We start from the raw sequence: 126,748 nt of genomic DNA on the forward strand, positions 1-126,748 counted from the left end.
ATTTTACTTTCCCGGGGTTACCAATTTTCTGTACTTGTAACAAGTGTTTGGACAAATAATTGCGTGTGATTTTACTGGCTGTAATTATTCAATAGTTCCATTTGAACTGCGTCGGGCTTCGATCAGTTCCACATTCTAAAAGAGAGGTAGACCACGTAAGGTGTTTCCAAAAGTGGACTCCTTAGAGAATACTCTGGATTGAGATGTTTCTCACGCAATCCCAAGCACTCAATTAAGAAATCTGAAATTTTCGATTGCTATTCGAAGGAAATATGTTCTGGTTCTCTAGTGCCAACTCCCGCAGAATTTGGCAAACAATTGAAAGTCGTTTTGATTACAAGAGGCTTTGGTTCTCGTTCTGAAGATACACAATTCCACTTCGTGGGAATTCAACGGTTCAACGGTCCGTAAGAATAAAGCACAAAATTGATGCCTTCAAACCCAAAAAATAATAGGACTTTATTGGACATAAAATATCAATATAATAGGAAGCAAAAAAAGGAATAACATGATAGTGTCCAAACGGCGAAGTTCAGGTGTCGAAAAATCCTTACCTGCTCTTCCACTTAACCCTTTAATGGTATTACACAATATTATTTATAAGGCAAGCTTGAAATTACGGGTCCGTTAACTTAGCACCACCATTTCAAATTTCTGACTAAAGATAGATTGCGCTAGAATCTCTATGGCTAGCGCCAGCTAGCGCCACTTTGAGTTCAGCTAGCGCCATTATAGATTTTGCAGAAAAGCCCTTGACTTTCGGGGGGTGCTATGTTAACGCTAGCACCACCATTGCGTCCGATCATTTCCAAAAGCAAGCGCTGTGTTCATCAGACCTAGCGCCAGTGCTAGCACCACCATTTTGTTTTTTCCACCTAGCGCTAGCTAGCGCCACAAATTTTAGAGCTGCCATCACCCTCCAATAGTGTGGGGGGAGGGGGCACCACCATTTTGTCTTTTCGGGTAAAAATTTGATGTTTTCTGTTCTGTAGACCTAGCGCTCAAGTTAACCTAGCGCAATTATAGATTTTACAAAAAGCCTTTAACTTTTGGGGGTGGTATATTAACGCTAACACCACCATTGTGTTCAATGAATACTAAAAGCAAGCGCTGCGCTGTGTTCTTTAAACGTAGCGCCACAAATTGCAGAGCTGGCGCCCAATCCCCAACATTGTGGGGGGTCCTATTTTTTATATTACCACCGGTTTGTTTTTTTCGTGTACACTTTTATTATTTTGTGTTTTGCTGACATATCTCCCAGAGTCAAAATCTTAAGAGTTGGCGGCACACCCAAGTAGTCTGGGACAGTTTTTCCTAGCTTTAAGACTGAAATATTTTGGATTCATTTTCGAGTAAAACGATTGGTGCAGTAGCTGAATCTGCGGCAAGTATAAAAATAAGGAAATACAGTTCAATTATAGAACAGAACCACATTTTTATACCTTTCGCAGTAGAGACATTGGAACCTGAGAAAACGCATTACCAATATTACAGGGGAAAATGTCAACGAACGTACCTACTCATAACCAGAACTGGGCAATATTCGATTTTGTAAATACTTTTTAGTATTCAAATACTTTGTAATTAAATACTTTTATGGAAGCAGTATTTGTATTTGTAACTCAAATAGGTACTTTTGCAAATTTTTAGTATTCGAATGCTTAGCAAAGTATTCGAATACTTCGCATAGCATTTGAATACTTTTAAGTAATTCAAATATTTGACAACTATTTAGAAATTTTTAGAGGAAGTTTCCGTTATCACAAAATCAAATATAAAAATCCGATGCAACATGAATACCGAACGAGCCTGGAGTGAAACTTTTTGACCCGATACACACGGACAGACGGACGGACAAAAAAGGATCTGTTTCAAAATCGCTAGAATTAATTTCAGAGAGGTGTACGTGTCATGTGCACGACGTACGATGGCTTTGAAAACTGGTACACGTATTCTTAAGGATATAACTGATATAAGACAGGTCATGGTACTGGTACGTCCTATATAATAATATAATAACAATAATACGCTTTTACTCCCCTTAAATTTGTATATAACAATAGAAATATAAAAAAAGCTAACCTCAGCTCAGGGAAAGGGACTACATTCTGTGCATAAAACGCTGTTCTTCCATGTTGCCTCTATACAAAGTATAACTTGACATTTTTTAAGTATTATTAAGACTTTTATCTAGTACTATTTTAAATTTTTAATGTATTTGAGTGACAAGTATTCGAATATTTTTTATAGTATTAGAATATTTTTGAAAGTATTCGCATCAATCAGCATATTTATTTGTTAATTCTGCTAAAAAACAAAGAAGTAGATTCTTATATACTTATGTGTAATGTGCAAATAATCATAAGGCATATGCATTTTATGATTAATACACTCCATTAATATACGACCAATCAGCTTGGTGATTGTTTCAAATTCTAACCAATCAGATGATTTTTTATCTGATTAAACGCCACGTAGCTTTTTAACAGCGATAAAAATGCGTGTAGGAATACGTAAAATATGTAGTGGTTGTAAAATTTACTGTCTTTTATTAATCTCCCTAAAATACACTCGACCTTGGTTTTAAGTCAGGATAATTTTATTTTTAATTCACTCAAATTTTGTTGCCTCCTGGAAAAAACTCTCAAAAAGGATAATATTAATAAAATCGCTCCAGCTAAAACTGTCGCGATTTTATCACACTTTTGGTCTCGAGTTTTTTCGGTGGCAACAAAACTTTCGTGTAAGAATAAAATTATCCGATTAAAAATCAAGCTCTTGTATATTTGCTCCCGATAAATTATATACCTATGTACGTCGCGTCGACTACTATCTAAAGGTGTTGTTTTTAACAATACAGATATACCAAACTTTACACAATTGACGCGCCTGTAAACCCTTGATGTGACAAATAATTTACAACTTTTGCGCATTCATAAAGGATTTAAGTAAGTTTGTACCTGCATACCTCACCGTCTGTTTACTTTGAAATGAAGGGATGTTCATATTTACAATCTTGCTACTTTACATACAAATTTTAGTATTTTTATTGGAACTTTTTTACTTTAAACAGAACGATCAATCCAAAAAGTAAAGGATTTCAAATTAAAATAATTTGTTTATTATTTCCGACCCTAAGAGGGACAGATTTGCACATTCGGGTTTAAAAATGGTAAAGAGTTTGACCATCCCAGATGCGGTGTCTGTCCGTGCTGTTGGCAATATAGCGCAAAAAATAAGGAAGGCCCTTTTGACATCTACGTGAGTTTTGAACCGAATTGCATGAAACTCAATATTCGTATAGCTTTAGCTATATAACACGCAATTCCAAAAGTTGAGCCTAATCTATCAACAGTGACAGTGCCCTTTTCGCATCGACGTGTAAATAAATATAGAAAACGAGCTCCTGGATATGGCTACAGCATGTGCAAAACCAAATTTTGAACTTGGTGTTAGTTTTGCTTTTATTTAAATTGTATATGTATGAAATTTCATTTAATTGCTTCCATAAATAAGAAAATTGGCACCGCACATCATGCACAAAACCAAATTTTGAAACTGGCGTTAAATTTGCTTTTATTCCAAGTTGCTATGTATCAAATTTCTTTTAAATGCTTCCATAAATAAGAAAGTTTTCAATCCGGATTGTAAATGGTCGAGATGCGAAAAGGGCACTGTGAATGTTGATCGATTAGGCTCAACTTTTGGAATTGCGTTTGATATGGCTAAAGCTATACGCATATTGAATTTCATGCAATTCGGTTCATAACTCACAGAGACGTCAAAAGGACCTTCCTTATTTTTTGGGCTATATTGCCAATTCACCAACTCCGATCTACAAATTTGATAAAGAATCCATCCATTTCATCGTAATCGGTCAATTCGTTATCGAGATATCGTGCTAACGGACAGACGGACAGACACCGCAAAATTATAAAACTAGCTCTAAAATTAGTGGCGCTAGCCGGCGCTAGGTCAGCAGAGCACCAAACGTAAAAATTTTACCCGAAAAGACAAAATGGTGGTGCTAGGAAAAATTGCCCCCCACCCTATTGGGGGGTGGCGCTAGCTCTAAAATTTGTGGCGCTAGCTGGCGCTAGGTCTGTCGAACACAGCGCTTGCTTTTGGAAATGATCGGACGCAATGGTGGAGCTAGCGTTAATATAGCACCCCCCGAAAGTCAAAGGCTTTTCTGCAAAATCTATAATGGCGCTAGCTGAACTCAAAGTGGCGCAAGCCATAGAGATTCTAGCGCAATCTATCTTTAGTTAGAAATTTGAAATGGTGGTGCTAAGTTAACGGAGCCTTGAATTATGATGAGCATGGAAATAAGGGATGTAGTATAGTACGAAAGATATAAATAAACAATAATTTGATACTAATGAAGTAACGTACATCACAGTTAATTACGGACTTGGTTTTTAAACTTTTTAACATAGTAAAATAGAACGTGGTCACGTACAATGTTATAAGATAGGTAATATTTTGGAGGGGGCTAGAGGAAGGTCGAAATTGATTGATATTTTGATTTCTTTGAAAAAATAAGTCCATTTTACAAGAATCTTAGTAAAGCTGAGCTAGCCGTGGGTACATTTTGTGGCAAACCGTAAACGGTCAAAATTCAATCAGGGATTTCTCCATCCTTGGTACAATTTTTCGGGGGGACATCTTCCGGAGCAAATCTTTATACAATCAACATAAACAAAAAAAAATTATTTATATCGTCCAAAGACGAAGTAATGTATTGACGTTACAACTCGAATCAATAACGCAATAACTATTAATCGTCTTCCTCGGGCGTTATTGGACAAAGTTCGCGACAGTCGAAATCTGAAGACAAAAAAGAAACAGAAACTTAATGGTATGTTCTTACTATGGCGTTCATAATAGAATATAATCATTTGTTTTCTAGAACATTCCATTGAATTCTCCTCAGTGACACATTGTGGGAATTTACAGATGTAAAATTACCAATATACGTAGACAGTGCAAATTGGTATGGGCATTGTAGAAAGTTGTATGCTGCTCGAAATGTAATTAAAGAGGGTTCAAGCTAATGTTTCGCCAAATAGGGTTATTGCCCCATTCTCATTTTCTTAGCGTTCTGTTTTTATTCCACGTAAAACAAACGTCGAGAACCAACCGTACCTAGTTAGTGATGTAGTTCGCTAATTGTTACATTTTTACAGATTAACGCGTAATTAAATCAGTTATAAAGTAAACCGAGCGAAAAAACGCAAGGGATTTATTTGAAAACTTTTAGTCTCCCAAGTGTAATTATAGGGAAGAGGAGAATGGTTATTTCTACCTAATTTAAGGTACGCGGCGCCACAATCAAATGAACTAGAACTGTAGATATTGATTTTATACTTTATATGGCATTATTAACTTAATCAGTAATTGGGGTTTTGATCGCTTTAGTAATTTGCGAAGGTAAACTTTAATTTGTCATCAAATCATTACAACTTTCCACTGTCGTTGCATTGTTTCAAGCGCGAGCGTTAAATAATTAATCAGGTAAGGCGATTAATTATGATATAAAATGGCCATCCATCATTTTAACAACATCCACCTTAAATTTCACACCTCAAGATGGGTAAATGAAATTAATTTCGGCTACGAATTTCGGTGTCAAGTGTAAATTCCCAACTTGTAAACGCCGGATAAAGCAAGATCGTCAAGTTTGCACATATTCACGGCTTCGAGATTAAGAAACTTTGTTTCGCGACTTGAAAATCTCGGGCGAAAGTTTTTTAATTAAGTGACTCAAAATCGTAAAGACAGGAATTTTACGAGTTGGGCTAATAAAAAATGGCAATCCCAAAATTACAGTTCAAAAGTAAGTTTTTCGAGACGGTTCGAGCGCACCAGGTAAAAGTGCGTTTCGTAAATAAGTAATGCGTCTACTTTTTCCCCGGGATTTCTGACAAAATGATGCCATATGCAAGAGACTAGGGGGTAAGTGTGGTGAGCTGTATATTTTTCATTTGAGAAGAGAATACAAGCAGTATTAAATTAAATCCCAAGGCACCTGACAGATTCGATCACGGTCTCGACACTGATAGATGATGACGAATAAATATGAGACTTACGGCAGAATGATTCAATTTCAGAAGTTTTAATTGGGTTTCGCTTTCAAGGTACATCTATTGACGGAAAGACAAAACGACAGGTCCTCCTTCTGGAGAGTCAATTAGACGAGTTAATTTAAGTCGTGTCGTTCACACACGATTCATACTTCAAACAATTAATTAAGCTTTTTGTCTTTGTTTGTTTGACATCTATCGAGCGGATTATTATATTTCCGTGTGTGTTTCTGAGTTTGAGACCGGTGAACTTAATAGATTGAATTGAGAATCGTTCCAAGGGCTCTATATAAGTTTGATTCGAATTAAATGAATGTAAGGGTGGGTGCACCAGAATCTGGACGGACATTGACAATGAAGTGTTAATGTTTGTACATTATCTGACAAGTTAGTATTTCCTGTTTCGGAAAATTACCTTCATCAGCAGGTAATTGAAGGGCACTTTAAAGAAAAATATAAACCAAACGATGGTACCTACAGCTAAACTGTCTGTATCGTCAGCTTTTTATTGAATGGAAAATTTAAATGTCCGTACAAATTGTGAATGCCTCAAATTCTTGGAAGTATCGAGATCTTGTTTAAATAAAAATATAAAAATAATAACTCAAAAATGTCCAAAATACTTATATCAAAAAATAGAATTCCGGACTATTTAAACTTACGATTTAGGAATTTAATTACGCCCCCAAATCACAGAATAGCTTTGTTTGAAAGGTCATTCAGTTACACAGTCCATTATATTTATAAAAATATACCGCTAGCATTAAAAGATCTGCCACTTTCAATATTTCGTATCAAGCTCAGAAAACTTTTATTACAAAATCAATAAGTACCTACCTATGTGTAGCCAAATTAAAATTTCATTATGCATAAATATGTCTCCATAATGCCTTATTTTGTTTTTCACACATTTTAGTTATTAAAATGCATTGCTCATTATCACGAATTATGGTTTGTTTTGCATTTCACGGGTTAGGTGGAAGAGCAGTTTATACTGAACCTCCCCTTGTGGTTTGGTTTCTGAAAGTAGTAGTTATTTCCCGTTTTTTTTCTTTTCCTTTTTTTTTAAAATTTTTAAACCTTTTTTTTTTTGGAATTATTAATCCTCCACTATATTGAATATTCATTTAGCCCTTGCTGCATGTCGCCGAATGGTTTACTAAACTTTTTAGCCATTTTACCCGGAGATTCGAAAGAAGTTTGTTATTGACATGGATATTGATAACGATAAGTTTAAATATGAATTGATTTAATATTTCCCAGACATGGATTAGTTTATTCGCGTAGTTTTTATAAACATGCATAACAAATTGTCTTCTATGGTCCGCTCGCCTACATTTTATACACCAACGCAAACCAACCTGCTATATGTAAGGTTTCTAGCAAATTTTATTCTATTTGCCTAGGTATTTTGTTACAGCACTCGAAATTATATGCTTATTCCCTTCCCAGAATTAGTCACCACAAGAGATAGCACTTTAACACCCAGTATATATAGGGCTATAGGTATTTCGTAAGTAAGACTAAGAGAGATTTAATCCCTGATTTTGGAAGATGATGGCTAACAACATAAGAATATGAATTCAATTAGTGACGGCGAGATTCACGTCTTAGAATCATATTAGTACGTCGAGTACATGGCTAGAATGGGGAAAATACTGCACTTTTTGATTGGAATATGCCACTTTCTGTGGTAATAGTTAATACCAAAAGGCAACTTTTGAGATAGGGAGCCACTCGAAAATCCGTGCAGGAAACCAAAATGGTGGCCGTCAAAATGGCGTCATTAGCCGCAATACATTATTTTGTATCTCTGCTCCTAATAGTCCGATTTTAATTTTCTTTTTTTTGGTTTGAAAGCTCTTTTGACGAGGAAACGTTTTTGCTATATAACATTTATCTCTAAAACTTAAATATTTAGCACAATTTAAAAAAAGTGTTTCTTTAACGAATTTGAATCACAAGTAAGCTCTTAATTGTGCAATATCCCGGTCTTTTCGACAAAAAAGGTCATCGTTTAGAAATTCAATCGATACAACTCCAAAACTCCTTGCATCTACCCTGCAAGTTCGGAAAATTTCAATCCGCCATGTTTTTTTTTTTTTAAAAATGCGCAATATTTGTTTCATCAGGCACGAGATCAAGCATTATGAAAATTGAAAGGAAAAGCCTCGTCAATTTTTTTCTCTGAAAAACAGAGAATACCCTCTGCTTTTAAAGTAATTAAAGAAACACTCAGTATATCAACTTTAACTCTTACTCTCGCTCTTACTTATCCTGTTTTATTTAACTAGTTGGTTTAAGCTACGACGAATGTGAAATTTGGAGTGCTTATTTATCAGATCATGGGTTTTTTCGAGGGTTTTCTCTCGGGTCTTCTTTAAGAATATTAACGGAATATTATGATTTCCAAGTTTTAGATACCTATTCATATAAGTTGAATCATTTTTATTATACAGGGAATCCACCTTCTGTAAGCGGACGATAGAGCCTCAATGGTTGAGATTAATGGTAACGGTTTGTTGGTACGAGAAGCCTGAGGGGAAACCTAAAACGTATTTTTAGGTATATAGGGTGTTCTCGAGGGCAGCCTATACATTTTGATATTTTTTATAGGTATCCCCGGGTATTCCTTAACAAAAGAATTATTTTTGGAGGTCTTATTTGTTTTTTTTCGTAATGCTAACCGCGAGGCTAACCGTTTTCCGGATATGCTTTTTATACAGGGTGAAAATTTTATCTTCAAAACATTTTTTAAAGAAGCTTTTTATGAGATCCATAATTATAAAAAGTTTGCTACCAATCCACGTACATTCAATTTGGGGTCAGTAGCATACTTCTGCACGGTCAAAGGGGGCATACTGTTTTTAAATAGCAACCACTATTTTCTTGACGTAGTGAATTATTTGTCTATACAAATTGATACAATAAAACTCGTTTTTCAAATAATTGAATTTTAATATTTCTTTAGCTAATCGACTTCGAATTGTATAAACCGATTCATCATCAGACCTTAAGAGTCAGAATATTGTGCTGAATAATACAAATCCTTACATATTAACATTTGACGTAGACAAGTTACACATAAAAATCGGGTTGAGCTTACTTGTGATTCAAATTCGTAAAGAAAACACTTTTTTAAAATTGTGCTAAATTCTTAAGTTTTAGAGATAAATGTTATATAGCAAAAAAGTTTCCTCGTCACAAGAGCTTTCAATAAAAAAAAAAGAAAATTAAAATCGGACTATTAGGAGCAGAGATACAAAAAAATATATTGCGGCTAATGGCGCCATTTTGACGGCCACCATTTTGGTTTCCTGCACGGATTTTCGAGTGGCTTCCTATCTCAAAAGTTGCCTTTTGGTATTAACTATTACCACAGAAAGTGGAATATTCCAATCAAAAAGTGCAGTTTTTTTTTGGCGTACCCAACGTGCTATATCTCAGAAGGCGATTGAGTATTTTCGGCACAATATCAAGATAAGGGTTGTAAGCAATTATTGCATGAAGCACTGTCGCGTACATGGAAATCTCTGATAATGGATAAAATGATGTAGGTACTTTATTGTTTAGGCGTTTGATGTGTTGTCTTCAAAAGGTGTTTAGCGATTTATGAGGAATTCTTCAGGTCACCCTTCAAAATCACACTAGAATTTCCAAACACCGTCTAGATCAATTATAATATATTTTTGAAGAATTTGTGACGAATACCTTAGAAAGTATCTGTTTAAGAATCTCTGACGAATTTCTGAAAAAGCACTGAGACTCTAAACAATTGCGGGTTTTATAACAAAACGCCTTTGCATTTATGGTAAAGCACGTCAGTTTGAAATTACAAGCAAGGGCCGCAAGGCACAATATTCCGCATCCAAGTTTCTACATTTCTTAGATCACCAGCTAGTTATAGGTACTCTCCATATTAGGTACACATTTTAGAAAACCTAAATAGGTACGTATTCCCCGTATTTGCCCTACAGTTTCCATACCGATGCCATTTTGCAATTGTAATGTCAAATGTACCTATAGTTAGAAGTGAAAAATTGCAAGAGGCCTATGCATGTATAACAGTGAACATCACTTTTAACTAAGAGAAAATCTGTGTCCTGCTAATTGAATGTCATTGTTCGCATTCGTAGAGTACTCTATCAATGTAGTATGCAAATAAAATAAATACAGGTCAATTAGGGTGCGATTGTGTTGAATTGCAACGTACACTTATAAAAAGTAATCGCCCCAGTTAATTATGTAACATGTAATTAGCGATATTCTGAATTAAACACATCGTATATTGCTGAAATAGAAATGCAATGCTCGTATATTGGCATCATAAATTTGATGAATACGATTCCGCAAACTCTGTATGCATAGCAATCCCGCATCCAACCTGTTGTAAAAACAATAGAAAAAAGAACTGTTTATTTATTTTCTGATGTAGTTTTAAGTCCATTAATCTAACTGGCGTTTATAATACATCGAGGCAATAGAGGCGTGCGGAATACTGATAAGTCCTGAAAAATCTAGCTACGTAATTTAATTTAAAATCAATTCGTTTGAGTTTAGAGAAGGCGACGGTGAAAATAAATTTGTCGGGTACATAGCGCCGTTCAATGAGTATCAAAATATTCCAGATGGATTGAATTTATATCCTTTTAATCTTGTAACGACTCTTCGAAGGTTGATTATTTTTAATTTTCGCTCGAAAATCCGACAGATCATCCCCTATTCGATCTTCATTACTGTACCTAATCCGAACGATACGATTGTGAATGAAGTACGCAATTTGTAAAATGTGAGTTTTCAGGAAATAAGACGCGGCCACTTGACGAGATGATCGATTATGATATAGTATATCTAGTTATATAAATGCAAATAAAGTTGTTCAATAACGATGTAGATTTGTATTGTGATACAGGAAATTGAATATGCCGATGTATTATTCATACAAATATATTAACGAGTTGCCCTAAAGGGTAAGTAGCAATTTTATTTGCCTTACAGTTCATATTTAACCCCTTTTGGGTAAAAACGGTATGTAGGGATCGGGATAAAGTAAACAGGTAGAAATTCAGACGAAATTGCTTATTACTTCTCAACATGGCTAATTCATTATTATTCCAAACACTCGAGATGACGTGATTGGAATCGGGTAGCATAAATTAGTACCTATTGGAATTAGTTAAACGTCTAAATGTCTCGGCGAATTCGAAAAATCTGTGCCCACCTTTGTTATTCAATTACTCATTCTGTCGTTTTATTCGTTCTTTCCTCAAGGTATATTTAGTTATTTCATTATTTGTGATGGAATATAATTTGATCAATTATTTAGCAAGACATGCAAGGGTTTTTTGAGTACGCCCACTAAAACACTACTTGTTTCGGATTTACCACTCATTTTATGTATTTTGAGTTTAGTACACGTGCATACTGCAAAATTCTAGTCTTATGGTTATAAACTGCGCATACCATGTCATCCTACAATATACTGTCGGAACCTGGACATTCCGTTCTTCACAAACAACCTGGATACCTGTCAGAGAGGGTGATTTTTCTGGATAATAATGCTCGCTCTTATACAAGATCAATCAGTAGTTGCTACGAATATGTCGTTGGTAGAGCTTGAATCATCTATCGTGCAGATCCCATAATGAATTTTGTTTATGTTATTTTAAAACAGCCGTTCAGTTAATTTTATTGACGTATATTGAGTTTTATGCACGGTTAACTCATTGTTTCCAAAGGATTAGATTATGATTATTTTTAATATACCAAAGAATACACCCCGTATCCGCTATACTACTATACAAACAGGAAAAACGAATGCTTACCTACTTTCTAATTTAAATTCTCTAAGGAACAATTTGGGTATTACTTCTTTTTTTAAGTGCCCTATTCCCGAATTAAATGCTCCTTTTTTTTTTTAAACTTATTACATGTTTTGCCAGGTTCATATGAACTCAACAGAACACTACCTCAAAAAACAAAGAAAATGAAAAGTGAACTAACTATAATTAGGTGCTAATTAAGTGCTCTATTCCCGAATTAAATGCTCCTTTTTTTAAAACTTATTACATGTTTTGCTAGGTTCATATGAACTCAGCAGAACACTACCTCAAAAAACAAAGAAAATGAAAAGTGAACTAACTATAATTAGGTGCTAATTAAGTGCCCTATCCCCGAATTAAATGCTCCTTTTTTTTAAAACTTATTACATGTTTTGCCAGGTTCATATGGACTCAGCAGAGCACTACCTCAAAAAACAAAGAAAATGAAAAGTGAACTAACTATAATTAGGTGCTAATTATGTGCCCTATTCCCGAATTAAATGCTCCTCTTTTTTAAAACTTATTACATGTTTTGCTAGGTTCATATGAACTCAGCAGAACACTACCTCAAAAAACAAAGAAAATGAAAAGTGAACTAACTATAATTAGGTGCTAAAGTTGACGTGCTTGAATTGGTATAATAAATTGAAATCTAAATAGTTCTACGTACCCCTAAAATACCAATTTTACTTCCTCCAAATACCAAACAAAATTTATTTACAGTATCTTCTAATTTTTTCAGTCCTGTATTTATCTCCATAGATTTTACCTTGGAACATGCATCGCATTGGTTGTTTATGGGGATTTTCTACGAGATACAGTTGAAATGTTTTACGGTTTCGACTCTGGTGCAACAGGTGTAGAAAGTGGTCTCAGCTGTCCCTCTGTATTTTAGCGAAATTTTAAAGGGGTTGGAGTTTCGTGAATGTAACTATCTATCGGGCAGTTTTTAAAGTTATTGCATAATGAAATAAACAAAATTTAAAAACCATGCCTTGTCTTTCAGACTCGGTGCCTGCCAGAACTTTCTTAATTTTTTTACACTAGTGGAGTCGTAAAACAACCTTTTCTAACAATTGTCCCGATGATTTATGCAAATCAACGAACTGTGGAATTTTCCTAGTTATGTAACAAATAGAATAACTTCCGAAATATAACAAGAAAGGTAACTATATAATAGGCCCTTGGCCCTCTGATTAATAAAAATTGTGCAATTTGGTTAAATAGAACCATAAAAAAGTTAACGCTTTTAAAGAATCGCTCGATGCGTCCCGATTCTCAAAATTATTTTTGATTGTCTGTTCACCGTTGTAAATAATTAATTTAATTACAGTTAATGAATCGATCCAAGCCCGAAGCCCACTACTCACCGCTCAATCCGCTCATCACGTAGCACCAGGAGAATAAAACGCGCGCGACGTTTTCGACAGATGTAACGCCTGTCCGTTCCACCACAACATGCAACACAAGTTGCCTACATTGTAATTTCTTATTTATAATAATTGATTATTTAATTAAACAGTATTAAAACTATTCCGTTTTTTTACCTTTATCAAGCCGGATGGAATTAGCCAAAGGTAAAAACCAGTACATCTCACATATGGCGCCCGAGCAACAATTGAAAACCAAGCCATAAGTTTATTATTCATACATGCTTAGTTCATTTTTTGTTAGCTCCGTTAATTTAATTTTCTCTTCCTATTGGTATTGGTAGTCAACTTACCATGAGTACAACCGACAGAAAATTAGGTTCCAGTGACACCAAAGTAGCAGATGTGGGACTTATTTGCGCAGCGAAGGTCTGAGATTGCGAAAATTCGGTAGTACTCAGGCTTTCCTAGAAAACACGAACTGCGAGAATGTTATGGGTTTATAGGAGCCGACCTACCCCTCGCATTTCCAAAATTGTTAAAGGGAATAGCTTTTCTTTGGTACCGCAACCATAAGCAGACCTGAAGGAATTGGATGAGACGCCATTAAATTTTCAACTCACCAACCGAACTACTAGAACTAGACAATTCGAAAAGCTGCCACCGCTTATTGTTCAAGAACCGAGGCCTACTTCCAGTCAAAGGGTACGTTTTGCCACAAGGCCGTCCAGCCCGGGGAGAACTTTGTATCCCAGTCTGAACAATTCAGGAACAGGATCACCTATGTGATCTGGTATTAAGTGAAGAAAGATGCCATATAAAGCTTAATTACAGGGTGGTCTTTAAGCGATTCTGTTGCAGGTGTGGCCGAACATTATTATGCAGAGATTGCCCATGTTCGGAAAACAAGAATATTATCACAGGGAGTTCGAGGGCAACTTCTAGATGTACATTATACCAGTAGTGCCCGGTGATCATCCAGAACCAGCAAACATCATTGGTACAAGAAACTGTAGTATCGACGCAAGGGTTGTTCCAAATACCTGCCGTGAATGGCAGACCCTTACAAGTGAAATGCCAGTTGGATTTTCCGAAAAGTCACTGTATTACTCTCGATACTTGTGACCGTACGCTATTTATAGATATATTTTTTCCCGACTCGATCAGGATCAGGATCTAGCAGGTCTGCGAGCACTCGAAGAAGTCCAGCTACACAGATTAAACCAATTCCTGGAGGAAGAACTAGGTCAGTTTCGAACCCTTCCTGAGCGTATAAATGCCATCGAACCTGCTAATGTTCTAAAGCCTGGAGTGGAGCCACAAAGCAAGATGTTACAGGATGAAGTGATTGTACCGTAAAATTTCCCCTGGGCTCACTGATAATATTGGCACAAAAATCCTCCGGAAATTATCGACAAGTGAACCATCTGACGGGTATGGACGCATATCCGTTGCCCTATACCCAAGGTCTGGGTGCTGGCAAGTACCGCAAGTAAGTCAGGTAGCACCATCCACATTCCAGAGATTTTTGGATGGATGAAAAGGCGTTTACAATGTTGACGACGTCATTGGTCATCTGTAACACGTTTGAAGACCGTTTAATTCATTTAGAGGGGGTTCTACGACGTCTTCAATTACAAGAAGATAAATGCGTGTTTGCTATTTAGTTCACTGGGACGGTAATTTTGTTCATTGTACGTTTTGTTAATTTACGAAGTATCCCCTGGAAATGCTTTACACCATTTCAAATTCAATTATAAAGTCTCCGGCAGTGCTTCCTAGAATGGCCGATATTCCTGTAAATCTAACCAGTCATAAACACACTAAAATGAGAAACCTAGTTGCAATTCGCACAATATGAAACTTCAGCTGTTAACTACTGGTACATAGAACTGCAATATGCATTTACAACTTACAATAAACTCGGTATATACTTTAAAATTGGTAGATACATATTAAGCGATAGTAATGCTCGTATAATAATCTTGACTGTACGTTAGTTTTTACTAGTTTGAATGTCTAATAAGCATAATTTCCCAAGGGAAATTATGCATTTTAAACATTCATATGTTTGAATAGCAAAACCTACTTATTTTTAAGACTATTCTCAATTCTCGATAGTAATTACATTTGGGTCCATCATCACCACGTTGATGAAATAGTCCGCAGTAATCGTATCAAAAATTTAAATTTATTCGCTGATTTATTCGCATTGCTACGATAGGTGATATTTCGATGTCAAAATGAAGTTTTTAAATTGCTACACGAAGACTGTTTGCCACAATCGAAAGGACGTCGCTGATCGAACATTCACAGCATCGTGCTAGATCATCCTCATCGCGAGAGTCTGTAAGCAGAACCCGTTCAGGGGCATTCAGAAAGACTGAGGTCCACAACGAAAAACTACTTAACTTGAGGAGCACAACACCACAGTCAACACGGGTCGATGAAGCTGGTGGTCGATAGTGAAACCATACCGGAGTAGGTAAAGCACTATAACGGATTTATGTCGATAAACCCGAAATTAGAATTTCTCCGTCCTAGGACAACGGCCGAAGTGATGACATTAATATTGTACTGTACGCTTCCTTTATACATTTTTAGTCATTTCCCAACAGCTTAGAAATAAAATAGTACTCGTATTAAAAACCTATATCACTCCGAAATGTGTTGCACGAAGTTACATTTTAATTGCTTCCAAACTTTTAGATTTGGAGCGCGATTACCGCGAAGCATATTCTAAATTTGAAAATAAGAAGTAAGTAACCACTTTACGATATTTGCATAACAATCTTTCAAACTTGAATATATATTCATGGACACGCCTAAGGGAATTTGAAGTACTCTCCCAACAATTGCAAATTAGATTACGAACTTAAAACAAGACTTTCTAAAGTAACGAAAAAAATAATTATCCCTTTTATACGTTGGGCATATTATCAACACAAACACTCTCACACAACGTCTATTGCATCATATTTTCTAGACGCCAGCTTCTCATAAAACATTTTCCTCCTCGAAAAAATATTAAATTTTCCGCATTCTTTTTCGGGAGTGTTTAACAATGGGATTTTGGGTCAGCCATTGTTAATGAAGAGATTGGAAAAGCGTATTTATGTATAAAATTAAAAAAAAAAACTGGAAACTAATGGCCGAGAATAGGGAAAAAGTTTGAGTTATAATTCATAGATAATACAGTATGCATTCTTCGACTACATAAAAAAATGAAAAACGGCCTTCCAACTCTACGTTTCATATGCTAATGTCGACGCAGAGTTTTACAGAAATTTTATTATGTGTTGAAATTGATTGCCTCGTGACAGAAATATCAACTCGTTATTCGCCTTTATATGGCAGTCGAACTACCCTTCTGTTTTTATCTAATCAATGCCTATTCTTTCGCTGATTTATTGCAAATCTTTTGTTTTAAGTATTAATGAGTTTTTTCCCCAGAAAATACGTTTATTTGTGTTAGCGGAATTACAATTCCTATTTTGTGATATTTACATATCCTTTGAGAGCAGCAAACAACCGGAATGCCAGAAAATATAGAATCCCCTTCCTATTAATATTCATTAGAAGTTATAAAATAAATGCTTTGTATATAACGATAAACTAGAACTTTGTACATTTCCTGCTTAAAGGTAGATAAACATAAAACAGTTAGTTACTTTCTACTTTAATCTTCCTTTTTTCCCTACCTCTATCTACGTCGAGAAATTTTTAGTAAATGCTGGATATATTTCTCTTTCTAGACTTTCCTTTCAGTTCCCGAATGAATACGGTCTCCTTTCAATAGCTAATGTTTCTGACCATCGTGGTTAATTAAGTCTATAGATACGCCTTCAACGCATCAATAAGTTCATAGATGATGCATTGGCACCATATTTTCTCATGAGGTCTATTCGTTTTCGTAAATTACAAATAAGAGAAACAAAACGTTTGATGCCGTTTATATAGAGTGTAAGAGAAATCTACAATAGAAACAAACATCTTTATCTTCTTTATAATTTTGCGTAGAAGAAGGGTGGAAATATAATCACTATGGTACCGTAGTTATTTTCTTAAAACACTGGATTGATTTTGGAGATCGATACTCGGCTTGTATAGCGATTTTTACTCAACCACCGCAATGCTTTTATTAAACCTAATTTTTAACTTGCGAAGTGTCTCGGTCTTCTTCTTCCTCTTCACATTTTATTTTAGTTCGATAAAGGAAGCAAATAGACCGCAAACTGCAGTTACAAAAAGTAAAACAAAAACACAAATAAACCCAGAGCTGGGCAGTATTCGATTTTGATTCAAATCCTTTAAAGTATTCAAATACTTTGTAATTAAATACTTTTATGGAAGCAGTATTTGTTTTTGTAACTCAATTACTTTCACAAATATTTAGTATTCGAATACTTCGCATAGTATTTGAATACTTAACCTTCCTTTTTTTACCAAAAATCGACTACACCAAAATTTCTCGGGAAAACACTTTTTCTTATTAATTTTGGTGCGTAGAATCCAAAACAATTCGTACTTTTTCGATTAGATTTTTCAATCAAAAGTTATAGACTAGAAACCAATTTCGAAAGAAAATTCAAAGGGCTGTAACTTTTGAACTAGTAGCCCAATCTTGGAACTGTTTGAAATTATGGATTCTACAGGCCACATTCTATACGTAAATTTTTTTTCCCGGTCGATCTGAGACAATTTTTTTGCGAGTCTCAAAAAAAGGCAGTGTATAACCTTCCTTTTTTTTACCAAAAATCGACTACACCAAAATTTCTCGGGAAAACACTTTTTCGAATTAATTTTGGTGCGTAGAATCTAAAACAATTCGTACTTTTTCGATTAGATCTCCCAATAAAAAGTTATACAGGGTGTTTTTTTGGGAGCTTTAGTTAAAAGTTTCTGGGAAAGTAAAATAGGTAGGTTTTTGAAAATTTGTACTTAGGAGTTACTCTGAAGGCCGAATCGATGTAAAATATTTTCAAAATGGCCGCATTTCCGGAAACACCGGAAGTAGATAGTAACTTCGTTATTTTAAATGGCAACCCCTATTTTTTATTGCATTTTTGGATTCTATGTGAAATTTCAGTTCTTTTGATACCCATATGTCGATATTTGCCATTTATGGTTTTTAAGTTATTTTGACTTTAAGAAAAAAAATGGCGGATGCAGATGGTACCTTGATAATTGATTACTTGAAAACGGTTGTAGTCATGGCAACCTATTTTTATCAGTGAATAGAGAATGAATAGGGCTTTCTTTTAGTGCACTTAAAACAAAGTTAAGTTGTATACAACCGCCCCTATGGAGATCCAAATTTAAGAAACTTCAAAGTCTATAAACTCCGTTTTTTTAAATGGAATGACCATGTTCTTAATATTGCATGAGATAGAGAATCGAAATTGGCATATTTTGACTATACATGTTCCTATAGCTATCTTTAACAGTTTCTGACTTATTCCCATTTTATTGAATTGACACTATTTTTTTTCGGATTTTCTTTTTAGTAGTCGGCCATGATTCTATAACAATTGAATTTTAAACAAATCTAGTGACACTAATCCATCACCCACTGTTATAGGCTAACATAAGTTTTTCAAAAATCGAAAAATGACTCGCAGTGGTTTCACCTATTTTGGAATTTAATTGTTATTTATGGTGAAATGGGCAGAATCGCGGCGCGTGCTTTCCGTACATTCACTCAAAAACTGGAACGAAATTGTATGAATTTTGGAAATTTTGTACCCCTAATGCACTACAAACCGTTGAAGCACAAGTGATACAAAGCTCACTAGAGAATATTTAAGAAAATGAATTGAATTGCAAATGCAAGATTAACATATTAAATTCAATGCAAAATATAAAAAACTTCGTTGAACATTTTTGGTATGGAAATTGTTGCTAGAACAGATATCNATTGGCAGATATCGACATAGGGTATCAAAAAGACTGAAATTTTTCACATAGAATCCAAAAATGCAATTAAAAATAGGGGTTGCCATTTTAAAATAACGAAAAGGTTACTATCTACATCCGGTGTTTTTCCCGGAAGTGCGGCATTTTGAAATAATTTTTGCTATTCGTTGGATTTCGGCCTTCAGAGTAACCTCCCTAAGTTACACAATTTCAAAAACCTACCTATTTTACTTTTCCTCAGAAACTTTACTCTAAAGCTCCCAAAACACCCTGTAGCTAGAACCAATTTGGAAAGAAAAATTTCAAAGGGCTGTAACTTTTTGATCTCGTATCCCAATCTTGAACTTTTTGAATTTGGATTCTACGGCCACATTCTATAAGAAACAAAAAGGCAGTGTATTCTCCTTTTTTACCAAAAAATCGACTGCACCAAAATTTCTCGGGAAAACACTTTTTCTTATTAATTTTGGTGCGTAGAATCCAAAACAATTCGTACTTTTTCGATCAGACTTCTCAATCAAAAGATAGACTAAAAACTAATTTTAAAGGAAAATTCAAAAGGTTGTAACTTTTGAACTAGTAGCCCAATCTTGGAACTTTTTGAAATTATGGATTCTACAGGCCACATTCTATAAGAAAATGTTTTTTCCCGGTCTATCTGAGTCAATTTTTTTTGCGGGCCTCAAGAAAAGGCCTCCCCTTAAATTTGTATATAACAATAGAAATATAAAAAAAGCTAACCCCATACAAAGTATAAATTGATTTTTTAAGTAGTATTAAGCCTTTTATCTAGTAAACTATTTTAAATTTTTAATGTATTTGTGTGACAAGTATTTGAATACTTTTCCAAGTATTCGAGTACTTTTTATAGTATTCGAATACCTTTGATAGTATTAGAATACTTTTGAAAGTATTCGAATACATTCTAAAGTATTTGAATACTTATTTTTTAAAGAATTTGAATACTTTTCAATGTATCAGTATCTAGTATTCGCTTGTGCTAGACGTAAAAGTATTTAGTATTCAAATACCTTTGATTTGTGTAAAGTATTTACTATTTAGTATTAAAATACTTTTTGAAAGTATTCTGCCCAGCTCTGAATAAACTACAGTAAAATATTAAAAAATTGGACGCATTCCAACAGGAAAATGGTCATAATCAGCAAACGAAACAGGAAATATTACGCCTGATAGTTGTTTGAGGGTCTTTTACACAATTTTTAGTCGGGGCTAAAATCTGTGAAAAGCTTTCCGTTTCCATGCAAAAAGTATTTCATGTAACACTTGAGTTAAAACCGATATCCCCCTATTTCAACCCCGCTGAATCCGAAAATTTCGTTTCTCAACTCAAAATTCCAACCGGAAGTGAGTTATTCGAAATGGCGTCCAAAATAGCTTAAATTAACAGTTTTTTGTATAAAGGGAAGTAAATGGAAAATTTGTACAGCTATTGTAGTATGACAAGACCCGACTATTTACTTCTTCCCCCCTTTCTGTCTATTATTAATCTTCTTATATTGTAATTAAATTGGGGGTGGTTCTAGTTATGACATTAATATGCCTCAGCTGCTCATCGGCTAATAATAATCCTCTTTTGGCCTCTTAAGGAAGGATAAAGGGATAAAAATTAAGTCAATAATCTTTATTAAAATTTGAGAAATATCTCGAGATTGAACTCGGCTCGCTCTTGTGTAATTACAATGACCCGTCTCATTCAAATATTAGCAGAATAAAAAACTAAAATAAAATAAAATAAAATAAAATAAAATAAAATAAAATGAAACAAAATAAAATAAAAACGTGCATTAAACATCTACAAAAACTATAAAAATCATGATTTCATATAAAACAGCTCGGGCTGTATATAGAAAACTTATGCTAGAATGCTGAAGAAAATCTTGGGGGGACATCAACCATAACGTCAGATTCTTCAATAACATTATAACATCTTGAATCAATTAAACAGTTGGGGTATTAGGGGTAATTTAAGTCAGCACCGTGGACTATCTGCACATCTTCCTATATTCCTAGTAAAATGTTGTTGATTATTTTTATCTCAATAGGAATCTTTCATAAATAGCTACCAGGGACATAAATGAATCGTTTTCAATCTTTTCCGATGTGTATTTTCGGTACGAGCGATCGCAAACCGTTCCGATAGATCCCACAAACATTTTTTTAATTAAAATAAATCCCCCTAACAAACATTAGAGCATCGCGTTTCGACAAAATTTCATTTTCATCTGGGTGTTACTAAAGGTATTTAAGATAACGGCAGTGACAAAGCGTAGGGACATATAAAGCAAATCTGTCCCCGCCACCCTAAAGTGTAAGCTTCATACCCGGATAATCTTATTTGCAGTTTCCTTTCTAATTTTTCCACTTATCATATCACGTACCTACGTCTAGTGAGAATGTAATTTAATTTTCCGTAACTGTACGGGACGTGATCGTATAAAAGTCCTTTAAGTTTATAGTTTATTTTAATGAAAACGGCCAATTGTCGAGGATCGAGGTGGGAACCGAATTACATCGAATTTTCAAGTTTGTCAAACTAATTTAGCATCAATTCTCCCTTGTATTACCTTTGTTAAGGATTGTCCCAATTGCCTTCGAGGGGCGGACCATTACAACTTTATCTCGGTGCCCTTTCCCGACGTAATAAAATTTAACCGTGATTAATCGTTTTGCGCGCAGGAAAAAAAAATTGAAACATTTCCCTCTTTGCGTGTTGATTTAAGCGCAAATTTAAATTTTCGATTCGGAAAATGGAAAGCGAAAGAGTCGAGGGCGCGATAGGGCACGCTCGCCTAAATGAAAGGCTTTTGTAGGTTTTTAAAGTTTAATTTAATTTGCGCGTTGTAAGTTTGAGTCGACATACCCGTTGTGTTTTAATAGGAAAAAGGGCCACCAGTACAGGTAATTTGAAGTGATTTTGGTGGTAAGTGGGGGTGGTGTTGCCATTGCGTCTGTCGGGATAACGGCGAACACAGCTTCAAACAGGATTCAGTTTCGCGTCATCTTCTGATAAGAGCGACGCTTTTTGGGGGCGTCCAAAACTTTTCGAACGTAACTGTGAGCTTTTGCGAACTTATCGTTAATGATGCGCGATTTATCTCAAGATTTCAGTATCTCATTTGACGCAGTTAATGTGCTTACAAGTTTAATGCTGATGTAGATATGGAAATTTTTCGTACCCTGGGATTTATTCTGTTGTTGGACATTGTGTTCATTAATGGTTCGTTTTTCACATTTTTAATTTTAAAAACGCGTACACGTTGCGGCAAACCATAACTTTTCTTCTTCTGAAATATTGTTGTTAGTGTTATTGCCTGTGTATATATTTCGAAAGGGGTTGCGTAGTAGATATATAGAATGATTAATATTGTTTTCGGGGCCCAATATATACTCAAATAAATTCCCATTTATCTCACTTAAACAACGGTTTGCACTCGCGTGTGTGCGCTTTTCTGTAGCGTTATAACTTTCTAACAAATATTGATTTCGCCTCATTTATATAAATTTTCCAATTTTCCAAACAGACACCAAAATCCAATTTTAAAACCTTAGTGTAATCTACGAGCTTTTCTCTCTTTAGAAAATTGCAAAGTTGGAGGAAGCATTTTTTTTCGATATATTTGGTGGTTACGTGGTAAACCATAACGGATATTACAAATTTGATGTCAAGCGGATTTTTTAGGGATGAATTCCATTTTTTAAATTATTGTATTTTTATACTGCATCAAGGGTAAAAATACGCCTGAAAAATGTTTGGCTCACTGACGCAAAGCATTGGTCAGCAGTAACGTATACATTACCAGTTGAGGCAATCATTAGAGAGTGAAGTCAGCGAGAGGGTTAATTATCTAATTAACGGACAAGTCGATACTTGTTTGAAATAACAACATTACTGACATCTGCAACTAAGTGGTAATTTATTTATTACTTACATTATGAAATTAGATCGTGAAACGGGCTCCATTTTCTTCCAACATACACTAAAATACTTGTAGTTCAGGCGTCAGAGATATTTTTGTTGAAAAAATTCCTAGGGAAGATTTTTTTTCGTCAATTGCTTCGTTTTATTTTCATGAACAACCCCATAATTTCTTCCAAAAATTAGGCCTGGAAATATATTTTTTTTCAGCTTGACCAAAAAAATGGGTCCATTTCGTGTTTTATTGCAAAATAACTCAATAAATATCGTTTTTACGTAAAAATACTCGCGTATGAAAATAAAGAGAAGAAAATTTTCAACAATTTTTTTTGTAGATCCCATAAATCCGCGACTAGCTGCTAATAACGGTGTCATAACCACCGATGCGCTCTCGCATGCACTCTCCTTACGGATCCTATTTTAATCTCGGGCTCAGGATAAAATGTATGTTGTAAAGGATTGGGTATTTTACTAAATTAGGAATTTTTGGAAATATCCAGCGATGTTTCACGTGCCGGGAAAGGAGGGTAGTTTATCAGAACTTTCGCACCCCGGGCGGTAACTAAGGTACAAACCTCTGGAAGCACAAGATACCAAGAGAATTTATCGTCAGTGTAGCTAATTTAGAACGACAAGGGGAATAAAGAAGGAAGAGGGAAATATGTATTTACACTTAATTTATTACTAAAAAACAGAAAATTTTATTTTCTAAAACCTCGCCCCTCCTTTGTTATTTTTTTTAAGTAGTGGCTCAATTAGCGCCACCGCCACGCGTAATGCCTTCAATTTCGACACCTTATTAAAAATTTATAATCCAGCGATGACAATCAGAGTAATATTTTATAAATAACCTGTTAAGAACCGTAAAAAACCGAAAAGAACCCAAAAAAGTAATATGGGTTCCGGTTCTCAATACGTTTCTATTTCTGAAGGAATAACGGTTTCGGTTCCGTTTTCGGTCCAGAAAAAAATACCGGTTTCGGTCCGGTTTTCGGTCCAGAAAAAAATACCGGTTTCGGTCCGGTTTTCGGTTCTTTTTCGGTCCGGTCCGGGTCCCTGTTAAGAAGTAATCGAGATGGGATTGACGGGAACGTGGTAAAGATTAGAACTTTAGAAAAACTTAAAGAAGCCTTGACAAACTTTTGTCAATAAATTTCAGAAGTTTGAATTATACATTCCGGATCAAGATCGAAACAACATGATTGCCTTATTACGAGATTTCTAAAGACTTCTAACACAAAATTACCCATATTGAATTCATATTGAAATCATTAATAGAATTAGAAATAAACTATAGGTGCGGTCAATTTGACAGGGGTCATTGAAGCTTTGCCAATAGTATTCGCTTTAAAGGAATTATATTACATATTACCTATATGGGTAAAAATTTATTCTGTATTTAGACATTTGTCCTTTGACTCATATTTTCAATGAAAATTCAAAACTTTCAGCTATGACTTCGTCTAAGTTTTTTTGTTCATACAAAACAAGTTGTAAATCAGCATATGCATGATTAAAGCGCATTTTTGGTAATACAGATCAGTATTTTATTAGCAAAGTTTAAAATTATCGATCTCACGAGTAATTTTGGCTGCGTTAAATAATTCATTTTATTTAGTTTCAATTGACGGTACGTCTATATTTTGTCAAACAAATCACAAAGTAAATAATTAAGTTTTTATACTGGTAGCGCTATCTAACGGTAAAATTATAGCACCTTCGAAAACCATATCGAAATTATTTTCTTAAATTATCGATCTCACAAGTAATCTAACTCAAAATAGACTAGAGCCTGCACATCTACACTATAGCAGAAAGCTTTTAGTGGAAATTTGAAGTCTCTAGCTATTGTAGTTGCTGAGATCTCACCCGGACAGCCGGCCAGCCGGCCATAACGAATATAGTAGCGTATCTTTTTTAAAAAATGCGCTAAAAATAACGTATTTCCGGGTCAAAATTTTGGAAGAAATTTTTATGGGGTCGTTTGTAATGTTAAAAAGATGCAATACCGAAATTTGTCGCAATTGTTGCGTTGGGAAGCACCCCTTAAGTAAGGTAGGAATCATAAATTTAATTTAATTTCTTCCGCGTACATCCGACATGTCAAAGGTTTCAAACTAACTTTTAGTACGGACGTACCCGAAGAAGTAATATTAACAAGGGGTTCCACAGGGGGTCAATATCGGACCCGTTATTGTTTTCAATCTACATCAATGACGTGCCTTTCTATCTGCCAAATAATAGATATTAAGTGTGTACTGTATGCTAATGACGCTACTCTAATCTCGACCGACGACCACTACACCGTAGACCGTACCCATAGGGGTATAAACACCACCGCCAATAATTTGTGGGATGTTCACTAGATACATATTTGAACTATATAATGATCATGGCAATACAATTTCAAGAAAAATTAGTACAGTCATTTTTGTTTTACGAAGGTTAACATCGCTGCTTATTACTCAATAATTCACAATATACTAAGTTATGCTATTCTGGTCTGGAGACACAGCCCTTCGGCGAAAAAAATGTTTAAACAATGTAGGGCCATGCGAGTAATAACGGGAATGCACTATCAAGACGATTGCTACCAGTGTTTTGTTGATCTTAGTATTCTGGCACCTTTATTTATCTACATTTTAAAAGCACTCAGCTATGCTAAGAAGAACTTGCACAAATTCTGCATCCAGTCAAACTTCCACACATACGAAACGAAAAAAAATGAAAAACTAGCGCATTTTCCATGATCATTGATTAGTATTTCCCGAAAGGTCATGTAACGGACTATTTATGTGTACCTACCAAGGAAAATAAGTTATGGCGTAAATATTCTAATAAATAAAAACTTATCATAGCGCAATCTGCGTATGCGCACACCTGATGTTTAAAATATGCGATATGTTTCCCTTTACTATATAGAAGCAAGCATCTGTGGTTAAAATAAAAATATCTCAGTAAATAAGAAAGATTATTTTGATTTTTACATTATCATATACCTATGCTTGTCTTTTCTAGAAGTATCTGTCTTATAGAAAATTTAAACAGAGAGAAAATACTTACTGAGGGAAAGCAATGTAGAATTAGAAATTATTGTTCTATTCTTGATAAAGCTAAGAGGGTAAAGAAATTAAATGGGTTGAACATAAGCAAAAAATGTGTTCAAAGAATAGAACTATAACAAAGGGCTTCCAAACGTTACAAATAGAAAATATATGAGTCTTACTCAAAACCAAAACTTAAATTCAAAAGTACTTGACAAAACGGGATCAACTCGTACTTAGAAAATACTTACAGTATTAATTGATTAACACAAATAAAAACCAGTAAACCAATATCTTGACAGAACAGCTTCCTAGCGCAAAGCAAATATTAAAACAATAGTATATTGAAAGACAAGTGTTACAATGCGACCTATTGTAATACGACTATCTTGTGGCACGAGTGGCGACGCGAAGCGTAGCCACGAGTGTCCGCAAGATAGGAGTATTACAATAAAGCATTGTAACACGCGTTTTTCATACTATTTTTTCTATTTCGGTGCTTTAATTTAATTAAAAAAATCATTATCAGAAACTATAGGGAACATTAGAACTAACATGTTTTATGTTGGGAACACTTTTTATGCCGTTAAGTTTTAGGTTGGCAGCGTAGTAAGACTGACATTTTGAAGTTCAAACATGGAAGTACCCAACGAAGTACCTACCTGTACTAACTAGTAACTGCCAACTTAAGATATGAGTTACCAAAAAAACACGACTATAATCACTGTCTACAAAATCATCATTGTGACACCGAAATAGAAAAAAACTGTTTTTGTGTCTTACATCCTTTATGCCTAATATGCCTACACTGCCAAAAGCAATAATAATTTGTTGTATGTGCCGTTTTATTACTAAACAGTAAATTGTTCAAATTCCCATATAATTTTGAACACTTGAATGGCCGACCGCGTGGTTACACCTCTCTTTTTTTTTTAATTTTTACGTATGTTTGTCTATTGGTTTTATTTTTTTTTTTATTTTAATGTCGCAAGCCAACATATAATTAATAATTGTAATTCCTAATTAGAATTAATTTAGTTTTGTTGAAAAAAATATTTTAGTTTTTTTATTATTTATTTTATATTCTCGCACATCGCCCGTGATAGTATTACAAGCATGTTACGCCGCTTGTTATTCAGAAAGTTTAAATTATATTTAATTTGAACTTCCGAAGGAGACTGGACGTTAATTCTTTTTTGATCGCCCGTTATAAAGCCACTGTAACAGAAACTACAGTGACCGTACAAAGACAGTGTGACCATAATGCTCTACGTCGGCCATGTTTTTTGATTAAACTGATTAGTTTAACCGAATTAGTAGATTTTGCTATGGTTACAATAATGCAAGATGCCTTGGTTTCCAGGTTAATTTCTACCTATCCGGTGTATTTGACGAAAACATGGGGGACCTCCCAAACCCAATAGAAAATAACACCACCGTATGACCACACTGCTGTCTCTATTGAATCACTGCAACAGGACCCATATCTGCATGACCTATAGCGGAAAAATAAAGAACTAAGGAATAAAAACTCTAGCCACAAATCTAACTACAATGGGAACTTACAAGAGAAATCCACAGATAGAATAACGGTTCCTAAATTTTAAATATTGATTTGTAAAAAAGTCACAATGTATCTAATGATAAAAAATGTGATAAATTGTTACAATTTGAAAATGGAGAAAAGAAAAAGTTTCAGTATCCAGGAGAACTCTATCGCCATAGATAAAAGTTTAAAAGCTAGAACAAGAAAAATAGAAGAAAAGCTTTTACTACAAAAACAAAGTTATTAGGCTTGAAGGGCTCTATGGAAATGAATGTATTGGTAAACTGACTTTTAGAAATATTTTCAAAGAAGAGAGGAAAATTTTAGGCCCAAACCAATATAGATTTCGACACTGACAAGCACGTTCTAAATTGAAATTAATTATATTCCTACTAAAATAAATGTTAAAGGTAAAAGGTATAAAATATCTTCCGCCGGAAGCTACGTATCAAGAAATTAAATTACAGAATCGGCCGGCATTTGAAAATGAATGCAGGAAATGTTTTAAAACTCAAAGGTTGAATTAAGCATGATCACATGACACACTATTCGCTCTAATTCGTAATTTTGACATATGAAGTATGGTAATTTTTCAGGGGAAAGCGATGAAATGATAAACTGAAGAACTGGTATATTCTAATTCTAAACAGTGTAATGCAACTGGAGATGGGGACATTATAGAAGACCATCAAACACAACTTATCAGGACTTTATTCTTTAATTGTTTCCGAGAACGAGAGAAACGGATCCCAAATGTGGAAACCACAAAATTAATTGTTGTGGTTTTGGCCAATTTACTAACCATTAAAAGGCCAATTTAAGTTTCGTTTGGAAAACGTGAAATATCGGATATTAGTTATACACTTTCGGGTAAAAAGTCTGGGGAAAGGCAGACGGATTAAGCTCTTCACTTTTCCATTTTGATAAAAATAAACAAAATGGACTAGAATGAATAAAGAATTATAAACTTCAACATATCACGTACTTTATATGGTGGAGTTAACATTCTCCTGAAACTATTTGGAATATTAGATGTATTATTTTGGAGATAATGAAAGTGGATGCCTTATTTACAAATACGTGAGGGGCATGCGAGTAGGAGGCCTTAAAATTTCTCTTTCCGAAAAAAACAGTCTGTTATATTATGTAGGTAGGTTATAATGGAAGAATAACATAGTCCCTACGTGAAATTGAATTTTCATAAAAGCGAGAATGTGAGTATGAAAAATACCTACCCTCGCAAATTGTATGTGCATATAAATCATTAAAATCTGATGTATGTAAGAGTAATAATTTCTCTTCATATACGCTTATAGTTACATATTTATTTTCAAAATGCACATCACAGTCCTTATTTTTTCGAACTTTCAATCATAGCTTTCTGACTAGGAGAAGCGTTAGTTTTCCAGATCTTTATTTTTGATTTGTCTATGAGTCTATCCTAATGTATTGTCGGAGATGTTCCCATTAGTTGTCCGTTTCTTGTATTGCTTGCATGCTTGATGATACTGGAACGTTCCGCCCTTTTGTCATTAATTATCCGGTACCTCTTTCTCTAATACTCTAATTGTAAGTGCTAGGTCGTACCTAATTTAGCTAACTAATCCTACGAATAGGCCAGTGGAAAAAGGAAAGGACCTTTACGTAATTTCACTAAGATATGATCCATTTTCCCACGTGCGACACAAATAACTATCCCAAAATTGCCTCTCCGCTAAAAAGCGGTAGTTAATATTTATTAACTTTAAAGTAGCGACCCAGAAGTAGGTAACAGGCGTCGCGGATAATCCTTCGAGGAACTAGTGAATTAAATATTGCATTGGAGATTTCTAAAACGAATTTTACTTTATCCTCCCGCGTTTACAGGATACGGAGAGGTTCTTTTTCGGCGGAAAATGGAACTTTCACTTATAAAAAAAAATATTATCGAAAAAGTAGCTTTTCATGTTTACAGCGAGCTATAAAATTTTAAAGTGTTATTATACTTTCCCAGTAGTGACGGGGAGAAATTCAAGTTTCGTTCTTGAGTTTAATAATGGTAACATTTTAGATTGCGGGGTTGTTATGTGTACCGATAAAGCTCCGTTAAAGGGTACCAATGTGTTGTAACGGTTTGAAGTGCGCGTTTTATTGCGTTTAGTGGTTGAGATGTAATCATTCGAAGCTGAATGTAAGGAGTTGTTCAAAAATAGCCGAAAGCGAGTTTCTTATGAAAGTGTCCCTTTCAGATTTAAATAAATTCCCCTTAAGCTTAAGATTTCATTAATAAGTGAAGCTATGATTGATTGTAGTAAGAACAGAGACACCTCCCCTGTAACGGGCTTCGGTACATTTACAAGGGTCGGAGACCTCCCTTGCATAAAACCCCTACGGCAGTGGCAAAAATTTTAATATGACAATTTTAGCTTTAATCGAGCCAAAGGGAATGGCATCGCTGCAATTTTTCAATTAATAAACCAAAAATCAGCTTTGAAAAATTGCAATTATGCAAAAATAAAATTCTCACACATAAACAATACGTGCTAGCTCTTTGAAAATGCACGCGCTTTTCATTGTTAGAGAATTTAGTGCAAAAGATTAAAAGAAAAAATATACAATGTGTCCCTACTGTTATTTTTGCAACGTGTTTTAATTTTAGTAACTTTCCTTTGTCATATTGTTACTATCCTACCCCACAATATTAATAAATTGTCGTTTGGTATTTAATGTTTATTCTCAAATAGCCTCGAATACATACCACCCTCACCGGTTCAATACCTCATAAACACTAACTCTAATCATTCCATCTCCCAAGGTCCGCGCATTGCTCCATTCTGACTCACACCCCCATCCGCCCGAACTGTGAATCACTATCCTGGGGCACATCCTTTCCTTTTTCCGCTCTCCTTGAAGTACAACTTCGTCTCCCCGTCTCTCTAGTTCTTTAAAGGAACTTTTCCCATAAGTTGCTATTAACTTGTGTGATTTGTTGACATGTTTCGTGAGGTTGAAACAGTCGAAGTTTTGTGTCATTTACGTCTTCTTCTGGATAATTGGCTTCAATTTGGTTTATTGACCGCGTTTCGGTTGTTTTTGTGGCCCGGCATATGACCGCTTGCTTCTAGTGTTAGTATTACATTTAATGGCGAAATGACCAATCCGTCCACAGCGACGACAAGTGACCTTGCGGGCAATACAACCTTCATCATAGCCGTTGTGCCCTTTTCGCTCACATCGAGTACATTCCTGTCCTTGATTTGAAATTCGCTGATGGGTATCTCTATTGACAGGTCTCGGTAACATCCCAGATGGCCGAGGCTGTCCCATAATTTGCGATTAGTTTACTATTTGCTCATAGATTACTAGTTTCCTGACAGAGTACCCGTTCTCCAGAAGTTTCCGCTTTAACTCGACTGGACAATTGATACCGCAGCGAAAGCTATTTTCAGTGCGGTTTTTATGAACGGTGAGTTTTAGTAAAACTGATTTTTATATTGACACGGGTGCAAGCATGAATATGACACAAAATAAGCATTGACTTACACGTAAAACTGAACATGAAATCAAAGAAAAAGTGGTAGCTAACCAGTCTAGGGCTGTTGTGGAGAACAACTACAACAAAATGGCTTTTGTGTATTTTTTGAAAGTTAAAAGTGGAGCTTTTATGGAATTCCAAAGAAATTCAAATAATGGTAGAGAAACAATGTTCAACGATAAAGGTCTTGAGATCAGATGGAGGGGGAGAATTGTTGCAGCAATATACTCGATCACGATAAGAGGTCGAGGAGGAGGGCTATGGAAATTAATTCCGTTCGTTGAGACCTTTCATTAGAGTACCATGAAGGATAAAACTAGTTCCACTCCCCCCCCCCTCCACTCCGTACTTTGATAACAGGACAGAAAGAAGGGCAGTAGTTTTTAGAAAACGGTTCCTTTCGTTGAGACCTTCAATTAGAATACAATGAGATAAAATTAATTTTAACCCTTGCTCCCCTCAGGCCCCGTCGTTCACTGATCTCAAAAAAGAGTCGCACGGGTACCCCCCCCCCCCCCCCCATTTTCTAAAGCTTAACTAGGCACCACTAAAGGCATGAGTATGCAAAATCTGAAACCAATTGATTGTCGTATGTAAAAGTTATGCACGTTTTACTTTCAAAAACAGCATCTCAGGATATAATTCGTGGGGGGGAGGGGCCCTTTTAGACAGCGAAATTTGATGGCCGTTTGGCACACCTTCCAGGTATAGGCAACCTACTGCAAAAAATTCCAGGACTCTAGAACCATTCCCCTAGAAGTAGTTCGGAACGGCAGAAGTGGGTCCGGACGGACGGACGGACAAAACGCAAACAATAGCACATTTTTTTAATTCTTAAAAAATGCGCTAAAAAAACGATAAATACGCGGCAACATTAATGCAGTTTTATTGGACTCGTTTACGCCCTCGTTATAGGATTTCTTCTCGTCAGCTCAGTTGGTTTCCTATAGGCCTTAGAATCCAGTGGTTGGCGGTTCAAATCCGTTCCATTAAAAAGAACATTTCAGGGTACTCAGGTCACGCGACTTTCAAGACATGAGGGTTCAAAGACGTTCACAAGAAGTTTAGGATGCAAAGAATTCAAGGATTCCAAGAAGTCTCCTCATTGAAGATTCCAAGATGGCGGGCCAGAACCCCTATTGTGCACTAACACTATTTGCACCCCTTCTCTGAAGTTTCAGCGTATGGTCGTACCCGATTAGGTCAAATGACGTCACAAGCAGTACACACCATCATTGTGTTCCACACGACCAGATCTGACCTTACTTCTAACACCTTATCTAAATTGAATAATTTAAAAACCGATAAAATTAAAACGAAAAACTACGCATCTAAGAAATTTCTAAGAGGGAAAAACAAACACTGAAATACAAATTCAAATAAAGCAAACCAAGTCTGTCCTTGTTCATAAATAACCCACAGCATTTGCATTTAAAAATTGAAACATTTTTCATATACCGGGTGTGCTGTTATTACTTTGGGGTTAAGACCGAAATAACCCGGCATGCCGTTGTTTACACAACAAAAATTTTATGAGCACCCATGAATTACTAATTTATTCAAATAATTTTCTTAATTTTACAAGTTCTGAGAAAAGGGTACAGGAATCACGATTCTAATTAATTAATAATCTTTCTCTATCAATTATCTTCTTTATCGTTCGTTTATTTATTTTGAGCCTGGCCTGTATAAAACACAAGCAACTAGCTAGTCTATAATGTACATAGGGGTGTATGAAACTTAAAAAAAAATTGCCACCAGTTGGAGACAGAAAGAAAATCACTTTTCGGAATAAACAATTAACAAGCCTACACATTAGGGGTTCATTGAATTACATTAATTAAAAATTGTATTCCCCGCCCCAAAACAAATCAACTACAATCATAGCACCTTATAAGAAGATAACAAAATGTGTTTAGGACGTTTTGGTTCTTGAGTTTGGGGGAACAACAGAGATTCAACACGTCAAGTGTATACTGAGATTTTGAGTATCGAATATGGTCCAGAAAATGTTACACGTAATCGCATTTCGCCATAAATCTGCTCATTCCCTATAAATGATCGCATCCCGTTTTACCCTAGCAGGTATCACAATACAACTCAAAGTTGCGTAACGCTGTACTCTCGAAATAGCTGAATGCATGATGCTGTAATTCGAATTTAGACGATCGACTGGCAATACATTATTATTGAATGGGATCAGTTAATTCCCTTAGAATGTGGATGAGCTTGATTTAAACGGAGGAGTAACAACGTATTTAAGTTTAAAGGGCCGTAATTGTACGGGCGTTTATGCATTTTGCGTTTGCTCTTACAAAAATTGAAAAAAGCTCAATAAATTCCAATCTACTTTTGTGATTACGTAATAAAATTCGATATCGGATCTATTTGCAACAAGAATTGTAGGGCTTTTTTGGATTATATATGCCGACTGCTCAAAGGCAATCAGGATAAATCTTCAATATAGTCAGCGGTTTTCAGGCTTAAGTGCGTCTATTTCTTTATTGGGATATTTTGCCGTCGTGCATAATGGAGTATTACGAATAAACGGATCGCATGTTTATTACAATTTAGTAATTGAATTCGTTTTAATTTATCGACGCCAAAAGTCACACTTTTCCCATTCATTTCCATTTTTCCGCTTCAGGATTATTTGCAAATGTATTTTAGCAGGGGAGCAGTTGGCTTTGCAATATTAAAATTTTAATTTTGGTCGAGGAAACGCTTGGGTTTCCTTTTGTGTTTATTGTCGCTGAAAGGTAGTTATTCAATTATATTAGGTAAGACCATTGAATAAAAATAGTGTTTTTATTCAATGGTAAGACCTCCATCTTTTGGACGATGACTTTAAAATTAAATAAATTTTCCAGACAAATTCACCCACGAAAAATCCTCTTGTGGACATTGACAAATTTGTATTTATTTATTATTGTCCCTCATGTTCTGGGCCCTCAACAGGCTTGCGCCCAATTACAGAGTTAGGAAACTGCAGGAAAACCTAATTCGAAGTAGCCGACAGAATGCCCTAAACCAAATTTTTTATTCAATATCGAAACTGATCTAAGGAAATTCCCATCTCTGCCATAGATGAAAAATATTGAAATTAATGAATATTATTATTATTAATATTGAAAACTGTAGGAATAGTTGCGGCGGAACGGTCTGAGAAAATGGTCATAATAGCGCTTTCCAACATGAGTACATGCGATAAAAAGGGTAAAAAAATTTAACCCCTTATAGAATTAAAAAATAGTCATAGGCAAAATTACTCATGAAAACTTCTTTTTCGTGGAACGCATCGAAATTCTTAAATAAATATTACATTTTTACCTTATTAAGAATTTTTGATTAATGAAATAATCATTTCCGTGATACTCGCTCCTGACAATTTTTCCCTACCAATATTTTCCTCCAGAAAAATTAATCTCTAACCATGTGGATAATATATGTGGCTCATCAGGCAAATTCACATTAGCATTGAGATTTTTATGGAGAACTACTTCATAGGTATTTAAATTATGCAGAATTTAATTTAAAGACTCAATTTTGGAATAATTTGTCCTGAAAATCTCGTCTTAGGAATATTCTTCTCCAGAAAATTACTCCTAACAGATTTCGATATAAATAAAATATCACAGGCAAATTGACTGACAAGAACTCCCTTTTTAAGTAGTTCATAGACATTATTTTTCTAAAATTTGCATTTTTAGCTCATGCGCAATCGTTAGATCAACACCCGAAGTCCTCGCAGAAAATTAAGTTCAATTAACCCCAAATAGAATTTAATATAAAGGAGAAATAGGTTACGCAAATTTACTCAAATGAACTCCTTCTTCGTGTACCGCATGGACATTAAAAAAACTTTGCATTTTTTTGTTATTCAAATTTTAGATCAATCAAAAAATCATCTCCCCTGAAAATTTTTCCTAGGGAATATTCTCCCACTAAAAAAAGCCAATATAAAAAAACTTGCATTTTTACTTTATGGAATTAAATATTCTAACCCATGAAAGCAACTCTCAACGAAATTTAATTAAGGGTAAATAGTCCAGGATCTTCACTCACCAGAACTCATCTTTGATGTAGTATGTGGATATCCCTAAAAAAAATTTGGGAATTTACACCGTATGCAGATGTTTAGTTCCATCCAATAATCACCATTGGAATACTCTCTTCCGAGAGCTTCCCCTCTGCTAGAAAATTAACCACTAACAGAGTTCAGGATCTCACGCAAATTTACTAACGAAAACCCTTTTTTGTACCATGTGTCCTATTTTGGCTGAGACTGTAGTGTACATTTTAAATATCAACAAAGATTATCGTCCTTCTCACGGCGTCCCCCAAGGCTCCGTGCTAGGACCAATATTGTTTGGTGTATATGCGTAGCTGTCTCTTTCACAAAACTGCCTTGTTACACCGACGATACACAATTATATCTGTCTTTTCTCCCGAGTGAAACTGATTATTATTATTATCTCGGCTGTTTTCAAAGATAAAGACTTTCGTGACCCTGTGCCACTTTTTTTGTGAAACGTTTAATACCATACCAGAATCAATAAGTACGTTTGTTTCTGAGCTACAGGGTGAAAAATGAAACCTTTGACTCTTTGTGAACATTTTAGATATTTTTACATAGAATCCAGCGGCGTAGTAAAATAGTTATTTGTACAACTAGAGAAGTTTTACACATAATTTTTTTCTGAAACTAAAATCAAAATTGAACAATTATGACACATGATACATAGCAATCTCGATACGTTTTTTTTGCAATTTTAAATGTTATCATTAAGATTAAGGCAGAAATTGTTTTTTATTTGAACTCACTATAGAGGAAAATCACATTTTCTTCACGCTTTTTAGAGAGGGAGGTAGTTGTTTCTGAAGTAGTTTCAGAAAAAATGTTTTGACCTGCACCGTTTCTGAGATTTGATCTAAAATTGGTATTACTTTTCCGCCCCCATTTATGGGTAGGTAAAGTATTGTTTTCATCACAGGTAAAAGTCCAAAATAGTGAAAGAACTTCTTATAAAATCCAATTGAACATCTATGTCAGTAATGGCTACATTGATTAGGTACTTCGTTCAATAAATGGAAAGTGCTGGGTCTCAACAGATGCTACCGCGCTGGAAAAGTTAAGCTTTATAGAAACTCACTTTTTAATTGCAACGCCCTGTAGATCATAATCATAATCAGTTTTTCGTATTTTTTCCCAAGTCTTTTCCTGATTACATTGATGTACTACAACCTATATTTTTTTATATAATTATATGTGATTATTTTTAGGGTATGTAATCAAAGCAACTGTCATGGTAACCCTGAATGTGGTGGCTTTCGGGAAAAGATTACCGATTCTTCTGGTGCTGGGGGGTATACCCACCGGTGCTACGTTCTCCTGAAATGTTTAAGAGGTTGGGCAACAAATCTATAAAAAATCTAAATGGCCCCCGGAGGTAGTTCTAAAACACAGACACCTTTTACGCTTTGAAGCTTGCTTGCGCGCTAGAAATTTGTCTAAGCTTTTGCCAGTGTTCTCTAAATCCTTTTCAGACCTTTTTCTAAAGCCTTAAGGAATCTTTCCAAATCAGGCGAAGGCTTATAAACATTTCCAAGAGTCTTGTGAATCCTTCCATGAGGATTAAAGGGTTTTACAAAGCAATAGAAATATTCCATGTGCTTCCTTATACGACCTCGACAGTAAGCTTTCCAGAGGCCTCATTTCTAGTTCCCTTTTACAGGTGGCTAGAGCTTTATCGGTTCTTACTAAACCTTTTTTCGTTCAATTATCTCTAGAAATAATTAAGATCTAAGAAGTCATGGAAAGGATCTAGATGACACTCTAAAAAGGACTTAAAGAAATGGAATGCATTTAAAAACTATGGGCATTAAGAAAAGTGTATAATCGAATCTTTAAACGTTACAAGTGCTTTAAAGGCCAATTGTATTATAGACGTGTTCCTTATAGTATTTTCTATTATACCAGCAATAAAATTTAAAAATAATGAAAAAAAGAAAAAGATAATACACCGTCAATTCAGTGGCTTTCTTTTTACCGATTACTTACCGTTATAGTGCTAATTTGCAAATTAGTAATAAACAGAGATTAATTATTCATAATAGCTGAAGGTGCTTGGATAGCTGCTGCGCAGGGACATATAAACCTAACAAATGAGCAACGTAAATGAATTCATGACGGAACTGGGGATGTACAATCTATGCACTTACCACAGCAAGCGTTTCAACTCAGTAACGATTCCATTTATTCGACATTAAATTTTTAATTAGTACCCTTTTTGTACACTCGGCATTTTATTCGTCTATAGAGAATTAGAATATAACAATCAATTTATTCCGTTACTTTACTTCAAGCGTAAACGAAATGCTGACAAGTAATTTACGATAACATAATTTTGGATTTTCTGCACACTTGAGCACAATAGAAGTAAATTACCAAACAATGTTAAATCTCTTTTAAAAACCATTCCTAAATAAAAACGAAATCCATTAAAACGTACACTGAAGAATTTAATTAATTTCGACTTATTGCTTAATGGGTTTAGGAGAGCGAAAATTGCACGTTCACATTTTCTTGGTAAACGAAAAGTAAATGAACATAAACATTTGCGCTACACTTCGACATGAGATTATTTGGTGCTTGTTGGGGTTGATTTCGTAAATGACAACTTGCATTTCTCGAAAATTGCAAAAGAAGGGTGTGGGAAAAGTTAAAAAAAAAGTTGCTCGAGTGCTTAACGCTGCCACCTTAAATTTCAAAGAACTTGTTAATTAGAGAATGCTTAAGCGAAAACTCAACGAAACCTTTAATTAAGACCCTTGCCTTTGCTGCTTTTCTTATAATGAGCTTCTTTCAAAAGTTAAGTATTTGGCGATGAATCCCCAACGAAAATGGAGAATTTGCAAAATAATAATGATGTACGAAAACAAAAGACAAAAACGTACAAATAGCAGTGTTGTAAAATAAAAGCGCCGTTATGAAATTTCACATAATTGTGTTATATATTTCAAATAATTATTTAAATCAATTCATTTAAAACTTACAGTAATATTTTTCTAAATGCTGAGGGTGGATAGTTTTAATAATTGAGTATCTATGATCAATTCTGTCGATCGATTAATGGTACATTGTCTCGAAAAGACTACGTTTAGGATTTGCTCAGTTCAAATTTAGAGAGGTCGAAGTTTGATTTTGCATTCGAGGGCGTTAAAGTTCGGGATAATGAAGGCAGCTTCCAAACCACAGAATATTCAGTTATTTACGGGTTGCGGTATAGTTAATACAGTTTAAAAACCCAAAATGGCAAGTTTTCCGGTCCGAAATATTTAGCATTTTGAAAGATACCAAAAATTGCATCCTTAATAATAATCCCTTTCCTTCCTGTCAACAAAAAAATTCCAAAGTTATTTGTTTGACCAACAGTCTCAAACGAAAAAGCGATGCGATTCCTTCACACTACCATGGTGTACCTACAGGTGAAAAGTAAAATCTCTTACAGGCCAAGCGAAGACGCATGATCAATATTAAAAAAGGCACAAAACTAAAATCTTGGATGCTTTTTTGAGCTCAAGTTTCCTGCACAGAATATGTGCCATTTCGTTGTAGAAGGTTTTTTAGAGATAACTTTCCTGCTCGTCTGACAAAATAAAATTTCCATTAGGAATGGTGAACTATAAATTATCCACAATAATAAAGGTCGGAATGGCCTCCTTACAATGATACGGAAAAAATAAATTCTTAAGCTACAGATTGGAAACTTCCGACGGTAAAAAATTCTCCAGTGAAATCAAAAGTTCTAGGGTGTAGTTAATTGGTGTGATCCAGTCTAACTTAATCGCCACAAGGTTCTCTAAGTATTCGGAAAAGCAAATTGTTCTTTCCACCCTTCGAGGAACCACAAATTTAATCATCACATTTACCTTTGAAAACGTGTGATCGGGATTTAAATGTGCGTAAATTACGGAATTGACTGAAGTCAAATGCGTTGACAATGCCTAACTTCAATACGAACCTTCAGTAGAAGCTATTACTTAATAAAAGTAAAACGGAAACGGACGGACGGACAAAGTCGCCACAATAGCTCATTTTTTTTATATTTGTGGAAATGACATAGACATATGCGCCTCTAAAATAATAAAGCATCATTTGGTATGTGTCTAATGTCACTTTTCTCAATTCTACATTTAAATATTGCTTCCAATTTGTCTGCAATGTGCGTATTTCCCATTTTCTTTTCTCAAATCAACCGGAATATATTATTCTTGACACCACACAACTGTTGCGGGTGATTTTCAACTCGATTATTGCTTTACACACGTCGTGAATAAGAAACATGATGCACCACCGAGAATGGACCAAGAATAACAATCGCAAAGCTCTTCGAAATTGGGGCAGTAAGTAGCGAACCATCCCCGTATCGAACAAGATAACACTATAACATCCGCTTAGGGAATGCTTCCTACACCGGTACACATAAAACCGTAGCCGTAATGGCGGTTCACCGGTATTATTACTTAATTTGTTCTCGGGTTATGTCTAAACGCCATATTTATAGAAGCTTGCGTTACGACCGCTATTAAGATAAAATCGCAACCACTTTAAGCGCCTTATAGTAAACACTTCTAAAGCTCTAATCATGAGTAGTCGTCACAATGAAGTGAAAGCTCGACGGAATAATAGTCGTAAAAAAGTTTGCTTTTTATGAAATATTTATTATTACTTTTTGAAACTTCCAAAAGAATCTCTTTCTTCTTGTGTGTTATAAAAGATGGAAAAAAGGTCATCAACACCCTTTGTTATGTATGGACAAAAGATAATGTAAAGTTTTAACATATCAGTAAAATGCATCTTATAAGTTTATATTTATTCTTGTAATTTGTTAAGGGAGACGTCGCGAGATAACTAAAAAGTTTTGACTAAACGATCTTTTGTTTTAAAGGAAAGTTTTTAAGTGGTCGACAAGTCAAAAAGTTACTCGAAGAATATATGATGTTTTTATCTTTGAACATAATGTAAGCGATTGGAACTTTGTTTTCGGGTAACAATTGTTGATCATTTAGAAATCAAACGACAGAAAACGTCTTTTTTTTTTTAGTAACAATCGTGTGACTTTGTTAATGGATAGATCGTAGTTTGGTTATATGTGGTAGATTTAACACATAAATAATCATATAGGTAGTTTTCGTACGTAAGTATCCCCTGCATGTAAAAGGTGCAGCACACCACAGAGGCTTTTAACTAATTGCTAAACTTGAGCAAGTCCTATAAAGAGACTTTTGAGATGCATGCTTTAGCATTCTTTCAAATCATTATATTTCTACAAGTTAGTGTGCGTTTACAATGAACGTATACGTAAATATTTCATAAACCGTAACTCGTACATATCCGTATCGTTTCCGTAAATTTACTTCGCTGTTTACAATAAACCAAAGATCATACTACAAGTAGTATGATATTTGACCGTACGTAACTTTGAAACATTTTCAACCTCTGCGACTATGCGCAAGACTTACATATCGCTTACATATACCTACGTACGTAAAAATTACGTTCATTGTAAACAACTTCGTATGTTTCTATACAGTTCAATTTTGCGAAATTTTTACGTTTTATGTATTTCTTACGTATAGGTTCATTGTAAACGCACACTAAGCCTTTTTTTTCGGTCGAAAAAAAAATTGTCTCAGATCAGCCGGAAAAAAAAATTTCCTTATAGAATGTGGCCTGTAGAATCCATAATTTCAAACAGTTCCAAGATTGGGCTACTAGATCAAAAGTTACAGCCCTTTGAATTTTCTTACGAAATTGGTTTCTAGTCTATAACTATAATAATAATATAATATATTTGCTTGTTATTAAACATGATGTACTTGCAATTGTCAAAAATATATAAAGTATTAGTATATAGGTACAATAACAGTTGTGTAAAGTAAAAAACATGGACAATATAATATGATATGACAAACTACATAGAATACAGATTTATCACACTTTATCACAGATAGTACTATTTAAGAATTCTTCATAGTGGTAGAAACGATTGTTTAGCAAATAACTTTTAATTTTACTTTTGAGACTGAATTCATTAAGTGTGCGCCAATTATATGGCAATTTATTAATTTATAAGAAATGTAAATAGATTGAGTTTTTGACATTCTCTTAAAATGAATATATAAGTTCTCTCTCGTCCTTGTATTGTGACAATGTATTGTAGAACAAGTGGTGCTGTTTAAAATACCATGTTTGTGGACGTGCTCAACTGAGTGCAAAATTAATTATTATTAATTTTACAAAAGACAGTTTGCAGTCCTCTCTGTAATTTTTATTGTCAAGCACTCTGACAACACGTCGTTGGATAGAAAAGATCCTGTTGGCTGCAGGTGCATGTCCCCATAATAATATTCCATATGAAAATAAGCTTTCAAATTGTCCAAAGTAAGCTAACTTTAGGGTTTGCCCTCGTCTTCAAACTCTTTACCAAAAAAACTGTTTTATTTAATTTGGATGCTAATTTTTCTGTGTGAACATGCCACTGCAATTTTGAGTCAATATACACTCCTAGTAATTTTACATTATCACAACAATCCGTTTCAGGTGAGTTCACAGTTTTCAGAGTATGCCATATCGTTTTGGTTTTATTTTCATTAACTAATAATAAATTTGCTTCAAAGCATTTATGCACTTGAGTGTTTAGATCTTTTATTAAAGCTGCTTCCATCGTGCTGTCTGCACTAAAGGTTGTAGAATCGTCGGCGTATAATATAAGATTTTCAGATGGTACATTTAAAAATATGTCGTTTACAAAGATAATAAAGAGAATCGGACCTAATATTGATCCTTGTGGTAGACCTGATGTTATTGGTAATTTACTAGAAAATGTATTTTGAAGTTTCACAACTTGCTGTCTGTTTGTAAGATATGAACGTATTAGACTTAATGAGATGTAATCAAAATTATATTTTTCGAGCTTTTCGCTATTAAACGAGTTGTATCAACACAATCAAACGCTTTCGTGAGGTCCCATAAACTATAAAGTACTTTTACCATACAATTTATTTTCGAAACACTCCAAAATGGTAGAACGGTTTTTTCGGAAGCCATATAGTTTAGTATTAAAAATTTCATTTCTTTCAAAATAGTTGACAATTTGATTTTTTAATAAAGAGACAAAAATTTTACTAATTACTGATGTGATTGCTATTGGTCTATAATTTGAAGGATCGGTAGCTAATCCACCTTTATATAATGGAATTACTACAGTCGTTTTTAAGCATTCAGGGTATTGTCCTAATCTTATTGCTCGATTTATCAAGCTTGTTAATGGAATTGTCAGTTCATTTATGACAGATTTAATAATTTTTGAGTTTAGTCCATCAAAGTCTAAGGAATGGCTGTTTGATAAGTTGCCTATAGCATCTCTAACATTGTTTATTGATATTTCATTGAAACTGAACTGTACATTATATGGCATTTGAATTTCAGAACGATATTTGTTAAAGGCAGAGTTTCCATTTTTAAAAGAAGTATGTATTTGAGGCGCAATGCTTAGAAAAAAAAAGTATAAAATTGTTCTGCAGTAGGCATTTTTGATATTTGATGGGCAGGTTTGTGGATTTAAGTTTTGTTTTATGATGGTCCAGCGAGCTTTATTTGCATTTGCAGATCTTTGAATAAAGTTATCATTTGCGTGAACTTTGACTTCAATGATTGCATACCGATATTTTGATTTATATGTTTTTATAATATTACCTAAGTTTAGAGTAGGTTGACATTTGTGCAATTCATACAGAAAATGTAGATTATCACGCATTTTGCTTAAAAGATCATTAAACCGGATGATATGCGTAGCAGGAGCATTTCTTGAAATAGGTTTGATTCTCCTTTTTGGAAAGGAAGTGCGGGAAACATCGACAAGTTGTTTTATAAATTGTGTGAATGCAGAGCCCGGGTTCAACTTAATGAATTCCCAATTTATGTTAGAGACTTTCTGATAAAAATTAGAAAGACCATTTTCAGTTATGTTACGTATGTTACTACAGCCTTTACTGGAGACTACACTTAAGTCACATTTAACATCTATAATTTGTGCGTGATGATCTGAAAGCTTTGTATCAACAACATTTACTAATACAGGCCATTTGTGCTAAAACGGGCATTTAGCGGGAAAGTTGTGGGGTAGTTTTGATTTCTTTGATTCCATATGTTTTTTGGGGTGCTGAATCCGAATCTGAGGTTTGCCAACAAAATTTCTTGACGCAACATTGGCAAAAACACATAAGAAGTTTAAAAAGATATTTTTTGGCAGTTTTGTGCTTACAACTTGAAAGCTATCAACTATTCGAAAATAACCTTCCTATTCAAAATGAAAGTACATAAAATTTCCTACAGGCCCCACTATTTAGTTTTTTTCCTCGATGAACCGTTCGGGCTCGAGCGCCAGTTGAAAATTGGGGTATTTCAGCTGTATCCGCAAATACTCATCTTTTATTATTATTTTATTATTATTCTGTGCAAATATAAATCCCTACTTTTCATTGTCTACCGATCTCCTGAAAAGATTTTATAACTGTTCCGTCTGGTATAAAACTCTCCCACTCCTTCACAGATGAGCCAAGGCCCATTACGTCACCGTGTACCTGCGTTTGCAGTCTGGAGACCCTCCTCCCATTCACATACATACACACCCTCACAAAGTTACACAGATGGACGGACGGACAGTCCAAAATCATGAACTCGCTTTTTGTCGCTGGTTAACATGTAAACAGAAAAGAAATAAATCGGGTTCAGTTGTTAGCAGACAAATTTAAGCTGGGGTAATTGCGTTACCCCACTCCGAGGAGTACGTGATTCTTCAGAACACCGGAGCAAGAGGGATAATGCCGTTGAATAGGAAATCAATATACCCCCTTTTGCCATTTGAATTTTTTGAATTAATAATGACCACAGCGCCAATTTCCCAAATTCAACAATAATTATCCTCTAACATGCTAAGGTAGGGTTTTGTGATTTCTTTATCTGCTTCGGAAGAGAGTGGGAATAGTTTTAGATGGCACAGTATAAGTATATTATAAATAATATAATAATATGATATAGTGTTGTTCGTTAGAAATTAACTTTTCATACAATTCTGGACTACAATAAACACCTTGAATGTTATAAAAATGAGAAAAAACCATCCTTACATATGAAATTCAAATAATAGTCGGTAAATGCAAGGAATTCACTTATTGACAACGCTTAATATTAATTTAGGGTTTTAGTGCGAAAAAACTATGTTTTGTGGAGATAGTCGAAATACGCCAATTTTCAACTGGCGCTTGAGCCCGAACGGTTTATCGAGGAAAAAAACTAAATAGTGGGGTCTGTAGGAAATTTTATGTACTTTAATTTTGAATAGGAAGGTTATTTTCGAAAAGTTCATAGTTTTCAAGTTGTAAGCACAACACTGCCAAAAAAATATCTTTTTCAACTTCTGTTGTATTTTTTTCAATGTTGCGTCATGAAATGTTGTTAGCAAACCTCAGATTCGGATTCAGCACCCCAAAAAACATATAGAATCAAAGAAATCAAAACTACCCCACAACTTTCCTGGTAAAAATACAATTTAACTGGATTATACTACATATTTCGTTTCGTGAATGTTTGTTAGTATATTGTCAATACAGTTTTTTCCTCATGTATTTGATTTTATAGTTACCTTTAGGTTAAATGTCGATATGACATCCTCGAGTTGATCGATCGTTGTTCGAGTTGAGTCGAAATTGGTTTCTAGTCTATAACTTTTGATTGAGACGTCTAATCGAAAAAGTACGAATCGTTTTGGATTCTACATACCAAAATTAATACGAAAAAGTGTTTTCCCGAGAAATTTTGGTGTAGTCGATTTTTGTTAAAAAAGGAAGGTTATACTATGTGTGCGTTTACAATGAATACGTAAATATTTCATAAACCGTAACTCGTACATATCCGTATCGTTTCCGTAAATTTACTTCGCTGTTTACAATAAACCAAAGATCATACTATAAGTAGTATGATATTTGACCGTACGTAACTTTGAAACATTTTCAACCTTTGCGACTATGCGTAAGACTTACATATACGTAGGTACGTAAAAATTACGTTCATTGTAAACACCTTCGTATGTTTCTATACAGTTCAATTTTGCGAAATTTACGTTTTATGTATTTCTTACGTATACGTTCATTGTAAACGCACACTTAGTTACTAAAACGTAAAGGACACGTTATGAACTACCTCTACAGTATACCGGGTGGTGCACGGTAAGTAGGAACATAAGGATTTAACATGGGAAATAAAAAATTCATAAAGATTACCCATGTACGTTGTCCATACCGAACCCTAGAAATGTAACGTCTTCCAGTAATCAAGAATAAACAAGTAGAAACAGATTAAATGCGAATGAACACCTGTCAGCAAATCGAATGACGTTAATCTTTATTTAGGTTGTTTGGCTAGCTTTGTTTATAAACCCGTAGTAAATGAACCAACTAGAATTGTAGGTAGCAGTAAATCTTGCATTGAACACTTTTTTATTAGATTCCCAACTGATTTTTTGATTCAGTATACTACAAAGCTGTTGCACTTGGGTATTTCTGATCGTTCTTTGGTCACTATTGCTATAATAGTTAATCATAATTTGTCTACCTGCGTTTGCGAAGTAATATTGTAGTTCCTGTTAATGTCAGGAACGTGGAGTTAAGTTTTCTTTTACCTGAACAGCAAAATTCTATTTTTCTTGTACCAACTGATCGTGCTGAAGTTTTGGGCCTGATTTCAAGTCTTAAAACTGCTGCTGATGCTGATAGTATTACTTCATCGGTGGTTAAAAGATCTCATTTTTTGTTGCCGACATCTTAGTTATTTCAGCTTTCAATGTGGCGTTTTTCCGAATTGTCCCAAATTAGCGGTTGTCATTCCTCTGCACAAGAAAGGGTGTGTCAGTAGTCTATATAATTATCGTCCGATTTCCTTGCTCCATACTTTTTCTTTTGGAGAAACTAAAAAACGATTAATGTGTTTTCTCAATTCAAATTGTTTTTTTTAGTAAACACCAGTTTGGTTTCAGGAGTGGTCCTTCAACTGAGGATGCTTTGATTAATTTTCTTCATGATATTTATAAAAGCTTAAATAACAGTAAAAAAAACTGCTGCCCTATATATTGACATGACTAAGGCTTTTGATACGGTTGACCACCGAATTCTTTTGGAAAAGTTGTGGCGAGCGGGTGTTGTCCCATGAATGTTTTTCTAGTTACCTCTCTCAAAGAAAGCAGTGTGTTAGAATTGGAAACTATTTCAGCAAGTAAAGGTTTATTGGAGCATGGGGTTCCTCAGGGCTCAGTCCTAGGACCGGTCTTATTCTTGATCTATATTAATGACCTTTGTGATGGGAATTTTTAAGCAATATCACTGCGTTCGCTGATGATTTGGCTCTTACATATTCTGAATATTCACACGCATCCCTTCAAGCTAGTATGCAATGTGACTTAGAACTACTGCGCTACTGTTTCGATAAAAATTATATGGTTTTTTCTCTTGAAGAAAACATAATCTTCCAAAGTCCGTGTTACTATCATGATTTAAACTGCACAAACAGATTAAATTGTTCTTGTTTGCAAATTGAAAATACCGAAAAAATTAAATACCTGGGGTTAATCATTAATACTAAATTATCTTGGAAGGAGCATATCAGTAAATTAAAGCTAGAAATGTTTGGTGTTCTCCGTAAGTTTTATTTCCTAAGGAACGTTTGCCCAGTAAATGTTCTAACAAATATGTATCATGCTCTTGTGAGTTCTAAGTTAAGTTACGGGCTGTGCCGCTTTGGCGGTACGTATGCTTCTACTCTTTACCCTATAATGGTTTTGCAGAAAGCCGTAATAAGGGTAATTACTAGGAATAGTAAAATGACTCACTCATGGCTAATTTTTCAAAAGTAAAAAATTCTACCTTTACGACATATGTACGTTTTCAGGGTATTGAGACTTTTTTTATATTAGAAGCAGTAATAACTTTTGCACTTTTGATAAGCAGCGTAATCTAAGACTTTACCAGCTACAGTTCCTCGTTCAAAATTAACTCTGCATCAACAATTTTATTCCTGTAATGCACCGCGACTTTACAACAAAAGTAATCTCAATGTATTTTTATTGCAACTTAAAAAACTATTGTTGGCTACTGAAAACATTAAGGATGATTTTTTTAGTTTTTCGGCTTAGATTTTATGTGGCTTCGTAAATAGTTCTCATGATTTTTTATGTTTTATATATGCTTTCTTTTTGGATTCTTTGAAATTATTTTTAAGTTGTTTTATGATCATAGCTTACAAGTTATTTTATTCTCAGCTCAACTCAAATTTTAAAGACTGCTAGTAAATGTAATCCGTAATCTTTTCAGCTTTATTCATTAGTATCATATTGTTTGTTTTTCTTATTATAAATGACTGGTTCTAATTCTCTTTTCGCGGGTATATAATATGCAATACATGAGGGAGGTCTCACAACGGACGTTGTCTATGGGACCCCTAATATTTCTCAATGTGATTTATTTACCAAGTTTAATTTTCTTTTTTTACTGTAAATCATGTTATTATATTGAGGAATAAACATATATTTTATTATATTATAAATGGTAAGCCCTAAAGCAAAGATATGAAGGAGGGCACTGTTTGGAAATACGATTACTATAATACAATTGGAGACATGGAAAGTTTTCTACGTCAGTGTTAAAGCAAAGATCTGCACAGATGTGGCACTTGTCAAGCACCCTAGGATTATTTTTAGCAAACCAAAGTTCATTTTCATTTATTTCATAAGCTGCACACTTGAATCGAAGTAACTCAAACTGGGTTACTGGGTCAAACTGGGTCACTTGGTCAAATTGGATCACTGGGTCCGAGATTGGGTCGCTGGGTATCCGGGTCCAACTGGGTCACTGGCCCAAATTCAGAAAATGAATAAGTATAAACCCAATGATCCAATTGGCCCAGTGACCCAGTCCAACTCTGGTGACAATGTTACAATAAGAGACGTCCAATGTTTGCCACTAAATGTTAATACATTAAATAATGATTTTAAAAATTTAGAAGTTTCCCTTTCAAGTGGATATTCGATTTACTTACAATAAAATTATCAAACGTTTGAATTGGTATCAAGATCACAAAGATATCAAGGTTGATGGCATTGTTATAATTAATTGATCAGAATGGAACAAGAAATGATTGACGAGATGGTAGAATTCGTATAGTTGACGTCACTATCCAAACTTAATTTGCAGTAGTAATTACTCCAAGACTAATACTATAATATAACCATAGTGATAACATTATTATTGCCAAGTTGTCAATAATATTGGTCCTTCGATCTTGACAATATAGTCAATAACAGTAAAAAAAATACCATAGGTAACGACTTTATTCATTTATTTCACCTGCATGTGATCAGAGAGTTCTGAACCAGCAAAAAATTCATAAAAACCACGCGTGCTCATTACTTTGCCGTCAAGTGAAAACCGGGGTGAGAAAATCGTAATTTTCTTGTTCATGCATCTCAACTGCCTGTGGCTGTGTGTATTATTTGGTATCCTCGTCGTTCTCCGTTAAAAGGAATGTCGTAATGAGACCTCATTTTCGGTAGGTAGCCCGAAGTCCTGGGTAAGCATCAACCGCAAACTAATCCACTGATTATATTAATGCCGGACGCTCTGAATTCTAGCACATTTTTGTCGCTGCACATCGCTCTATATATGTGGGGGCACTTGACGACATTTTAAACGCTTCCTTTACAACTAGTAGCCTCATTTAGGGCTTTATCTTAGAAGACGTTCAGATCCACTCCGTAACAATGCTATTCTCTCTTAAAACGTTTCTGGAGCTTTTTCCCTTTATGGCCGAGATTCATCGAAATTGCACGATTTGACGCATTTTTCTCCCTACATAGAGCCACTGTTCGCTCCAATGCAGCAAGCGAGATTTGTGGAATCACGGTATTCGCGGTCTGAATACCGTATGAAGCATTCTCACGTAAATGGCACTCGAAAGGTGGATTGATAAAATTTAATGACGTTGTAGAATACGTGCCAATTAATTAAGTTAACATGCAAATTTAATGACAGCTCCTAGAGCGTGCAGAAAGTAACGGAAGAGATAAATCTTAGAGCGCTCTCGGCTACATATTTGTAAAGTAAACCACTTGAGTAGGGCAAAAATAGCAAGCTTAACGAAAATGGGACGGGAGATTATCCATCTCCATGTATAACTGTAAAACACGCCAAGTTCACATTTTAGTTCTCTACTTTACGATGTCCATTGTTTGTTCAAGCGGTGTAAAATGGCAGATATATAGCAGCGAATGGAGCAAAGCAACAGCTCGAAGCTGATAAAGGGTTGAAAGGTCCCCAGATACCATACACTCGTTTCTCGCAATTCTCCGCCCTTATCTCAATATCCACTGCAGTTTATTCTGAAAATCATTTTGGCCACGTATTATTGCCTTATGCAACCTGTATTCGGGCCAGTAATCTGCGAGGGAAAACCGTTTTGAATCTGTAACGACATATACCAAAAATGGAAGTGCAATAACAAAATAAAATTGTCTAAACTTTTACTTCGAAAAGAAAAAGAACACAAAGGAACACGGCCTTTAACAGTTAACTATTAAAGTTAAAAATTTTTGGGAAAAGTTTGGAATATACCTAAGAATTTTCTTTTTGATTATGCAGAGTAGGTATGTATAACGTTATGAATGAACAACTTTTTGCTGCTATTAAAAATTGTATTCCTGTACCTTAGTTGTTAATGAACATGTGGCAACCTCCTATTTGTCATTCTTTAATTTTAAATTTACTCTCGATTAATACATATTTATCGTAAATATTTATCTTACGCTTAATGGGCTCATCCCGCCTTCATTTTTTATTTCTGATCCACAAAGTACATTAAAAATAAAAAGACCCGTGTGTCCTCAATTTTTATTTGCGAGTAAAATAAACCCAAAATAAATTATTGAAAAGCTGTGTTTTTAGTCCGAATTTGAAACGCTTCAGACTAAATACGTCACAAACCTACAACCAATCACGTAGAAGTGAGCTGGCAACCTTACGCGAGGGTCTGACGTTTGTCACATTTGACGTTTTGAGAGGGATGTTTAACTGCATCTAGCACGAAAGTGACAAGTGCCTGTGACAGATGACGCAAGTTATAAATGCCATTCTCCTGCAATATTGCCAAGTCGTTATGTCATCTGAATGGTCCTAGGAGCTGATTGGTCGGGCTTATTACGTCACAGAGCCCGCCACAATCATATCGTTTTGAATAAACCTTTAAAACCGCACATGTTCATTATTTTTTTGCTAATCAGCCTCTATTTTTAAATAAACTTTTACTGTCCAAAAAAATGTTTTATGGTTTCAGGTACACGCTTATTAAATTAGAACTGCGGAATTCAACTACACTGTAAACCCCCATTGTAGATATTTTCGATTTGCTCATTTCATTAATGAGCTAGATAGAGCTCTGTACTAAATTTCGATGGCAGTTACGTAGAGAAGAATGTTGATGGATGCTTTGTACTAAGTAGAAAACGTCGTATATTGACTCTTCAACATCATCCCCTCCCCCGATCTCAGAAGAAGTATATCCATCTCCAATTCCTCTTCCACCTTAACCACGGCAGATCCCGGGGGTGATTATTTAGATAATATAAGATTCTACATAAGATACAAATGCAAAAATTTGGAGAATGCCGTGTCTCCTATTTTGATTGAGACTGATGCAGTGTATCTCAGTTGTTTTTAAAGATGCCTTCGCGACCCTGTACTAATTTTTTGAAACTTTTGGTACCACACCACAGGGTAAAAACAAAAAATATGACTTTTTGGGATGTTATTGTAACGAAAATTTAATTACGTCGTTTATTTATTTAAAAATAATTAACAATAAACTTATAACAGTCTTGAAATGAATGGATTTATAACAATAAAATATATTTTTCACTCACGAATACACAATTCATAACTGCGCGAACCGTGTATTACTTTGGCATCGAAATTATATATGAACTGAAACGCAATTTTTTAATGTAACACCCTGTATATCTTGACGTCAGTTTTTTGCATTCCTTTTCCTGATTAGATTGATGTATCACAGCCTATTTTTTTTAATTTTAGCCATGAACCAAAAATAAAAAGCTTATTTTTTCCGGTTTTTAAATAGTAGGCCACGGATTCGTGGAGATTTTGTTTTATTTATTGTATCCATGGTAACTAAGGCAGCCGATGCCGATCAAGAAAAATTGCTAACGATAGAAACATGTAATTCATGAACCAGAATCAGAACCAATTCAAATACTTTGGAAAAACATTCAGAATGCTAATCGGTCTGCAGTTAGAGACGTCAGCTGGATCGCCAGTTTTAAGGACAAATTCCTCAAAAATGCGTAGGACCCTGATGATTATGACCAATAATGTCTGTCAATCTCTCGATGGCATGTATAATAGAAACGAATACCAAAGTTGTAAAAGAATACCAAAGATTACTAAAGTATACCACACATTACCATAGCATAATTATCCCAGAATTTAACTGAATCGTGAAAAAAAAACTACTGCACCGATTTCAACCAGTTATACACATACACCACACTGGAAAGTTTTGATATTCACACATGGCCAATGAATACCACAACATACCAAGGGGAAATACCAAGATGTTACCAGGAATTATCAAAATGATACATAATTATACTACCCTACAATTGCTCGTCTAGTATAAAAACCGTTTAAATTATGCTATTATATTTTCATCTCTATCTAGCGCATGTGCAGAAAAAAACAGTGTAGTGCAGTTTTTTCATTTTTTTTCATTTTTCATTTTTATTTATTTTATGCTTTATCACGGATATTACATTTGTCAACTAGTTTCTTAAAATTAAAATATATAACACACTATATCACACATAATATAGACAAACAACACAACTTCAGTTTATGCCACCACCTGCGTGTAAAATATTGGTAAAGCCTTCGGTTAAACATTCGTGCACTGAAAAATATGCCTTATCAAATAGGTATTTCTTAATTATTGTTTTTAATTGTTTTTTGTTATACATTTGAACATTTTCAGGCAGTAAATTAAATATTTTTTGAGATAGGTAGTCATGGTTATTTTGAGTTTTTGCTAATCTACAGTAATCCACTCTAATGTTGTTCTTATTTCTAGTATTGTAACTATGCAGTTCAGATTGAATTTTGTATTTGGCATAGTTCGTTTTAGCAAATAAAATACATTCCAACACGTACATGGATGGCAGCGTTAATATTTTAAGGGAACGGAATGATTTCCTGCATTCGTCTCTATAGGGTACGGAGTCAATTATCCTTACAGCTCGTCTCTGAAGTGCAAAAACATCTGTTGCTGCAGCACAGTTGCCCCAAATTAGTATACCGTACTGTATTACTGAGTGTACTAGAGCATAATAGGCCGCTACTAAGGTTTATTTTGATAAACTGTTACTAAGACGTCGTAGTACGTAAATATTGCTGCTTATTTTTTTACAAATATACCTTGCGTGCATTGAAAAGTTTAAAGTTCCGTCCACATACACCCCTAGAAATTTTACCGACTGGGGATTTTCAAAAGAATGTGTTTTTAACGTTTGGAGCAGTTTTTCAGTTTTATTTGTGTTTAATATTAATTCGTTGGTTGTGCACCATTCAGAAGCAATCGAAATTAATTTGTCTTTTAAAACTAAAGTTTCTTCTAAACTGCCGCGCTGTACAGTTAAAGTGGAGTCATCTGCATACAGAATGCAATCAGCGTGCGGTTGCATGTACTGCGCAAAATCGTTAAAATATATTAAAAATAATAAGGGACCTAAAATTGATCCCTGTGGTACCCCTCTCTTAATAGGTAATTTGTCAGACACCACTCCATCGTACACCACATGCTGAAATCTGCCAGACAAATACGAATGAATTAACTTTAGGCTATTCGTGTCAAACTTGTACATAATTTCTAATTTACTTAGCAATATTTTATGAGAGACGCTATCGAAGGCTTTCGATAGGTCTAAAAACAGTGCTAGAGAATATTGACCATGTTCGAAGCAGGTTAGAGTACTATTTACAAATTTAGAGAGTGCACTAATCGTGTTTCTTTGACTCCTGAATCCATACTGATTCTGATGTAAGAGATTATTTGATTCAAAATAATCGGCAATTTGATTGTAGATTATTTTTTCGTATATTTTTGAGAACGTAGGGAGTATTGATATTGGTCGATAATTCTTTATATCTTTTGAATCTCCCGATTTAAACAATGGAATGACCTGTGCTACTTTCAGCTCATCAGGAAAATATCCGGAGAGTAGTGTAAGATTGACCAATTTCGTTAAGGGCAGAACTAGTTGATCAATACTATACTTGATAATACAGGATGAGATTCCATAAATATCTTTAGTGTTACTTCTCTTTAACGACTTGATCACGTCTCTTACTTTACATGGAGTTACTTCCTTTATTTGAAAGTGAACGTCACTAAATTTGACACTAGCGATAGCAAGAGAATCAACAGCGGATGCTAGTGGCTGTTTCACTTTGTCCTCCACGACGCTTATAAAATGTTTGTTAATTTGATCAGCTCTCATGTTTAGGGAGTTGGTCGTTTTAACGTTGTTTCTCTGATTATTAATCATAGTCCACATCATTTTGCATGGGTTTGCAGAATTACGAATTACCTTATCACAAGCATTAATTTTCGCATTCTTAATAGCATTTCTATACTGCGCACGACAAGTATTTCGTATGCGTTTCAGTGATTCCGTTTTATACTGGTTGTAAAAGTCAGTAAAAAAGTGAAACCTGTCTCTCAGCAACTTAATTTCTTTAGTGAACCATTTAATTCCCGAGTCACGCTTTCTGGTCGACAGCTTTCGTTTCGGAAATGCAATTGAAAACGCATCAAGAAAGTTGCCGTGAAAAATATTAAATTTAGCTTTTACATCTAAGTTAATATCAGCTAGATAATGCCAACTAAAATTACTCAACATGTTAAACAGGGAATTATTACCCCTTTTAGTAATAGGTCTATAACATTTTGACTCTAGTTGGGTATCACGCACTTTACTGTCTCTACTCACTGTTAACATTTGTCCCTGATGATCAGATAGTCTAGTGTTCATTATAGTTGTGTAGAAGTCATTGGTAGAAAAATTGATAAAAATGTTGTCCAAGCAGTTCAAGAGTCTAGTAGGTTCTTTAACTGTTTGCACAAACCCATAAGTTGCTAGCAAGTTTGTGATGAACAATGCAGTAGGGTCTTGAGTGTTAAAGTTTACATTGAAATCCCCTGCTATTATAATACCCGTAGTGTGATTTAAAGACTGTAGCATCGAAGTAAGGGTGTCAGAAAATATGTCAAAGTCTCCCGACGGTGATCTATACAGTGATATGATCACTACATTATACGTGGCACAGTAGATTGCTGACAATTCACAGTGTAACTCACATGACAATGCACTAATATCGGCAATTGCAGAACAACTTAGATTTAACTTAGAGTTTATCAAGACTGCGACTCCACCGTGCACACTTACCGATCTACAAAAAGCAGACGCAAATCCCCATGGCCCCACTTGGAACCCTCCATTTACCTCTGAATTAGTGAGCCAGTGCTCACTTACACAGATAAAATGAATGGTCGAATTAATGTCACCAAAAAACGCCTCAAGTTCATTCACCTTATACCTTAAACACTGTATGTTAATATTGAACACCGATATGCGGTTACTCGCTGTTGAAATGGTTTGCGTTATCCTTGGTCCTCTGCCTGCGGACGCTTCCAGAAAAAACGGTTAATGAGAACGCCTGAGGGCCATAAGTCTGCTCTTAGTACAGTGTCCTTTAAATTTTCCTCCACAGATATTCTGAACGAGGAATATATGTCAGGAAATTTGGAAGTCAGCTTTACCACTTCTGCATCTAAAATTGCATTTTTTCGTAGGTACTCAATGAGAGTTTGCTCATTCGTGTTGGGGTGCAACCGACATACGTGGAAATGCATCCTCTTTTGGACTCCCAGTAGCGTTCCATTTGTCGCGCTTCCTGATAAGAGAGTGCGAGGTTTGAGGGACCGTTTGTGCCTCGTTACTGTAGTGAAATGGTTGTTTTTTGCGGTTTCGTCCGTAGAATCGCCAGGACCAGAAGCAAATCCACTGATAGCTTGCGGCGTTATTTTGTCTTTAGGTTTGTCCTTTTGTGTGGAAACGTGTGGCGTATCTTTCTGATTAGGTGCAGAACTGAGTTGAAAGTTCATGGAACTGTTACCGTCGAGGTTACCGTCCTTGTTACTTTGATTAGACTCGTTTTGGGCATGTTGCGCCACATTGGCATATGATTTTTTCTTGTCTTTACCTGTTGTTGAGCTATTAGATTTAGCCTCTGTCTTAAGATTTTTGGGATGACTTTTTTCGCCATTTGAATTTGTAGTCAAGGTAGAATTTTGAAAAAAGTTTATCAGTTTAAGTTGTTCCCTTAGGGCATTAACCGTGTCATTTAAACATTTAATTGAGAAGTCTTTTTGCTTAATTATTTCCTTTAAATAATGTACTTCAGTGGAATTACTTACATTAAGTTTATTATCCATTGCGTCGATGTCCTTGTCATTATTTTGCACGATTTCAATATTCGCATTATTTACACAGCAATTTACCGTAGTATCAGTTAACATAACAACGTTTTTTAAGTATTTAATGCATCCCGGGTGTATTAGTGATGCACATGTAACACACTTAAGACCATTTACGGGTACGTTATTACATTTTTTACACGGTTTACTAGGAGCATTAGAAACCCCGACCGTATCGGCCGCCATAACTGTTAACAACCTTTTTAGGTGTAGAATACCCCCCCCCCCTCTCCACCGCACAGGAAGGATTGATAACTTTTTCTCGAAAGCTGCCATGGCAGCTGCTTTCTGGAAAGGGTCACCAAATCTTCTGATTTTTTCGGAGTGAGGGGGGGGGTATTCCATATGGATCATGTTCAATTCTAATTTTAGGCACTAACAAGTAAAAAGGTTTTGGCCCTACGGCGAGTAACTTTAATGCATTTTTCATGCGTTTATCAGTACTTCTAAAAAGGCCACGGTTATGTTTTTTTTTACTAAAAGCGTGCACGGTTAAAATATCTTTCAAAGAAATATCTCAATAAATAAGAAAGTTGGCATTGCACAATCTACTTCGCGTATCTTATTTTTGCAATATGCGATATATCTGCCTTTATAGAAGCATCTGTGGTTAAAATTTCAAAAAAATATCTTCATAAAAAATGAAGTTGGCACTGCACAGAATGCGCATAAACGCATGCGCACATTTAATGTTTACAATATAAGATATGTTTGCCTTTAACAAAAGCGTTTGTGTTTAAAATTTCAAAAAAGATATCTCGATAAATAAGACAGGTGATACTACGTACAATATGCGATACGTCTGATTTTACTAGAAGTATCTGAGGTTAAAATTTCAACAAAATATATTAATAAATAAAGTTGATATCGTGCAGCCTGTGCATGGGCGCACTCATTGTGAAGGTTCTTCTCGGCTCAGGTGTCAGACCTATAAGCTACTGAATTCAAAAGGAAGAACTAAATATATTGAAAACTGTAGTAGTTAAGGCCTCCCTCGGACGGATGGACAGGCGGACGGTGGTACGGACGAACAGACAGAGAAAGTAGCTGCGATAGCGCACCCAACTTCGTTGGTAAATGCGCTAAAAAATAATCATGAGCATGCGGGAAGAATTGATCACCTTTTCTCAAAAGCTACGGTGAGATTTTTCTGGAAAGGGTCTTCCTGGGAGGTTTCCATAACCCCCAGTTGTTGCGCGTTCCCCCAACATGTTCAGAGTCCACAGGATTCTAATGATGGTTTCAAAAAATCGTATGGAAAGTGGTACTTTTTTGCACGATTTTTACTTTGCGTTAGTCCTGTCTATGAACAATTTTTGAGTGACAGTAAATCGCGAATGTCATTCAATTATGCGTTATTAAGGTACTATGCAAAAAATTTCTTGTACAACACGTGTTGAAAGTGTCTTTTTTTCATGAATTTGCAAGATTGATGCCCTCAAACTGCAAGTTCATGAAAAAAATATCACTTTCAAAACTAGTTTTACAAATAACTATTGTTGCTTGGATATTTTTTGTATATGGACTGTATGAATGTAATTATTGCTGGATATGCTTGTATAAGATGGACGTTGAAAGAATATCGTCACTAATGATTAACGTGATTATTGATTAAAAATACAAATAAAGTAAATTGATTCTAAATCTTGATTTGGTGATCGATACGGCGTTTACGTCTAGATATAAGGGTAGCTATATGCCAGGCACCACTCGTAACTAAATATAAAATTGGAACGACACCAAAGTCCAGCAAAGAAACAATTAGCAATTTCGCACTTAACAATAAAAAAGAAAAGAATCTGTTTGTTCCTAAGAGGTGGAACAAACCTTAAGTTCAGATTCATCATACACCAAATGGACACCCTCATTTTTGGTACTTTATGCCACAAAATTACCGGAACTAGAAAGTTGAGTAAAATTGCATCATTATTTAATCGCAACTCGATAAAGGGTGTAAAATTGACAAGAACATATTTGGCCCAAATATTATGTTAAACAAATAACAAATCTATCTCGGCTTACGTTTCTAAAAAAATTCAACGGAAATTCAGAGATCCGGAGGGAGTTCTTTTTTTAGAAAGCCGAGTTTTTCCCGAAGGGTTTCTAAAACGATGCATGTTGTTGATAAATCAAGGTCCTTGAGGAACCATACCGAGAAAGATAAGAGAGATATGTCAGAGCATATTTTTAGCATTGATCCTGAGTGACAAGTGTAATATGTATTGACGTTTAGTAAAAAACAGTTCTTTTTCACCCTGATGTATTCAGACTTAAATACTATTTGCTCGAAGTAGCTAATCTGTATGAACCCCGTCTCGCGTAAATTTCTCAGATTGGCATAAAAAGCATAAACAAGAAATGGTGTAAGAAAGAGGGTAGCACTTACTGTTGGTATAGTTGCTCGTAATTCTATTTTAATGCAAGTGTACAATTGCGAACACCACCATCGCGTCGCAATAATATAATGAATAAGGGCAGCACCGACATTTGCTTAATGTTTGGAAAGTGCTCCGGGATAACGAGATAAAATTGATATTTATACGCAATTTTGTTTCAGATTCAAAAGCGTTAAAAGATGTTTCGGTGATAGTACCTCAGGCTGTGGTAGTTGGGGATTCGGTGTCTCTACACTGCCGTTTTAATCTGGAAGGTGAGCCTTTATATACGGTTAAATGGTATAAGGGGCAAAGCGAATTTTATCGTTATCTCCCAAAGGAGCTACCGAATACCCAAGTCTTTCCACTTTCCGGCATTGCCGTTGATGTAAGTATATACGCGCGTAAAGAGAGGAAGGCGATTGAAAGAGAATAATGCGGCCTATGCACTAAGTGAAAATTACGTTTTCAGTTAAGCAATTCGAGTCCAAATCAGGTGGTCCTTCGGGACGTGCAGACGATCTCGACGGGAAGGTACAGATGCGAGGTTTCCACGGACGCGCCGAATTTCTTCACGAATATCGAAACTGGGTACATGTACGTAATCAGTGAGTATTTACTAATTTATTTAACTTGAATTAGTTGTAGTAATGAATCATAAACTTCACGTATTAATATTACGCACATCTTTAATTGCGTTATTGATTTTATGTGAGCCCCCCTAAATTAATATTCCGGATGTGTTAGCTTTAAAACAACCACTGCTCGGGGGCAAGATCAGTGATATTTTTTATGCATTCTGCTATAGATTTTATATATTTTGAAAAGAACGATACTTGACACAGACAGACGAAAAATAACAGCTATAATTAATTCGCGGGCGTTTAATGAAAGATGTGTTCCTTAAACTTTAGGTGCTTGTTCCAAAAATTTAGGAAGAAATCTGCCCGTATTAACCCATCTACGGTCCAGTGTACGAATAAGAACACTTGTGGACGTCATTAGAACGATCTATGAACATTTTTCGAAAAACATCTGTTACTCAAAGTTTAGATGCGTTTCTTAAACTCTAAAAAGGAAATTGAGAACGATTTGAAAGGTAGAAGCGGTTAAATAAAACCCAAGGAAATCGTCAAATAGGTACCCTCCGTTGTTTAGTCGCCTTTTACGACACGCAGTGTCCCTGCGGTAGGGTTATTCTCCCCCGCCCCTACCTACACGGGTACAATTTAACAATACTAAATGGACAACGACAAGAAACAAACGAAATGGAATGGGCATAGAAAAGTTAACACACCAAATCCTTGGCTCTACAGCGGATTCCCGTTACACATTCCACTCCTTCAGAATACAGATTTGAATTTTCTAACTTTCACCGTTTTCCTGCTCTTTGGACTTTTTCGTTTCATCTAGATCCGTTTGATTCTTCTTGGCAAATCTTTTTCTTAGTTAATTTTTTTTGTGGATTTTCCATTTTTTTTAAACATAATAAATTATAATTAATGTCGCAGTTCTGACAATTCATATTGTAGTTACATGCCATTATTAAAGATGGAGTTCTACGAAGAAGATCGGATTTTGGAGTGGGATAAGTGAAGGTGTCTAAATGCCTGGTATAATACATTGGAATTGAATATATAGAAACGAAACCCATACCAACCGTTATCTTAATGCAAATTCTCATCATTATCCTACACAATTAAATGGAATTATTAAATCTTTAACAATTCGGTTAATCAGATTAAGTGATCAATATTCAAGAACAGAGGAACTAAATCATTTAAGAGAAAGATTACGTCGAAATGATTATCCTTTAAACCAAATTAGGATATATCCTCAAATTCATTGGCAAAGCATTATGCGGAAACAGGACATAACAACATTACACTTCTAGTTCCAATTTACAACTTAAATGAAAGGATAATAGAGAATCCATTGAAATTCAACGTCGACCCATTGCTATAAATAAATGAGACGATGGGTCAAGATTATCACCAATTTGGAAACCAGTTATAAACAAAATTAGAATAACGAAGAAACTAACTCTGGATCAACCATCACGACCAGTGGATCGTTTACCATAAAAAACAAATTTGCGAATGCGCTCTAACATAGCAGCCGTTTTCCAACAGCTAAACTAACATTCATCTTAGATCCCTCCCTTAGGACCAATATAAAGCTATTCGAAAGGAGCAACATAAAATAATAAAAATTTACCGCCACCTTTTGTGAAAGAATGTCACATCTTAACATTCACAACGTCATTTGAATTTATATTATTTTTTATATTAATTAATATTATTAACGAGCTCCTAGCGAGTTCATGATTTTGGACTTTCTGTCCGTCCCTCCGCCCGTTTATGGACAAGATAACTCCCGAACGGTTTCAAATTTTCCCATTCTGTTTTTAGTATTATGTTTATCATCACCCAAAGAAGAACGTATTAAATGTTTGACCCAAGAGCTCGTTTGCTATATTGTTACAAGTTTTTATCTTTAAGTAGGTACATTTAGTTTTATTTTAGGGGATTAGAGTTAAAAATACATTGCCTATGCAGGGTGTTTTTTTGGGAGTTTTAGTTAAACGTTTCTGGGAAAGTGAAATAGGTAGGTTTTCGTAAATTTGTACTTAGGAGTTACTCTGAAGGCCGAATCGTTGTAAAATATTTTCAAAATGGTCGCACTTCCGGAAAAACCGAAAGTAGCTATTAACTTCGTTATTTTAAATGGCAACCCTTATATATTTTTGGATTCTACGTGAAATTACAGTTCTTTTGATACCCACATGTCGATATCTACCATTTATGGTTTTTAAGTTATTTTGACTTTAAGAAAAAAAATGGCGGATGCAGCCTTGATAATTGATTACTTGAAAATGCTTGTAGTTCTGGTTTTGGATTTGTTTAAGTGTTTAAGAAAGCCCTATTCTTTCTCTATGCACCTAACCTGAATATAAATATTTTTGGTATTTGGAGTGATTATAAGTCCCACACTTCAAAATAAGGCAAGTTAGATGAATTAAATTTTAAAAAATAGTTATATTAATGATACAAGTTCGATATGAGCATCATAATAAAACGCGTGTAATGTGAAAACCACCACCGTATATAATTTCAATGTAATTTTGTCTATCTTTCATCACGTTTTGAACGTAAAGATATGTACAATATACAGTATGTCAATTTGAAAACGTACGACCCTGTATAGATGTGCTACAACAAAAAAATATGGAACCTTACCAATAGCACGGCTATTGTATTATTTTATGTACGACTGCTTGATAATGGGGTGATTACAGTCGCAATTAGTGGCCATAATTTGCAATATTATGGCCTAGTCCATAATGATAAAGTAAAACGGCCGCCTGTCAATGTGACAGTCGTACTTAAGTGTCAATCCAAGGTAAATTCAAGTACTTTAGACAAATGCTTGACATCTGTTGTCAATGATATATAGATTTTATCGTTTATTGAATTCCATGAAATTTTCATTTTTAAGGGATGTTGCAGTCGTGCATTGTATATATCGCGTCCATAAATAGGTTTTATGGGGACTCGACTTGTTTATTTGTGCCTCGCTCGCAAGCTCGCTCGGCTAAATAAACGGCTCATCCATAAAGACCCAGTTTATTGATATATAAATAGCCATTGTCCACAACTGTATTTAATCAACTCTTAACGCGAGCTGTCAAACTAATTAATCGGTGATATTAGACGTGACATAACATTTCCACGGCTTTCTTTCAATCAAAATTTTGTTGCTTCTACTTTATTTTAATAAATACAATTTTTATAGCCAAAAGGGCATTCCCTGTTTTCCAATCGTTTCCAAAATTCTCAGCTTTTAGGACCATTAGAGAACATTAGTACAAAATTTATGCCAAATTGGTCTGTTAAATTTCTTACAAAGTTATACGTAATTCAATAAATATCGATTTTATTGCCAAAAAGGCATTTACCTCGGCATTTACCGTTTTCAAAATCTCTTCAACAGTATTTAGGGGAACATTTGTTTCAAATTTCCACCAAATCGGTCGGGTAGTTTCGGCTGAACCTTGTTTACAAGAATCATGTCCTACGTGAAATTTAGAATGATTTCAATGACCTCCCAATTTCTTATTGGAGAGGTTAAAAAGAAGAAACACTTGTCCAAGTTTATATTCCAGGGGGGATATTTTATCGGCTGGTTACGGATTAAATTAGGTTAACCCTTTGACGGGAGCAGAAGCGGCTCCTATAAAATGTAAATAGGGAAAAGGGGTTGAAAGTTGCTCATTTTAAAGATCATTCAAATCCATTTTTTAAAAGTATTATACTTTCTGTTTATATCCAGTACTTTTGAAAAAAAAATACAATAAAAAATATCCGCCATGTTCTACATGCTGATATCCCAACCCCCACGACGAGGGATTCGGAGATATAATACAACTACATACCTAAGAAAAATTGAAAAGAGGGGCAAAATAACGTACGTACATAATTTCATGATAACGATACAAATTGGTGCATAATCATGGCACAAATATTGGGTTGTTACCCCTAGTGGTTGGAACACAGTGGTACAAATTTGATGCTTACGATACAAACTAGTAGAAAATAAGTACAAAATCATGGCTCAAGCATTTTATGGATGTACATATATGCACGAGGTAGTAACGTTAAGTTGCAATCCCAAAATAGATTTGATCCTAGCGGTCAAAAAGTGCTGGTACAAAATTAATTACTTACAGCACAAATTAGTACAAAATTATGGGCCATGCATTTATAGAAATCTGTATACTTGGGGTTGTGGCATTAAGTTGCAACCCCAATGTAGATTTGGTCCTAGTGGTTAAAAGGTAGTGGTACAAAACTTATTATTTACGGTACAAATTAGTATAAAATGAGTACAAAATTATGGCACAAACATTTTTAAGAATCTGAATATTTGGGGTTGTGGCGTTAAGTTGCAACCCCAATGTAGATTCAGTTCTAACGATTAAAACTTAGTGGTACAAAATTTGGTATCCGCGGTACAAATAAGTACAAAATAACGGTATTAATAGATTTGCTAATCTTTTTAGTGGGGGTTGAAACTTAATGCACCCCTAGAACAGGCTGTCAAACACGCCGTCCACCCCGCTGTTGTACTATCTACGGCCCGTCACGATTTTTGTAAATTATAAGATTTAATTGTTTCGTGTGTCCTATTTTGGTTGAGACTGTAGTGCACCTCACCTGTTTTTAAAAATCATGAAAATTAATAAAACCTTTTTTACTGTTTTTAAATAGTAGGTCATGAATTCATGCAGATTTTGTTTTGATTGTTGTATCCATGCTAACCAAGGAAGATATCTATCAATAAAAATTACGCTGGGGAGGGGGGTTGAAAGACGACCCGCGTTAAGCTGTCCCACTAGCAGAATGGGCTGTGTATTGACTTTGAGGGCATTTTTATTAAAAATTAATGTTAGAAGGTTTAACGGTATCCGAAGATGTTTCAATAAACACCCAGTTCCCTTATTATCTAAAAAAGTTGGACATTTTGGAATGACTCGTCACAGAATGTTAAATTTCCAAGAGGCCAATTACAATTTCCTTATCTGTATTGCCTTAAAGTCCTCTGATTTAAATACAGTTAGCAACAAACCAGTTCCTGGTTTACTCCCAAAAAATGTCAAACTGGAAGTTTCCCAGCTTGAATATTCACCTCCAAGGATTTGACATTAAATAAATTCAAAATGACGTTTCGCAGTCCCTTACTAAAAGTTTAGTCTTTGCAATTTTTGATTTTTAATCAACATTACAAATTACAACAGTTCTGTATTGGCAATTTAAAAGAGTATTTTCCAATGACTCATTCTTATCTGACCAGTTCCAATCGGATGTTGCTACGTCATTTTGGACCAGCTGTTCTTATATTCGAAATGCAAATTATTACGCAAAATCGTATGAGGACAAGTATACTCAAAAATGGTATTAAAAAATCAATTAGCACAATTAAATGCAATCCATTTATAGTTAAAAAAAATGTACCTTTAGTTCCGTTGTGCTGCATGGGTTGCAAAAACGATCTTCCGCTCCAATTTTGATGGTGACACAAAAAACGACGCGATTTTTATTCACTACATGCCAAAATTTTACGAAAAAGTCAGCGAGAACGACACTATTCGCGACCGACGACATTAAGAGACTGATTAATTTACTGCATTTTGGAAAACACGCCCGCCTTATCTTCTTGAAAGGTTCGCAGGTGCCGAATATCGACGCGCTAATTAAACACATGTGCGAATTTGAACAAAATAATTGCCTTTCGACGTTACGGAAAAACACGTGCGAATTTAAATTTGAAAACGGTTTTTGACTCATCTTTATCCTTGGTTTTGATTTTCTCCACTACCCTACGTAATAAAAAAAGGTTTCCTTTGACTTTGAAAAAAAGTCGCCGATGGACTTGAAAAAGATAAAAATCAGACGGAGCAACATCTGGAATATTCCAAGGAAGCTGGGTTCCTTTACCCATTTCATGCAGCAGAAAATATTTCTCGAATGACAAAATCCAGTCATGGAAGGTAAAATACGGCCCAATTTTGCCAAACGGCACCGATTTCTACGAAATTTTCGACTTAGGTTTTATTTAATGTTGATCCTATGCCAAGGTTTTTGTTGGACGAAAACTACTCCACTAGTCCACGCGTTTTGCGCAACAAAATTTTGCGTGGAAAAAAGTCGATCTTTTTTCAAGCAAGATTTTGTTACGCAACCAGAATCAAATGCAGTGTGTCTTTGAGAAAAGCGGGCGTGCTTAATTGTATTAACATTGGAAATGTTTATGTTTTCGTGTATGGGTACAAAGTTACGGGTTTCGTTCAAGACCAAAAAACAACGGTGAAGGAACCGTGAAAACGTCGAGCCCCGAAAGGCAGCATTGAATTTTACGAAGAAGGAACTGCACAAGGAAGCCAAGAACAGACTGAAGAAAGATGCTTACACGATCTGGAAGATATCTCAGGCCTCACAACTTATTCCGTCACCATTCTTTCATTTCCATTGTCCAGACGATTAAGCCCCCGAATCCTTGAACCCGCCTTCGAAAAACCTCATCCAGGACCGTCTAAACGACATCGGCTCACAATCTTAGATAGTGTATTTAAAGGATCTAAGCATTGACATAATATTTCGTGACGCCTCGACGTCTATTGGGATTTCTGGAATATTCGCTACAGTATGCTTAAAACCGGAAAGTGTCACTCTGTATATTATCCTTCTATTCCAAACCGATGCCTTTTTGTATACAAAAATATACAGTGGGGTGTATTACATCAAATAAAAGTTTGTGTAGGAAAAATAGCGACCTATATACCTAATCATTCTTTTGGGCGCACCGAAGGCTGAACTTATGAGATTCCTCTAGCTACGTGTAAAGATTAAGCTTAACAATAATCGTAGAATATCTCCCGCAATTTGCTCATTAGGAACGCTGGATGTTGGTGGACATTTCGGAGTGGTATGGATACAATACATAATTTTTCATACAGCATACTCAATGTCGCTGAATGAGGTACATGAGGTACGAAGTCCAAATACAAAATTGGTCGAAAGTTTTCCAACAAATTTCGTTCCTTTTGACACGTGAACATTGAACTGATCTCAAAACGTTTTTATACTTAAAAAAAAAGCACCGATCCCATCCCTCCGTTATAGTCGAGGAAAAACGGAATAATTACCGAAGATAAAACAAGTATATTTAAACCACGCCCGAGAAATGAAGTTTGAAACATTGGTCTCAAATTTGCATTACTCCGCATAAATTTTGCGGATTAAAATTTCCCCCCAAATATAATTAATTACGTAAAAATGATTAACATGGAACAACGTAACAAATGTGTTTTCCTCCAACTTTTTGAGAATTAATGACTATTTACAACTGAATCCATAAATCATCTGATTCTACAATGACCGCGAAATATTTTCCGTCTAAGCTTGAAAGTTTTAATTTAAGGGAACTACTTCGATTTTAACAAACGTCCCCTTTTTTTAGAGGCGAGCATGATAATGTTTCTTCAAGTTAAAGATTTAGTATAGCGAATAATCTACGCTGGTAAGTAGGTCGAAGTTGCTTTTATCCAAAAGAATTACGCCCATTCTTCTCTGTTAAAAAATAATAGTGGAACGAACTAAAAGTAAAGGGGTGAATTTACGAGTTGAGTTTTAGGGGAGTGCGATAAAATGTAATATTGGTGATATATGTTCGCGTTTTATTTAATCTAATTTCCCTTCGGGAGGTATTTTTGTGGGGGCACATATGGTCCAATTAGACCTTAACTTCCACCTCGTTGACCACAACGATAAATCTGGAGGAATTGATTTCTCATTTCTAATACACCCGCCCGAGTCGAGCCTAGATATTTCGGTTAAAGAATTATTATTTATAATTGCTTTTAGTACAGCGTTCCCGTTTAAAAAATGTTGCTTCATAAATTGTATTAAATGGCTTATGTGGTATACGAGAAACATTTTAAATGGCCTTTTTAATACCGAGCTTATTATTTATGAATGCATGTTAAACAAAACGTACAAATACTACATTTTCTCTTTTCGATGGAGCGCCTTTTGATGTACAAGATTTTACGTGATTCAAATTAAGTTTAAAATTTAAATTTAATAAGACCACCAAATATAAAGGTTCAATTTTCTTGTCGTAAGAGAATTTCATTTTTCAGGTTTTTATAGATATATTCAATGCATACGAAATGGGTTGTCATTTTTAAACATTTCCAACGGCTGTTGCCGATACTTTTACGCTAATTTACATAGCGCGACCACTTTTTTTGTTTATTACAAAATTTGCCGTACATATAACGCTGTAAAAAATTAATTAAATGCTTCTGCGGGATTTTATCAATTTCTATCCTTGCAACCCACTACCCCAAGTATGCGAGTTCGCCAGAAAATATACCTACCACATAGGCAGACAGTAGGTTTTTATTTTATTTATATTTCTAATTTCTTTTTTTTTTGTTAATAAATAGCATTTCCATTCTTTCTCAGATTTCAGAATGAGCACACAATACTCAATACCAAGAATTTGTGTCTTAAATTATAAATACATTCAGCTCCCCGTACACCCCTGCCCAAAACCCAAGAAAGTACAAACTAATGCAGGTGCATACACGAACTGAAGATATTTCTGACTCTGAGAACTCGCAGACTGGGAGTACTTTGAAATCTTAAGCTTAGATCGGTGCCGCTGTGAAGTAAAAATTATAGGCGAACAGAAATCCAGGAAGTTCCATCTGTTACGGCGTAGTTACTTTTACAAGGGGTTGAAAATCCCACTTGCACTAAATAAAATTGAGCTTCCACGTTTTTATAGACCTAAATGAATTATTAAAAAAATGAATTAATAAATATGATTTTAGCTTTGAACGACGCGGATAAACCTTGGATCTAGAAAAAAAACACCCTGTAAGCTATTTTTTTAATGTTTATCCTTTTTTTGCATGGCTACCTCACTATTATGTAAATTACATATAACTTATTTAAGATTAGAATATAATACCCAGGAAAACCAAGATGTTTCGAAAACTATCAGAGATAGGTATAGGATATTATTATCAAAAGTTGAAGGTTTTTGGAGGAGCTAAAAGATGACAGAAAAATATACAGGGTGTTCCATTTAAAAAAAAGTGAGATTTTTTAATATGAAGTTTTGTAACCTTGGATCTAGAAAAAAAACACCCTGTAAGCTATTTTTTTAATGTTTTATAGTAGATGTATTTATTTGACTTTTACTTAACCCAGGATAAAAGATAAAACCTGGAATCAAAATTTAAATTGACAATTTTGCCAATATACTGATGCTTGCAAATGCCCAATTTTTCTTAAAAATATAATTATTTTTAAAACTACTAGCTTTTCGGATATTAACCATATAATACAAAAGACGTACAATTACACGTAGAATTCAAAAATGCATTAAAATACAGGCGGTTCTATTTAAAAAAATGTACCATTTGGGCGCCCTACTTTGTGGGCGCACCCTGTATAATTCCAAAATCTTTAAAATGTGGAGAATATTCAACCATATCATAATACAAAAGCACTCTATCGGAAAATCTTATCTTCAAGGCATTAAGTTACTCCGCGCAATCGTTGACTCACCCTGTACAACATATTTAATTAACTACGGTTAATTATACTCACTTAATTGGCCCAGTTAAAATTTCTAAATTCCATAACCTATGGTTAGATTGAATTTCGGGTCAATCGCAAAAGGTTTGCGATATTAAAATAAAAACAGCACTGCCTTGCAGTTTTAATGCTCGTATTCGTTTAACAGTGGGAATTTAAAATCGGTTAATAAATATTAACATACAATATTAACTTTCCCTCCTCTTCCAATCGAAGGGAGATTTCGGATGCTGCAAAGATAATTTAAATATCTCCAGTTACAGCATCTGGATTACCTTATCGGCGCTAGAAATCAAAGCAATTGCTAAATCTAACATATATTGTTTTAGGTTGGTATGAGCAAAATTTCATATGTAAGTGCAGAAGTAAAGCACATCTGTCACTTCAAAAATTTCCGGAAAGTTATTTCACTTTCGACTTTCATGGAATAACTTTCATCATGTAAAACGCGCTTAAGCAGACAACTACTTTGTTTACTCACACCCGAACTAACTTTTTCCCAATATGGTCAAACAGACGGACGAACGGCGCCTTCAACAAACTACTAGTCCGAGATCTAGCGTAAACAAATTTACACGTTCTTTACCCGTCGCAAGAATTAACAGCTCGGAGCAGCCTCGTTTTTTACGTTGATTCCAGTATTTAAGGGAAAACCAACTGCCAATCACAATTAAAGCTGATAACGCCAGCTTCGAAGAAACGCCTCCCCACTTACGCCGAAAATAACCCCCAAATCTACGGAACGCCTCTTATCAGCAATAAAACACGTGTGTTAATTAAATTTCGTCCAATAAAGCTCTTTATCGCAAACGACCAGGTGTTCACACATCTTAACACGCCAATACAAACAAAAATAGACACTGAGATAACAAATTCAAGTACAATAAACCAACTTTGTTCTTATTCGTAAATAATACACCAGCTTTACACCTAATAAATTCAAATATGATCATATACAGGGTGCCTCGTAATTATTTTTGGTGTTTATAGCGAAATAACGACTACTTGACGTTGTTTACATAGTAGTATTTAGGGCGCACCAGGAAAAGCTGTAAATACCCTCCTTAGTGTTTTCCATCTTTGGCTTGTGCAAGAAAAAACCGTTTCCTGTTATTCTATTGGTCGACAGACATGTCACATTTTAATATGGAACTATATATATATACACGGTGTCCATTTTTCGAGTGCCACTATGGGGATCTCGCTTATCTTAAGAGATAGAAACTTGGTTAAATTAGGGCAAAGTTGCGAATTTTCGTGCTGAATAATAATCTAAAAATAAATTTATAATATCTTCAATAGTTTTGAAAATATGGCAAAAAATCGAAAATTTCTGATTTTCATTTTTAACTTTTTCATGGTAAACTAATTATACTAGACATTTCTAATTAACACATTATTCAGACACTTTTTAATGGAGATTTCGAATATGGCATCCCGTTTTTAATAATAATAATAGTAATAATATTTTTTTTAAATATTTTTTTCATTTTCTGCGAAGAGTGCTATGCAAAAACAAAACAACGTTTTGTTGTGAACAAAATGTTGACCTATTTCAAGCAGTGTCATTTACGTTTGTGCTAGTTTTATTGCTAAAATATTATTTATTCTTATGTATTTTGTTCTAATTTGAATTATAATTTTCTTTTAAAACGAAGGTTCAATTCTGTTCATATGAAAATCGAATTTTCTCAACACATCTAGTTCCCTGATGCCAATGCTGCAACCGGACATATGCATCAAACTGTCAAACTTTTGTTCACAATAAATGAACGTTTTGTTTTTCCAAAGCACTCTTCTCAAAAAATTAAAAATTGTATTTTAGGAAAAATGTGATACTGAACTGTGATAATATCGTCGTAAAGAGAAAAAAAGACGTAATCTTAAAATCTCAAAATTAAAAATGGCGCCCATAAGAAAAACTAAAATTGCCACGTGTTTCTCTAAAAGTTATTTAAAACGAGATGTCACATTCGAAAAGTGTTCGAATAATGTGTTAATTAGAAATGTCTAGTACGACTAGTTTATCATGAAAAAATTACAAACGAAAATCAGAAAGTTTCGTTTTTTTGCAATATTTTCAGAACTATTGATGGATGATATTTTAAATTTCTTTTCAGATGATTATTCAGCAGGGAAATTCGCAAATTTCTATCTCTTAAGGTAAGCGAGATCCCCATAGTGGCACTCGAAAAATGGACACCGTGTGTATATATTTTACATTATTTCTTCATTCATTGATCAGTCTACCCCTCGGCCTACCCTAAATGATTAAGACTACACATTTTCTAGAGAGTATGTGCAATGCAATTTTAGGCACTGTTACTCAATCACATTGTTAATTTTCAGTGCAACATGTGTATTAGGCTTTAACACCCTTCACATACAACTTTCCAAACTGTAGCATATTATCAACAGTTTTTACAAAGCTCTCTGATATCCACTTCATTTTGTTTCAGAGATGCCGAGTGGGACACCTCAGATCAAAATCGAAAAAGATTCGTATGAAGTTGGATACACTTTAAGTGGAAACTGCTCCTCGCCACCTGCATACCCACACTTTAATTTAACTTGGTTTATAAACGACAAAATGGTAAGTGAAATTGAGTTTTCCAAACATTTTACGAGTAAAGTAGTAAATTTTAAAGCAATTTACCAACCACCGGTTTCTCCCTAGATCCGATGTGATTTGTAGATTCCATCAACAGCTTTATTATTTTGTTCTACTATTCAGATCAACCAACTTCCGATTGGTGTTTTTCTATTACATTTGATTAAGCTACAAGTTATTTACAGTGAAAATTCAAAGCTCGCCGCTGAAGTGTTTGATAATTAGTACTTTGCTTATTAAAAGGAAATTGAAGCTTTGACGGCATAGGAAAAATAAGGCCAAGTTTTTTGTTAATTACGAAAGGAGGCCGTAACGAACTCTCGATCGATTAAGTTAATTTCAACAAGCTTCATCAACGGTCCGAACAAAAATCGGCCCGCTTTCTTATTTTATTGTGATAATTGTAGTATACAACCCCCGCTTTGATTTATGCACGTTTACAAATGAAAATTTAAGTTTCATGTATTCAACAGGCGCTTTATTATAAGACGGCGGAGCGCGAAATGAGAGTAAACCTGCAAATGGAGATTTCGTATATATAGTGTAAAATATCTCCATAAATAAGGATCGCGTGCACTGAATAAAAGACCGATGTAATTCCTTACATTCGGTTTCCTATAATGGACTACAAAGTATCGGATTTTATGGGGAATTTAAATTAAAGATCCCGATCCCCAATACAATTTTATATTAATGCAAAAAGTACAGACGTGCCGAATCAGCACGTTTTTTCTTTTTTTTAAAAATAAATCGGTTGTTTTTCATCTTGTGAATAATACCTGAATGTACCACAACACTATGATACTATAATAATCTTAATATCATGCTATTATGTTTTTAACTCTTCAGTACACGCGCTTTTTTTTTTCGGTAATTAATTTCATTTTACCACATAAAAGCTGAACATCAAAAAAACTACATGAAACAACTCCCCAAAGAACTATTGGTGTCGCAAGAATTGGTACACCATTTTTTCATATTTCACTCCTAACTCCCGATATACAAAAACATTTTTGGTTGTCTCGAAGGCAAAAGCTGATTCATCGGATTTGGACTTATTTCCGAGAGCTTTCCATTCGCCTGTTATGGAGTTACATTTCTTGTTATATTTCGGGAATTATTCAATTTGTTAATTAAGAAAATTCTTCAAATTTTGAAAAAAAATTCCACACTTCGTCGATTTGCAAGAATTATCGGCAGAATTGTTGAAAAAGGTTGTTTTAGGGTTCACTAATTGTAAACAATTGACAACAACAAAACAAAACCTTTTCGTCGTGACCGTTTTTCAGCAATTATAGATACATAGTAACTCAAATCTTTCTAATGTGCAGAAATTTCAATATTTAAAATCAACATTATCAGATAAAGCCTTAAGAATCATTCAGAGTATCACGCTTTCCGATGATAACTATACTGTGGCATGGGAACTTCTCCCAAAACGATTTAATAAAGAAGAAGTAATTATAGATAATCACATAAAATCATTATTGAAGTTACCATACTGCAAAACAGAATCATCTGAAGCGATCAGAAAATTAGTACATTCTGTAAATAAAAACGTTCGTTATTTGCAACTTTAAGTGTGCGTTTACAATGAACGTATACGTAAGAAATACATAAAACGCAAAGTTGAACTGTATAGAAACATACGAAGGTGTTTACAATGAACGTAATTTTTACGTACGTATATGTAAGTCTTGCGCATAGTCGCAAAGGTTGAAAATGTTTCAAAGTTATGTACGGTCAAATATCATACTACTTGTAATATGATCTTTGGTTTATTGTAAACAGCGAAGTAAATTTACGGAAACGATACGGATATGTACGAGTTAATGAAATATTTACGTATATCATTGTAAACGCAAAGCAGTATGAAAATGTTTCAAAGTTATGTACGGTCAAATATCATATCTACTTGTAATATGTTATCTAAGTTGCGTACAATTATTGTAAACAGCGAAGTACGTAATTTACGGAAACGATACGAAAATGTTTCAAAGTTATGTACGACTTGTAATATACGGTTTATGATAATATTTACGTATACGATCATTGTAAACGCACACATAGTCCAGTCAACCTGTGTCGTAAAACACCCGTTGAAGGAAAAAAATAGTATAAAGCTAATTTTTTCCCCATCGACTACTACCATTTAGACAAGTGTTTAGCCAAAAGTCCCCACCCCTACCCCCCTTGCTTCCCTCCCTGTGCCCCCCTAAACATGAAAAGTGTAAGGGTTTCTTAAATCGCGTCTCTCTCGATTACTAAACGACATATCGGATTGCAATTTGTTTTATTCTCTTTGCTATAACATTGTCTACAAATAAGTTTCAATTGACTTTCGTCGTAACTTTTACCGTTTGTTGGTAATGACTATGAAAAGGTAAAAAGTGGTATATTTTTCGGCACGTAATTTTACTTTTTGTCGCAGAAATTTTCACGCCGACATTTTATCAAAAAATGTTGCCTACAAAAGTTGTAGCTCCCATTATTACCTTTAAAATGATATGACATAGTACGTACTTTGTTGAAGAGCCTGCGAGATTCAGCCGGTGTAATGCAGAATGCGTACCCAGTCGTGGCGGGCTTCGTCGAGGTGGGCCCGGCGGCGCGGCGTTACAATGCTAATATTGTTGTATAGTGAGTGTTTTTTTTAACTTTAAGGTACACTATTGCATTTTCTCTAAACAAAACCTAAATTCCACCCTTTTTCAATTTGTGTCAAATATTAATAAGTCCTTGTATACAGCTAAAAATCGTATTTTAAATAGTTTTCTATTACCCAAAATCGTCCTGAAACCTTCATTTTCATGCTTACTTTCTGTCAGGAAATTTTAGTTTCCATGACAGAGGCAGAGCAGACTACGTTTCCTGCCGTTTGTCACTTTACTGGCCGCACCTGTCACTTTACCGGCCGCACCGTCACTTTACCAATTACCGGCCGCATTTGTGACATTTCCAAATGTCTATAAAGACTCCTGTCATCACTGAGACTGACATTAATCAAAAGTTCTATATAAAAATTGAAATTTGATATTAAAATACGATTTCGGGTAAAATTTCATACAAACCTCGTCAGTAAAATGACATTACCTGACTCGGAAATTAAAGTACTCGACAGTAATGTATCATTTACCTGACTTTTATGTAAATAACTATTGTTTAAAAATGCATGTAATATTTTTTTTATGTTATTTTAGAACAAACTAATTGCGGTATCTTAATTTGAAGTAAAAAATATTTTCAGATTATTCACATTAAAAAATAAATTGATGTTGACCATTTCCGATTTCCTAAACTTCCAGGACAAGTTCTTCATTTTCCTTGACTTCAACCAAAGTTACATTACTGCATGATCCGCCACAGCTCCCACACATTTCTGTGCAACAAGTGATGCTTTAAAGCAGCTGCCATTACTTTTGCAAGCCTTTTTGCAGTTGCAGGATCCAGTTTTGAATCTGATAGTATGCTCGATAGACGATAAGCGTGTTGTTCAGCAGCACCAGATGTTGGAGGGAGGGATGCGATGTTAAATTTGGATTTTAATGACATTTTTGCAACAGCTTTAAGTTACATTGAATATCAGACATGCAGACCTTGTGCATCCATATTTTTTTCAAGAAAAAAACCTCTCCTACCTCTTTGAGAATATTTTTGTCTGCCTGTTTTTCATAAAACTGTCATTTGATGAACTTAGCAACTTGTATGCGTTGATTTTGGAAGAGCAATAGTGTCTCCCGACTCCCAGATTCAAAGTGTGAGGCCTACAGTTGTTGTCGGACAGGATTCCGATCTTTTCGTTCTATTCTTAGGGCTACCACAGTGCCAAAATGTACAACTCTTCTTCCACAAACCCTCTGGCATACCATCAACCTATGACATCGGCAAGACCCGTGAAGAGATTGGTGATATGAAGGATGTGATATTATTTTTTTTATGCTATCACAGAATGTGATACCACGTCTTCTTTATTCGGCAAAGGCAAAATCAACGAGAACAAATCGGAAATGGTCAACATCAATTTATTTTTTAATAAAAAAAATTAAGATACCGCAATTATTTTCTTCAACATAAACGAAATATTACATGCATTTTCAAACAAAAAACTATTTAAAATACGTTTTTTAGCTGTACTTATACAAGGACTTATTAATATTTGACACAAATTTAAAAAGGGTGGAATTTAGGTTTTGTTTAGAGAAAATGCAATAGTGTACCTTAAAGTTAAAAAAAAACACTCACTATACAACAATATTAGCATTGCAATGCCGCGCCGCCGGGCCCACCTCGACGAAGCCCGCCACGACTGGGTACGCATTCTGCATTACACCGGCTGAATCTCGCAGGCTCTTCAACAAAGTACGTACTATGTCATATAATTTTAAAGGTAATAATGGGAGCTACAACTTTTGTAGGCATTTTTTGATAAAATGTCGGCGTGAAAAGTGCGACAAAAAGTAAAATTACGTGCCGAAAAATATACTTTTTACCTTTTCATAGTCATTACCAACAAACGGTAAAAGTTACGACGAAAGTCAACCTTATTTGTAGACAATGTTATAGCAAAGAGAATAAAACAAATTGCAATCCGATATGTTGTTTAGTAATCGAGAGAGACGCGATTTAAGAAACCCTTACACTTTTCATGTTTAGGGGGGCACAGGGAGGGAAGCAAGGGGGGTAGGGGTGGGGACTTTTTTAAACACTTGTCTAAATGGTAGTAGTCGATGGTGAAAACATTAGCTTTATACTATTTTTTTCCCACTAAAAACACAGGTTGACTGGACTAACATAGTATAACCTTTAACCGGGAAAACATTTTTTGCCCTCCCGAGATTAAACTTGCTACTTTAGTCTCTGGGAATAGGGACTAAAGTTGATCTTTTAATCCCAAGGGATAAAAAGTGTTCCCATAACAACCAAAAAATGAAGCGAATTTGACAAGTCTTGTCAATATTTATTTAGTTATATTAACGTTTATAACATAATTTTCACAATTATGTAGATTAATAATTGGAGCAACATGTTCACCATTTCCTCTTCTTTAATGGCAACTTTTGTGCTGGTGCTACTATTTGCATTAAACGTACTCGTATTTTTTCCAATCGGTTGGACAGTGCACTCATTATCTTTATAATAAACAAAGAATCGGTCATGATTCGTGTTCGGCTTCCTAAGTGACATATATTTTCTGCACAATTCCACAATGTTAAGATTACTTCTGTCTGAAAAGATTACAAAATTACTCAACGTTGTTAGTAGAATATTAACAATTTACCTTGGACAATAGATATTTATCATTTGGAGCCTCTTTTAAAAACCTGTCCATTTCTTCTCTCGTAAGCAATTTGGATTTCTTCGGTTTATATCCGTCATTTTGACGTTTGATAAACGCAATTAGTTTTGGAAACCTACTAATGTCGATGTTTTTCTTGATCAATATTGTGGCCTTGAGCATTGAGTACAAGGACCACAGCGAAGAAGGTGAGAAAACCCTTGCTGTTTCTCTTCAAAATTAGCGAGTACGTTTAATTTTCAGTGTATTCTTGTACAGTTTTACTTGCACACCATTTTTTAAATTCTTCGTACCGCTTGTTATATAAATTTTTCGACTTTCGTGGGTAAAAGGCTCTCGACCGCTCGTGCAGCTGCCATCTTTATGCCAAGAGGTTCCTTACATTCATTCTCAGTCATGTTTCTTGCTTCCTTAAATCACGAAATGCAAAATGGTGCGTTTTATTTACACCTATTACCTTGGTTACCTAACCAAGCTTACTAATGCTTTTTTTAAAAGGTCAATTCCTTTAGGTTCCGTTGAATTGAATTGTTGGAATCTACCTAAGTTTTTAGTTACATTATCCGGGAGGGCAAAAAATTGCGTATATACCACAGGACTAAAGTGCGATCTAATCCCTCAAGTGGTTATTGCCCTCGCTAACGCTCGGGCAATAATCTCCACTCTCGGGATTAAATCGTGCACTTTAGTCCCTTGCTATATAATATACTTTTTCTTATTAATTTTGGTGCGTAGAATCCAAAACAATTCGTACTTTTTCGATCAGACTTCTCAATCAAAAGTTATAGACTAGAATCCAATTTCGAAAGAAAATTCAAAGGGCTGTAACTTTTGATCTAGTAGCCCAATCTTGGAACTGTTTGAAATTATAGATTCTACAGGCCACATTCTATAAGGAAATTTTTTTTCCGGCCGATCTGAGACAATTTTTTCTTCCGGCCAAAAAAAAAGGCAGTGTAACAACCTTCTTTTTTTATCAAAAATCGACTACACCAAAATTTCTCGGGAAAACACTTTTTCGTATTAATTTTGGTGCGTAGAATCCAAAACAATTCGTACTTTTTCGATTAGACGTCTCAATCAAAAGTTATAGACTAGAAACCAATTTCGTAAGAAAATTCAAAGGGCTGTAACTTTTGAACTAGTAGCCCAATCTTGGAACTGTTTGAAATTATGGATTCTACAGACCACATTCTATAAGAAATTTTTTTTTTCGGCCGATTTGAGTCAATTTTTTTTTTCGGCTGAAAAAAAAAGGCTTACGGAAATATTTACTTCATCCGGTAAGTCACTAAATGATTTACAAATGGTTGGACCAACTATTCAATCAGATCTATTTTCAATTTTGATTCAATTTCGCCAGAATTTATTCGTTGTAAGTGCAGACATAGAAAAAATGTACAGGCAGATAATTGTTGATGATAAAGATAGGCAATTTCAATTAGTTTTCTGGAGAGAAGATCCAAAAGATAATATTAAAACTTATAAACTAAATACAATTACTTATGGAACAGCAAGTGCACCTTTTTTAGCAACTTCGATTAGAGTCACAAGCAATTTTTCCGAAAGCTTCCATAGCTAATACTTCAAGATTTCTACGTAGATGATTTATTAACCAGATGTGATTCTGCTTAAGAATTAATTCAAACATCAAAGGACATTTATAACATATTACAATCTGCAAAAATGCCGTTACGTAAGTGGGCATCTAATAGCTCCGAAATAATTCAAAGTATTAATAATTCGTTATTTAAAAATATTGAGCATCTAACAGTTTCAGATAGTTTCTTCTAACTTATTAAAAACTCTTGAATTACCTTGGTTACATTAAGATCAACTATGATTTAAAATTGATACAGCCCTAATTCCAAATACACTGACTAAAAGAAATGTATTATCATACATCGCCCAACTCTTTGAGCCATTAGGACTAATTGCACCCGTAATAGGTAGGTATAAAACAAAAATTTTTATGCGAAATTTGTGGCAATTTAAATTATCTTGGGATGAACCCTTACCATACCACATGAATTATAGATTCAATGGAAAGAATTCAACGAGATTTTACAAATATTAAATAATCTGAAAGTACCACGCTGTACACGGTTACCGAATTCAATTATAAATGAGATGCATGGTTTTGGCGATGCTAGTCGTTTAGCATACGGCGGTTGTTGTTATATAAGATCAGCAGACAAATTTGGAAATGTGCAATTTCATTTACTTGCAGCAAAGTCCAGAGTTGCCCCAGTTAAAGAATTAACAATACCCAAACTTGAGCTTTGTGGTGCAGTATTACTTTCGGAGTTAGTAAATAAAGTACTCAAATCGTCTCGAATTCAATTTGATAATTGCATTTTATGGACCGATTCTACTGTTGTTCTAAGATGGATAAGTACTCCACTTAACGTATTAAAAACATTTGTTGCGAATCGTATTTACCAAATATTGGAGTTAACTAATTTATATTCGTGGAAGTATGTATCAACAAACCATAATCCTGCGGATTTAATATCTCGTGGTTTATATCCACAGGAAATAATATCTAATAGTTTATGGTGGTTTGCCCCAGAAAGGTTATGTAGTACCACGGAGTATTTTTCAGAATGCAATGATAATAATATTGACCTACCTGAGTTAAAAACTCCAAAACCTATAATATTAACATTAGTGCAATTTCAAAACCAAATAAGTAATTTAATTTCAAAATTTTCGAATTTTAATAAACTAGTATCAGTAATGTGTTGGGTTTTAAGATTTATCAATAACAGTGGGAATTCTTCTAAAATTAATACTGGACATATTTCATTAATTGAACGCAATAATGCACTTAATAAAATCGTAAAGGTAATTTAACAAGGGTTTCCTAATCAGTACCAAGCCCTTTTGTCGGGAATGTCCTAAGCGTAGTAAATTAAATTCATTAATGCCTTTTCTCGATAATGATGGCTTGATGATAAAACTTACAGGTCGATTCAGTAAAGCTTTACTTGCATATGAGAAAAACCATCCAATTAATCCCCCCCGATCACATTACTTTACTAAACTTTTGTTTAAATATGAACACATAAAGAATTTACATTGCGGCCCTAATTCTCTCATTGCTATTATAAGAGAAAGATTTCGGCCATTGTCTGCGCGTATAACTGCAAAAACAGTAATAAAAAATTGCGTGATTTGTCGTAGACACGCAGCAAATTCTTTTGCTCCTATAATGGCACAGTTGCCAAAGTTTAGAGTCACTCCGTCACCACCATTTACCTATTGTGCGGTTGATTATTGCGGTCCAATTAAATTAAAAGATAGACAAGGACGAGGATGCAAAATAACGAAAGCATATATTTGTATATTGTTTTTCTACTAAGGTCTGTCATCTCGAATTATTGTCGTCTGATCTCTCTACTAACGCATTTTTAGCTGCGTTTAGAGGATTTGCATCTAGAAGAGGAAAACCACATAACATATTCAGTGACAATGGTAGTAATTTTATAGGAGCAAATAATGACTTAAAAACTATGTTTGAATTTCTTAACAAAAATGCCGATCAAGTTAAAAAGTCTTTAATTTATGAAGGGATTAAATGGCATTTTTCCCCAGCTTCATCACCACATTTCAACGGCCTAGCAGAAGCAGGCGTAAAATCAACTAAATTTCATCTAAAACGTATTTTAGGCGATGCATTACCTACTTACATATGAAGAGTATTTAACAGTAATTGTTGAAATAGAATGTTTACTTACAAGTACTAACTCCTTCTCATTTCCTTATTGGTCGCCGACTTACGGCCGTACCGAATACTGACTTTATGTATTATATTCTGGACAAATTTAATTTTGCGTATTGGTTGACACAATCTAATATGGAAATGATAATAAATACGTTGTCAATTACTTATTACTCGTAGATATAAGCAGTGTGTTCATATTATGGTTCATCCATTAAAAGGAAATATCATTTTAAATGCCGAGGGAGTATAAATTACCTCTTCATCAGTTACTTGTTATGAAAAGGATTCATTAACAATAATTACAATTTCTTCACTTTCGGTTTGGCTGGAAACAACCTAATTTTCTTTTCAAATAAAACATACGCTTTTTTATTATACCTGAATCACAATCTCCGTTTTAAACATTCAAATGCGTGCGAAAATAGTACATTATATATCAAGGTAGAGAAGTCCACTATTATTGCCTGAGCACCAAGATTACATCTCGAGGCGCTTGCGCCGAGGGGTGTAAGGTGCGAAGGCAATAATAGACTTCTCTACCGTGGTATATATACTATTTTTTTTCACTACTAGCACTTGAAATCCTCTAAATTAACATATTATATTGATAAGAGAGTTAACGGTTGGACAGAATTGTTTGTTTCTTAATTTAACATGTCAATCAAGTAGGTGGAAGTACAAGTCAAACAGGCCGTATTTTGTTCTGTCATTGAGATTTTTCAAAGAGTAATTTCGTTCGAATTTTTTCAAAATGTGATAATTTTAGGTATGTAATTTCTCTGGAAATTGCGAATGGTGGCAATTATTCGTTTTAGAGAACTTGTCTAAACGTTCATTGAGCGAAATTTCGGGTTGTGTTTTCTAAAAGTGACAGCATGACAGTTCTCATTATTGACTACTAGTTAATAATAAAAAATTATTAACCACTTTGAACAAATGCCGAGAAAGCCTACTTTACAAGTGGAAAAAAGGTTAATAATCATGTCATCAGACGCTAGTAGTGAAAAAAAGGCCTTTAAAACACACGTGCTTTAAAGTTGCTAAGTAACGATACTTCAAGTATGACTTTTGAAACTGTCATCTGGGCGAAATAAAAAATCTTCCTAAGTCGCTTTCTGTAAATGCAGAACATTTCTTTGGCTTGTACCTATCCTTTGGTTGAAGCTTTTACAAACGCGCGTAATTTAGGGTATGCTTCCAAATCTGTTCCACTTTTTAATCGCAACATTCCTTGGAAGTTTTGAATGAATGCACCAAAATATAGAAGATTTAAATACCTTTGACATTTCCTTCATATATGCCAGCATTATCGATGCATTTAAGACTTTATTCGTAAGTAACTTCCTATTCCATCCATGGAAACAACTTTTCATATTCTTTATAATAGGCTTTACTGGAGTTGGATTTTACACCTACCAACGTTTGTTTAGATTTTACAACAATCGATTTAATGGACGGTATTATCTTTTTCAACGGAAATAGTTTAATTCACAAAGACGATGATTTTTATAAGCAAACGTCAAGTGACATTTCCATGGCAATCGTGAAATTACGAACACCCAGCCCACTTAATTCGACATGTATTCGAGTATAACGTCAATATGATTTCATTGTATGTCCTATTTTTAAATTATACTGCAGGTATAATAAAAAATACTATAAGATACACGTGTATAATTGGTCTTTAAAGCACTTGCAACGTTAAAGGCCCTCCGCTTTGCGTCGTGCCCTTAAACTCGTTGCGCGTGCTTTAAAGACTTGATTATACACTTGTATCTTAATATACTATTTTATGATTGAATAGCCATTAAAACAACACAGGTAGTATTTAAAACTTTAAGTTTTATTTTTTTACTCCTTTTTTGTCAATGTGTAACAAAACTGGATCACCAAAACTTAGAGTATTTGTTCAAAAAAAGATATTGGAAAATAACCTTAAAACAAGTTTTTATTTTAATGGAGAGAAAAACGAGATTGAAGACTTACATTTCAACGTTGCCATTTATATAGTCTATGGTTGGTTGCCTAAGTGGCAGTAAGCTTCCGATTATCATTATTTTAGTCGGTGGTCGTACATAATACACGAGATAACAAAGGTGATTAAGAAAATAAAGGCCACTTTTGTACTAATAAATCCAAATTTTTATCCTCCAAAGTGCGAGATTTTTTTTGCGTACCATAAGAGCGCCATCATGGAAAATACAACCGAAAACGCAACTTTTTCTGGAAAATTGTCTGTATTTTGGATCAGTTATTAATCCGGTCTCGATTGCTTTACTGTCGATATCAGCGAAACGAATTGCTTTTGGGGTTAGTACGTGAACTATATCGGTTACATTTGGCGTTTAAGTTTAAATAAAATAAATTCCGATACGTTTATAATTACTGGTCCATGCATCTTTGATAAATATGATTTCTATAGAAAACACAGCTTTCTTTCGTAAGGGTTGCTTGATATCCCCGAGCGGATTACGTTAGAATTACATTGATCTCATTGTTAATAACGACGGCCTATATCCTATGATCTGGAAGATATACAGTGAATTATTCAAGCGGAAATCGATTATCATACTTATAAAGTAATCTCTTAATGCTACACTGGTTAAGGGTTGACTGCAATTACGATTACTTTGGGTTCTTTCTAAAAAAATCATTAAATTGCCCAATTCAATTTACGCAACACGTGTAAAGTCATCGAATTGTGTAAACTTCAAAAACAGCGGTTAAAAGTAAAAGTACCACTTATTGAATTGTAAGAGGGTGTTCGAAATCCCTCACAAATCCGGCGCAAAAACGATTGAGATATATGCGGAAAATTTACACTTCAAGAGCGAAATAAAAATCTGTAAAACAATTAGTGGAAGCGTGACAGATTTTGTATGATTAATTTGAAGTAGGTAGTTCCATCAATTAAACGCGTATATTAGGTGAGCAATTAGTCTGTCAGGATCACGTGATTTAATAAATTATGTGGGCCCTTCCAGCTACGCGTGGCGTACGTATATTTCTTATTTAATGAGCGAAAGGTAGGTAATGAAATGATATTGTAGCTCCATGTGTAATACGAATTTCGAATTTGAATTGTAATTACATTAGTCCTTCTCTTACTAGAATTAATTTGTACATTTCGAAAATTCAGAATGCGTACTTTTGATTGAAATCGTGAACCTAATTTCTATCATCAGATCTTTGAACTGCCATACTCAGAATGTCAGAGGCAGGACACGTAGCTTACGTGACTTCATTATTGTCACCACCATAGTAACATTTCATGTTGTTATTCAACCCGTGTGGTTGGTAGTTTGTGTAATAGCAAATTGAAAACATTCATCTTCTTTTCTTTCCTTTTTTTCGGTTTTCTTTTATTTATAGGTGAATGCAACCTCGGTGATGTATCTCCCCGATCCGAACGCTAGCGAAAGTCAACGTATGCCTAAAATCACCGTCGCGAGGTTCGAACTGGAAATCGACGCCAACACCTTCTACGAAGGGAAGGTGCGTTTGCAATGTCTGGCGTCGCTATTTAACATATATCAATCGCAAACGGAGGTTATTTTAGAAGAGGAACGGCCGAAACCGAGACCTTCTTCGGTGCTGGGAACGCGCAGTAATGTCGCAGGTAAGTTTTCAGTTGTATAATATTTAATGTAATTAAAAAATTAATTATAAGTTTGAATTAAATATTTTGGCATTTCTTTGAGCAATAACGAGTTAACAGGTAACAGGCTGTCTATGTCGCGATCTTTTACTAACAAAGTGGACATTATTATTTGGACGTAAAGCACATTTAATAAACCATATTAATTGTTTTTTCGCAATAACAATGCCCGTAGTACTTGGCAGTAGAAGTCGAGAAGCAACTGCAATCTTGACTTACCCCATGCTCACGAGCAGAGTAAAAACGAGTAAAGACTCATAATTTTGTACGCTAGAAAAGAACATATAAAATATATATTACGCACACAACCAGGCAATGTCACGGAAACCTTCTTCGGGACAAAAACCCTGAGATAGCTCACATGAACTAAATTAACAAAAACAACGAACGCAAAAGAAAATTCAAAAAACGTTTTAATTTGTGTAACAATAAAAGTCACGAACCCCAAGATTCTAGGAACGTCATATTTTTCCAAAACATCAACTCGCATCATTCCAACTGGTTGTTGAACGTTGCAATGGCGATAAACTTTCGCCTAACCCTTTTTCCTTTCGGATCTTCCCATGAATTTTAAAACACCGCAGGCGCCTTTGACCAGCCATTTTGTTGACTTCAAATCTTAATGTTGTTTGCAAATTCCGTAGTACGGCATGTCCATTTTCTAACGCCATCTCATCAGTACTATACCGTTTTGAAGGTTTGTTTCTGAAATAACACATTTTTAGTCTCGAAACTATTACTACTAATAAACCATGCTGCATGGAATAGGAAACAAACCTTGTAACAACTCCACCAATCCATTTGGAGACTCAACATTTTTGTGCTGTAGCCATGCCTGTAGTTGTGCTATAGTCCAGGAAGGAAGTTTTCTAGTAAGTTACTGTAGTGATAACTAACATTGTCCATAATCTAGTTAGCGATGGTTTTTCTAAATTTGGTAGGAAATTGTCCCCAAACCACTTCAGAAAACTGCCCTTGTTTATTTCCCTATGGTAATCTGGAACATTTGTTTTTGAAGCAAAAATTAAAGATCTTTATTTGTTTATTTATTGCTCCATACACACAAAGCTATAACAATAATAATAACAGTATCGTATAGTAAACAAAAAAGACGAAAAGAAAAAAGGTACTTTATTGAGGCTTTCGGCACGTAAAACCACATAAAATTAGATAGTAAGATGATATTCTTCTCATCAATACCAGTATGTTAGCTGTGACCCTCGGGTTTAATTCTTCTTGCGATTTTTGCACTCTCGTTTTACCATGATGTACATATTTTAATCGCATATAAAAAATTGACTCTTGTCAGTGCTAAATTGGGTAACTCTATTGAACCTTTTCTTGGATTACCTTTTTGATAGCGGAGACCAATATTTGCAACAACTTTTCTTAAGGAACTTTTGGACCTATTAATACGTCTTCTTCTTCTTTTAAAACTTGCAAAAGGGATTGAAACGTAAGATGTGCTAAAATACAAACGTAATTTCACCTCTCTTACTGCAGCGACTGTTATAAGTGGACCCCCATTATTTCTTTCTCGTTCAAAATAAAGAATAAGATTATAAACAAGTTGCTTACTTTTTCTTGGTAAACCCGATGGCATTTTTGGGGTATACAGCTTTTGGTGCGCAGAATATCGCAGTGAGATTTACGGAAGTTATGCTTCTATAATTGTTCGTTATGAAACAAACGGATTTTTTATCGGCTAATGTAGCAAATCGAGCTAAAATAATTAAAACGGACGCAAACAGTTGTCAAATTTGTCGTGCCGCAATATAATATAATATAAAAGTAACCTGAAAACAAAAAAAACGCTTTTCACGTACTCGAACGCCACTAAAGGATGCGGCCTTGCCCCTGGTCAAGGTAGGCGGTAGTAGCGGTTTGCGAAACGGTCTCGGAATCCTCGGGTGATCACCTGGAGAAGACGGCCAACTCCACGGATCTCACAGGTATATGGCAGCGGTCACTGGTAAAAAATCTAAAAGCAGAATTACGGCAAACAGCAAAACCGTGAATTCTCTTCCGAAACAGCAAAGCATGAATTAATGAGAGGCAGCTCCGGGAAATCAAAAGCAAAACATGCAAAGTAAATACCCCCCTTATATAATTAACGGAATAAATGCTTGCATTTAACGTTAACGAAGCGGTGATAAAATCTAAAAAAAAATTGCGCGAGTGCAGTGAAAAATTTCCAAAAGCTTTCTACGCTTCGGTTACAACACCAAAGCGAAAAAGATCCCCCAAACCACGGTTTTACCTCTTATACAATTCGGTCATTTTATGGAGGGATCGACGGTGTTTGCAGCGGACACGGCGTATTCGATTGTTCACATCCACAAATCGAAACCTTTTTTTAGTAATTGTGCGGCCTGCAACAAACCAAAAAATCTGCAATTGATCTTAAAATTAATTAAGAGCGCTTCTTTTGAAATCACCCATGACCCAATCGGATGCTGTTTGCTGTAACTCATTTCATCAGGCTACTACAATTTTTGGAGAGTTGAGCCGGCGATAATGTGGACATGCTGCTTACCCTGTGCCATAAATTCGGCTCCCTAAAACTTGCCCCCGCCCCGCCTCTAGAATATCCTTCGCCAGGAACATTAGCCCCCGAAAAATACACGCCCTGAATATTCACCCCTAAAACGTCTATCCACGGAAAGTTTGCGCTCACTATCTCTATCAAATATACCTGGAGTAGTCATATAGGGCTCGTTCTCGATCAAATCGAGGTCGCTCGCCACTCGGCCGCCTAGCCACTTTATGAAATTTAAAGGTCATGACCTTGGAGGTGAAGTTCAAAGGTTTTTCTGTATCTCAAGGTGGCCTTGGACGGTAGGTCAACGCGAAACTTAAAAGGTCCGTTCCGGTCCATCTCGAGTGCTCCGTGGTGACATCGGAAAATGAATTGAAGCTCTGTTCGATCAGTCGTTGACCACCAAACTTCTCTCTCTGTCATTTTCAACAATTTTTTGGTCTCAAATTCGATTTTCAAAGTAAACAAAGGTGTATGACTTCGTAAAATTTTTTAAGGTGGGTATCATATTTAATTTTCAAGGAATTTCAGCAATTTTTCGAGGATCAAGTTACTAATTTTGGCAATTTTGGCACCCTGGTGGTGACCTTGAAAATGAATTCAAGTTCAGATGGTGGGCGCACCTCTTCTCTTGAGAAGTCTTGAAAAGTAGGTCAAGATATCGATCAAAGGTTGCTCACTCCCGGTCTGCTCCTCAAGGTCAAGGTGCAGTTTAATAATCGGACACTTCCTCTTGAGGACAGTTGTATAAAAGACGTGGCCGAATCGCCATCGGACCTAATGCTGATAAAGTACATCCTATGGGACCATACACGATAAACCTTACACAAAAGGATGATTGATTAAGTCCACCTTTAGCAGACACAGACGGTTCAAAACAAAAAGACGTCAAAACGGGGTATTTTGCTTGAGGGGTACTCCAACCGTAAAGCGAGACGATCAGAAAATCCCAGTAAACTGGAAAATTTCGAAACGTATTTCAAATATCTTCCTAAACTAAAAACCTCAAAACAAAATTAATGTTTTTGTCGATCTATAAAATTAAACTCGAAAATTTTTACAAGTTCTGAAACATATTCTCCCAAAATGAAAACCTCGAGTGCATTAAGGGTTTTCCGTGACGAATATTCCGAGGGCGAATTTTCCGGGACGAGTTTTCCAGAGGGGTCTAGGAGTGCGGGGGTAAATGCTAGGACTAAAGTAGAAGGATGTGATGTGATTTTTTAAAATTACACTTTTCCCTTACACTTTACTTTCTGGTGATCCCGAATCAGCAGTTGAGTAGTCACAGATACTTGTAAAATGCTGCCATATTAAATAAAACGCAGTTAAGATTCAATTTAACTAATTGCGCACCATTTTAACGTAATTTTCACCTGAAAGCTTTTCATCTTAATTTGCGTTTTGTTTAAAAATAACCCAAAGTGATTAATTAGCAGACCGCAAATTCTCCTCTTACATTTTCTCGACGACCGCTCACGCTTAGGTACACAAAATCCCCAACTCGCCTTGTATTCCCCAATCCGAAAAAAGCCGCGATATTAGTTATTCAAACTTTAAGGGGATCACCGACAATCCTTATTAATTAAGGGCATATTTTATTTAGAGGAAGAATGCCGCCGTAGGTCGACGGGGCAGGTTTACGAATTCGCGACGGTTGAAGTATGCAAAAAAGTTTATTTATCGTTTTCCATTTTGTGAAGAAAAACGCATCCAGAATTTTAGTTAGGATTCTAAGAGGGCAATTTAGAATCAGTCGGAGAGGTTGAAGCTTTTAATACGTTCGTCTCGGAAAGGGCAAGGGATGGCCTTTGCTGGCAGTTACCATTATTTTAACAAATGCGTACTGTCCGGCATTAACGGTCGAACGAGAAGATTTAAAAATGGCCCTTTTAATGTTGTTCATTTGTTCCAGGTTTGGTGACAAATTCGCGTCGCGCTTGTTTAATGAGTATCGTTTTGCTGGGACTCATTTTGCGGTAACGTTAAAGGTAAGGTGCTTAAATATATATGCAGTGCTCTAATTAGAGATACTTTGGTGTGTACATATAGGTACATAAATAAACGTGGGTGCGTTAAAGACAAACTGTGCTGCAATTACCTATGTAAATATTGTTATGGTTGAGTGTCAGTTATTATTATGTGCTTACAAAAGGAGAATTTGCTGTCGTCCACATTCTCTATAAAAATAATTAAAGTTGGAGCTCGGGATTTAATTAAAGCTAAATCTACCCAGAACCGTAATTGAGTCGGCTACAATAGGTACTGAATTAATGTCAAATAGAACAGAATTGCAAGAAATATACCCCCTCGGTCGGTTTTTCAATTTAGATAAACCATTGATTTTAATAACATCGGTACGTATATGCGAGCTTTACGGATAAAGTTATTGTATGGATGGCTTCATTAGCCGACATACAGAAAAATAAATAATTTTCTTGCATCAGGGTAAATTTACATAAAAGTTTGTCGGTTAGGGCATCATCGCAATTATGCAAGGATTAAAGATGCCCCTATTCAGCTGCAACATAATAGCTGACACATCAACGTTTCTATGCGGAAGAAAAGTAGTTATATTGTAAATAATGGAAATATACTTTCTTCCCCTAGCCATAATCATTATTAAGTATGTATATTTGAATTTGCTACCATACGTAGTTAGTAATATTTGTTATTCAGTGTTAAATTTAAATTGTAAATAAAAGTAGGTTACGCAGTTTAGTTTACGAATGGCTTTCATTAATACGCTCGCTTTCAAGATGCATAAATTTCCTCAAGAAAGTTAATATTCATTATCGCCCATCGATCTGTTTACGGGTAGGATACAAGAAATTTATTGGACCAATTAAGAAGCCGGAATAAGAACGTTTATTGCAGTTGACAACAACAGCGATTTTCAGGGGCTTATTATAACCAAAGATTTGTATATAATATTCCTCTTCAGGGCGAACTTTTCCGATCGATGCCTTATAGAAACTAACATAAACTGAGTTCATATACTGATCTAACCAATGGAGTAGAAATAATGGGGATTACTTGTTTACACTTTCAGCGAAGAACCACGCATGGGGTAGTTCATGACTGCAAAGTTGTTAGTAAGTAATGAAGGCCTGAAGCACCAGGTACTGTAAAATATTATACAAGATGCCTTAAGTATAAATTATGACTCAGTAATTTATGCCATAGGAAGAAACAGGTCTAAAGGCAACACCAAGCCTTCCTATCAAACTGAAATATTACAAACTACGAGGGGACAATTTTAGATAGATATATAAATACTGAGTTTATTTTTTCCACATATGCTTCTTCAACCTCTACACATTTATTCCAACGTTTCTACAATCAATAAATATTTTTGGTACCTAGCTCATTAACAACAATTTTCAGGTCATCATCACAAGGAAATCGTTGGCCTCGTAAGTGTTTACTAACTTGGGGAAAACGTAGTAATCGCAGGATGTTAAATTACCCTGTGTATAGGAGGGGGGATAATCTTAATTCTTGGAAGTCACATTGATCGCGAACTTTTTGAGCTTTGTTGTAAGGGACACATTAGGTTCGATTCGATATTCTCGATTTTTAGGGCTGTAAAACATGTCAGGGTTCTGAAGTTGCTTCTCAAACAAAGTTTGGTCGTGATAATGTAAAGAATTTATCTGGATTATTGGAGTCAACGGAATATGTGTCATGAGCTTTTGTTCCCTAATTGGTTTTGGCGTCTAGATAGCAGGTGGATCGGACTGCAGCCTTTTTTTTTTATTAAGGATAGGGAACGATAGGAAAAAGACACCGACCAATTAAAAATGCAGACATCGCCATTTTAAAGTTAATTGGCCATTGTGGGCTTAGAAAATGTACTCATTATTTGAAGAGGGGATCATTCAAATTAATAGATGAACCCTCTTAGTCATAGGAGGAGGGGGTCGCAAGATTGTAATAAAATAATAAAAAGGGAATTTAAATTTTTTTCGGTGTGAAAAATTGGAAAACGTGAAATTTGCAGGGGATATACCATTGAGCAAAAATGTGTACACCAGAATCCCAAAAATGTAAAAAAATCTAAAATTTACAAAAAAATTTCATTGAATTCCAAAAAATTCCAATGATTCCAAACAATTCCATTGAATTCCAGTAACTCCCTAAATAGAATTCTAATGGATTCCAGTGAGTTGATACTAAATTAGTCGATATAAAGCTTTAAAAAATGATATTTATTTATGTGCCCACATATTTTGATGACATTTTTTATAACGTTTAAGGAAAAGACGAGGGATTTATGATCGTGAAAGTCAATGACGCAATAATTTAGTTAATTTTCAGTCAAGCTCCTAGAAGGTGTGGTTTCACCATGTGAATGCTGTGATCGTGGCATCCTCTATCATAACTGTGAGCAAATCAGCAGCACTTGACGTCCTTTGTGAAAGAAATTTTTAACTAAGAAAAAATAAAAAATAAAGGCAAAAAAAATAACCAATTCAAACAGACAGTTATATGAGGACGGTGACGGTGTATATTCAAACAAATTTAAAGTCAATCTAGAGGTCCCCCAAGGGTCGCTACTGAGCCCTCTAATATATTTACAATATGTGGCAGACGCAGAGTTAATAACTCATGTGAAGATTTAAAAAAAAATTACATTCGTACTAAATGAAACTGGCCCTCTACGGTACTAATAAAACACAGATCCGTTCCTTTAGGGATATCATGATTACGTTAAGTAAACATCCCCTGCAAGTGCTTAAAGATATCTTTATAAAATGCAAAAAAATTAAAGTAACTTACAGAAATCGGTGTTTTTCTTTAAGTTACAAATAGCACGGCCCTCCCTTGAAACAGCTCCCTCGCTAGAAAAATTAAAACTGGATCGCTTTTGGGGTGATACAGTTGAATCTTTGAACTCCTGTACAAAATTGCCTCGAGTACTAAGGAAATTTTCAGGATAATGAAACTTGTATTTACCTGGATCCCGTGAAATTCTCGAAGAAAACACTAGAGTTATATAAAAATAGTCTACAATTCAGATAAGGAATTCCAATGATTTTGCAATTTAAAATCTTAGTCGAACCAACTAGTGCTAAATACTAACAAAACGGTGTGTATGTATTTTGGTAAATCCAAGCTGGAAATTATGTCTTCCACCCTTAACTTTAGCCAGTATACTAAGTACCCTTATTGACGATGATTTACCATGGACTCATGCTCATCATGTATGCAAAAAACTGAGTCAAGCATAATTACATATTAGGTACTAGTGTTGCTAAAGATGCTTGACGGACCCCGTATGTTTTACGCGGGCCAGTCGATTAAGTGCGTTTCGAGGAGGGAAAGGAGGACAATTCCGCCCTCTTTCCACCCTCGTTTAAAAACTACCTAATAGACCAATGTTTTTACAAAGCAACTGACATGTATAAATGCAAATACCCTGGGATATACTTAATATTTATATTTTTAGCGCATTTTTTAAGAATTAACAAAAAAATGTGCTATTGTTTGCGTTTTGTCCGTCCGTCCGTCCGGACCCACTTCTATCGTTTTGAACTACTTCTAGGGGAATGGTCCTAGTCATGGATTTTTTTGCAATAGGTAGCCTGTACCTTGAAGGTGTGCCAGACGGCCATCAAATTTCGCTGTCTAAAAGGGCCCCCCCCTCCCCCAACGAATTATTTCCTGTGATGCTGTTTTTGAAAGTAAAACGTGCATAGCTTTTACATACGACAACCAATTGGTCTCAGATTTTCCATACCCATGCCTTTAGTGGTGCTAAGTTAAACTTTCTTTAACTTTCCCGTGCAACTCTTTTTCGAGATCAGGGAACGACAGGGCCTGATGGTGGGGGGTTAAAAATTAATTTTATCTCATTGTATTCTAATTAAAGGTCTCAACAAAAGGAACCGTTTTCTACCAACTAACGCCTTTCTTTCTGTCCTCTTATCCAAGTAACGAGTGTAGGGGGAGAGGGGGAGGGGAGTGGGGGAGGGGAGTGGAACTAGTTTTATCCTTCATGGTACTCTAATGAAAGGTCTTAACGAAAGGAATTAATTTCTACCAACCATAGCCCTCCTCCTCGACCTCTTATTGTGATCGTGTATATCCCCTTATACCTCAAGAACGGATTGTCGGAAGAGGGCACTTACAAAGGGCGATTGAGACGTCTGCAAGTAATATATCCATTGGTGGTGTCAAAACAAAAGCTATTTCGGTTTAAAAAAATGCGCTATATCTGCACAAGAGTTGTGCACAACTTATACTTCTTTCTTTTGTAGTTTGTATGTATATGTCTCGGTATATGTGTGTTTCATACCAAATTATCTATGTCAATCACGTTGATAACGGACAATAAATTATTATTATTATTAAGACATCGGAGTGAAAGTATTAGTCTGTTGTTTTAATCCCAGAGGACCCCCACAACTGTTTCGTAAGACGGTGGATGGTTTTTTTTTTCAAGAATGAAAGATGCACAAGGGGGTCGTCGTGAAAATACCGCCATCAAGTTCAGGACTGCCTAGGACTGTGTCTCCGCTACAACAAGTTTTAAGAGGGGGACAGTGTAGCGAACATTCCAGGAATCTCGATAGACATCGAGGCACCATGAAGAATGAGCCATTGGCGATAAGGAACGAAGGCGGATGTGACGTAAGAGACGTTACATGTAATATTCTGAAGCGTTCTTGAGAACTCGAAAACATCAAAGAACTTTCCGAATCGTTCGAGAACAATTGTCGTTTACTATATAAGCAAATTGTAACGTATTTCAGTCAGTACTTATTTCGATGCCCTTGTGTTATATTGTTATAAATAATTGTAAATTATAAATAATATTTACTGTCATAATACTCTTTACTAACAAAAGGTATGAAATTCTGAGGTACTTACACCAAATGATGAAAGTTACGGAATTCCTCTGAGCATAGTGGAGTATCAATTTCTGAATTTCTCAATTTCGGAATTAACTAAACTACCCTATTATTTATTTACCTGAGCTAGCTAGAAGTAACAAAGTATAATTAAGGTAAGTTTCGAAATACTTAACCAACGATGCTTAGAAAAGAAAAGAATATACACAGTGAACCATCGGTATGTTGTAACCATCAGTTACAAAATGGCGCCCCGACGTGGTGCTGTAACGTGAGGCCTGTTACACAGGGCAGTAAAATGAACCTCGAAAGAGGACGAAAAGACCACTTAAAATTAATACAAAGAAATGAACACTTTCCTTTACAGCTTAAGAGCATCTGCAACGTTACCGTTTAAGTCGGCTGGCAGACAAAAATTATAACGAAATAGTTTTTTGTACAACTAGTTTTAAAAGTGATACTTTTTTCCATGAATTTGCAGCACGAAATTTTTTTGCGTAGTGATCCATAATTTATGACCCACAATTGAATAATTTTATTGACATTCGCGATTTACTGTCTCTCAAAAATGGATGCTATTGTTCATAGACAGGACTAAACTCCATGTAAAAATCGTGAAAAAAGTACCACTTTTCATACGATTTTTCGTTAAAAAAATTCTGTAATTTCATCACTATGTAAAAAAATATACTTTTTACCCGAGCCCAGAACTGTATTTGATTATCAACTGTAAAGACTCGCAATTTTTTTATAAAGGTAAATAGCAGATTAAACTTCATTATGGAAGAATTGTTTTTCCACTTTTATTATTTTAACCCCCTAATGAATATGTCAAACATTGGCTGTATTTCGCATTAACGTCATACTTCAAGGGTAGTTTTAGCAAAAACACTCGCGATATTTAATATTATAATTCAGACATATTGCACCTTAACATTAGAAGGTACTCCATTCCAAATTTGAACATTAAAATGTTTCCGCGACGTAACACATGCTCTTAATTTTATACAAAAACTCGTCACGGCAATTGCAACCTTTGAATATAAATTCTGGAATTGACTTCAAAAATTAGATCAGAGCAATTTTTTAATACGCGCGATCTAATTCAAAATTCTTAGCAAATACGCCAATCAAAAATTCGTTCGTAATTTCTATGAAAAAGACAGATTACATACGTGTCTTTAAATGGAATCTTGAAACGCCTTGATGTGATTAGAAAATTTCCCAAACTCTTATCTTCAAACAACTATTGTGAGCGGCCGTGTGTTACATGTAGATAAGCGGACTGCATTTCGGCCAAACAGATGTACGTAATTAATTGATCGCAACGATTTTTGCCCTGTTTGTTAATTATTGATTATGGACGAAATTAAATGGCCCAAAGACCATCCAACGAAAATAAGTTTCATTGCAATTTATCTACAAAAAACCCTACAAAATTAAACTGAGAATTTGAAAATTTATTGAAAAAACACATACCTTTGATTCAATGTCCGTGGTTCTTTACTGACTTGCAAAGATCCCAAAAATGTGGATATACAAACGGTAATTATATAAAATAATTAATCCAGATCCTTCAGTTAATTACAACTTCGAAGAGACATCAACAGCAATTATGCATCTATTTAAATGATTCATTATTCTTGAGAAGAAAATTTAAACGGCCATCTTTTACGATTATTTTCGTAGAAATAATGTACGTTCCGAAGTCATCAGAGCGGACATAATCGTTAATGATCGTTCAAAACCGTAACGTTTGAAATAAATATTTAACAAGGGGCTTGGAATTACAACCTATTTACTTTATTAATAATAATAATCCCACTTTTATGAGGATCTGTGATGTTATACGGGGGTAAGTGAAGAAATTGGAGTCCGTAAATCTTACTAAGGATGTAGGTAGGATTTCTAAAAATGACCCGAAAACCAGGATTTTGACGGATGCAGTACCTACATTCGGTGGTGGTGTGATCATCTAGATGGGGTAGTTGAGAAACATTCGACTGGAGGGGTAAATACAAAAATATTAATCAAAATTGGATTTTTGTAAACAATTATGGACAGAAAGACACTACAAATTAGGATATTTTCGTATATGCAAAATGGACGTGAGATAAGAATGAACCTAACATTAGTAAGCTAAGCTTTTGGGGCATTTTCATTGCCTGTGGTGATGGCATTGAAGTGATTTTCTGGGAGGGAAGTTTTCTTAGGTTATTTACCTCATTTTTTACGGTTTTGTTTTTTACCAAAAAGGTCATATTTTTCCAGTAAAAGTAACGATATGACTTAAATTTACTTCTTTCTAAATTTGCCGAATTATAATTATAAAAAGTATCAAAGATTTTTATCTTGATGGTAATTTGGTAAAAGTTGTCACGATAAGGAAATAGGAAGGTACTATAAATTAAATAAGTTCTTTATTACCTCTTAAGAGGAGAGTTATCGACTTGTGTACGTAACATTCTGAACGTTAGCAATTGGCTGGTTAAAAAAGTATGTAGAGCAGAAATTTCAGAATTATCCTGCGACTTCGCTTGTGTAGGAGGAATAAATTACCTCAAACTGCATCTCGATCCCCAATGCTACCGAAAATAGTAGTATTAGTCCAACTTCTGTCATAAATAAACAGCCTTTAATAATATTCATCAGAAACGTAGTCGGTACGTTTACTTTGGCGTTAGATAATACTAAATAGGTTTATCTTTCCATATTCTATTATTACAGAGCGGCAATTGTTACATTTTACTTATTACTTGTCTTAATTAATCAAAATTGCATTTAAACCGATGATATAGTAAGAACGTCCATCCTTGGTGGGTAAGCAGTCGCTTTTCACGCTAATTAATGTCTCCGGCTTAATTTATTACCAGACCTTTCCTCAATTAATCATAAAATCTAATACCCTTGCGTAGTACGCCGCCCGTTTTTTACATATACGTGCGTCAACCCCCGGCGGCGGAGGACATCCTGCGAAAGGGTGTACCAATAGATTATTGGCGTCGACGTTTGTTTTTTCCATTTTTCGTATACAATATTGCCAGTTATTTAATTAAATTTTGGCATAAGTATTTAAATCGTTGGGCTTCCACGTCGTTAACTTTATAATACAGCATCAGCATGGCAGAAAATTGTAGAGCAAGGCGGTGGAGTAAAGAGTATATTCGTGGGTTTTATATGGAGATTTTAGTGTCAGACAATAACAAGGGAAGTTGGAATTCTGAGATTCCAACGTTACATTTTCAGGACGCGTTGCAGGAACTATAAAAGTCGTTATGCAGAGTAATAAATACCTTCAAGCCATCTTTAGAATCTGTGTTTTGCACACCCCCAAAATCTGATATAAGTTAGTTTATTGGTTGCTCAAGAATTGTGTTAGTTTTTAGTTTCTGGTTTCGAATGATTAAATTTTGTAAGTCAAGATGGGCGATAACTGTCGCTTTTATTTAGTTATTAAGAGGAAAAAAAGATCACACACGAACGAGAGGGTATAATAAATGTGAAATATATGAGAAGAACGAGCATTAAAGTATATTCTAAAATTTGATGTTGCTTCGCATAAAAAGAAAAGAAACATATATCTTAGTTGTGGATTACTTCAAGTGAAAAGATGTTGCTTTTAAACACTACAACGGATTTAAGCTCACTCCGCCAAAGCTCGGTTAAAGTATATTCTAAAATTTGATGTTGCTTCGCATAAAAAGAAAAGAAACATATATCTTAGTTGTGGATTACTTCAAGTGAAAAGATGTTGCTTTTAAACACTACAACGGATTTAAGCTCACTCCGCCAAAGCTCGGTTATAAGTAAGTGCATTACCACTTTTTATGTACCTACACATTAAAATTCTAAAATGTGTAGTTGGATAGACTTTTTGATCAAACACATTTACACATATGAAGGAAGACATTTAAGAGATGCAATAAAGACTCTATTAACTGTAATAGTAATTTTTTAGATGTGTTCTGCATGGGATGATTAAAATATAATTGCGAAACAAATGAATAATGAGTGTTTTAGGTGTTAACTTATATAACGTAATTTTTCCTGATTGAATATTTTTCTTAATTTATTTAATTTTTTGACTCGAGACAATTATTTAGTATTCTTAGGCTAATGAACTGAACGCCGGTAACGTAGTTGTAGGATTGTTTTTTGATCTACAGAGAGCGTTTGATACTGTCAGTCCCAGATTTCTAAAAGACAAATTATCAGCTTTGGGCATTCGCGGAGCTACCTTAAATGTAATCTGCAACTACTTGGAACACAGGAGGTTAGTTGTTAGGGTTAGAGATCAGTTATCTGAAGAGTACCCTGTTCAGCTGGGTGTTCCTCAGGGATCTGTGATGGGGCCCTTATTATTCATTATTTTTATGAATGATATGCCAAACTTTATAAAAACGAATAATATTACAATCTTTGCTGATGACACTTCAATGGTTGTGGCGGCACCTTCTACTGGGGAACTCTTAGCTCGTGTGGAGTATGTAACGTGTGCTTTTAAGTCTTGGTGTACAGACAATGGTATGGTTCTTAACATTGCTAAGACAAAATGTTTGTATTTTAGTAAAAAGAAACTGCCGGATTCAATATTGAGTTCAGGGCTGGCTAAATCCAAATTATATTTGGAAACTAATGTAAAGTTCCTAGGAGTTAGTGTCGCTGGCTTTTTTTCGTGGCAACAGCATATTGACCATGTTACTTCGAAACTTATCAGTTGCTACTTTGCAATTTATAAAATAAAAAATATGGTTGATATTGCGTGCCTAGTAAATGTCTATTATGCTCTAGCGTACTCGAACTTAACATATAATATCATGATATGGGGACAAGCTGCCTCCATTACTAGGGTCTTTATTGCTCAGAAGAGAATCTTGCGATTGATATTCAACCTAAATAAAAGGGAATCTTGTAGAACGATTTTTAAAAAGCATAAAATTATGACGATATACTCAATTTATATCTACAACTGTCTAAAGTATGCAAAGCGTAATATAACAAAATTTAGCGACAACTCACATCGTAATTACAATTCAAGATTTAATGACTTGCTACGGACAGATTTGCACAAATCAACTTTTTATGAGAAGTCACCGATTTATGCTTGCAAAAAGTTGTACAATGCATTTCCTTCTAAAATTAAAAGTATCAATAATTTCAACTCGTTCAAAAATATAGTTAAGAAATATTTACATAGGCAAGCCCTCTATTCTATAAATGAATTCTATGAATTGCAAACGATGTAGGTAAAATTCTGTGAAGGAAACTGAGCCGTGTGTACTATGTTCTTTTGTGTATTCTTGTACTTGACTTGCATTATCATATACCATATATCTCAAGATGCTAGTAAATAAATATATTCATGATCTTTACGTCATCTAGGTATTTACTTTATAATCCACTAGTTTAAGGTAGTTATTCTTGTAGTATAGCTCTTTTACCTAGTTATTTGCTTCGCCGACGGAGGTCGTTGCTATCTCTTCTTCTTTGAGTTTATCTTGACCGCGTAGTTGTATTTCTTTTCCCCTTAGTGTTGGTTCTGCCGTTGTCTTTGTTAGATGCAATTGTTCTTTCGATAACCATTACTTTTCCGAGTACGTGTCATACCTGTGAAAAGGGATTGTTGTTTTGGCTTTACCATATTAATCTTAGGTGGTTTCCCTTTCTGTTTGATGTCTTGGTGACTCCTTCGCAACGTTTTTACGGATTAGTACTTGCATTTAATCGATACGAAGTATGTTAAATTATTACGCAGCGTTCTTTTCTCCTTACGTGTTACTTTTAGGGCTCAAGTATTACCTTTAACTTCTTTATACTTTATAGTTTCCTTATTGATTCTCATCCATCGTTATTTCTTTTGGATTACCTTTTACGTTGATTTACCTGGATTTCACTGGTGACCACGCAGTACGTGAACGATTTAGCATTTTTATTTGGACCCGCCATTTTAGTAAGAGTGGTGAACGATGCATGGATGTTTCTACATTACCGACTTGAAATTCTAATCAGATAACCATATGAATCTACTTCATTCTACCAACATTGTCTTGTTCTCAACCTTAACACAGCCAATGCTAATGAGGTACCTATCTGTATTCAGTAAAATTAGTGTTTATTGACTGTAACTTTTGTCACGTTTGTGCCTTCATTCATTATATTGTACGAGAAACCACTGGTCTTTAAAAATTATATTTTGCTACTGTAAAGTCATTCGAATTATATATTCTTTTTGAGTGTTAATTACAGTTTTAGTATATGATTAGCTTTCGTGTATTTTGCAATTCTTTATGTGCAGCGCGATTCACTAACCCTTTTATTTCTGTTCATTAAACCGAAAATGATGTCGACCTGCGCGGCCAGCGGGAGTTCGTAAGGCTGTATGGGAAGAGTAAGTCTCCCAGTGAAACCATCCAGAGGGAATGCGAATGTAATACGTAATTTTTGTGTTTCTAGAAACTGCACAACTTATTAATAGATGCTTTGTTCGTCGTAATACAACACCTAGAAACCAACAAAACCGTCAACCCAACGCGGACTTAGAGAGTAAGTGCACCACGATGAAGGGCTTCGATATTAATTAGTATTTCGACTATGAATTTCGAAGGGGGATTTGGGTCATTATTGTTTTGTTTTGTTAAGTGCACTCGTTTATTTTGGATTAATTTGCATTACTAAGGTGAGTGGCTCTGCTTGCATAATTATTGTATGAATGTACCACGTGACTAGGCTGTCTGAACTCACAGCGTTAGAAGACTCCTGTTTCCTCGTTCATTGTGAGGGTGGATTTTTGCACCTAGATAACATACAGTATGTCTGTATGGCGGAAAGCCACGCCACTTTATTGGGAATGAGGGTTATGTATAGGAGTTAAGTTTTCAGCGTGAGAGCTTCCGGGACAAAGATGGCCGGAATTACCTAGCTGACGAAATAAGACCATGCAATTTCTAGGTGGGAAAAAGCACAGACGGGTGTTACGTTTGGCATCTTGTCTTGAATGGCGGTCGTGAACGCGTCGCTACATAAATGTTTGTTGTTATTTTGTGTTATTTAATGCAAGTAGTAATTTTTGCATTTCTTTATATCGTATTTGTGTTTTATATGCCGCATTTTATACTTTTTGTGTGTTTGAATCTTTGTTTTTGAAATTTATTTGGTTTAACCGCAATGCAGAATGAAATGTTTAATACCGTTATCCTTTTGTTTATAATTGTTTACGTTTTTGGTGTAATGCTTGCTTAATTTATGTTTATTGATGTTGATTACTTGATCTTGTCCCTGAAGTAATATTCGTATAAGTTTTGATCATTTTATTTTAATATGTGGAAATTACCGATTCGTTTGATGTATGTACTGATTTGTTGTTTGTAACTAACAATTTTCTCCGTGAATGAAGCAGTCACGGGAGTGGTAACAACTGTAGTCAAAGTTGAGCTACGACACCTAATTCCGTGATTGTCTTCGACTTTCAACTGTAGGCTCGAAACCCCGAAACCAGGAGCGGGTTACCTATATTGCAGGAGCGGGATTACGCTAATCAAAGCTCTTCAGTTTAGAATCTATTGCGATAAATGAGTGGCGATTTAATAATTTCCACATATCTTGTTTTTAGTTAAATTTGCCTACAAGGCCATGTAATTTTCCATCTTGTAAACCCTTCAGCAAATAAATCAAGGAAGGCACTGTTTAGAAATAAGGTTATTATACTTATGGTGACCATATGTACTTTTTTTAGTAGGACAGTACTTTCTTTTGAAACGCTGTCCTATTGTCCTTTACGATTTATTAAGTACACCTAAATGTACTCTTTTTCTTAATTACACAAAATTAAGTCATAGTTTTTGTCCAAACGAAATATAATTATGACTTCTTGCATGTCTTTGATCATAAATGCTTTGGCGTATTGCTTAGTTGGATTTTGATCCATTGTGCAGAAACCTATCGATGAAATGTTTCAGTTCTTAAAGAGTAAACCGCAACTTCTGAAGTAAATTCATGGTTCCAAAAAGTACGACTGGTACCAAAATGATGATCAAAATGTTCAGGCAGGAACGTCGGAGGAAAATTAACTTTTAAAATTTATATATACATATAAAGACACATAATTTATGTACTTATGTTTGATAAAAAAAACTTTGTTTTCTTACTGTTTGATTAGATTTGTAAAATTGTGACCAGAAAAATTTCCTAGAGTATTAGCTTTAGCAGTGCATTCCCTTATAAATTATAAATGTACTTTTTTCTTGTTGAAAAATTATGGTCACCCTAATTATAATACAATTCGAGACATGGAAAGTTTTTGACGTCAATGTTAAAGCAAAGATCATAGATGTGGCGTTTGTCAAGCAACCGAGTATTATTTTCAGCAAACCAACCTTCATTTTCATTTATTTCATAATCTGTACACTTCAACCCAGGTCACTGATTCAAACTGTGTTATTGGATCAGACTAGGTTAGTGGGTTAAATTGGGTCACTAGGTTAAATTAATCGCTGGGTCAGACTGGGTTACTGGGTCAAACTAAGAAAATGAATGAGTATGAACTGACCCAATGACCCAGTTGAAGCAGGAGCAGGTGCAGGTGCATACTGATCAGTCGCTTCGTCGCCCGAAGATGGTATGATTACTGAACTTGCACGGGAAGGGTAGCAGAAAAAGAATTGCTTACCCGCAACAGATTCCTAGTCGATTCGAGTAAGCACAATGCATTTTCCGGGAAATGGAATGAAAATGAAGTCGTAATCGGTATAGAACTGCTATCAACTCACGCGTCCGTCTTAGCCACCCCAAATCACCCTGCTAACTACACTTCCTCCGTTGATCAGTCGCCTCTTACGACATGCAGTAGGGTTTATTCTTTTCCACGCCTACACGGGTAGCATACTAAAAAAAAGAGAAAAATGTACAAATAGATGAAACCAAAAATGTAATTTATTCTTCCCATAAGAGCCAAATCGGGTGGCGTCGCTTTGACTGTTAAGGTCACAAAAGGTTCACAAGAATTCCAGCCTATACTTTACGTAGACGGCTCAGTCTAAAATGATGAAGGTTGTTGCTTTCTGCTTTAGAGAAAACTTGGCACAAAAAGTCGTTTGATTATCATGGAACGCTTTGTACGCTCTCTAATTGCCAGTTGCTCTTCCATAGGGTTTGGTGGTTAAATGTTTAGCTTTTATTATAAGCGAAACGTATATAAGTTGTTTTCCACCAAAGCTCATTAATGAATAAATTTAATTAGTGTCAACGTGATATTTCATTTATCCTGTCTCTGTAGTAGGTACATACAATTTGATTAATGAACTCTTGTAGTCGATTTTTTGTAAATCCAACGACGAATTTATATACAATTCGAAATAATTGATGAAAAACGTTTACTAGACATATGGTAGCAACTCTTGTCAATGAAAATAATAATTCCCGTAGAATTATTACGGGAAAATTGTATGTCACAGTCGGGTAAGGTTTATAGAAGGCAATGACGTCAAAATGGTAATTGAAATGATCGATTTGTTTGCATTACGGTTCCGAGCACGTATCTGTAGGCCATGTTTTGAGTCGTGTATACATTGTAATTGTTTGTAATTTTTGAATTTCGTTTCGGTTTGACAGAGTATTACAAAATATTTTATTAAAGCAATCGTTCTTTACTGTTGATGCCGTAATAAATCTCACGATTGACTACGCGTTAACAGCAAATAGCCCAGAAGGGGACAATAATTTGTTCGCGTTGAAACTCGGTGATATAGTGCTAGATTTTCACGTTATTTCCTGATTTGTGGACCGGGCCCCGATGAAAAATTCAGTCCTTTATTAAAAGTAGCCGAAAGTTACGACGCAGACAAATTCTAATTGAACACACATGGCGAGTGGTCTACAATATTTGCGGGGGCATAGAAAAATAGAGCTGACGTTATATTGAGTTCCATACGACTATAAATCTATTGAGCACGAATCTCGGTGAGCTTAGAGGTTGGATGGAGGCGTCGATTGTTTGTTCTGGCGCAACCGTCACCCCGAAGCTTATTGAGCTTCCGGATATTGGCTTATATGAATTTATTCGGTTTGAAAAAAACTTATAAAATAAAACTGCCGCGAAAGGGGAAAACGTGCTTAAGTGAAAATGGGATTTCACCTTTACAAAATGATTTATTTACCTGCATCACGGCATATACAATTTAACCGTTTGCATATAGAAAAACCCTCGATGGCTTTTATATTAATGAATGAGTCTTCTACTACCACCGACGTGCGATATTTCTTCACTTGTTTGTACGATAAATTTGACTTCCTCACAAAAACAGCCTATCACAGATCTCTCACGTAGCTTTGCTTATAAATTACTAGTGGCAGGAAGCTTTACATCAAAATGATAAAGAATACGAGACAAGCATCTGTCTTCAATACTAAAATTTTACTTCTGACCCACTGTCAGAATGTAGAATATCATTCTATTTGTTTAGTTTTGGAGCTCGGATAATGTGGACACGGGGCTGATTTTATGTAATAGATTTAGTAGACGTCCAAGATGTATTGTGGGATGGTTTCCCTCCCACCGATTTGAGTTACTGCTTTCAAATAAAATTTGCTCCATGAATTATGGCATAAAAAGGTAAAGTCGCCTAAGTCTGTTTGGACGTAGTCCTCTTTTGGTTACTTTCATTCATTTCGTGTTGTGAATTAGTGCAAACTAGGACCATTTATCTGCAATTATACTAATATTTAATTCCAGATGTGAATTTTAAAGGTTACGTCGGATCGCTTGAACTTAGGAGAAGCTAAAAATTATAATTACTTAAAATAAATAAAATTTAATGGGAAATGGTACCCAGAGATGGAGTTAGAGAAGAGCACCACTGCGCAACAGCAGTTTAGAATGCCAAAAGTCTGAGAGGGTGATCCAAAATGACTGCGGACAGTTTGAATTTCCCGCAAAACTAAACATTTGTAAGTTGGTAACACCAAATCATTTATTTAAAAGCAGTGGTGGATCAATTTAACGGATCACTAAACAATAATTAATTAATTAAAAGAGACAAAAAATTCGTCTAACCCTTTCTATATAAAGATTTGCTGCCGTATGGTGGAACATTGGCGACGAGCGAGAAACATTAAAACACAATGTTGAAAGTAATTATTTTCAAGATTTCTGTTTCATCAATTGTGGTAACCGGCGTACGTATACGACTTCTTTAGTTCCAAATTTTCGGCCTGGCGACGACTTTTTAATTTTCAAAGAAAGATTAAACGATTTAAGAGAATAAAAAAGTGGCAATTTTATTTACGGGGTAAGTACAATTGCGGAATTTGTGTAACTCTGTCCTGCCCATTAAAAAACGGTATGCGGATATCTGTAGGGAGGTTTCACGACGTGTGTCAACATTCAATGAGCGCGTTTCATCAAGCGAGGCAGAAACCGAACGAAAGGGTTAGGGGGTGGGACGCGAGGACTAAGAAATTGGCTATAAATTGTAATTTTTTATGGTAGTTTGAAAGCTGTTTTGAAAGATAAGTTTCTAACAAGGTTAGTAAAGGGAAAAATGTTGAAAGAATTTTTACAGTTTGTGCAAGAAGAGGTGTCCGTGTCAGTCAAGCACACAATGAAGGCTAGGAAAACAGAAAAGGATTAAAAGAAAACGAGAGTATGATGAAGGACAAGGTAGCGAAATGTTAAAGGTAACCATAAGGTTTCCAATTGTATTTACAAGTTGAATAAAATAAATCTTGTCATAAAATAGGTCACTTAGCGGCAGTTTGTAAAAGTAAAATTTGATCGAAAAAAGAATTACTTACTTCATTTGTAAAAACAACGTTACTAAAAAATTTAAGGTGAAAGTTATGATTGAGGATGTTGAGTTCACGATCGACATTGATACGGGTTCAGCCTTATCAGCGAGGTCTTATGTTACGTACAAAGACTATTCTTTAAAATTTAAGATACAATCTTACAATTCAAATACAATAGATATTAAGCCACTTGTGTTCATTTTTGTTAAAAGCCATTACTAAAATAGAGAAAGAAGGATAGTTGTTTATAATTGAAGGTGGTGGTCCTCCGTTGTGAGAGGGAGAGATTTAATTACTGCTTTTTTATTTGGAATTACTAGGTTAATTTGTATTCCCTAATCTACAACAAATGTTAATGAATTCCTGAGGGTTTTTTTCGGAGTTTTTAGTGCACGTTTCCGCTCCTTATATGTCAGTCTGTCTGTCTGAGTCACAAAGGCTTCGGAACTACACCACTTACCGACTTGGTATTGGTGTCATTCGATCAGAAATTAAAAATTATTTATGTTTGTATTCTCGTTAAGGCATGAAATGTCCATAAGGGATCTTTAAATCGAAAAAACAAATTTGAAAGTGCACTCTTCGCCTCTTGCTCACAAGCCGCTTAATGAATTTTTTAAAGATAAATTAGGTTTATATAAATATAGTAAAATTAACCTAAATGTAAGGCCTGAGAGAGTACCAAAATTTGTTAATAATCGTGTGTTCCCTAAGGAACTAGTAGAATTAGAATCAGAACGATTAGAGAAAGATAAAGTAATAAGTTTGATTCAAAATTAAGAATGGGACAAACCTTCAGTTCGTGTGGTTCTTTACGCATATGAGTACAATCAGTTGGGCTTGGGTGAAACCACTTCCAATGCTGTTGGCCTGGCGTACTCATAGAGTAATTTTTAAATTAAATCGTTTACCCTTGGAATAAAACCAGCCTGAGCTACTTTTCAATAATTAATAGAAAAGACTTTATAAGATTGCAAGGGCTGTGTGGTGTTTCTAGATGACAAACACGTAGAAAATTCAAGAAAAGATGAGCTCTTGGAATTCCAACAACAATTTTTGAGAGAGATTCATAGAATATTGAATGAGATTCTGTTTGTCTTTCTCAAATTTAATTTAATTTCTGTTTCTGGCTTACATGTATATAGGGTGTTTTTTTAAAGGTGGGCCATAGAAATTACACACATAGCATACATCATAAGGTGTGTGACAACAGACAATGTAAAGACGTTGATTTAAAATGGGCCAAAGGGAAATTTACATTGCTCCAAGTGTTCTCAAATCTTGGCCTTGCGCTTATTTATTTCACTGACAGTTCTCGAACTCAATCCTTTAAACTGCATCAACGAAGCAGCAACATGTATTCCTCCGTTCGAAAAGGTGTTCATGTAGTACAGTTTGTACAAGAGTGAGCACAGTAGCGATTTAAATAAATTTGTTGATTTAGAAACAATTTCTCTAGTACTGTGGCAGATGATTCGCGAGGAAGCTAAAACTGAAACAATTGATGCAATGTAAATTTCCCTATGGCCCGTTTTAAATAACTCAACCCCTTTACATTGTCGTATCTTAAAAAAACACCCTGTATGTTTCGGCCATTAGCAAAACACTAACTAGATTATTGAGATATGACAAAATGTGGTACTAAAGTTACAATTTTAACATTTTTGTTAAAATATATGGGCATTCTTTTATTATTTCATTTAAAATTTTTTGATTGTTAATATTTTTGTGAATTTCTATCTAAAAGTTCATAATTTATTAAATTGTAATAATTATTATTTTTGTGTAATAACTCTAAATTTTGAGTTAAGTAATTTAAATTCATGACCAGTATTTAATATGTGTGAGGCAAAATTGGATTTAGTATTATAAGTTTGATAGTTTTTAATAATCTCTTTAAAGGGTTCGTTAGCTCTAATATTTACACTTCTGTTAGTCATTCCTATATACAAACCCTTACAAGTATTGCATGATAATTTGTATACACACGAATTATCGAAAAGGGGAATTTTGTCTTTATGGTTGCCAAAACACATTTAAATTTTGGTGGGGTTTTACAAGCCAAACTGAAATTAGATTTTTGAAAGTAATAATAATTGGATCTGAAATGTTATTATATAAGGAATTATACCGATATATTTATAATTATTTTGTGTAATAGTAGTTGAAGTGGTTAAATTCATCCATTGCATTTTATTTTTATTTTTGTTGATAATTTTTTGTAAAGTAATCAAAGAGAAACTATTTTCAATTATAATTTGTTTAGTTCCTTAATATAATTGTAGCTTTTCTATAAATTTCAAATTCAAATTTGTTTGATGGCGTGAATTTGGAGGTCTAAAAAAGGTACAGAATTGTTTGTGGATCTTCCCATGGTGAATTTAATATCTATTAGGATACCAAGCGTTTATAAAAGAAAATATGAAGTTCAGCGTCTGAACCTTTAGAAAGGCAAAGAACATGATCTACATATCTATACGAACTCATGTTAAGATCAGATGTTTGTTTATAAAATATATTATTAAATATAAAGAAGTATTGACTTAAACAAATATCAAACAGTTTGTAAAAGTTATCAGTATTTGAATTACTGGGTTCAGTTTTAAAAAGTATTTCTTTAATTAATCTTTGCGTTTCATCGACTGGTATACTTGGAAAAAGATCAGTAATGTCAAAACTAACTAGAAAACTTTTATCTGGTAAGTGTAGTTGTTACACAAAAATAATCATTATTACAATTTAATAAATTATGAACTTTTGGAAATCCACAAAAACAATCAAAAAATGTTTAATGAAATGATAAGTGAATGCCCATATCTTCTAAACCTAAATGTTAAAATTGTAACGTTAGTACCACATTTTTTCATGTATCTCTGAAACAGCAAATAAGTATTGCTATTCAGCGTCGGAACGCCGCCTCCATTATGGGCACTTTCCTTCGGTGCCCATGGAGGAAATGTTGTACCTTTTATAAATTTATTATTGTTTGATTTAAGTTTTATTGGTTAGCTAAAAAAGTATAATCTAATAATTTAAAACTCTAATATCTAGTTAGTTTAATTCACTAATCTAATTTAAACGTCTTTCATATAATTTCATATGGTAAGTTCATACCTTGTAATAGGTATAGTTTATACAATTTTAGTTTTAGTGCTTTGATAATGGTCAATTAAATTAAATTTGGGAAAGACAAACAGAATCTCATTTACTGTATCCCAAATACGAGAATATGGATCAACAACTACATCATGGAATATTTCTTTCCTGGAATCTTTGTGTGGCTGCACCACTCTTGTGCTTATTTTCAAAGAGAGCTATCGACCTTTCTTTGCCTGAAAGGTATCCCATATCTCCTTAATTTCCTGTTGCTATTTTCCTCCAAAACTGTTCCTCCTTGAAAAATGATTGAAAGAGTATTAAAGGTATAACAGTTTCGAGTGGGAGTCTAATATCAGGTGGTCTGGGGGGTATGGAATAACCCCGAGTCACATATAAACTCAAGGAATGAAGATCTCTCGGAATTACAATAATATTTCGTGAGGTATTAGATTCAGGGAATATTTCTTTCCTGGAATGCATATTGATTTGTGAATGGGGGGGGGGGGGGGTTATTCCAATCCCCTCCAGACCAACCGGTATTAGACTCTAGAAATTGTTAAACTTTCACCACTCTTGTGCTCATTTTGAGGGAGGACTATCAAACTTTGTTTGCCTGAAAGATATCCCATATCTCTTAAATTTCCTGTTCCTCCAAAATGCGCCCTCCTGGAAAAATGATCGAGCGAGTATTAACGTTTTAACAGTTTGAGGAGGAGTCTAATGCCAGGAGATCGGGGGGGGGGGGGTATGAAATTCCCCCTCATTCACACACAGGTATACATTCCAGGAGTGATGAGCTTTCGAAATTCCAATAACAACTCGCGGAATATTTATTTCCTGAAATGTATACCTTTGTGTAGATGGGGGATATCCCCAGACCCCCCGGTCTTGAACTCTCGTCTGGTAATGTTGAGTAGGTTTCAGAGCATTTTAGCATCGTGGTTTGTACCATAAATCCCTCACTTATCTGTAGATTGAGACAGTTTATATTTCTAAGCTGCTATACTTTGTGTAATATTGGAAAAATTACACAGTTCGAGGAAGGGAAGACGTTCACGCAAATATTCACATCCCTTAAAACGTGTTTGTCAGCTTAAATGATTCAGGACGGTAACGATATGCAGATGTTCAACCCTTAGTGCTTTTAAAAAATTTAAATAGTTCACAGTTCACGGAACCGGAGACACAGACTTCCGGTGCTCACGAAACAAAGGATGCAGAGTTTAAACTGTGAATTCCTTCCTCGTTTACGCTTCCTTTCATAGTCGATCTTCTTTCAATTTCTTCCATTACCATCCTCGCACCTTTACGCTTTACTCTTCTCATCTTCGCCCTTTTTTTAATAATTCACGAGCTGTACGCGTTTTCTTTACACCTTCTTCGTGCCCCTTACCTTAAAGAATTCTTTGTTCATGTGACTTTCTCAATTTCTTACCTATTCCTCTTTACCTTCACGACTCTATTATGATTTTTTACCTTCCCAAGTTTTCATAGTTTCTATATCAGTAGCAACTCCAGAGTGCTCATCCATCACCCCAACTTTTTTAACTTTTTAGGGATACATGGCGGAGTGGAGTGGTCGAGTCAATCAGGTAAGGTACTTATAGGTTCACATGATTGTAGGAAGAGAACATTCGCTCACGGAATATTTGCCCCCGGAAGCTTCAACCTGGGAATATTAGCTCGGGAAAATTTTCCACCGGAAACTTCGCCCCGCCGGAATGCTTCCTCCCCAGAAACTCGCTCCAAGAAAACTTTACGTTAAGGAAAGTTCGGTACTAACGAATTTATCTAGCAACTTTTCAGGTCGTCTATTATCTAATGAAAATTGAGCGTTCTCCTATTTTTGACCAGGTTGATTTATGTCGCAGTACGTAAGCTGACGCAGAATTCCCGGTGGAGAGGACACTGCTCGTTTTCCGAGGGCAAATGTTCTGGAAGCAAATATCTCGGGAGCGAGTCTTCTGAAGGACACAAATTCCGGAGATAAGTTTCCTTGGATCGAAATATCTCCAACGCGAATTTTCCGAAGGCGAATATTCCAGGGACTACTCTTTATTTTTTTAAGTGGACGAGGTTTCACAGATGGCAAGTTCCGATACATTTACAAATATTCATACGCGATCCAGGGACCGTCAGTACCGCAATCGAGCTTCCACTATACTGCGCCACACAGATCACAAGGGGTGAATTTTTCCAGGGCGAATGTTGCGGGGAAATTTACCGATGGGAGTTTTCCGCGGCACATATGCAAAGAAGTTATGAAATAATACTTTGCGTAAGGCGGAAAGTGAACGTTTTTATAGGCGAAAGAAGATATGAGCAGGCGAGCCGTTAGGAATTTGCTATCCATGGATGGTTTATACAACCACTATTCGGGAAAATTTGATTGAAAACTCCACAAAGAAAGTAGGCCACCTTAGTAGGTACATTCGAAATTAATATCAAACACTCCTAGCTTAAGCAGAAATACTGCGAACTATTTACGATGCCTACAATTTTAGGACGTCACATTGTACTTATGTTTGTATTTTTCCGTTAGAAATAAATAAGTAAGTGCTACAAGGAACTAATTAAACGATCCATCTACATTGTACAGGTGAGCGTCTCGGTAAATCGATATAATAAATTGTTTTGCTCGCATTATTTAATGACGGCCTTTATTTCACACACCGTCATTTCCATCGATCACACAAACAAGATAATCCCCAGATTGTTCCGTTTATTTTTTCCCATTCGAGTTTCGCGCCGTCCTAGACTCCTAAAGAGGAAGAGGGACGAATAAAGTGCGGCGTACATTGCGAAATTTCTAATAAAGGATGGAAAGTGTGAGATGATTTATGTATCGTACTTAAAACAAAAGTGGTATTCGAGCACATATACTATAACGTGTACTTGTTATCTTTTTTGATGATATCATAACACTATAACAAGTTTACAGCACGCATAAATTTAAAACGGAGGCATAGACGCGGCGGATACATTTTCGTTCGGGCTTTTATAAAGAAAAAGGAGCAACAAAATTAATCAAATCGTCCTTAAACAATCTCTCATTTCGGATTCGGTACGTTAATTATCTGCAAAAGTGCTTAATTACTGTCTCTTTGATCTTATTAGAACGTTCCTGAAAAGAAGATTAAGTGCTTAAACGCAGGTTTCTGGAAAGACGACTTGCATATAATTTTATCTTTATTATTCCGTTGGTTTAAATGAGTAACAATTCCATTTAATCTTTTTATCCGTTTCGAGCGCGTTCTGATCTTGTACGCCATAAATCTATAGACACTTCTTTTTTTATGAGATCATTTTTGTAGATGTGGGCAATCTTCTAATAAGCACTCCAATTATACGTCATGCTGTGACTAACGACAATTTTGACCACCTTCCGCTCACGCTACTTCGATGGTAATAATTATTACGGCACGGCTATGCGATACTTAAGCTTAACTAAGAGCAGGTTATGTCGGCTCTCCGTGCACAATGCATATCACTAATTTAGTGGTAATCTATCGTTATAACAGAATTTGCTTTTAAGATAATTAGCGTACAATATCGGGTTTAGTTGAGTTAATACTAACTGTATTATCAGCTCGCATTAGTTACTTATGTCACCGTATGCGGTAGGTACTTCGATATTTAGATTTTACTATTTTATTCCGTAGTTCCTGTCAAATTATTGTTTTGTATCTCCTGCGGTATTAAACAAATTGTTTCTATCGAGAGATTTTCCGAAACACTTCGCAGTAGAGAATGAAAATAAACAATTTCAAGGTTATACAAAACTAGCTCTTGGGCTATACGTCTACAACTTCGTAAGTCGGTTACGTAATGGAGTGTAAGACTATTACACGGATGAAAGGAAGGAAGTTCATCATTCTTCATGTGTCTTTCCTTTGTGTTTAAATGTACGTCATAAAAGCGTCGTGGCCGTTAAATCCCAGACAGGAATGTTCAAAGTTTCAATTGTTACTTAAAGTTCCCCTCGCGCTTTAGCTGAACTGGAGAATTGTTTATAAATGGTAATTTCTGTAATACAACGAGGCAAGCATTAAAACACGTGTTTAATTTACCACAAAAATTGTGGACGTCATTTTAACCTGGCCTGAAGCGTCAGCTGTTCGTTATAAAAACTGTAAAGTCACGGGCGTTCAGTTTGCTTTATAATGAAAACGTGTTTTTTCTCCACAAGGAAATTAGCTTTCAAAACCGCTATATTTACCTATGCGGAATTTATTCATAAAAAAAGAGTAATGCACAATCGCATATAGAACACGTCGCTACAGGGCGTATAAAGAAAATCTTACGAGGCGTGAAATTACACATGACCCATTTAACAGTTCCTTTCAGCATAGGCACAGGCAAAGGTAACGCTTTTAGCTTATACCACACCAGCTCCCATCGGACATCGACATCGTTTTTATTCCATTTCGAATGCAATTAAGTCTATATTACTCTCTCGAGATAAACTTGGCTATCCGACCATGTGGATATGGGAGCCGAGAGAAAGACTGGAATGAATTTGAATGTGATTTCGATTCTTCCCCTTTTTTTTATAGCACTTCGAAAGTTTCCTAAACAACATTTGCATGTTGAATTAGCTGCCTATAATAAATGAATATACACTCCTTTACACTGACATTTGGCACGCATCCAAACTTAAGCAAATAAACTGGCTGATACTTTCTTGCACATTAAGCAATTATTTTACACATTGCTCGAACGCTGAAACTTGTATTCAACTTACTCGTACAAAGTTTAATTCAATGATTGATTTCTAAGTACTAAAGTACCTACTCGGAGCGTATTCCTGCATTATGCGATTATCCATCATTTACGTATACCATAATTAATTTTGTTGTAACATTTCAACAGATTAATTTAGCTGCCATGTTGGTCGAGCTTTAGTAACACTCTTAATGTATGTAAGATTGTGACCATTTTGTTTTTAGATATGGATGCTTCTCTCAATTTGATTTTTATGAGGAACTTTATTATACTTCAAAATAATGAGCTTAGATAACATTTCTGTAGTTAAGCACGTAAATAGTGACAGTAAACCCCCACTTTCCATTGTAATTAGTATAAGTTGATGATCATTTGCCTCCAAAACTCATTTTCTATTAGGTAAGTTCTTTTTTTGTGATTTTTGTAAGGAAAGGTAAGCCTCCTAGGGTAAATAAATGCAATATCTGTTTAGCTGCAGTTTAGGTGTATTTGGTAAGGGTGACTATTTGATCAAAACGAATTTACAATTACAAATTGTTAATAAATTGTATGTTTTGAAAAAATAAAAAATAAACCTTGTTTAATTTTCAATTAGAATTTCGCAAAATAGGTCCAATCAGATGGACGGAACAAACACAAGTTATACCAGACCAGAAGCTCTTCGGTTTGTAATCCGTCAACAATTAACAAACCCGTTCGCCTTTAAAGGAAAGAAACAGAAAGGTAGGTAATTCCACTCTTAGGGTTATGTTTTTGAAGAAATGTTTTTTAGATAGGACAGGTTGTGCCACAAGAAATGACTTCTGAGATCGAATCTGCGTCAATGATATGAAATTTGAAGTCTTCCTGGTATTTTCTCGACAACGAAAAGACGACTAGCTAGATTTTTTGCTATGTCCTATCCAAATTTTAATTTTAAGACCGATGTTTTGCATTAAACTTTATGGCACGTTAATTCACAAAAGCAGAATAGAACCAAATTAGCACATTTTCTCATATAAACGAGGTAAGGGCACTTTTTTTTAACACGTTTACGTTGTTTATTGTTTCTAAACTAGTAGGTAAAGTTTAAATCTAAGACCAGTGCAATCCAGATGGCTTTTAGCACAAAAATTGTGGAGATTTGGAGACCGTAACTTTGGAAACCGGAGTTTTATTTAAAAGATACCAGAATGATTCTTCATTCTTTAGATTACAACCAATTTACGAGGCTCTTGGGCCGCTCAAAGCTGAAGCACTTCATGCCCTTTCAGGATCAGATGTAACAGGGGGTTTTAAGGGCTAAGCTAAAATTAATTTTTGGAAAGAGTTCTTAGAAAGAACTCCATCTACACTTCAGGCATTAGCTTCTTGGGGTAATAAACATAAGTGACTCTGATTTTGAGCAGATCGAGGCTTTTGTCTGTTCTTTATATTCAGCATCAAAAAAATGTGTTAAAAGTCTAGCAGAACTAAGATGGTAGTTGTTTGCACAGAGGGAAGTTTCCACTGATAACATGCCTCCAACTCATGCAGCGTTAAAACCGGTAAAACAAAGATGTCACTACCAATGTATTGAATGGAATCGGAATACACAGACTCAACCGAATTTAGTGCCACCAACGGAATACGGTTGGAAATTGGACAACGAAAAATTTGAACCCATATGTGTACTCTTCCTAGCGCATCCGAAGAAATACTAAATGATTTAAAATGTTCTTGTAAAAAAAAGTAATTGCACTCAATGTACAAATGTTTAATCAAAAAAATGCGTCGTACGGAAATGTGCGAATGTGAGGCTGATCGCGAATTTTGTTCAAACATTGAAATAGATGAAAAAACTACTGATTCCGATAGCGATTCCGACACCGAGTAATCCATTTTCAGAATAAAAACGAAGCTGTAAATAGCAACTTTGCTTCGTTAAAACTATGCGAATATAATGTAAAGCATCTTTTGTCCATTCCTTTCTTCTTTCTCTGTTCAGCCACCCCGTATTGGTACCCCTTATAGACAATCTAGCAGACAAATATATTTTACTATTATAATATTATAGTAATATATATTACTATTATTATTACTATTTTTTGTCATTTTTTTAATATAGGAGCTTTTAAAGTTGTTTAAGTGTAGTTTCCTCCACTAATTCTTAGAGTTACGCCCCAAAGAAATTCAAGCGAATAAATACATTTTGAAAAATATTTTTAGCTATTTTTGATCGTTATATGTGGGTTTTTGTATAGGAGTTGTTTTCTCCTTTCGGCCAGCCCTGAGAAATACGTCCCATCGATATTCGTAATCTACACATTTTTCTTTAGTAACAAACAAAATGAATATTAGCATTTTATGTAATGAAAAATGCATCGGGTCCTCCACTTTTAGGAAGAGATTTTTATACATATTCAATTAAATATTGATTTTCTAGATTTTATGGGCTTGCCCAATGATATTGATGTTAGAAAAAAAATATAATCATGTGTTTTCGCCTGGTTTAGATGCGTTTACTAAGGGATGTATTTCGATAAAATTGCGATCAAACAATGTCTCTCCCAAGTTTTTTCGAGAACGTCCTTTACCTTTTGCAATAAAAAAACAAGTAGAAATAGAGTTAGAGCGTTTGGAAGGTTTGGGTGTAATTATGTGCATTACATAAAGAGTCACCCAATAAAGCAGTTAAACCCATGGGTTTTTCCCGAGCAAGCGTGGGACAGGCTCCATTTTGATTTCATGGGTGCATTTTTAAATAAATATTTTTTAGTTATAGTTGATGCTCATTCGAAATGGGTTGAGGCATTTCCACTCACTTCAATCACTTCTAAGGCAGCCATTGATTGTTTACAAAGCTCATTTGCAAGATTTGGGCTACCTAGGCAGGTTGTTTCTGATAATGCTGCCGCTTATGTATCTCGCGAATTTGAAGAGTTTAAATAATAAACATTTTACGTCACCACCTTATGAGCCTTCATCCAATGGAGAAGCTGAAAATGCGATTAAAAGTATAAAAAATGCGCTCAAAAACGCCTTGGGAAATATACAGCAATTAAATGATTTAAACAAAGTTCTATGTAACTTTTTATTTGATTATCGAAATACACCCCATAGCACTACAGGTGTCGCACCCTCACAATAACTGTTTAATAGAAAAGTGCGCACCAGATTCGATAACCTGTTACCACCAAAAATAATTGAAAATTCAACTGCTGTACAAAAATCCCCAGAAACTTTCATGGGTAAAAGGTATTGTTAAAAAAAGAATCGGAAAACTTTTTTTCCACTATATGTTATCTAGATAGTTACAAAGTATAAGTATCTGTATCTGTATCTAGATACACTGAAACAAATTTTTTAAATGTATATCTGTATCTGTATCTAGATACTCAAATAAAAGTATCTGTCACAACACTGGTTCTATAATAGAGCTCTCTTATACGAGTTTAGAGAGCTTATAACTGCCAAATATGTTCCAAACAGGATCTTCAAAGCTCTGGAAAAGAATTACAGGGCGATGAAACTCTGTAAACTACATTGAGATGCTTTATAGACTATTTCAAGGTTTTTGTAGACACTTGAAACATTTCTATGGTCACCTAGCTTGAAAAAGAACTTTAAAGGCTATCAGAGGCACTATACAATTGTGTTGTAGGTTCCTTGTGTACTACACCCCCTTGAAAGTTCCCCAGAGCATTTTACAGCCTTTCAACAGGTAGACACATAGTGCCTCTTCAGAGAATAATAATATCATCCTACAACTATTCAAGTCTAGATAGATAGGATAGGACCCACAGCGCCTTGGAATGAGAAATTTTGGGAATAGTGCTCTATAAAGTATCTGACATTGAGCTACAAAGCTCTGGATGGAAAACCGCTAGAATGTTCTGGAAGATTGTGAAGTACTTATGAGACTACAATATGTACTTAAACCTATCAGAATTAGATTAGATTTTTAGTTTTTTTTCCTGTGCCTTTATTTAGGAGTTTTCCATATTACTAACCTTTTTGACCGTTCTTAGTATGGTTACGCACCGTTCGGCAGAGAGTACGAGATAAGGGAACAACATATACAGAGAGGAATCGGAATTGTACCCTCCCTTCATGGAAGAAACGATTAGTCGAATCGTACAGGCAATACCACACCTTTTATATACTTTTTTTCTTTAATTTTTAATAATGGAATAATGGTTTTTCATTTTACAAAACACTCATCATGAACATTTACGTTTCTATGAAGAAGTCAAAATAAATATATGGTTGTATATAACGCATAAAAAGAAACAGGCAGAGAAGTAAGCCCTTCAACAAAAATTAAATTAAATTTGGGAAAGACAAATCAGAATTTCATTTAACCCGACGTATGTTTAATGTCATTAAAATTTATTGCATTTTAAGATTACCCCATTTGTGAGTAACGAGCTTTTTCATCAAAATGTGTTAGTATACGTTACCCTAACGTTTACTAAACCTTTTATTTCGTTTTAAGGTAGAGCCCCATTCCTATCTCGTGCATGGGAGCCCAACTAGCTGTCAATCCGGCCCTGGTAACGAGTCTTTTTATCCGGCGCATACTATCCATGAAGTCGTAGAAATCGATTGGCGAAAGTTTGACGTTGCTGCTTCTTTTCATTTTCGAGTTAGACGAGGAACAGACGGACACAACATAGGGGGAATTTTCTTTCTTTCGAAAAATCCTCTAAAAGCAATATTTTCTAAAATATTAAACTAGATGTTTGGTTTTCACATTGCACTATGCCTTGTTACTTAATTAATTTTTAAGGTTTTTTTTTAGATTTTTCGCATCTTTACTTTCTTTCAATTATTCGGACTCTTAAAATTCTTCCGATTTTTCAATTTGTCTCAGTTTTTCATGCTTAAAATTCTTCCCTTCCTTTGACATTTTCCGATTTTTCAGATTTTTCGAATTCTATAGGCCCTTGAACAGTCTTTGGATTTTTCAATTGCCTCGCTTTTTTGTTACAATTCAAATTCCCAGTTTGATTAACCCGCAATCAAGGAAATTATTACTGAATTTTTACACAGAAGTTTCCACAAATAACTTCATGTTCCGAACACAAATGCGAACATATAGGGCCAAATACCAGTAAAACATAAGAAAGTCAACGCTTTAAAAGGAGATGTCATCCAGAGAAGTGAGCTCAGTTCCCGGAATGCAAAGAAATGAATGCCTGAGTTCGCCTTTACTCGTTTAGATTGGCGCATTTTCATTGTTGCATCTTTAAAGCGAGTTGGAATGCGCATGTTAAATTATCTTTCCTTTATCATTGAGAGCACGTTCAAGTGAACTGGTGTTCATCGCTATGAAATTCAATGTCCAAGTATTATTACATTATGGCGATTAACCAGATGTTGTGAACTCTCGAAGTTATTTGGATCACTCATTTCTTATTGCGGAGGATTTAATTGAATTAGACGAACAGGTGAGTAAGCGACAATTTTCATAACCGCTTTTCATATGGAGTTTGGATCAATTTAATTCTAAACCGTTGCCGTATTATTTTTGCCAAATACAATTACTTTTGGTGTATTTGAAGGAATTTGACATTTAAATTACTTTATAAGGTTTTGGCTTCCAGTTCAAGTTTTAGTTTCAAATTGCACATTCACGTTTAATTATTACAAGTTTCTGGAAATCGAACCTCACCTTGTAGTAGACCACTCCGTCCACAATTTTAAATATTAAAAGCTTTTTCGCTACACTAGGAAACTAAAAGAATTTTTCATGCTACCCCCATTCGAAAATAATTTTAGGTTTGTAGCTTCGAGGGAGAAGTTTTGATTGAAATCATCTTTAAATAAACTTAATGCACGTCATAACGGATGATGTATGCTTATTTACCGATTTTGCCATAAAAACTACCCCCTTAAAAAGTAATAATTAAAAAATATCTTTAAAATGTTTTTTAATAACTTGGAATGATTAAAAGAACTAGGTTCAACCAATTTCCAGGAACTATTTAAGAAATAAATGGGTGGAATCAAACGACCTTCTGGAGCTGGGAAAAGAGATATTTATCAATGTCATAATTGACCATAAGCTTCTCTGGAAATCACGCACCGTAATTAGGTAATTTTTTGGGCAGCCCGAGTTTTAATTGTCGTAAATGTAGTTTATAATGAAAACATGCGGCGAGGCACAGTCTCATTGAAAAAGGTTTTGGTAAACTTTTAAAATAAACTCTTAAATTTCGTCTTAAAGTATTTGCAAAAGACAGGATAATACTTCTTACAAAGTAAACTTTTATATAAGAGAATAAGTCCATTATGCTATTACAAATTTACGAAACCGCGTGGAAAAGACATCTCGTTTTTTAACGTTTTTCATTATTTAACAAAAAAAAGTGTGGGTACCTACGATTATACGGTTATACACTGTAACTTAAACGAGCCTTGAAGTGTTAAGGAGTAAAATCCCTAAAAAGCACGATATATTAACAAAACAAACTTACGTAGTAGTTGTAAATTAAACTTGCGTTTCGCAATCCATTACCGCCTGTACAAACTTTTTCCTTAAATCTCCATTAAAAAGGCTTAGAATGTGCTATTCGAACAAAATGAAGAAACAGGATTAAATCCAGTTAATTTATATCTCGGACTCTGAATTGCTGAACATAAAGTTTACCCTTAAGTATAACTTGCTTTAGTTGCAAGTCCAAACGAGCTAAAGCGTCGCCGATATTTACTGCTATGGATTTTCTAACTTCGGGCCACCCCCATTCGGCCATTCATTCTACCACGTTTACAACATATCTTAGTATCGAAAGACTAAAAAGTTTTTACTTTATTTCCCACATTAGCGCTGGTCATTTTTTCATCTCTCTCTTTTTACAGTTCAAGTTTTCCACTGAAAGTTCTTCAGATTGAATTTTCTTTGTCCGTACCCGCGGAAGTTTAACTAATTCAGCAAGTAAAACGGGCGGTACTTAACCGATCACTTTATTTCAATTAGCCGTTGAATCTGATTTCATACGCTTGTTATTCAAATTTAAATGCGCCTTTTCAACCACTTAAACATGAACCGGGAATGCATTTCCATTTCGTTATCTATATACCAATGTGCTTTAGAGGGAAATCCGGAAATACAATTGCGCGCATTCTGTAATTTGCTTTTTTTATCAGTAAATTATTGACGCCATTTTCAACGTTAATGGCGGCAGCCTGTTTTTTACATTGCCAAAAGAGGGATTTCGCAAATTAAATCTCTAAAATTTCGTAACGATTTAGTTTACCCTTATTACTTACTTGCTGTACTTAAGAAATATTATTCGGGGGTTATTCTCAGGCAGATATAGACAAAACCTACACACTTCCGGCTATGCCGGAAAATCACTTACAACAGAAGATTTTAAATGAGATATTCATTTAAGCCCACAAAAAATTGAATAGCCGACAAATACGTTTACGTTTAAAAAGACTGAAGGGGCATGAAGAGATGATACAGGAAATGAGGCATGTATTTTCGCCACAGATCGTCGCAAGGAGAAGCTGAGGACACTACTAACCAAGATATGGAAAGGAGAACTACCGGAAAACTGGAAGGAAGGGGATTTACAAAAGAGGAGACAAAAACTGTAATGGAAAATTGTAGGGGAAAATAAAGGACTTCGAAAAACCTTTCGAACAAGCTATTATTCCATGACACTTGTCATTTAAAATTTTTAAGGGAATGACCTCGGTAGGCAGAGGGTGAAATGAGGTGAAGTAGTTTTTAGTTAAAAGTTGTCCCCCTTGACAAATCTTTTACCTAGTCTCGGCGTTTTTTCCTTTACTCAGCGGTTTTCGTTAAATCGATGGTGGGAAGTTTTCAAATGAATACCCTGTATAGGGCTTTCAATAGGGAAGCTCGAACTTTGACAGCGCATAGCGGCCATCTTGCTAAAGCGATAGCTGTCAAATTTGGCATGAGTACATATTTAGTCCTGTCATTTCACCAAGGAACGCTACACTCTTCAACAATACGTAGAATTGGTTAAAAGTAACCCAATCTTGGAACTGTTTGAAATTATGGATTCTACAGGCCACATTCTATAAGAAAATGTTTTTCCCGGGTCGATCTGAGACCATTTTTTTTTCGGGGCAAAAAAAAGGCAGTGTATAACCTTCCTTTTTTACCAAAAATCGACTGCACCCAAATTTCTCGGGAAAACACTTTTTCTTAATAGTTTTGGTGCGCAGAATCCAAAACAATTCGTACTTTTTCGATCGGACTTCTCAATCAAAAGTTATGTACTAGAAACCAATTTCGAATGAAAATTCAAAGGGCTGTAACTTTTGAACTAGTAGCCCAATCTTGGAACTGTTTGAAATTATGGATTCTACAGGCCACATTCTATAAGAAAATTTTTTTCCGGGTCGATCTGAGACAATTTTTTTTCGAGGGCTCAAAAAAAGGCAGTGTATAACCTTCCTTTTTTACCAAAAATCGACTGCACCAAAATTTCTCGGGAAACACTTTTTCTTATTAATTTTGGTGCGTAGAATCCAAAACAATTCGTACTTTTTCGATCAGACTTCTCAATCAAAAGTTATAGACTAGAAACCAATTTCGAAAGAAAATTCAAAGGGCTGTAACTTTTGAACTAGTAGCCCAATCTTGGAACTGTTTGAAATTATGGATTCTACAGGCCACATTCTATAAGAAAATTTTTTTCTTGGTCGATCTGAGACGATCTTTTTTTCAGGGCTCAAAAAAAGGCAGTGTATAACCTTCCTTTACCAAAAATCGACTGCACCAAAATTTCTCGGGAAAACACTTTTTCTTATTAATTTTGCGTAGAATCCAAAACAATTCGTATCTTTTCGATCGGACTTCTCAATCAAAGGTTATGGACTAGAAATTTCGAAAGAAAATTCAAAGGGCTGTAACTTTTGAACTATTAGCCCAATCTTGGAACTGTTTGAAATTAAGGATTCTACAGGCCACATTCTATAAGAAAATTTTTTTCCGGGTCATCTGAGACAATTTTTTTTTCGGGGCTCAAAAAAAGGCAGTGTATAACCTTCCTTTTTTACCAAAAATCGACTGCACCAAAATTTCTCGGGAAACACTTTTTCTTATTAATTTTGGTGCGTAGAATCCAAAATTCGTATTCGTACTTTTCGATCAAAAGTTATGTACTAGAAACCAATTTCGAATGAAAATTCAAAGGGCTGTAACTTTTGAACTAGTAGCCCAATCTTGGAACTGTTTGAAATTATGGATTCTACAGGCCACATTCTATAAGAAAATTTTTTTTCCGGATCGATCTGAGACAATTTTTTTTTCGGGGCTCAAAAAAAGGCAGTGTATAACCTTCCTTTTTTACCAAAAATCGACTGCACCAAAATTTCTCGGGAAAACACTTTTTCTTATTAATTTTGGTGCGTAGAATCCAAAACAATTCGTACTTTTTCGATCAGACTTCTCAATCAAAAGTTATAGACTAGAAACCAATTCGAAAGAAAATTCAAAGGGCTGTAACTTTTGAACTAGTAGCCCAATCTTGGAACTGTTTGAAATTATGGATTCTACAGGCCACATTCTATAAGAAAATTTTTTTTCCGGGTCGATCTGGGACGATTTTTTTTTCAGCGGCCAAAAAAGGGCAGTGTATAACTTCCTTTACCCAAAATCGACTGCACCCAACTTTCTCGGGAAAACACTTTTTCTTTATTAATTTTGCGTAATCCAAAACAATTCGATCTTTTTCGATGACTTCTCATCAAAGGTTATGGACTAGAAATTTCGAAAAGAAAAATTTCAAGGGCTGTAATTTTGAAACTAGTAGCCCAACTCTTGGAACTGTTTGAAATTATGGTTCTACAGGCCACATCCTAATAAGAAAATTTTGTTTTCCGGTCGATCTGAAAATTTTTCTTTCGGGCCTCAAAAAAAGGCAGTGTAATAACTTACCTTTTTTTACCAAAATGACTGCACCCAAATTTCTCGAGAAAACACTTTTTCTTATAGTTTTGGTGCGTAGAATCCAAAGATTCGTCAACTTTTCGATCGGACTTCTCAATCAAAAGTTATGTCACTAGCAACCAATTTTCGAATGAAAATCAAAGGGCTGTAACTTTTGAACTAGTAGCCCAATGCTGGAACTGTTGTGAAATTATGGATTCTACAGCCACATCCTTAAGAAAAATTTTTTTTCCTGATCGATCTGAGACAATTTTTTTCTTCCGGGGCTCAAAAAAGGGAGCGTATAAACCTTCTCTTTTACAAAAAATCGACTGCACGCAAATTCTCGGGAAACACTTTTTCTTATTAATTTTGGTGCGTAGAATCCAAAAACAATTCGATACTTTTTTTCCATCGGCTACTCAATCAAAGGTTATGGAGACTCGAAATTTCGAAGAAAATTCAAAGGGCTGTAATTTTTGAACTAGTAGCCCAATCTTGGAACTGTTTGAAATTATGGATTTTACACGGCCACATTCTATAAAGAAAATTTTTTCTTGTCCGATCGAGACGATCTTTTTCAGGCTCAAAAAAAAAAGGCAGTGTATACCTTGCCTTTACCAAAAATCGCTGCACCAAAATTCTCGGGAAAACACTTTTTCTATAATTTTTGCGTAGAATCCAAACCAATTCCGTATCTTTTTCGATCGACTTCTCAATCAAACGGTTATTGGACTAGAAAATTCGAAAAAAATTCAAAGGGCTGTAATTTTTTGAACTAGTAGCGCCCCAATCTGGAACTGTTTGAAATTATGATTCTACAGGCCACATCCATAATAAGAAAATTTTGTTTCCGGGTCGATCTGAGACAATTTTTCTTGGGCCTCAAAAAAACAGGCAGTGTACTAACCTTACCTTTTTTACCAAAAATCGACTTCACCCAAATTTTCTCGAGAAAAACACTTTTTTCTATTCAGTTTTGGTGCGTAGAATCCCAAAACAATTCGTACTTTTTCGAATCGGACTTTCCTCAATCAAAAGTTATGGACTAGAAACAATTTCGAAGAAAATTCAAAAAGGGCTGTAACTTTTGAACTATTAGCCAATCTTGGAAACTGTTTTGAAATTAAAGGATTCTAACCAGGCCACCAATTCTATAAGAAAATTTCTTTCCGGGTCCATGCGAGACAAAATTTTTTTCCTTCGCGCTCAAAAAAAGGCAGTGTAATAACCTTACTCTTTTTACGCCAAAATGACTGCAAGCAACCAAAAATTTCTCGGGAAACATTTTGTCTTATTTAGTTTTGGTGCGTAGAACAAAGAATTCGTACTTTTTCGATCGGACTTCTCAATCAAAAGTTATGTACTAGAAACCAATTTCGAATGAAATTCAAAAGGGCTGTAACTTTTGAAATAGTAGCCCAATCTTGGAACCACTTGTTGAAATTTGGATTCAGCAGGGCAATTCTTATAAGAAAATTTTTTATTTTCCGGAATCGATCTGAGACATTTTTTTCTTCGGCGCTCAAAAAAAGGGAGTGTATAACCTTTCCTTTTTAACAGCAAAATCGACTGCAAACCAAAATTTCTCGGAAAAACACTTTTTTCCTTATTAATTTTGGTGGTCGTAGAATCCAAAACAATTCGTGCTTTTTCGATCGGACTTTCTCAAATCAAAAGTTATGTACTAGAAAAAACCAATTTCGAAAATGAAAATTCAAAACGGGCTGTAACTTTTGAAACTAGTAAGCCCAATCTTGGAACTGTTTTGAAATTATGGATTCTTACAGGCCACTTCTATATAAGAAATTTTTTTCCGGGTCGGCATCTGAGACACTTTTTTTTTTCAGGGCTTCAAAAAAAAAAGGCAGTGTATACCTTCTTTTAATTAACCCTAAAATCGACTGCAGAACATAAAAAAGAAAAGAAAATAAATTTTCGCAAAATTTTCTGAATTTCTCGGGAAACAGACTTTTTTTTATTAATTTTGGTGCGAAATAGAATCCAAAACTATCGTACTATTTTTTTCGAAAAGTGCGGCTTCTCACAAAGGTTATGGACAACTAGAATTTTTCGAAAGAAAAATTCAAAGGGCTGTGTATTTTTTTTGAACCTAGGTAGCCCAATTGGAACTAGGTTTGAAATTAATGGATTTCTACAGGCCACATTCTAATAAGAAAATTTTTCTTTATTCTTGGTCGATATATCTGAGACGATCTTTTTTTTTTTTTTTTTCAGCTTCAAAAAAAAGGCAGTGTATAACCCCTTTACCCAAAATCGGACTGCATATGCAACCAAAAATTTTTCGGGAAAAACGAACTTTTCTTTAATTAATTTTGCGTGATCAAACATTCCCGTATCTTTTCGAGTCGGACTTCTCAATCAAGGTTAATGACTTAGAAATTTCGAAAAAGAAAATTCAAAGGGCTGTAATTTTGAACTAGTAACCCAATCTTGGAAACTGTTTGAAATTATGGATTCTTTCCTACTACGGTATAATCCAAATATTCTCGCCGTTCGCTCTTTTCTTCATGATAACTTTGATAATAAAAGGGGATTTGTATTAATCCATTTTTTTTTCTCAATTGCATGATGGGACCGCTTGTAATCTGCAAAATTATTACGGTACTGTGCAGTATCTTAGCAAGGATTGGGATTTCTGTTCCATTTAAAGCGGGGTTTCATGTTCAATGAGAATTTCCCAACCGGCTCAACTTTGTTAGGGCAAAGGTTGTATTTTTTTTGAAAAAAATTGCCGATATTAGGGGTTGATTTCGTACATATATCATAAGAACGTCTTTCTCAGTATAGGTAAATAACTACAAACAATCTAAGACTTCAGACAAATGTGTCATTGGTATAGAAAATACCCACAGACGCTTTCTGGCCCATATTCCCACGGCCTGTCGCTTTATAAGAGGGTATATCATCCACAATTAATTTATGAGAATCACACAGTTAGTATCCATGCACGGGCTTGTTGACATCAGCTACTCTCCCAAAGAAAATTCCTGCACGTCTAATCGAATTAATATCCCAACAACGCGTCCAACATAGTGTTTAAACTTCACATAGAATTGAAAAGTTTGAAATGAATATTTTTGAAGGCACACAAGTTCTAATTCAGAACTAATTTAAAACGAGACTACCAATCGTTTCTCTGATACACCAAGTGTATAGACAGTTTAACAAAATGCAGGCTATAAGGGAAATTAAGAACGAAATAAAACACATAATATTTCCTTCAGGCGGAAAGCAGTATCTCTCTTATAGATCTGCAATCAAGGAGTTGAGAGGTGAATGACAACTTTATCTTAAGCACGCAGTTAATTGAGAGTTAAAATTCAATTATTTGTATATTAACAGCGGGCCCGGGTGCTTATCATTATTGTGCCATAAGTTTGGCGGTTGCTTTACAAAGAAAAACAATGGGTAAAATGTTCCAACACAAGAATCTGACCGTTACTTTGATTAAAACGGATTACAATCGCTCAAATATTGCTTTGGGAACAACAACAAATACAATGGCTTTTGAGTACTGAACGATTGTGGGCTTTAATTTGTACTGACAGTGCAACTCTTTGTCCAATATGTACTAACGATGTACAAACAAGATTAAAATTTTACATTACAATTGAAGTGAATCGAATGGGTTGAAAACTGAACGTCGGGCTTATTTTCCCCTCTGCTTTTTTTCTAAAGTACGATAGTCTTGCATTATGTATCAATTAACTTACGAAGTAAATCCAACTTTAAGAGCTAAAAATTTTTCATTGTGGGGACTTTATTTTTAGAACCTTTATATATATATAACCATAAAAGTATAACTGTTGATCGGACAAATCAAATATACCAGCCCGTAAAAATTCAAATGAAGTACATTTATAACATAATGAAATGTGTTGAACAATGGAAGCATTTGCCATTTAAAATATAATTAAGGAGATACCGCCGTGAAGTTGGAAAAAGTGTAACTTGAAAAGGAAGATGAGAAATCCCAACCGGTATCTCAAATCATAATTTTGGAGAACCTTTTGACAAAAGTGTAATGGTTAATTAATAAAAAATTCGCGACTTTTTCTTAGAG

At 35.0% G+C, this 126,748-nt stretch overlaps 1 protein-coding gene and 2 long non-coding RNA genes across 4 annotated transcripts; 1 reads left to right on the forward strand and 2 right to left on the reverse strand.

The window, feature by feature from the left end:
* The first annotated feature begins 22,221 nt into the window (after positions 1-22,221).
* On the forward strand, positions 22,222-89,035 carry LOC116159757. Of its 2 annotated transcripts, none has more exons than XM_031472831.1 (6): positions 22,222-22,432; positions 58,505-58,710; positions 58,795-58,930; positions 70,954-71,087; positions 83,501-83,747; positions 88,241-89,035. In XM_031472831.1, exons 1-6 carry the CDS (start codon positions 22,375-22,377, stop codon positions 88,306-88,308), a joined length of 849 nt encoding a protein of 282 aa, XP_031328691.1. In that variant the 5' UTR covers positions 22,222-22,374; the 3' UTR covers positions 88,309-89,035. The 2 variants fall into 2 exon arrangements, with proteins under 2 accessions (XP_031328691.1, XP_031328692.1); XM_031472832.1 differs by lacking the exon at positions 22,222-22,432 and adding an exon at positions 55,995-56,066.
* On the reverse strand, positions 75,940-77,089 carry LOC116159758. Its single transcript, XR_004143046.1, has 3 exons — positions 76,859-77,089; positions 76,384-76,811; positions 75,940-76,330 (listed from the first exon to the last, which is right to left on the reverse strand). It is a non-coding gene; the product is annotated as an uncharacterized LOC116159758 (long non-coding RNA).
* Positions 84,237-86,254, reverse strand: LOC116159759. Its single transcript, XR_004143047.1, has 3 exons — positions 86,047-86,254; positions 84,564-85,767; positions 84,237-84,491 (listed from the first exon to the last, which is right to left on the reverse strand). It is a non-coding gene; the product is annotated as an uncharacterized LOC116159759 (long non-coding RNA).
* Positions 89,036-126,748: the final 37,713 nt, after the last annotated feature.

The sequence above is a fragment of the Photinus pyralis genome, unplaced genomic scaffold, assembly GCF_008802855.1.
Source record: "Photinus pyralis isolate 1611_PpyrPB1 unplaced genomic scaffold, Ppyr1.3 Ppyr1.4_LG1, whole genome shotgun sequence".
NCBI lineage: Eukaryota > Metazoa > Arthropoda > Insecta > Coleoptera > Lampyridae > Photinus > Photinus pyralis.

What these genes read in the sequence shown, in the direction of transcription:
- LOC116159757 (XM_031472831.1), top strand. Translation starts at nt 22,375, where the DNA reads ATGGAAATTTTTCGTACCCTGGGATTTATTCTGTTGTTGGACATTGTG. An exon ending in GGACATTGTGTTCATTAATG is followed by an intron (nt 22,433 to 58,504) that starts GTTCGTTTTTCA and finishes ATTTTGTTTCAG; the next exon opens with ATTCAAAAGCGTTAAAAGAT. An exon ending in TTTCCGGCATTGCCGTTGAT is followed by an intron (nt 58,711 to 58,794) that starts GTAAGTATATAC and finishes TTACGTTTTCAG; the next exon opens with TTAAGCAATTCGAGTCCAAA.